The sequence below is a fragment of the Peromyscus californicus genome, unplaced genomic scaffold (assembly GCF_007827085.1).
Source record: "Peromyscus californicus insignis strain IS unplaced genomic scaffold, ASM782708v3 Scaffold_12__1_contigs__length_115047231, whole genome shotgun sequence".
Classification (NCBI taxonomy): Eukaryota; Metazoa; Chordata; class Mammalia; order Rodentia; family Cricetidae; genus Peromyscus; species Peromyscus californicus.
Genome location: NW_026294413.1, coordinates 53,657,555 through 53,799,537, shown reverse-complemented (window position 1 = coordinate 53,799,537; position 141,983 = coordinate 53,657,555). Strand labels below are relative to the sequence as shown.

Genomic DNA, 141,983 nt, shown 5'->3' with positions numbered 1-141,983 from the left:
TCTACTTCCTCTGTGGGGGTGGCTACATACCGCTGGGTTCAGGGTGAAGCAAGAAGCAGTGACCCAACCATCAATTAGGGGCAAAGAACGCCCCACCCCGAGAGAGCTCCAGGGGAAATGGGGGAGGGTCCCCACAAGCCCCACGGCAGAGCTTTCTCCGCCTCAGTCTTCAGCCAAGATGACTACTCACCACCTTTGCTTCTTCCAGACCAGCCTCTAGCTCAGTGTCTGCCTCGGTGGACTCCAGTTCCCCCGCAAAGATGGGCACTCCACCTACAGGCTTGCTCAGCAGCTGCAGGGAGCTGCGCCGCCGCCGTCCAGACAAGCTGGGGAACTCTCGAGACCTCTCCAGCACCTGTTCCAGCTTCTGTCGGGCCAGCAGCCGGTCTAGCTGGGCAGAAGGCAGCTCAGGGCTCCCCAGGGGCTCGAGGTTCAAAGAATCTTGAGAAAGTCCTGATAAGGTAGCCAAAGGGCTGTCCCCAACCACCATCTCCATGCCTGAGTCCTGGGAAGCCAATTTCAGAAGTGGCATCTGTCCCTCCCTAAAGTCCAATGAACATCCATGAGTTTTATCTGGTATCCGTCTGTAGGTGCAGGTGACTCCTGGCACCACACAACCTTGTGCCAGGTCCTCGAAGGCCCCATCTGTAAGGAGAGTCAGTATCAAGCTGGGCAGGCTGCCCTCAACGCCCCGCCCCCAGCATCCCTAGCAGTTGGCAGCATTCCCTTGAGGAGATGTGTCCTGTACCAGTGGTGAGAAAGAACACAGACCATCCACAGCCCCACAGAGATAAGGTTCTACCCCTGCTTGGAAGATGTCTAGATGGGGTTCTCCTTATAACAATTGTTGACAACGGGCAGGAACCTACACTTTGGGCATGTGGTAGGTAAAGCCCTTGTGAGTCATGACAATCAGCAATGCAGATGACTTAAGAGATCCTTGACTAGGATCTACCTGAAATCTTCAAGACTAAGTGGAGACTAAGCCTTGGACTCCTTGGATATGGGAGGAAGAAAGAGCAAGTTGAAAACTGGGGTCAAACAGTGCTATCTGGAGCCCCTCACACATCAGGAAGCAGGATGAGGTATCTCCTGGAGTTTGGGGACCGTGATAAAAAGGACAGCAGCTAGGGCTGGGGCGTGACACACTGAGAGCTTTCAAAGCATGCACAAGGCACTGGTCCCATCCCCACACTGCGACACAGAAACAACAACAAACTGGCAGCAACTATAATCATTTGGGGCTTTGGGCTTTTGAAGCAAGAACGATCACGTGACAAAAGGGGGGAAATGGAGTTGAATCAATGGTTCAGCATTTTAAAAGCACTGTTTTTTTTTTTTTTTCAGAAGATGGGTGCTGGATTCCCAGCACCGACATGGACCATCACAACTCCAGTTCCAAGGGATTGGGCTCCCTCCTCTGACCTCCCTGGCCAGTCCACGCAGGTAAAACACACAAAATAGAAGTTCAAATTCTTTAAGAAAAAAAAACTTTTAAAATATAAATTAAGTAAAACAAGGAAGCTGACTTTTGTTTTTGAAACAGTATTTTACTCTGTAGCCCAAGCTGCCCTGAAACTCCCAATATCCCTCCTGCCTCAGTCTCCCAAGTGCTAGGATTATAGGCATGAACATCCACACTCCTCTGACTAGCATCCATTTATCTGCATCTCTATGCCAGGCTTTATTGTGCTCTGGGTGGTCTACTGGAATCGGGCAGAAGCTAGGGCTGCTTTGGCGGGAAGAGGATGCCAGCCTGTCCCCTCTAGCTCAGGAAGTGGACAAGGAAGTCTATGCCCTGCAACCTTCCCCGGGAAATGGGTTTCTGGCCGCCGAGGGCTTCCAGGACTGCTGGCTGGGGCCAGGGTATCACAGTAACCCAACCCGGGTAGAGGAGGTCTCCACACTGGGAATTAAGGGGAAAGGAGCCCACGGACCATTAGGATTCAGGCAGTGGGTGATTAACCTGCAAACCCCGGAGGATCTGCACTGTGCAAGGCGTCCTCAGCCTATTCACTGGCTGGACTCCTTCAAAGCAAGGAAGCGAGGGGGCGCGGCTGGTGGGCACCGCCCGCGCGGGGCAGGAGAACAGGAGGCGACCCCAAGGTGGGAGGCAACGCGACTCACCCCGGCTACCAAGTCGCTCCACCGCAAAGACGCGGCGCCGGCTCAGCATGGCGCGTTCCCGACTAGATGTGGCAACCGCTGCAGCACCTAAGCGATCCGGGGCGTCCCCAAGTCCCCAGTTGCGCCTGAGCGTCTCAGCCCGCCGTTCCCCGCCCAGTTGGGCGAGGCCCCGGGACACTCCCCTCGCGGGGGCGGGCCAGGGCGGAGCGCGGCACGCAGGTGGAGGGCGCTGACCCGGGCAGCTTCAGTCCGGGGACTCCCTTCCCCGGCCATCGTGTCCCCCAGTCCTGGCTGCAGAAGGACCCCAATCCAGTACCCTTAGAGGAGCCCGTCCCCACTCGAGGACGCTCGAGGGCTGGCTGCGCGGGGTCACCACCACCCCACCCCACCCCACCCCCGCTGCTCATGCCGGCTGCGTTCCTGCTGCAGCTTGAAACCTGCTAGTGCGGGAGCTGCACTGCACAACAGCCCGGAAGGAAACGGAACCCCACAGTGCTGGCGGAGGGAAGAAGGCAGACTAGGACTGCATCCGGCCTCCCAGCTGTGTGACTTGAGGGCAGGTCCCTCAGCCTGTCCGAAAGGGGGGAAGGGTTCTGCGCCCTGGGAAAATCTACACAGAGCACTCACTGCAAAGCGCTCAGCGCCCAGAGCTACTTATGAGCCCGCCTACTTAGCCCAAGCTTCTGTCTTATCCGGGTGCTGCTGCAAAGTTGCAGGGGTGTGATGGTTGGGTCTGCAGGGTGTGGGCAAGAGGTGAGCCAGCAGCCCGGAGCTGCCTGGAGGCTGAGCAGGAGTTTAAATATTTCCCTGACCCTAGCAGCCATCACCCTTGGCCCCGTCCCATTCCACCGAAACCCCATTTTAAAAGGAGCCCAGGCATCAGCTGATGGTCAACAACTACCAGGTGACCAGCTGGTGCTGGGGGCTTCTAGGGAAACACTGCCTTTTTCAGAAGCCAAAAAGGGCTGGAAAATCTCAGCTGGCTTCAAATCCCCTAGAGGCAGACAAGGGTGCTCTCAGAGGAGAGGCTGCTAGAGCCAGAGCCAAGGGAAGTCCGCGCGCGACCCCTCTCCAAGCATCTTCCTAGACCCCATCCTCTAACGCTCTCCACTGGTTCCTTCATCAGAGAGCCACGAACAATCGAAGTTCGGTACTATAAAGTCGGGAAACTGAGGCTCCCAGCGTGCAAGATGAGAGCCCGAACTGCACTTCTCTGCCATCTTCAGACCTTGATGTTTAGGCCAAGCCCTTTTCCTGCAGCATGAGATCCCAGAGCTGCTCGCTGCCCCCCCCCCACCCCCCCCACCCCTGTCCTTCAAACATAATGAGAGAAACAGGATGCTGAGCCAGGCAGTCCTACTTCCTCCAAGTCCAAGAAGAGCTTGCCAAGGCAGGTGACTTCCTCCTCCAAGGTGAAAACTGGGGGGAAGTAAAGAGGGAGCCCCTTTGCCTGATCTCGCCCTGAATTTGGAAAATGTGAGGCCCAGATTCCAAGCAGTCTCCGTGGTGACTAGGACAGGAATGCATCTAGAAACAGGAAGCCAAGCCAGCAGGAATGCAGTGTCTCAGCACAAAGAGCCCACACACACCCCACTAAGTACACTCCCCAACAAATACTCCCCTCCCAAACAGGGCCCCACCCCCTTGTGCAAGGCTGGGCCAGGTCTGAGCAGTCACAGCCTTGGTGGGAACTGGGCCTGATGTGGTGGGCTAGACTCCCTTCTGCACCTAATGTCCTGGCTGTAGCTCCTCAAACTCAGAACCCTGCCAGTCCCTTCGTTACCCAAAGGGTTGTGCCTCCCTGCATGACCTGCCACTGTGTGCGTCTCTTTTCTCTGCCACCTCCACCTGGAAAATCATGTCCCTTAGAGTGAATCGCAAGAAGCATCAGAGCTCAACTGTCTGTGGCAGCATGAGGCAGGCCATCAATGGCCTTGGTCCTTCTGCCTCCAGTGGGGAAGCCCCGATTTCAGGAAGCAGACTTCCTGAAAACTCAGCACTAAGCTCGACACAGGGGACAAGTGAAGCCAAGGACCCCAAGGACAAGCTCTGGTTTGGGTCCTTTCCTGACCCTCCCTTCCCACATTCAAGCAACAGGTGACAGTGATACTTGTCTCTGAGCTGTGAGAATGCAGTTCACACGCTTGGAATAGCCTTAGTACATCCAGAATGCTCTAGAGTAGTGGTTCTCAACCTTTGGGGTCACAATCTCTCTCTCTGTGGTTCAAATGATCTTCTTATAGGGGTTGCATTCCAGATATCCTGCATATCAGGTATTTTCATTACGATTCATAAAAGTAGCAAGATTACAGTTATGAAGTAATTGTATGGTTGGGGGTCACCACAGCATGAGGAACTGTATTAAAGGGTCGCAGGGTCAGGAAGGTTGAGAACCACTGTCTAGAGTCTTAGCCATTGTTATCCAACTGTGTGACTTTGGACTTCGATTGCTCTCCCAGCTCTGTTTGAAGAGAGGCACATTAGATGCTTGGGCCACGTCTAACAAATCTGTCATTTTTGAACTTATTCTCCAAAATGCAGAAAGAAATATGGAGTATAGTTGTGCCAAAGGGGTGTGTGGATTGGAGAGAATGAGAACTCGCCACTAGCTGGCTTAGGGTGAGGATGAGAGAAGAGGTAAACACCAGAGCCTGCCCCCGGTCCTCCTTCACTCCTTGTGGCACATTTTGGCCCACACTGGTTTGTTGCAGGTGCAGATATAACCAAATCAGTAATCCAACCCACCCTTCCTAACCTGTCACTTACTCGTTTTAACATTTTCCATTTAACATTTAACAAGTGTCCCCAGAGCCTCAAGGTGAAGCTCCTATCACATCTGGTATTCAGACTCTCTGGATCTTACTGCAGGTTACCCAGCAGCCACTGCTCGAAGCTGAGCATTCTGCTGGCAGTCACCCATCTCTCAACACATGTGTCAGTCCTTTTTCAGATGGCGATAGCTTTGAATATACAGCAGCCCCTTGTGTGTTCCAAGACATCCTTAGCAGCTACTGTACTTCATGATGCCAGCCCCATAGCTGCTGCTTCAACATTATCTCCAGGAAAGTGAAAAAAGTGTTTAATCTTCTGCCTGCCCACTGTGCCAAAGCCCAAATTCTGAGGAATTCCTCTTCTGTGAGGACTTTCTTGCTGTGGGATCATTGAACACTAGATGGCGCCAAAGAGACTACCACCCTTTCTAACCAGTGGCTGAGTTTGAGGGACTCTGCCAGCCAGCCTGCCTTGATCTTTTCCATAAAAATACAGGCTCGTCTTCAGGCAGCCATCCAGGCAAAAGGTGAGATGATTATATCAAGGTATAAATTATATCCACAGGTGTTTAAGAAGGCAACACAGTCTCTGCCAAGATTCCTTTTCCAAAGAGCCAGATAGCAAGGACCGCCATCAAGACCCCACCCTCCACAGCCAGTTTTGATCCCCTTTGAAAAAGATTTAGATGCCTCCCCTCCCCAGGCTGACAGCGGGCATGGCTGGGACACACAACAACACCTGAAGATGTTCTGAAATGTCCTCTGGGATTAAAACTAAGAGTGGCTGATAGATCAGACCACAAATTAAGGGTTTGCAGAGGACCACTGCCCCCTACCCTCCTCTCTGCTCAAATGCACCCCACACAGGGCAGGATGTTGTGCTCCAGCCACACCTGTTGTATTTTCTTCATCAGTGAAGCCAGCAGAAGGGGTACAAGCTCTTGGTGGTTGATGGGTAGTACCTTGGGCTGAGTACTCTGTTGGATTGATTGTCTCAGGCCACAGCCCTTCCTGAGCAAGGCCACCCTGAGGCCCTGGTCTGAGGATATCCTTGGCTGATGGATCACTGTTCCAAATGGAGCATGCAGCCTAAAGGATCAAGCCCCTCTACCCACCCACACACCGTCACCAGGTTCCGGGTCCTGCTTGTCCTGCTCATCGGTGTACACTGGTAGTCAGTGAGGCTGGTAGTAGCTACACTAAGTGAAGATCCCAGTCCAGCTCCGCCCACAGCTGAGTTTGTGGAGTGTTTGACTGTCTCGCCAAGGAGCCCTTCCCTGGCTCTCTGGCTCTCTGCTGTTGTGTCTCTCCTAGCTTCAGAGAAGAAGCCCCTTCCCTCCAAGCATGAGCAACCATCTTAAAAAAAAAAAAAAGAGTTAAGGCGGTGTACACCCCCAATTTCAAGGAGCAAACCACTGACTGTGGTGGAGGACATACTGTAGTCCCAGTCCAGTCCTGCTGGGAGGGATGTAAGTCTGAGGTGCCTGCGATACTGTCTCAAAGGTACAAAAAAGAAAAAAAAAAGAAGCAGGCCTCTGCAATGGGGTGCATAGCGGGGGGGGGGGGACTTAAGGAGAGGAAATAAGAGGGTACCCATAAATAAAGACTTTCTTCCCAGGAACAGGGAAAGAAGGAGAAAAGGACACTACTTGGTTTTATCCACATGTATATAGAGTTCATACGTCAAAAACTTTACACCGTAAATATCATTAACCTCAGGCCCACCTCGCCCTTCTAGATACTTCCATATGTGCCCAACCCTATACACAAACCTGTCAAATGGAGTGGCCATTTCAGACTGCAGTGCAACACCTGGCCTGCAGGAGAAAGGCCAGAGAGAGTGGAAACTGTCCTCAGCACTGGCAGCCTGAGACTAGTCCCAAGCCTTGGCTTCACCCAGCAAAGACAAAGGGGTCTCCCCAGCCTTAGTTCACGGAAGAGCCATCACCTGCCATCACCCCCTCCCTGCTTGCTCTCGGTATGGTCCTGTGTCTGCAGAGCCTGAGAGCACAGACAGGCTGAGCACCTTGAGGCTCAGGCCCGAGAGCCGAGCGCGCCAGGCATTGAGTAGCGCTGGCGGGCATGCTTCTCACAGTACAGCTCATCGCCCACCCAGAAGTGACCGCGCATCTTCAGGTTCAGCCCACAGTCTGCACAGGTGTAGCAGCCAGGGTGTCGGTACCTCCCCTCCTGGATGCGGACAGCCTGGTTCCTGCAGAAAGGGAGAACCATTAGATTCAGGACAGAGGCAGGATAGTTAGGAGGACTTGGCATGAGGCCGCCATTCCCAGGAAACCTGTTCCCCAGCCAGTGAGAACCTCAGACACAAATACCTCGGGCACTTGACTCCCAAGCCTCTCTCAGGAATTTCACTTTACCAACCCCCATCAGAAGCACAAACACACACATGCACAAACACCCTCCTAGGATCTCCTTATCAAGAACAACAAAAAAGGGCCAGACTTATGGCTCATCGGGTGAAAACACTCGCCACAGAAGCCTGGCAACCTGGATATAGTGTTATCCCCATAACCCATGGTGGGATGAGAGAGCCAGCTCCCAAAGCTGTCTTCTGCCCTTGACATGAACGCCATGGTTACTTCCAGACTCACACAGACATTAATAAATAAATTTTAATTAAAAAGAACACGAGCTAGGCCTGCTAGCGCATGCCTATGATCACAGTATTAAGTAGGCAAGAGTGTATAGTTTGAGGCAGACCCTGTCTCACAGACTGACAAATTCCCACACGTCCCCTGGGCGGTGGCTCTCGGAGAGTGACCCTGAATCCAGAACTCATGGCGTCGGCGTCCGCGTTACAAGGCAGTGAAGTCAGAACTGATACCCTGGGGCTGGCTGTGTGCTCTGTGCTTCACAAGCCCTCCAGAGACAGGGATGCAGGCTCCTGGGGGAGCCACTACTGCACACCAGCTTCCCACCTACTTTCCTCAGAATACAGGACACTACCCTGTCCTGCAAATGAGAAAGCTGCTGCCAGGAAAGGTCAAGGAATTGCCCAAAGTCAGCCACCTGACTCAGTGTTGGCATTTATTATAGGGGGAGGGGTACCAGCATTTTTTTTTTTTTTTTAAGCAGAGAGAAGGGCTACATTATAATGCCACCCACTGAGAAATGAACCCAGGGGCAGAAAAGGGAGAGCATTTCCAAGAGGAGATGTGTCTCATCCGGGGGCAGATCTCTAGAGGTTTGGAGAATATGTAGGAAAAGCCAAAAGTGGAAACATTTTTCATTCCTTTGGGGAGAGAGGAGAAAGTGAGGGTGGGCAGGAAACAGCCAAGCATTCACTCTGAACACGAAGCCACTCGGCCATGCTTCCCTCTATGGTCCCTGACTGACGGCCCAGCTTTGTCTGAAAGCCCCATGCTCCCCAAGGCATGCTCATCACCCAGCCCTCCAGCACTCACGAGATGTTGACACTGCACTTCTCACAGGTGTGGAGCTTGGGTGGGGTGGCCGAGGCCTTGGAGGTGGGCAAGGCGGCCTGGGGACTCAGCGAGCTGGGCACAAAGGCAGGTGTGCCACCTGGGAGGGGCAGGAGACAGAGAGACGCATGAGAGCTGCTTGTCCAGCCGCAGAGGTACCCAGCTGTACTTAATGGCATTTATGACACTCTTCAGATCCTCCCCAGGACACTCCCACACTCGTTGCAAAAGGCACACTTTCCCATGGACCTCTAAAGTACCAGTGGGAACACAAACAGGTAAAGAAGGAAGGTGACTGGGGCAGACCCTTGGCAAAGGCTGCTGGGGGGTATGAAGCCTGTCCTTCTAAAGCAACCTGGGGGACATCCGTGCCTAGTGTTTGATGTAGGCAAGTAGGTGCTCTCTTCTGTGAGCCCGTCATGATGATTAAACAGTCCTAGGTCGTAACAACACCACAGTGTCTTTGTACAGCCCTTTCAAAGGCCTTTCTAGGCATCATTGTATCTGAGCCAGCCCAAACACCAATGAAACACAGAGGCACTGGGCAGCTGTTGTCCAAGCTGAGAGTCCGAGGCACCCATGAAGTGACCTTCTGTTTGTACTCTCCCCCCACCCACCCACCCACCACGACTACCAATCTCCCTGTGGCCCCTCCCTTAGTCTGTAGTGACCTCGGAGTCAGGATGGGTGGGATCTGTTCCAAAACCTTCTCACTTAGCCCCCTATGTTCCAGCATACAGCCGTGTGAGTACTACACCCTGGAGTTGGAACCAGCAACCAGGAACTGGCCATTCTGTAGCTCTAAGCTCTGTTCTGCCAGACTCATGGTCCCCATCCTTCCTGTGGACAAGGCAGTGCTCCTGTCTGCTGCTACAAAGTGCATCGTTCCTGATTTCCTGGAGCACAGCACGCATCCCACTTCTGTATCCACTCCCGTGGGAACTTCCCAGGACCATACCCCCAATAATTGGGACTCCTCAGGGGTTGAAGTCAGGTTATGCCTCAGCACATCTGCTCGGCTGGATAAACACATCAGTGTATTGCCAGTGAGTAAATGGGCAGCTGGCGGGAGCCTGCATTGTGTTGCTCACAATGCTATCTTGCCTGGCATGATAGCTTGTGGCAGAGCGTTCTTTGTTCTGGCTCCCAAGGCCCTTGCCTCAGCAACTTGCTCTCCTTGACACCCTCCCATGCTGCCAGGCCAAGCCACTTTCTCTTAAACCAAAGCTCTCTGGTTGCTGGCCTCCACATTCCATAGCGCTCCCAGCCAGGCCACTGTCTTAAGGTTGCTGGAGTCTTGGATCTTGTTTCAAGGCCAAATCAAATCCCTCTTCTTCCAAGAAGCCGGCCCTGGAGTCCCTGTCTTTATCACTTTCTTGTTGTCCTGGTTCTGGCTGGTCCCACATAACCATCTTCTAGGGGTATCTTGTACACCCCAACCAGAAAATAAACTTCTTTAAAGCAACTGGGGCCTGACATCTGCTCCCTTAATCCCTAGTTTTGCTATGGGACCTTAAACTACTTCCTTAGTCTGTTTGGGCCTTACTTCATCCCAGAGCCTCGAGGCCTCACCTCTCTCCTCAGCCTCCAGGGCTTCCTGCAAGAGCCGAAAGGAGCTGGACTGTCTCGGGGCGGCTCGTCCCTGGCGGTTCTCCTGCAGCATCTTGAATACCTCTGAGTCTTCTTCCAGGTCCAAGTTGCTGTAGAAGAGACAGCTAGGAATGAAGACCCTGTGCCAGAGTGCTGGGACACACCCCAGTGCTGAAGAGTATGGAAGGGTTAAGGGGCGGAGACTCCCATCCCTCTCAAGGAAACAAGTCCCCTCCAGACCCTCCAGGAGCTCACCCAACTCTGAAAGACCTGCTGGTACCTGAACCTGGGGCTGGAGGACCGAGGTCCTGGGGAATGTAGCAGCACCCTCACTGCGGAGTCGCTTGGGCTACTGTGTCCGGCCTGTGGGTGGAGAGCAGAGGGGAGGAGTCAGGCCCAACCCCAGTGGCCGGCACGTTCCCTGTGCGTTACCAGATGCTGCTCCCAAAATCAACGCGAGGGGGCGCCTGGCCTCCAATGACCTACTGGTGGAAGATAACCCTGTCCCTTGCCCTCAGAGCCAAGACATCAGGGAGGATGGGATCCTATTAGGGGAGAGAGGCCAGCGCCAGGATGCAGAGATGCTTCAGTTATACCTGGAGATCCCACAAGGACAGAACGAGGACATCAGGTGGGGGACTCCACACAGACACCCTTTAGATACGTTCCTCACACTTAGATCACACTACCTGTCCGCAGAGATGTGGCCAGCCTCCTATTCCACAGAAGAAACAGAAAAGAAGCAAGCAAGCCTGGAAGCCAATCCTTTTGCCAAAAGGCCATGGAGACGTAAATGTGGAAAGGGTTAAGGCCTCCTGGAGGCAGGATGAGGCTGGGCAGACTCTCAGTGCCCTTCACACAGCTCTCCTAACAGGGTCAGGCTCTGAGCTACCTGCAGCCTCTTCTTCCTACCGTTTGAGGTCGGACCTGCCCTGGCCCTACCACCACCTCCCAAGCATTATGAGCAGCTACACTCTGCAAATAATCTCATTTTGCACGTTTGCTCAGGGACACTGAAACTCAAGCTTCTACTGCACTGTCGATTCTGGAAGCCTGTTTCCAGCCTGCACCTGCAATGGGATCTGGAGGAGTCAGAGAGGGGACCATTAGCAGCCAGTGAGGCTGAGAAACCTGGGGTGGGACACAGATCCTGAAGTGTTCTTCCAACTGAAAGATATCCCCAGCCTTTTGGGGTTCCTTTGCTACCATGCTCTAGGGTACAGTGGCTGGCCCAAGCTTCCTGTGGGTCTGAGGCAGGATTCCATACCAGGCTCCTAGATGGTTTTTCAGGGTTAAACAAGGTCTGTGATAACTTTCTCATGGCCTCAAGAGCAAGGCCATGTCTCCAAGCAGGCCAGCATATGCCCTGTATTAGACACCAGTCTAGGGGGAAAGGGGAGGACTGGATCCTTCCTGCCTAGGCTCCTTCTGGGGCCGAGTTCTCATTCCCAGCAAGAGAAGAGGTGTGGTTTTCACTTGACACACCTGCAGCTTCCAGAATGACACCCGAGAGACTAGGGTATCCTACATCACAGCTCTCTAGACTCAGTCAGCCAAGAGCCCATGACAAAGTCGGAGCATCTCTGCTCCCTCTGGCCCACAGATCTTTCTGGGCAGCCAATGCCATCACCTGAAGGGGCCTGCCTTTGCCTCCCATCTCTCCCAGACAAACAAGGACCCTACTTTCACAGAAGGAATGTTTCCTTTCCAAATCCAACAAACTACTTCCTCACCACTTAACCTTCATAGGCATGCTGGTAGTAAACTCCTCCAAAATGTGCTATCAGGCAGACAGAGATGTTCATGGTGAGTACCAGAGGTGGGCCAGAGAACTGGGAGAAATTCTGTAGGGACCTAATCAGACCAAATGTGCTTCTTCCCTGTGGAGCCTCTAAGAAACTAAACTCAGTGTGACTCAAGAAGGAAGTGTGAACCCCATGACTCCTGCACCTATCAGCACAACCTGAGGGCTTAGGAGGTCTGGCTTTTTTCCATGAAAGCATCCCTAAGGGCCCAGAGGGTGCTTCACAAGAAGCAGCTGGCTGAGAAAGTTCCTTAGGGTCAATCTTGCCTGACTCCGAGGACCAGAGAGGAGGAGGGTCTTGCTCTGAGTAACACAGCAGCAATGGGACCAGCCAGGGCCTGCCTACCACCTGACCCCAACTCCTTGTTTTAGCATATAAGCTTGTCAAAACACAAGTTCCTGTTCTGAACCCTCATTCCCATTTTGCAGCAGGTCCAGGCTGGGGATCTGCCTTTTCCCATAGAAATCCTCAGGGGCTGCTGCTGGCTTGAAACTTACCTCCTAGACCACCAACCTACATCCCCGTTTTTTTGCCTAGGTGGGACACTCCAGGAAGATCTGCCCTGGGGCGCCAACAGGCTGCTGAGCCAACAGCCCCTAGGAAATTCTGTGGCCAGAAAGGATGCCTCCACTAGCTCCAGCCCAAGCTTCTTTCCAGCTTGACTCAAAACCTGCCAGGTCTTGCTGGGACCCGTCTCCCCTTCTCCTAGGGTTTCAGGTCACTCTCTAGCACCCTCTAATCGAAACCCTACCCCCAACCTCCCTCCACTGTCCAGCGAAATTCCTAGCGGAGCCTTCCCAGGCCACCCAACCTACTTCTCTCTCTCCCCTTCCAGCATGCCTCCTGCTTTTGTAATTAATCCCACACTGTTTCATACTTAATTGTTTCAAAATTGTTTGGTATGTTTGTCTTATCTCAACAGCCACATCTTAAATTCTTTAAAGATGGATCTGTGGCCGCCACAGCACCCACCCAGCTGGCCCTGGCTGGGGTAGGCACATGGTCCTATCACCACAAATCCTGCCCCTTTCTTCTCCAGACACCCCCCTCCCCCCCCCCCACACACACACATACACACACACTTCCTTGTCCTCTCCCCCTAAAACCCCCAAAGGACCCTGCTCTTCGGAATGCAGAACCAACCCAGAAGTAAGATTCCAGCAGCTGGGTCTCGTTCCCTTCACCCAAAAGGCCAGACATGCCCCCAGCCACTCTGCCCCCAGCAGCTGAGGGCCAGGACTGTTGTCCTTCTCGATATTTCATCGCCCCGCCCCTGCCCCTGGGGAGGAGAAATACCACCTGGGGCTTAAGCTGTCAGCAGTGGTCACAGGGATGCTGGGGACGCGGTGGGGGAGGGGTCCTGCAGAGGAAGGAACAGACAGAAAACTGGCCAAGGGCAGCATGAGACAGAACCACAGTCCCTCAGAGGCTCTCTGGGCTGAGTAGAAGGAGATCAAGAGCTGGGGGTGGGGGGGTGGGAGTTGGGGGCTTGTGACGGGGAGGAATGTCTTTTGGAGATGCAGCCAGCACAGAGAGGGACTCATCCCAACAACAGCAGCAAAACTATTTCAGCCACAGCCCAAAAGAAACACACCGAGAAGGGAGACCGCCAGCTGGGATGGAGGGGGGCAGAGCGGCAGGAGCCTAAGATGCACAGTGGTCCCAGTGCTAGCTAGCCTCTCGGGCTCAGGGGTGTCATGTACCTGTCACAGGGGAATGGTCCCACCGGCTGTTCAGGTATGGCCAGCCGCTGTTAGTGTCAGAGGCACCAGTGGCAGCCAGGAGCATGGGAGACATCTTCCCTCAAGAAGCCTCACCTGTTGGCTGGTGGGGTGGCCCGGGTGGGACAAGCGGTGTGTAGCAGCAAGGCCTGGAGAGTGTGTCAGACTCTGGAAACTGAAATTGGAGGGGGGCGGGGTGTGGGTGCAGAACCCACACAGCCTGCCCCAGGGAGGAAGGGGGCGGGGAGGTGTCCAGGGTTCCCTACACATAACAACTGAGACGCTGAGGGGCCAGGCCTGGACTTGGTGGCCCCCTTGGCCATGGCACCCAGTCACTGAGCTCACCTACAGCCAATGGCATCCTCTCCAGAAACAGCAAGTGGGCTGGTTGGGGGTGGAGTGGAGAAAGGGCTGCCTGGCCTCGGACTGAGGGAAGCTGGGCTGAAATAGGCAGGTCTCCAGGAGGACTGGCTGTCATGGCGTGTCCTCAGGGAGCCCTGTGGAAAAGGGCCAGGAGAAAATTGGCATGACCCTGCTGGCTGCACCCCTCAGGGTACTTGGGGGTGCTGTAGCTCATGGCTGGAAGGGCCAGCTTACCTGGAATCTAGCTGCCAGCACTTCCAAGGAGCCCTCCCCATTGGTCTGCCCAGGAAAGGCAGGTTGGGACCTGAGGGACAAGAGCGAGAGAGACGTCTGTCACAAGGTCCTAGACATCCCCATCCTGAACACTGTTCCCAGGCTTGGCTCTCCAGACCAGCCAAATAGCCAAGACACTTGGACACTGGATGCTTAATTGGATGCTTTGTTGAGTTCGAAAACAAGTGACTCCCATCAGCCACCACCGTCATCCCTCTCAGGTTCAGCACCATGACAGGAAGGACAGTTTCAGCGGAATGCTTAATCAATTCAACTTATCAGAAGTTCCTCCCATGACCCACATCCCTATTTTCTTCCATTCCATCCAATCACCAGACAGTGTCCGCTTGAGATCAATTTTGAGGAAGATGGCTAATTCTATATAAATAACCCTTTGTCTTTTAAACTGCGGAGAAACGAAAGCCATAGAAGGGAAATGAGTCGTCCCCCAGTCCTAAAGCCCATTGTTGGCCGAACCAGACATCTACTTTTCCCCATTGATAGGCTTGTCTCTAGTAATGGCCAGAATGTCTCTGGGAAGGTCACTTGGAATCCCTGCCTCAGACTCCTCCCCAGCAAAACAAGGGGCAGGGCAGGCTCCCCTTCCCTTCCAGACAGGCATCTGGAGACTTGGAGACTGTAGCTACAAGAAAGCTCAGCATCCAACCTACAACCAACAGCAGCTAGCCAGAGAGGCTCCTCTGACCCAAGTGGAACTGGCAGGAGCCTGAAGATCATTGGGAGATCATTGGAGATCAGAGGTCAAGGTGAGGAGAGGAACCATTCATCATTACTACATTCCTGGGCCTCTGGCCACTTCTAGCAAGGTTGGCTAGCAGGAGCCTTTGTCTCCCAGGGTCAGGGGTACTGGTACAAGGTCAGGTTGAGGGGAAGTGCCTGCCTCAGAACTTCTGATTGCCTCCTGGAGAAGTGGGAGGAGGCTTGAGGAGGGGTCTTGGCCAAAGAATGAAGACACTCCAGCCTTGGCTTGCCTGGGGTTGAGCTGGCCAGGCCCACATCCCCAGTGGCCAGGTTCCTCCGAGAAGGACCTAACAGCAAGCAGTGGTGTCAGCAGATCTTCTCCTGATTGCAGCCTCCTGTGGATTTTGGTCCCATTCCCAGATGCCATGAGGCCCCCTCCTCCCTCCTCCTCTAGGTCTCTCTCCTGCAAACACTCAGGGACAGAATGGCATGAAGAAGGCCAATACCACAGGAGCCTGCCTCTTCGATATTACCTACCAGCGGGGCCCATGGGTGAGGAAGAGTGCAGAGGCCCAAAGAAAGCTAGGTAGTGGGACAGAGAAAGCGAGAGAAGCAGAAGACATCCATCTCCTTTCCAGGCCTGCCCAGAGAGCCTTTGGACCAAGGAATCTCCCAGCATTCCTGAACTATGACTCACTGTGATGTTCCACCCTGAGTGGCCACCTGTTCCCACCACCACCACCACCCCACACACACACAACACTCCTCATGAGTGCAAGGACCCATGTTCAATGGCAAAGCCCAAAACAGTGATGGGAAGGGACAATAAGCTCTGTGAGTTATGAGTCCCCAATTCCCATCTCCACTTGGATCTACAAAGACAGCCATCTCTCAGAGACAAGGGCACTCAGCCCAGGGTACACCTTGCCCCTGAAGTTTCCTCTCTTCAACCACTTCATGCCCACACCCTGTACCATTCACACTCCTGGGAACCAGTCAAACCCGGGCTTCAGGTAGCTGGTGCCAGCTTGCCCCACCTCGCCTGTGGCTGCACGCCCAGCCTGGCGCCCACCTTTACCCAGATAGTCACCGGGACACCTTCCTTTCCACTACCCCAGGCCCAGAGCTGAGGACTTCCCACATCCCAAAGAGCCTGGGAAGATTGGGATGGGGCTGCACCGGGGCCCTAGGCAGGGCTGAGGGCGGCTGCCTGGCTGGCAATGGAGAGGTGGAGGAGGGGGAAGGTGGCAGGACCAGCCAGTGGAGACAGAAGGCCTACCGGTCCAGCCGCAGTCGTAGGGGTGAGGCGCTCTGTCGGATCTTGCTCTGAGCTTCAGCATGTAGCATGCTCTCTGCATTCTCTCCATTGATGGCCACAATGATGTCGCCAGGCCGGAGATCTGCTGCCTCAGCCTTGCCCCGCTCTGTCACCTATAGGGATGAGGAGCCAGACGCTAGCTGGCTGGTGAGTCTTTGGTACCTGGAACCCACCCTGGATAGGGGCACACTTGAGAAGGCTTGGAGCAGAAGGGACTTCCTTCTGCTGCCCAAGAAATGCAGAAGCAGGGTTGGACTTCTACCACCTCTTTCTCTGCCTTTCTCTGTCTGCCAGCTTGCCAGTTAATCCCTCACAGGCTTGAGTGGCACCCCTACTCCCCCCAACAACAACAACAACACACACACACACACACACACACACACACACACACACACTGGCATTCAAACACGAGCCTCTCAAGGAATGTGATGGCAGAATGTGAGGAACTGAACTTGGGAGTTTTCTGGACAGAGAACCCTGCCCGTGCAAATCACACCTTGCAGGTGGCTGACTAAATACAGCCGTGTTTATGAATGCACTCCAGCCAGGACCCGGGCCTGAGTGGAAAAGAAACTACCAACCTACCAAGAACTTGCAGAAGCATTTGTCCTATGGAACCACCCCCAATGGCCACCAACAGGTGTGACTTTCAAGACTGTCCTCGGCCTTCTTCCTTCACCTCCTAATGGCCTTCCTGAAGGAGACCTCACATACCCGTGGCAACAGAGTACAGCTGTCCCCCTGGCCAACACTGCCTAGAGCAAGCCTCAGGTGCCAGAACAAATTGGGGGAAGTACCTATGGGGAACAAGACACCCCCTCATCTTCAGGGGCTAGCTAGCTCCTTATCTCCTAAAAAAACAGTCCTTACCTTGGTCACGATGATGGGAGTGTGGAAATCTCTGCCTCCGCTAATGCGGAAGCCCCAAGGGGCTGGCCCCACCACATCCACAGTCAGCGCCATGCCTGAGGAAGAGACGAACGGGAGGTGGGACCCACTCCCACAACACACCCCAAAGAAAAGGGAGAAGATGGGTGACAGGTCTCAGAGCTGCCCAGCAGGGCCTGGGCCTGGGTGGTGGTGGCAGAGGAAGTGACTAAGTCCCTCCCTCTCCGGAGAGTTTCACTTCCCCCCACCCTGGGAGGCCTTGACTCCGAGTTCCCCCTTCTAGGGTCTTGGGCCTAGAGATCCCCTAAGAGAAGCAGTAGTCCCACTGGCAAGCTGCCAGACTTTCCTACAAGTGTGTGGTGGAAAACGGTGAGAAGGAATTAGCAGGTGGTAGGAGTTATCTGCACCCCACCCCCGCTTCAGTACCTCAAGGGCTTGCTTGTTTCCTGTCCCCCAAACTAAGAGCACAAGATACTTCCTGCACGCTCTGTGTAGAGCGGAGCTTTCCACACAGGAGGACGGCCAGCCTTGGGGTGGCCCCCCACCAGACAGCAAGAAGTTAGCCAGGCCTGGGACTGGCAGGTATCAGACCAAGGACTTTCAGAGGGGCAACTTGGCTACCTGCCCAGCCCTGACAAGTGGGTTCAGATGAGCAAGAGGAAGCTTTACTACCTTCTCTAGGGGCCTGCTGCCCTCTGAACAGCTTGAGCAAGGAGGCCAAAGCTCATCCGCCAAGGGAGGCACACCCACCCTGGTGCTGGCCAGCAGGGCGAGTTCATGGTGCTGCTAGTTTGGCCACAAGCTTCCCATCCGCAGCCCCCTCTGCCCCACAAGGGAGTGTCTTTGTGGACCAGGCCCTCCTAGGATTTCCTGAGCTTCTAGGTCTGGAGCCAGGAGTCAACCCAGTCAGGAAGCTGCAATGCCAGGCTGAGCACCACCCAGCCCAGCACCCATCCTGAGACTGTCCCCGGGGAGGTACGGAGTCAGCAAGTACTGTCCGGTATCTCAAGAACATCAAGGCCTAGGGGAGGGGGTTGGTCAGACCAGCAGTTCCACTGTCTTGTCCCCAGGCAGCTAGCTGGCTTTCCTTTTCACCTAGGCCCAGCCAGCGTGCCTCGGGCTGATCGCTGAAAGGTCTGCAAACGCCCTGAGATTCTCAGACCTTTGAGCCGGCCAGTGGACCCAGTGCTGCCAGTAGTTCGGGAATTGCCCAGTGCGTCAGCCTGGCTGTCCCCAGCACCAGTTCTCAAGCCACCTTCCCACCAAGGCCAAAGTACCCCGGAGGCCCCAGACTATAGAGGACGAGCGCCCGGGTCAAAGGCCAAGCCAAACCACCCGGTACCCAGGCCGAAGAGAGGCTTCAGGGAAGAGGGGCCTTGGGCCAAGGGGAGGAGGCTCCGGCGAGGTGGAGATCGCCGAGGGCGGTGGCCCGCGGAGGGTGCAGGTGGGCGCGCGCTCACCTGGCAGCCGCCCGCCTGTCCCGCTGGGCGGCCAGGCCCGCGGGGAAAGGGAAGGAGGGAGGGAAGGACCGAGGGAGTGAGGACGAGGAGCCGCCGCCGCCGCCGCCGTTCCACCGCAGCCGTCTGTCCGACTCTAGGGAGAGCTCGCCCGGGGCTCCGGGACCTGCCTCCGCCCATGTGATCCCGGGGCCGCCCCTGCCGCCGCCCCTGGCCCGGGAAGCCGCCTCCTCTGCGCTGCGAGCCGAGCCGGGGCGCCGCCACCTGGCCCGCGCCTTGCGGGGGAGCTGGGAGTGGGCGTGGGGGCGGGGGAAGCAGGCTCTCCCTGAGCCGCCTCTAGGCTGAGACCCTTCCGAGGGGCCCGCATCCTCCGGACTGTCCCTGAGTACAGGGGAGCGGTTCAAATGACAGACCCTCCCCACCATGCGCAGACGACGGGGAGACTTCGTACCACCCCACAGTAGGAAAAGGGACCGCGACATCGAGGGCTCTCTAAGGCAACCGCTGGCTCAGTGGACTTGTCCGTGGTCCGTGGTCCTCTGCCCACTCCTGGCTCCGATGTTGGTGCAGCTGCGGTCTCGATACCCTCAAACCCCAAACCTGAGTCATCCCTCCATCCTCCTATCTGTTCCCGGGCAGACGCCCCACTGATGGCTCTGTGCTGCCAGCGCAGTGACTTAGCCGCAGATACCCGCAAGCCAAGCCTACCCTGAGCAGGAAGGCATGCCCAGACCCAGAGGAGACGGAGAGCGCTTGGCAGGGTCACCAGGCACCTCCTCTCCCAGCTAGCCTGCCTGGCATGGGCCAGCTCCAACCATCACCAAAGACCCCGAGTCTGCCCCATCCCTTTCCCAGGCTCCAGGACTCAGGCCAACGGGACAAAGGAGGGTGAGGTGGGCAGGTGCAGGCCCAGGAAGGAGAAGCCATCTGACCAGAGGGTCCCCCAAAGCTATACCTGGCAACCCTTGCCCTGGGGAGTTCAGGGCCCACGCAGCTGCCTTCTGCCTCTTCAGTTGCTCTTACAACTTGGCACACACCGAGGAGCACACCTGTGGATACAGCTGTAACCTGCCTGCCTCAGGTGTGAGTCATTCCCTCCGAGTTCCCCAAGAGGATTGCCCTCGCCACCCTCACCATCCTCACCTACAAAGAGCTGGTGTGGTTCCTAGTCCCTGGCACTTCCCATTCAGCCAGCCTGCTTCCAGTCACCTCCCTGGCCCCACCTCCCACAACCACCTCTTGGGCAGGTAAGTGGCCCTACCACTGACTAATCCAGGGGGCCATTCCTCTGCTGCACCTGCTCTCCCTGCCCGGCTAGACTGGAAGCCTTTAATGTTTGCCTTGGTGCTGGGGATTGAACCTGAGGCCCTAGACCTGGATGTACCTCTCTTTAAGCTCCACCCTCAGCCTCCTGGGAGCCTCTTGAGCAGGACCACAGAGAGGGCAAGCACTGCCTCGGGGTTATATACCTTACTTACCCTTAAGTGTCTCAGCTGCCTTTAACTGTGCGCTCTTGGGCAGTGTGCTGCTGAGTTTTTGTCAATTTGACTAAACTGGAGTTATCTGGGAAGAGGGAACCCCAGCTGAGGAACTGCTTCCCTCAGACTGTCCTGTGAGCATGTCTGTGGGGGCATTTTCTCGATTGATGCAGGAGGGCCCAGCCCAGTGTGGGCGGTTCCATACCTGAGCGGGTGGTCCCGGGTGGTATAAGTAAAGCAGGCTGTGCCAGCCGTAAAGAGCAAACTGTTAAGCAGTGTTCCTCCACGGCTTCAGTTCCCACCTTGTGTTCCTTTGGCGATGGACTGTGATGTGGAACTGTAAGCTGAAATAAACCCTTTTCTCCCCCAAGTTGCTTTTGGTCATGTTCTATCACAGCAATAGAAAGCCTGGTGATGGGCTGGAGAGATGGCTCAGCAGTTAAGAGCACTGCCTGCTCTGGCAGAGGACCCAGGTTCAATTCCCAGCACCCACATGGCAGTTCACGACTGTCTGTAACTCCAGGGTCCAACACCCTCACACAGATATACATGCAGGCAAAACACCGATGCACATAAAAATAAATTAAAAAAAAAGAAACCCCGGTGACAGTGTTTTATCACAGCAACAGAGAAAGAAAACCAGGACAGGCACTTTCCACAGCTCTCTGGAGCCCCAGTTTCTCCATGTGGTAATGTCCATTTTACCCTCCTGCTATGCAGATGATTTCCCACAGAAGTTCAAGGATTACAAAACATAAAAGTTAAGGGGTGTGGTAGGGAGAGAAGGCAACAGAAAAGAATTCATTTCACCCAATCAATGATTCAAACAATATTCATTAACAAGTCTTTATTGAACATCCACTGTCTGCCAGGAACCATGCAATGCTGTCCTCAGGGACCCTCAAGGGTCCCTCACACAGGCTCTGAAAACACCACAGGTTAGTCCACAGGTCTCCCTGCTCTGGGTGGAGTATTCACAAATCCCGCTACAGAGTCAACTGACCAAGGGCATGACTCTGACATGCAGAAAGGACCTGTCCTGCTCTGAATGATTCTGGGTACTGGGTGCAAGTCATATCCTTCACCTGTCTGAGGGGTGGGCCACCCCAGCAGCCTCGGACTCTCTTCACCAGGCCATGGTGTCAACATGGCCATCTCACAGGCCTGCCTGGTGGCTGTGGGAGAGGTTCCGGAGCCTCGTCAAAGAGGTTTGGTTTCTGCTCAGGGAAAAAGTTTCAACCCTGAGATGTTTCATGAGGGCACCAAGGGACATAAAACAAGCTAGGGTGAGGGATGAAAAGCAGGCCAGCAGGGCCCTCGCGACTCATCCTTTCTGGGCAATGGGAGGGACTGGCCAATCTAGAACCAGACCAAGATGAGCACTGAATGGAGGAGGGCATAAGGGCACACAGGTCTCGTTCTGCAAGCAGCTGTTTAACCACCCTGGCTGGGGTCCAAGCCACACCCAGGCTCAAGGAACCAGCCAGGGCCAGGTCACCGCTCTGCATGTCAGTCACCAACTCTACCCACTTGCCCCGGGTAAGGACACCTTAAGTGACAGACCCAGGAGACAGAAGTACCAGGAAGAACATAGAAGCAGCCCAACCCTAGGCCACCCCAAAGTCGTCCCTAAGTGATTGTCCTCCTCCAGGGGCCTCTGGACAGGGACTGTCAGGGCACTTGATAGATGGGATGGGATGAGGTCGAGCTGGCTGCAGCCTCCAATAAGGATGTGGCCTCTGAATTTCTGAGCTGCTCTCCCGTCAGGCAGGTGTACTGTTTAGGTTGGTGACACATAGGCACAGCCCCTTACTGCCTGCTCACCCGCCAGCAACAGCCCGAGTGCAGCTGCCGATCCGTGGGTGTGGCGGCTGTAGAGGAGGCCTAAACGGGAGATTTACCTCCAATTCCAGGCCAACCTGGGTCGTGGAGTCAGACTCTGACTCAGTAACAAAGGGAATTCCTTTTCTGGAGGAAAGGCCGGGCCCAGGATGTGCTAATGTCCCCAGAGGCCACCAAGCCCTTGGGTGAGAAGAGTTGCTTTGGCTACCTCTGCCCCACCCACTCCCAGCTTCTCCAAACTGAATGCTCAAAAAGACGTGAGCGGGAGGCAGAGCCAGGCGGATCTCTGTGAGTTCGAGGCCAGCCTGGTCTCCAAAGCGAGTTCCAGGAGAGGCGCAAAGCTACACAGAGAAACCCTGTCTCGAAAAACCAAAAAAAAAAAAAAAAAAAAAAAAAAAAAGACGTGAGCCCAGAGAAGAACAACACCAGAGTTTGGTGTGGAGATGGGGCATTCGTGGGGAGCGTTAAGTGGGGAACAGTTAGACATGTCATCAGGTTCAGCCACCGCCTGGTAACAGCTCCAGAATGAAGAACGCATATCCGTCCCCAGCTCTGGACTCTCCCTCCCACCAGCCCTGCCCTGTCTCCGCTGACACTTGTTCTCAGCACCTCTGATCTATCTGGTCCTTGGAGCTGGCCCATTCTGCCTGTCATTCCTGCTGAGACAGGAGACATGGGTGATTTACTCCCCTCCTGCATACAGTCGGCCCACCTACCTCAAGCCACTACCCATGACAGAAAAGAAATCCCACGCTCCTAAATGGGCAGAGTCCTCCTCACCCCGCTACACCCACCCAAAGGAAAATGATGCAGACGTGTTTATCCCTGGTATCCGTGTTTATTGTACATTCTCTTCCAGAGGGGACCTAGATACTGGGGAGACCTGGGGATTAGGGCAGCAAGCATGTCTCCCTGTAAATCTATCTTCTGAGAGATAGGTCAGGGCAACTGTGGGCCTTAGACGGAGGGCTCAGAGTACATGTGGAGGTCCTCAGGGGGTCAGTAGCCTCTGGGAAGAGGAAGCCTAGAGGCAAGGCCTCTCACTGGGCTTTGAAGGCTGACAAGGAGTTCCTCACCTTGCTTTGAGGCCCAGCTGGAGGCCAGAAGGTAAAACGGTAACAGGCCAGCTGGTGAGAAATGGGGAGCAGTCCTTTGGTCTCTACCAGGGCAGGAGGCTGGTCCTTATTAGAGGAACCCCATGGGGGTGAATGGGAGCCAGTCCCCATTAGGGGAAACGTTGGGGGGGGGGCCTGGGGGGGGCCTGGTCTCAATAAGGCCTGGAGACAGTCTCCACATCAGAGCAGACGTCTGTATTTTGAGGGGTGGTGAGGGGGAGCTGTCAAAGGAATGCCTGTGACTCACGGGTGGGAATCAGTCCAGGGGACTTCCAGGGGGCTTGGAGGGAAGGTTGCCGGGGTCTCTGCAGATGCTGGGAGCACAGGTCCTGGGAGAAGGAGGATGTGGGGGGCCTCTCTCCCTCCCATAGTGCTACTGCTCCCCACCCCATCCTCGTTGGCTCCAAACTGCCATGGAGACCACTCACACCGGGGCTACATAATTTCCAGGGAATGTCCCAAATTTCTGAGTTCTCCGGGAGACACCTGAAAAAAAAGGAAAGGCAGGTGACCGCGGGTTAGGGCGCGCCCTCCGCTGACAGAACCTGGAACTGCAAGTGGAATCAGGGTCTGGGGGAAAGGACTTGCTTTTCCTCTGCTCATTCCTGCCCCCTGGCGGCGCAAGCTTAGATATGCAAAGTAGCGACTGCGAACCAACCACGGAAGACAACTTTGCACACAGCACCAACTCCACCACGCTGCTTTGAGAAAACCCCGAACTGAGAAGACGAACCACAGACCGTCTACGGGGCGGAACCACTGATCTAGTAGAACACCTTCATTTCAGAGATGGGCACTGGGCTGCCTAGGGGTAGAAGCTGGGATGGTAAGCCAGGCTTCTTGGCTCACTAAGACCACTGGAGACACACGGGTCCTGGGGCGAGGGACGGAATGTACTTGAAATGTGCTAGGACGACCACGACGAAGGGTCTTTCATTTCCTTTCTTTTTAACCAATCTATACGTAAGTGGCCACACGTGGCTATTGAATACTCTTATGCCAGACAGCACAGGTCCAAGTCACTCCCAGTAGCTTTATGGCTTCATTCGTGGTATAACAGAAATTCAAAAGCAAACATGTACGGGTGAAAGGAGAGGCAAGGACCGCTAACCTCTGTGGTATGACAAGCCACCCAGAATCATATCAGAAAGAGGAGACTGTACTATCAAGGATCTGCTCCTACGACGCCTCTGCCCAGGCCGTGCTTCAATCCTGTGGGCCTCAAAGTCTGCTTGGCAGGAGGCGAGGCTTCTAGCCATTCACTTCTCTCCCTGGCCTCTCCTCTGAAGCCAAGGGTATACAAGGCTTGCCCACTTTGGGGAGTCTGGTGGGCAGGTCACCTGGCACCAGACAAGAGCAACACGAGGCTTTGGGTCTTAGGCCTTAAAGCGCAATGCCTTGGGCCAGTAGTCAAGGGCTGAGATACTATATCGTTTCCCAGGTTGTGGGAGCAGGCGGGGGCAGGGCAGAAGACCCCGGATGCGAGACCTGCTTGCCGAAGCCGTGGTATGCGGCGAGAAGGAGCAGGGGTCTGGAAGTCAGGAAGCCTGTCCCAAATGTGACTATCACTGAGCACATGCTGAGACAGTTTTCCCCGGGCCTTGCCTCTCTTTGAGACAGAGGGTAGGTTGGCTATGAGTCTTAACTGATTCAGCACCGCCACTCAAGTCTCCAGGGAGACCCTGAGATTCCTCTTTCTGGCCTGTCCTCCCCTCCACAGGCCACATACCCACAAACCAGCCATCATCACATTGCTGCATGACATCCACGCGGTCCCCCTCACGAAGTTCCAGCTCATCCTCATTCTGGGGCCTGTACTGGTACATAGCTCGGTACCTGTGGGAAATGGCGGCATGGCAGACAGAGAGGCCTTGGGCTCCTTCCCAGACCTGCTGACAGTTCTACCAAGAGCTGTCACTCCGGGCCCCCTCTCCCCATCACCTAAGCACCAAAAGACGAGCTTTACTTAGGAGTTTCCCCAACCTATAGGGGAAGGAGGGTAGGACCTGGGATTAGTACTGTCTGCCGGCAACGCCCACCCAGAGCAAGCATCCTCAGCTGGTACTCACGGAGTCCAGTGTATCGCTGTGGTGCTTGGGGAGGAAGTCCCCAGATCTACGGGGCTCCTGGTGCCTCGTGGATGGGACAGGGCTGGTCCAGGAGTGCTGAGACTCTGGGGGTTCATGGGAAGAAAGGAGGGTCACAAAGAGGAGGTGTGAGGGAAAAGTAGGAGCAGTGTTCATGCTGTTTCATTAAACTCTCGGGCCCAGGAGGGTAGGCTTTGACTAGCTCAGTTCAGAGGGACTTGGCTGTGGGCCCAGGCCCCAGGCAGGGTGAGTGGCTGGACTTCTGAGCACCAGCAAGGACAAAACAGGTCCAAGGAGGAGCCAGGAGCAGCTGTGCCTGCTCAGAGAGGCGTGCTGTGAACATGGGAACCCAGGGCCAAGGGCCCGATGAAGGGCTGCCAAACACCTTTGCTCAGACCTACCCATCCATCTCCTCCAGTGGGAACTGTTAGCTTTTCTACACAGGGTGACTCAGACCCAGAGAGTATAAACCACTTGCTCGTGGGCCACACAGCAAGCACCAGAGCCCTGATACCTAGTACTACTCAGCAAAGACATGCACTGAAAAGCCGCATCTTGGCGGCTCAGGAGGTCTAGCCCGTCACCCCAGTTGGTCCACATAGAGCTAGGTCCTGCCCATGCCTCTCTGAGCTGGAGGACCAGAAATCAGGAATCACCTCAAGAGGATTAGGGCCAAATCAAGATGGGGCCACGCTAGGTACTGCCCAGCCCCTCGCTTCTTCGTCCGGAGGCTGTCCGGGAAGGATTACCAGTGTGGACCAGTGAGAGGCTAGGAAGGCAGGGTGAGAAGCAGGCCACCTCACCTGGGTTTGGGGTCTGGACTCCTGGAGGGTGATGGGGAAGGGGAAGCCAGAGCGGCGAGGGGAGGTCCGACCTCCCCAGTCAGTGGGGTCCACTTGTACTGAGGGGGAGCCGGGGTGACAGGCGACACGGGCAGTGGCTGTCAGGTGAGGTGATGCAGGGAGCTGGGGGCTATCATCGCAGATCCGGACCCGGGGCTCCCGGTTTATCTGCACGTAGCTGGCCGGGAAGATGCCTTGGCGTCCTGTGCCGGTGATACGTCCCTCGTACCAATGTTCATTCACCTTGCGGATCAGGCAGATGCGTTCCCCCTGAGGGGTTAGGGAGGGGTTTGTGTCAGCAGGGGTTTCTTGGGCATCACACACCTGAGGGCGGCTTACCTGGGTCATCTCATTCGGGCCTAACACGTTACATGCTTGAGGGAATCAGTCCCAGAAAGGGTCAGCAGGTTACCCAAGGTCACACAGCTAAAAATGGAGGAGGAGTCAGGACCAAATGGAAGAGTAAACTCTTCCCATAGCAGCAGGGCTGGGTTTTGATCAGGTCGTACCCCTGGCAGGCTCAATCCCTACCCCCAGTCACAGTGGGACTGTGGCTAATTACTCAGGTGCAAACCCCAAAGCCAAGTCCCAGCCATGTGGCCTTGGGCAAGCTGCTCTGTATTAAGTGGGATAACCTACCATTGCTGTTGCTATGAGACACAAAATCCAGGGTGGCCTTAGAAGCGGCGCTGGACAGATCTTAACATGTCACCACAACTCAGTTGTGCCCCTGACTCACATGTCGTGTGACCCCCTCCCAGGGCAGAAGGCATTCTCAGGACCACATGGTTTTAGAGGTTGGAGTAAAACTGCCACCATCTCAGCAGGCTACTCTCAGGAGGATGTTGCCACCCCTCACTGCCCAGTCCTCTCCTGCCCAGCCACCCCGCCCACCTTCATCCCTGTCTGCCTCTGGGGCCAGCTTTTCTTGGAGGAACTCACTAGGGGCATCTGTAGGCTTTGCCCCCAAATTCAACCAAAGGAAGGTCAGTTCCTCATCTCATAGAAACCTCACTTTCTTCACCATAACCTAGCACAAAACATACATGTCAGTGACATCCCAGGAGCCACAAACACAAATGTACGTGCACACATAAGGGCCTGGTGTTTGACACAGTATCCTTTACACAAAATTTCTTTCTATTGCTTTAAAAATGTAGATTACGATCCTTATGGCCAGCCAACCCGCAGTTAATAAAAACACATGATGGTTCATACCTATAATCCTAGTATTTGGGCAGCTGAGGCAGGAGGACTACAGTGAGTTCCATGCTATCTTGGTAGGCCAGCCTGGATAACAGAGGGAGACACTGTCCATAACATTTTTTCAAAAATGGAATAAGCCAGGCGAGAGTGGTGCTCGCCTTTAATCCCAGCACTCAGGAGGCAGAGGCAGGTGGATCTCTGTAAGTTCAAGGCCGGCCTGGTCTACAGAGTGAGCTCCAGGACAGGCACCAAAACTACACAGAGAAATCCTGTCTCAAAAAAACAAAAAACAAAACAAAAAATGGAATAAATTGGCTAAGCCATGGCGCAGGCCTACAATCCCAGCTACCGGAAAGGCAAGAATATCAAAAGCTCAAGGCCTTGCGACTGGAGACATGCTCAGTGGTTAAGAGTGTCTGATGTTCTTGCAGAGGACTGGAAGTCCATTCCCAGCACCCACATAGTGGCTCACAGCCATCTGTTCCTCTGGTTTCAGGGGACTTGGTGCTTGCTTCTAGCCTGCATGGGCATTGCACACAAGATACACACGCACACACAGGCAAACCATTCATACAGAGAGTTCAAGGCCTGTCTAGGCTAAAGAGTGAGTTCAAGACTAGCCTGGGCTATAGAGTGAGTTCAAGACTAGCCTGGGCTATAGAGTGAGTTCAAGGCCAACCTGAGCTATAGAGTGAGTTCAAGACCAACCTGGTCTATAGAGTGAGTTCAAGGCCAGCCTGGGCAATTTACCAAGACCTGTCTCAAAATTAAAAGTAAAATGAAGGGCAGACAGTGGTGGTGCACACCTTTAATCCCAGCACTTGGGAGGCAGAGCCAGGTGGATCTATGTGAGTTCAAGGCCAGCCTGGTCTACAGAGCGAGTTCTAGGACAGGTACCAAAACTACAAAACTCTGTCTGGAAAAACCAAAACCAAACCAAACCAAACCAAAACAAAAACAAAAACAAAACAACAAAACAAAAACCCCCAAAAACAAAAGTAACCTATTCAAGAGATTGGAAAAACCAAAATTCTAGGTATAGTTGACATTTTAAAAAATGTTCGGTGGTGGTGCACACTTTTAATCTTAGCACTCGGGAGGCAGAGGCAGGCAGAGTTCTGTGAGTTTGAAGCCAGCCTGATCCGTGACAGCCAGGACTACACAGAGAAACCCTGTCTCGAAAAACCAAAAAGAAGAAAAAAAAAAAAGTGTATTTCTTTCCGCAGGGTCACCTTTGTTTTCCCGTGTGTCCGCTCTATCACGCCCTGCCTGCCCTCACCTTTCGGAAGGACAGCTCCACCTCCAGCTCCCCCTTGAAGGTGTACTGGGCCACAGCGTCTCCGTACTCCAGCACCTGGTATGTGGGCGGCTTGATGGGCTTGGGGATCTCATCGGCAGGCAGCACCTGCAGGGAGGTCATGGAAAGAGTTGAGACCAGATACTAACCGGATACACATGGCGGAGGCAAAGACAGAAGCCAGTCCAACGGCCGCCTAAGTGGGCCACAGAAGCATGTGGAGGTGATACAGGGTGGTGGCTTGAGTAAGAACGGCCCCCGGAGCTGCATAGAGTTGAATGACTCGTCACCAGGGAGTGGCACCATTTGAAAAGATTAGAAGGATTAGATGGTGTGGCCTTGTTGGAGGAGGAAGTGTGTTATTGGGGTTGAGGTTTCAAAAGCCCAAGCCAGGCCCAGTGACCCAGTGATTCTCTCCCTCCTCTCTGTCTCTGTCTCTCTGTTTCTCTCCCCCTCCTCTCTCTCTCTCCTCTCTCTCTCTCTCTCTCTCTCTCTCTCTCTCTCTCTCTCTCTCTCTCTCTCTCTCTCTGTCTGTCTCTCTCTCTGCCCGTGGTTCAGGATGTAGTTCTCACTACAGCTCCAGCACCTTATACGCCACCATGCTCCCTGCCATGACGATAGTGAACTAAGACTCTAAAATGGTAAGCAAGACCCCAGTGCTTTCTTTCATAAAAGTTGTCTTGGTTATGGTGTCTCTTCCCGACAATAGAACAGTGACTAAGACATACAGTCTAGGGGTCTCGGTCAGGTTCATTTTCTCTGCCAGTTAAAGAATTAAAAGGCAGGGAAGATCTTGAACGCAGCAGGCAGCGGCAGAGAAATCTCAAGCACACAGACAGAATCGGCAGTTGGAGAAAGGTGTTTATTGGGGATGAGGACACCCACACATGCAGCCGCACACAGAGCAAAAGACCCTCTGCAAAGCACAGGGGGGACTCAGGAAGCTGAAAAATTGAGTCTCTTCTGAGGGTTGGGGTTTTAAAGCCTCTGTAGGCTCCTCCTCCCCTGATTCAGGGTTGGTCTGTTAGAAGAAAGGGTGGTTGACTGGCCCACATTGTTACATAACACACTCCCTAACCAGGCTCAGACTTGTTGAGTCAGTCCATCAGCGGGGGGCCTGCTGGTGGGACACAAGAGCTTGTGAGGCCTTTGTTTGAAGCTGCCAGGCTTTTGTCTCAAGTCAGGAGGATGAGAAAGAAGCTGGCCATCTTGGAAATTTACCACAATTATTACCTAGTCATGGCCCTTCTCCCTGTCTGCCTGACCTACCAGGCAATCTGGGTAGACTCCTAGGATCTCAAAGGGTTCTGAGCTGCAGAGTAACTTGCTCTAAAACCGAAGCTTGCTTTCTTTCTTTCTTTCTTTCTTTCTTTCTTTCTTTCTTTCTTTCTTTCTTTCTTTCTTTCCAAGACAGGGTTTCTCTGTGTAGTTTTGGTGCCTGTCCTGGATCTCACTCTGTAGACCAGGCTGGCTTTGAACTCACAGAGATCCGCCTGGCTCTGCCTCCCGAGTGCTGGGATTAAAGGCGTGCGCCACCACCGCCTGGCATATTTATTTATTATTATTGTTATTTGTTTTTTCTCTAGACAGGGTCTCATTATATAGCTCTGGCTGTTCTTGAGCTAACTATATAGACCAGGATGGCCTCAAACTCACAGAGTTCCACCAGCTTCTGCCTCCCAAGTGCTAGGATTAAAGGGATGTGCTCAGTTTGTTCCATCTCTTACTACTGCTGAGTGCCAAGTGGTCCTTGGTTCAGGTGTCTTAGTCCCTCCTCCCCTTTGGACCCACCAGAGCTCTGAATCCTCATGTTTTCTTGGTTGACCTATTCATAAAATTCAAGAAGCTAGGCCCAGCAGTGGTGGCGCACGCCTTTAATCCCAGCACTCGGGAGGCAGAGCCAGGCGGATCTCTGTGAGTTCAAAGCCAGCCTGGTCTACAGAGTGAGATCCAGGACAGGCACCAAAACTACACAGGGAAACCCTGTCTTGAAAAACCAAAAAAAAAAGTCAATAAGCTAATCGACCATTTCACACTGAGCTGTAGATGACTGATGGACTAGATGTCTATATATACTAAGTAAAACTTCAGTGAAAACAGAGAGATTAATGTATGGGTGGGTAGAATCTGTAAAGCCTGTGAAAGTGACAGCCTGAATTACAAGTCTACCCAGGTATCAAAGGGAAATCAGAAAGGAAATGAATAAACAGTAAGTTAAACAACAATAACAAATAATAGTAATAATAATAACCACAATTTGGTCAGGCCTGGTGGCACACACCTTTGATCCCAAATACTTGAGAAGCAGAGGCAGGCAGATCTCTGTGAGTTCAAGACCAGCCTGGTCTACACAGTGAGTTCCACACCATAATAAGATCCTGGCTCAAAGGAAAACAAACCAAAAAAAAAAAAAAAAAAAAAAAATTACAGTTTGTGGAATGCAGCTGAAACAGTGTTTCGATGGAAATTTGTAGTATCAAATATAATATTATCAATCACTAGCATGAATCTGGAGGCTCCTCATGAATTGGAGACCAGCCTGGGCTACCTAGGGAGTTCCAGGCCAGCCTGGGCTGCTGTGCAACTCCCATCAAAGGAAAAGCGAAGAAAGAAGAAAAGAGAAGACAGGTGAGACTTTTCACTCTGACACACAGAACAAGAAAAGTAAAACATGAAAGGATAAAGATGACATTGAAAACAAAAATGGTAGGGAAAAACTGATCAAATCAAAAGTAAGCTATTGAAGAGACGGAGGAAATTATCTGTAGCCAGAATGAAAGACGCCGCAATCCCAGGGATGAGAGGACAATCATTACGGACATTAGTAACGTCAAAGGGAGAATGGGGCCAGGGAGACGGCTCAGTGAGCGAGAGCAGAAGCCTGGCCACCTGAGTGCGGATTCCCCAGAACCCATGTAAAAGACACACTGGACGATGAAAACAGGAGATCCAGCTTCAAGGTGGAAGGTGAGAACTGACACCCCAGGGTTGACCTCCGACCTCCAGATGTGCGCCACGGCATGTTTGTGCTTTCACATACAAGCACATTCACACGCACACAAGAACCATTTCTTTTGTTTCTTTGCTCTTGTTTTGCTTTTCGAGACAGGGTTTCTCTGTGTAGCCCTAACTGGAACTCACTCTATAGACCAGGCTGGCCTCAGACTCAGAGATCCACCTGCCTCTGCCTCCTGAGCGCAAGAATAAATATTTTTAAAATATAAGGGGATATTATGGACAACTTTATGCCAGAGGCTTAGTTTGATACAACTTCAGACACAGATACTAAATAGAAATAACCTATAGGTCTTGGCCTGCATTTAGAATATGATTCTCTACGTAACAGAATCTCCGTCTATAAAGTGAGATAATTATCACTCCCCGGGCAGCAACAAACAGGTGACACACCCGAAAGAAGTGACATATTTACAGGGGAACTGTCACACACTCTGGTTAGTTGAGATCAGGATAGAAAGATGGTCTCTGATAGTTAAAATCTGGGGCACTAATAGGATGGCGGCTTCTGGGCAAGGGACTCTTCATCTTCCCCAGAGCTGGGAGACAGACTGAGTCCTGGACCAGGTGATGTGCAGGCCAAAGGCATTCCAGAGAGACAGCCCGGACTCCTCCGTTGTCTAAGTCTCTCCCAAGCCATGGAGCCTCCCAGCCTGCCTGCTCCATCTCTCCCACTTACCTCCACATAATTAGCTGGAAAGATGCCCAGGCGGCCATGATGCTCTCCCTCCAGCCAGTTCTTGTCCACTTCTTTGTGGATGTAGACAATGTCACCCTTCTGCAGAGTCAGCTCCCTGCAGGTGAGAGCGGTGTACTGCTTCCTGAGCCTTTCTTCTTCAGACCCTGCCCTGCACACCACCGCCCCCTCCAGCCTTCTGCCCACGAAAGCCCTACCCTTCCCTACCCTCACAGTGCAGACTGTCCAGGCTGGGAGGGGAAGGGCGGAGAAGGCCACTTACTTGGGGGACTGGGCCTGGAAGTCAAACTTGAGCCGGGCAGCCTTCCTCTGGGAAAGGGGAGAGGTCAGGGCAGAGGGGGCTGCCTCAGCCAGACAGGGTCCTGCCCAGACACCCCCTGACCCCTGAACCCTGGGGACTCTCTTACCTTCTTCTCCTCCTTCCTGGCAGGGCTGCTACCCCTTTCAGAGGCACTCGGCTCTGTGGAGAAGCACCACCTCAGCTTGAGGAGGTCACGTCTAGGGGGATGGGGTTGGGATGGGTTATGCTCCCCCCTCCCCCCACCCAGGTCAGGCCCAGGGAAGCAAGGGCTCTGTGACCTTCCTGGCCCCCACCCTCCCTTTCCCGGGGCACCACATAGCTGTGAGAGAACTTCCGCAGCAGGTAGATGGCCATTCAGTGCCAATAAAAACAGGATTTGTCTTACCTCGGGCTGAGGAAGGGTAGACAAAATCTCTGCGTCCCAGGAAGGGGCTTCCTCCTCCATCTGCCATTCTGTGGGGGCTCAGGGGTCGGGAAGAACCGAAGTAAGGTGCATGCGGGGAGCTGGGCCTCCAGGCTGAGGCCGGGCTGCAGGGACAGAAGCAGTGAGTCACCTGCCTGGAACTTCACATCCCTCAGGGCTAGTCCTCATACCTTACTGACCTCCCAGGACCTCCCTCTCCCCCCAGTCCTGTCCCCTGCCTCCTAAGGCGTCTTCCCAGGTCCGGGACTCTCAACAGGATGCCCTACTTCCCGTGCAGCAGAGGGCCGGGAAGGGTGAGGCCTTGGGTTAGGAGAGGAGAAGGCCGCCCGAGGGAACGCGGGAAGTGTCGGGGCTCAGGTCCCACTCCCCGCCGGCCGCCACTGCCGCCACCGCCGCCACCTCCGCCACCACCACCGGTGTCCTCGGCTTGGGGCAGGTGGCCCTCAAGGAGTGGACAAGCCCCTCCAGAGCTGCGGTTGGGACGCCCCTAGGCCACTTTTCCGATCTTCAGGCCCCTCCTCTGAGGCTCGCCCGTCCCCCATCGTGGGCAGGGCCATCGCCCCCTCGCCGGCCCGCGCCACGTCCCCTCCGCTGGGAACAGACCCTCTGCTCCCGCCGGCGGCGTCTCTGCCACTCACCGGGCCGAGGGCCGCTGCTCTGGGGCGGGCTGCTCAGGGGACCGTCGTGGCGCCTGCGAGTTCTGCGCGGGGGGACACCGGACGTGATCAGAGCTTGGGACCCCGGGGCCAGGGCAGCTGAGGCCAGCGCCGCCACCTCCTCCGGAAAAGTTCGCGGCTCGGGAGGGAAGGAGGCCGGGGAGGGGCGGGACGCGGGGTCCTAGAGGCGGCCGCGAGCCTTCGTGCAGGGAGGAGGCACGGAGGAAGGAGGCTGGCCCGGGAAGCCAGGGCCGGGTCGGGTCTGGGGGTCCCTGGGGCTGCAGCTAGGGGTGGGACCAGGCGGGGTGGGGTATGGACTGAATCGGAGTTGGCCGGGAAGGGTTCTTAGGGGTCCCTTAGAAAGTCGACGCCCAGGGTTTTGACGATCGGACAAGGCTGAAGTCCGCCCAAGGCCGCCAGTTTCTAGGTCTGCCTGCTCCCTCAGTCCCCTGCTGCTATGGCTAAAGCCTTTCCTCTTGAAGCCCTCCGGAGGCTGGTACCTTAGGGGACGGCAGGCGGGTCTCAATGGCCCGCAGGTCCTTGTCCAGCTCTGCGCTCAGCTTGGCCAGTTCTCTCTCTAGCAGGACCTGGGGGATAAGATTCTTTTGGGAAGGGCACTGTGTCGGAGGCTGGTCAGAGGTCAGAAGTGAGAGGATGGTCTGGGCAGGCCTGGAGGGAGGGGACCAAGAGAGGTTTCCATGCCTACAGGCATGCTTCAAGGGTAGTGGGAAAGTGTCACGTCCTCTCTGTCACCAGTCCCCAACTCAGGACTCCAGGGTGTCAAGAGTGCCTTAGTCTTTCCTGGCCTTTTTAATTTTGAGGGAATGGGGTGGTGGTGGTGGTCGTCGTGGTGGTGGTGGTGGTGGTGGTGGTGGTCGTAGTGTGTGTGGAGGGGGGTGGTTATGTTTTGTTTTGGAACCCGAGGACTTGCCAAATTCCTTTCTATTGGCCTGCATGGCCTTCCATGGCCTGGCTTCACTGTACCCACCCATCATCACACTGCTCATTACACACACACACACACACACACACACACACACACACACACACACACAGGTATATACTCAGGGACACATTCCCCCTACCCTAATCTCTTCTTACACTTTTTCCTAGAGGGGCTGTCTCTCTGCCTGGCCAAACTCGGTTCCATTTCACGAGTACCTTTGGTAACTCCAGTTCACACTGACTAGTCTTTTCCTGCTCTGAGATATATATATATATAATTCTATGTGTGTTTACTAATCATCTACTGCATACAGGCACTGTCCTTGGTGCTAGGGATAGAGATGAAAATTGAAAATGTACGGGACCGGGCCGAGTTAAAAGTCTTGGGTCCATGGCCTGGGTCCATGGCTAAGACCACACACAATACCAAGAGTCATCCTTGTTTACTGCTGACCCTGGTGTCTTTCCATCATCCCATCCAGCAGCGCTCACCTCAATGGGCTGTGCAGGTTTCTCAACAGGGTCATCCACCAGTGGTTTCTTGGGCTGCAGGGTGCAAAGGGTACATCAAAGAGGATGAACTCAGTTGGGACAGGATCCCGCTGAGGGGTGTGTCCAGCCCTAGAGGATCTTGTTAATACTCTCACCTTATGCCCAGTTTCTATTTCTTGCAGAAACTGGTTCCAAGAGTCTTCTGTCCAGACATTCTCTACTTTCTCTCGACGTCTGGGCACCTGCATGGATGGGAGTGGTCATCGGCTTGAGTGAAGGGACATTAACTAGGGTTGGGTCTACAGTCTAAAGGCAGGCCTTGTCTTCCCTGACATGCCCACGAGTCCCTTCCTGAGTATGCAAGCCCAAATCAGGGAATTATCTGCTCGGTGTCAGCAGATGGGTATGGCTGGAGAGCATGCAGCTGGGAACGGTGCTTGTGAGCAAGGTGGTCTACCTGATTTGGGGGTTGGAGCCCCGAAGAGGATGGTCTGAAATTATAGTTAAAGGTGTTTCTAGATGTCTCTTCAGAGTGGTTCCAGTGTCTTCTGAAGAAAGAGAAAATACCACTTCAGCTTCCTTTTAGAAAACGGAGGCATGGGTGAAGAATGTAACCAGAGGAGAAGGGGCTGTACCCCACTCCTCCACCACTGTCTCCATTCCCACAGAAGGAGTCTACCTGTCCCCCTTACTGTGGAATTAGTGTCATAGAGTGGGCAGTGTGTGAATTTCAGGTTTACATCCAGCCCCATCACCTAGTATCTATGTAACCTAGGAGCTATGACAAGCTGTATGGAGCCTTGGGCTCAACACCAGTCAAATGCAGGAGTGGGTGCAAGGTGCCCAGCAGAAGGCCTATACACACATTGCTCCGTGGGTGGCCAGGATCTCTCTTGTAGCCTTGGCAAAAGTATCTGGTATTTGTGTTTGGTGTGTTGTGTACCAGTACAGCTGGCTTTCCATAGCCAAGTGGTATTATAAATCATTGCTGTGGAATAATACACTGTGAAGATGTGTTGCTCTCATTGTTGATAAAAAGCTGATTGGCCAATGGCTAGGCAGGATTTTTGGGGCTGAGAGAACACTGGGAAGAAGTGAGGAATCTCAGTAGTGGAGAGGAAACATGGAGAGAAACAAAATGAACTTGCTGTGTTGAAAAAAGGTACCACCACATGGCAGAGCGTAGATAAGAAATATGGGCTAATTTAAAAAGTAAGAGCTAGTTAGTAACAAGCCTGAGATATTGGCCAAGCATTTGTAATTAATAAGTCTCTGTGTGGTTATTTGGGAATTGACTGGCAGACCAGAAAAGTCCACCTACAAACCATAGCCCAGGATGTAAGACTATACACAAAACCTGTGGGCATCTCTGGGCAATTGTTTTGGGTCTCTGGGACTCAAGTTACGGAGCCTAGATTCAGCAACAAAACCTATGTGGCCACCTCAGTCCTGAAATGTCCTGCTGCCTCTGCTCTCCTCTAGGGTTCCTTTCCTGGCTGGCTTTCATGTCCCAGCCTCTAGTTTTAGTCTGAAAGTTACCCATGGAACAAGTGAGTAGAGCTTATCAAATGATGGCATGTCTGACCACAGGGTGAAGATTCATTGCCTATAATTATGACTCTGTTCTCATTTTGATAATAAAAAGGTGATCATGAGAATGGAATGTGCTGTTGGCAGTAGGAGGAAGCTCTCATCCTATGGAAACCTGTGTGTTAGAATGTTTGCAGACTTGCTCTATTTCAACCACAATGCAAGGGGCATACACTGGCTTACTCGGTCCTCACAATCTCCCCCACCATCCGCACTTACAAGATGTAGACATGAGGCTCGAGGTCGAATGGCCAGTGGCAGTTGGCTGACTTGGACCTCAACTCTGGGTCCAGTCTGGACCTCCTCTCACTACCTCACTGATGACAAAGACCACAGATGAGTGATGGCTATGCTAGTGAACTGAATTCTACCGCGTAAAGGCACAACGCCTATGTACTTAACCAGAGAGCAGAGTTCCTGCAGCACCTGAGCACGCAGTCCAGGGGAAGGAATTTCTTCCCTTCCCTCTCTGGAGGGCACCTCTCAGCCACAATCTGGTGGAAACCTGGGTCCACTTATGGTATTGGATTTTCTTTCATGTTTTAAAGTGGAAGGCCACATGACCAAGCTGCTCTTAACAGCTTCCATCCCCAGTGTCCTGGACACACACACACACACACAACACTCATGGTCTCTGGTTCTATGAGGGTCTGATTCCTGATGCACAATAGGAGCGGAAACCCTCTGAGCCCCTGGAGAACCAGTGGAGAAATAGACCTTTCCTTGTCGGTTCCACATTGTGCCAGCTTCGGCCACAAGGGGACACTAGTCCCTGCCCTGCTTGCCCACAGCTCACCCGTTGGAAGTCACTGCTGTGCCAGGCCTGGAGGCAGGTCTTTGCTGGGGCTCTAGATGCCTTGGGTCTGCAGAAGAGGCACGTGAGGACACCCCTGGAGGTGAAAGAAGACAGACAAGGACTAGGGTTGGGCGACTATTTAAGGCTGTGGTACCCACCTCCATCCTAACACCTAGGTTACTCCTCACAGGGACAGATGGGCTCCTGGCTAGTACATGGGCTTTGTACAAAGAGCTTTATGATACAAACTCTTCAGAACAGTTTGGGGCAGGTAGTATACCCATTCCACAGATACAAAAAGAGAGGCCCAGGGAAGTCTGGCCAGCAGATGGCAAAAACAAGGGCTTTCTGGGCAGTGAAGGAAGTCTTAGTCACCTCCTACCAGGGGATTTAGTGTTCCCGGAAGTGGCCTTTAAAATCTTCTTGTGTGGAACCACACCACCTGGGAAGCCCTCAAGCCCAGGCCACAAGTCACCAGACCCAGACCCAGACCAGTGAACCCATATCTCTCACCTTTGGGTAGGTCTTCCAAGGTCCAGTCCAGCTGCAGGTCTGGAGAATGGAAAGGACTGGGTCACCAATGGGACACAGAGTGAGGACAGGGTGCTCCAGGAGCCTGCCTAGCTGCTCCCAGCCTCCCTTCTGCCTGGAGCAGAGGGTGAGGGCTGAGTCAGGGCCTGAAGAATGTCCCGAGGGAGGGAAGGAATTAGGAGGGCAGCCTTTGGGAGGGCTTGAAATGCCTGCTTCTGGCAGACTTTGGGCCTGGGAGAGCCAAATGGGCGGTACCCACCCCCTCCTGATTTATTCCCACACACACCCTCTCCTGACCTCTGGAGGCTCGTCCTGGCCATGCCAGCTTGTGGAAGCTGTGCTTCCTCCCAATTTCCCTTCCCCACCTGCTCCTCCTTCTTACTTACTTCTCCGCCCAGAACCACACCTCCCAGTGTTCAGGACTTTCAGGGGGTTGGGGTGAGGAAGGTTTCTGGTAAGCAGTTCTAAAACCCAAATACCTTTCTCAGGAGCCTGCCTTCACCTCCCTCTGCTGCTGGGGTGTCTGAGTTTCCTCACAGCGACCATCACCACATCTCCAGTCCTTACTCCTCCTTCCCAGCAGGCATGCTGCTACCACTGCGACCTCAACCACTCTGACCAAGGGCTCAGGACCTCCATGGCACCCAGTCTTATGGTCCGCTCCAAAGTCATCTAACATGTATTGTATCACAGCTCTTCCTTCTGAAACGCCTTTCCTCATGTGACTGCAGGGAGACTGTTGGTCTCTCCTCCTCCGTCTCTGGAAGCACCTCCAGGCCCTAGGCTGCTTTCCTCTCATCTCTGAGGCCTTGCAGAACCCACGCCTGGGGAGCTCAGTCCTAAGGCTGTTTCTCCATCTCCCTCTGTGATCTGGGCTAGTCTTAAGGCTTTTCAAACACAGTCAGCCTTGTTTCCACAGCGTCTACACCCATGGATTCAATCAAGCCCACTTTGAAAGTATAACCACATCTGTGCTGCACATGCACATGGATTTATTTCTTGTCATTGTCCCCTAAACAACGCAGTATAGTGTATGTATAGCCACTGATGCAGCATTTACTTTGTATCACATATAAGTAATCTGGAAGTATTGTAAGGTCAATGAGAGGATATATGCAGATGGATGCAAATATGAATACTTATACCTACATTTTATTGTTTTTTATTTACTTTATATTATATTTGTATGTGTGTTTGTGAACCACCTGTGTGTCTGGTTCCCCATGGGGACCAAAAGAGGGTACCAGATCCCCCTGAAGTGGAGTTACAGAGTTGTGAGCTGCCATGTAAGTTCTAGGAATTGAACCTGGATCTTTTAGGAGACCAGCCACTTAACCGATGAACTACCTCTCCAGCCCCTTCAGAGTTTTTTGTTTATTCTTCTTAGAAACATTTGCGTGTGTATATGTAGACACATGCATGCCACAGCATGTATGTGAGGGTCAGAGTCGGTTCTCTCCTTCCGCTTTGTGGGTCTCGAGGACTGTCAGGCGTGGATGCCTTTACCCACTGCGTCATCTTGTCAGCCCATTTTCAGTTTTTCTTTGAGATAGGACCTCATAGCATAGCCTAGGTTGGCCAAGACCTCATGACAGTCTTTCTGCCTCAGCTTCCTGAGTGAGCCACCACAGAGTCCTATAGCCATCGCTTTGGATATGGCACTTTATACCAAGGGCTCGTTCTTGCAGGGTTCTCAACATCTGGAGGGGGTCGGGAACCAATTGCCTTTGGATACTAAAGAATAAGGATGGTGCGGTCTAGTCCCACAATTCTACCTTATAGCTAAGCCAAGACTGTAAATTAAAATGGCCTCGAGAACTGGAACTCACCATCTCTTTCGAGAGTCCCGGGTATTTCCATGTGCAGCTCAGACCTTGCCCTTGAACTAGCCTTGGACATTCCTCTGCCTACTCCACTTAGGTGTGACATGCCTCGGAAACAAAAAGCCTCTATTTTTTGTTTCCTGAGACAAGGACTCATTGTGTAGTTCTGGCTGTCCTGGAACTCCCTGTATAGACCAGGCTGTCTTCGAACTCACAGAGATCCTCCTGCCTCTGTCTCCTGAGTGCTGGGACTAAAGCCATGTGCCGCCACACCAAGCTTCAGATGCCTCTTAAATCTGCTCCCTCTGCAGTCTTTCCTTTTTCTTCTCACACACACACACACACACACACACACACACACACACACACACACGCGCACACGCGCACACGCGCACACGCGCACACGCGCACACGCGCACACGCGCACACACGGCAGCACCAAAGACAGGCACACTCCTGTGACTCCTGAAGCAGGAAGACTGAGAGCTTTAGGCAAGCCTCAGCTACATGGCGAGCCCAAGGCCAGCCCTGGAATACGCAAGACCCTGTCTGAAAAATAAAAAGGAAGCCAAACAGCAGCTTCATCCTGCAATGTGCTCAGGTTTACATTCACTCCTGAGGCTGTCCTTTCAAGTCCTGTCCAATCATCCGCAAATTCCAAGACTCCGCCTGGAATTCCCTGGATTCCCCACCCCCTCCTGCTGCCCACTGCCCTGGTCTGGGTCCCTGGTCTGGGTGTAGACTGGACCACAGCGGTTTCCATGATGGCCTTTTCCCTCCCAGTCTTGCCCGTCTCGGGAGCTGGTCCCCTGGTTCCCACCCTCTCTTCTGTGTCCGGCAGTGGGCACTGGAATGGAGATCCTTCCAGCCCCCATTGTCAGAACAGTCACTCTGCTGCTCAGAACTGCCCAGGGGTTCCAGGTTTCTTGTCTGGTAAAAGCCAAAGTCCTCCTAGGGATACTCCAAGCCTCACAAGACCTGATCCTGTCACCTCTAATGGTGTCTCCTACATGAGTTCCCTCTCCAGTCCAGGAATGGGCCAGATGTGCCTTTCCCTCTGGGTCTTTGGAGCATCCTCTGTTGCCACATTCCTCTCTACCCTTTCTGGGCTTAGCTCAAGGGCCTCTTCCCTGACTGTTCTGGGTGAGGTCTCAGTCTAGCTGCACTGGCTGCTCCCCAGCCTTCTTTCTTTTTATTCTAGCCCTTTCCACTGTCTGCTTATTGTGCATCTTCCTAGAACAGTGTTCAGTAAGTCCTGAGGAACAGGCAAGGATTGATCCAGTGCACAGAGAGCCTGTGGTGAGCTCATATGCAGGGCTGGCTGCATTCAGGCTTTCAGAAGACACCAGTGTTTCACGTGGAGGAAGGACCACCGTGAGTGGCACTGCAGCCTAACCAGACACTCTCAGAGGGATCTCAGGAAGCCCCCAGAGGACATCAGGAAATTTTAGCTAGTCACTGTCCACCCAAGGATGCTCTGGAGGCCACTGTTGGCCTCAGGCATTGGTGAAACAGAAACTCCCTCCCTCTCCCTCTTCTCCCCTGCCCCCATTTCTTATTTAGATTTTTGAGACAGAGTCTCACTTTGTAGCCTAAGCTGGCCTCAAATCTGTGATCCTCTGCCTTTGCCTCCTTGAGTACTGGGGTTATAGGCAGCAACTTATTTAGGGGGTATATGTGTGGATATTTTCAGGACTACTCACCTTAGAGCTTGGAGAGAGAAGCATCTCATAATTCAGAAGAATCTCATAAGCAAAGAAACCCTCCTTTCTATTCCTCCCACAAATTCCATATCGTTGGAAGTCCATTGGGTTCTGGGAGGGTGTCTAACCTGGCATTTTCCGGTGAATTTGCTGGAACATTCTCCGATACCAGTCTCTGGGGCTGTCAACACTCTGAGATCAGAAAATCAAAATCAGGCCTCCCTGCTCACCCACCGTTCTCAGGCCTCCCTGGTCACCCATCCTTCCCAAGGACAAGCCATGAGAATTTTCCTAATGAAGCCTTTCTCTGGGCACCTCGAAATCCATATAGATGGCTGGGGTCTGGGGAATGTCTCTGGTGGTGGTGGTGTGCGTGTGCCTCTGTGTGTGTGTGTGTGTGTGTGTGTGTGTGTGTGTGTATGTGTGTGTGTGTGTGCATGTGGATGTGGAAAAGGCTGAGGTCTATTGCTCTCCACCATATTTTTTTATATTTCTTTCATTTATTACTGGGGGTGGGATCTGCACAGGCCACACCCACATGTGGAGACCAGAGGACAATTTATAGGAATAGATTCTCTCCTGCTATAATCCGGGTCGAGGAATCAAATGTAGATTGTCAGGAATGATGACAAGTGCCTTTATCCACTTTTTCCATTTCACCAGCTCTCTACCTAATTTATTTTTAATAAACTTTTTTTTTTTTTTCCTGGAGCTGAGGACTGAACCCGGAGCCCTAGCGCTCTACCACTGAGCTAAATGCCCAACCCCCTAATTTATTTTTTCATTTATTTTTTTAAAGTTTTTTTTTTTAAATGTGTGAGTGTTTTATTTGCCTCCTCAGAGGACAGAAGAGAGTGTTGGATTCCCTGTGACATACCATCTGACAAACACCACCCAGAGATCAGCTTTGGACTATGAACTGCTCAGGACAATTTTGAGATGGCTAGCTGAGATGATCCAGCCTCACAGACTACTCTAGTGAGGACTTGAGATAAGCCCTACACTTTTGCATATGCAGAGACTGGGCATAAAAAAGGCCATCATGGAAACCGCTATGGAGTTATGAACATAGTCAGTCGTGAACTATACCGTGTGGGTGCTGGGAATCAAACCCTGGTCCTCTGCAAGAACAAGTGTTCTTAACCCCTGAGCCATCTCTTCAGCCCTTTATTTTTATTTTATTTTATTTTTGAGACAATGCTTCACTCGGTAGCCTTTGGCTGGCCTAGAACTCACTGTAGACCGGGCTGGCCTTGAGCTCACAGAGATCCTCCTGCCTCTGCCTCCTGAGGGCTGGGATTAAAGGCGGCGGCACCACTCCTTACATTTTGAGGCAGGGTCTCTCACTGAACTTGGAGTTCATTGTCTCTGCTAGCCTGGCTAGCCAGGAGGCCACTGGGCTCTGCTGGTCGCCCCCACCCCCAGCTTTGGGACCGTAGACACATATCGCAGTACCTAGTTTTAACAGAGTTGTGTGGTAAGCGTTGTACCCACAGAGCTTTCTCTCCAGCTCCTCCTGTGGCAACTTCATGTGGCATGTGGTATATGGAAGAATTCTCTTCAGTGTATAGGATGATGACCCTCCATTGTGAGAGGCAGAATGATTTACATTTTTATTCTTTGTGCTTTTCCATAATCTGTGTGCACGTGCACAGTGCACACCCATGTGTACATGTTTGTGTGGGTGTAGGTGTGGTTGTATGTGTGTGAATTCACATGCATGTGGAGGTCAGAGGTCAACCTCGGGTATTATTCCTCAGGCACTGAGACAAGGTTTCTGTGCAGCCCTGGCTGGAACTCACTCTGTAGACCAGGCTGGCCTTGAACTCAGAGATTTGCCCGCCTCTGCCTCTCTTGTGCTGGGATTAAAGATGTGCACCACGATGACCAGCTTGTCCACTTGGATTTTTGCGACAGTCTCCCTCAATGGCCTGGAACTCACCAAGTATGATAAAGTGGCTGGCCAGTGAGCCCCAGACATCCTCCTGTCTCCCCTTCCCAGTGCTGGGATTATAAGCATGTATTACCATGCCCACCTTTAAAAAAACTTTTTGTGCCGGGCGGTGGTGGCGCACGCCTTTAATCCCAGCACTCGGGAGGCAGAGCCAGGCGGATCTCTGTGAGTTCGAGGCCAGCCTGGGCTACCAAGTGAGTCCCAGGAGAGGCGCAAAGCTACACAGAGAAACCCTGTCTCGAAAAACCAAAAAAAAAAAAAAAAATTTGTAATTTACTTTAATTTAAAATTTTTAAATTTTAATTAAAAATTTTAATTTAAAACACATATTATTATAAGTAATAAAATATTTAAATTTTAAATAATTTAATTTAAATGTTGTGGTTGTTGTTCCAGGGACTAGCGTTCAGGTCCTCATGCCTGTGTGACAAGCACTGTCCTGGCTGAGCTATCTCCTCAGCCTTGTTTCTACATTCCCGACGCTTCTCCAATGATCCTTTCTACGTGAGGAAACAAAAGTAACACTGGAGGGAGAGAGGGTATTTCCCCTAACCCACCACATCTGGACCTTACAAAGCATTCCTGAGTATGTGACTGAGGAAATATGGCTGGCCCCAAGATACCAAGGTAATGGAAGGTCAGGCCCCCAGGAGTCCTGGTGGAATACAGGATCCTTCCCTGCCTGCCACGGCATGGGGGGCAATCGCTCAGGACTCACTCACTCAGCCAGTCAGTAGGCAGCTGTTCTGTGGGTGCTACGCCAGGCCACTGAGATGCAAAACTAAGAGGCATCCCTGCTAGGTTCCGCCCTTACAGTGGGAGCTTTCCAATGCTGAGATCTGTACCATGTAACACCTGACTCAGACACACCAGGTGTGGGTATCGCCTTCATGCTCACCCCTATTACAGTCATAGACAGAGAACTTAGGAGGGTCTCCGGGCCCCCTCTCTCTGTGACCCCCAGCCCTGGACTCACAGATCGGGGGGCAATGGGCATGCCGCTCTCATCCACGGGCCCGATTCCCTCGTACTTCACCCAGCGCTTGTCCCGTCTCTTGTCCTTGCTCCATGTGGCTGACCAGTTCTGGGCATGCTGGGAGGCAGGTTGCTTCGGGCTCGCAGAGGGCCGGCTCCCAGGGCCTGGCCAGGTCTGATACCATGCTGGGTCTGTGAGAGGTGTGTAGGGACATTAGCTGAAAGGCAGGGGTCCCCACCTGACCTTGGCTGTCTCCTCAGGACATCGATCCCCGTGAGTTCAGTTTCGACCCCTCCTAAAGCTCCCCATCCCCAGCAGCGCCCCAGGCTTCCACTTGTTTGGTTCTTAAAAATGAATTTTAAAAGGATTTTGTTTGGAGCAATCTGTATCTATCTCCACCCAATTCTGTTTTCCTAGGACTGTCCTAAGAGTTTGCAGAAGGAGGGCTGGGAATCATCACTTGCAATAAATGCTGGGGACATCCCACCTAGGGTGTGGCAAGACAATGATTCTGGGCTACAGGCGGGTTGGTGGGGGAATGGGATTGGACTAACTCAGACTTGAATTCTGACGCCAGCTGTGCCAGCTGCTGGCTGCTTAAGTTTAGGCCCATCAGTCGCCCTCCTGGTGCCTCAGTTTCTACTTGTGTAAAAGGAGAGAGTGACTTCAGTAAAGATGGGGTGACTTCTAGTCCGTGTCACTGTACCCAGCACATACGGACAATGACCCTCAGAGAGTCAGAAACTCATTCCCCAGGCATGTATTCTGTGTCCCCAACTCCCCCACCGCCTCCTCCCCAGAACATTTCATTTCTAAGTACTTTCGTCTAATGGCATAAATGCTTCAAGGCCAGGATGGTCAAGGGTGTGGATCTCAATGCAACCTCATCTACTCCGAGCATCTCTGAGACTGAATCCCCACTGGGAAGATGCCCATAATCGACTGGGACCTTGCTTGGATGTGGATGGATTAGATGAGGTGAGGCCTGTGGAATGTCTGTACAGTGTTGCCCTGCTGTAAGTGTCCAATAATCACTTGTTAAATGACCGAGGTCCTTTGCGCAGTGTCCGGCTCAGGGGCACAAATGCTCAATAAAGGATGCCCTCTCTCTCAGGCCTGGATTGTACTGAGGAGTCCCCAGGAGCTCAGAGACCTTAGGGCCCAGATGGCAGGCTCAAAAGCTGCATCCCCCATCCCCATGGCCTTTCCGGTTGCATGAGAGTCCTGAGTGTCTGGGAGGAGGGGGTGGGCAGTCCCTGTTCGTTCTTAAGCTAGCACATCTCACCCTCCCATTTGAATCACTGGCCCTGTTACAGTTCCCTTGACCCCTAAGGCCATGGCTCCCTGTACATGTCCTTCCCTTGTCAAGAGGGAGGGAAGGGCTGTGTCAGCCTGTTCTCTCTTCAAGGTTCCTTTCTCAGGATAAGCATGATCACCCAGAGCACCCTAAGCTGAATTCACAGTTCCCTGGGGGAGCTTCTCATGGCCTTGAAAGATCTATTCCTTTCCATCAGGCAGAGGGTATTTTCCCATCCCCTGCACAGTGTTCCTAGAGCAGATCTTCCCACGCAGACCCACCTGGATGCTGGGAACCATCTCTCCTGGGTGGAGCATAGCCATTGCACACAGTCCTGGGTGCAGGGTCATGGAACTGGAAATTAAGGGTGTTGGAGCCACCATTCCGGATCACGGGCACCTGTGGAGAGGGGCCAGGAGCGGCAAGCTTAGGGCCCAGAGGTTCCACTGGAGTGGGAAGGGATGGCAGCCGGGGCATAGCCACAGTCTGGCCTCCTGGGGAAGCCCTGGAGGCTCTCTGGATCTTTCTTCAGGCTATCTTCCTTCCTTCCCTTCTCTGTCCCCTGCTCCCTCATCTGGCCTGCTAGTGTCCCTATCAACTGCTGGCCCACCAGGGTACCCTTTTCCTTGCTGTTCACTCACCCTGGTCCCCCGGGAGGACGGGCCTATATGGGCTCGGAGGTGGCCAGGAATGAAATCGTCCAGGCTGGGCCCAGCAGGGAGGCCTTGCATGCTTGGGTCAAGTTTGGAGGACGCAGGATGTGCCAGCTGCTCCTTCGTGTGGACTCTGCAGGGAAGGAGGAAGGAAGAGAAAGCCTTGCTGAGCTGGACTGCCTGGGCCCTCCTGACTCAACCCACGGGTTGGGGAGGAAGGTAGGTTGTGGGAGGGGATTATGGCCAGCTGGGTGGGAGCTCAAGGGCCCAGGAAACAGGCGGCTTTGGGCACCCGCCTGCAGGCTGCCAGTGCGGACTCCCAGAGGCACAATGGACTGCTTGTTAGGCCTGGGGCAGGAGCGCTGGGTGGGAATGGGGGAGGGGAAGCCAGGCAAGGAGGAGGATAGGGAGGCTGGCCAGGGGCAGGCCTGCAGCCTGCTGGCCACCCCTCTGGGGCTCTCTGTGCCAGCATAGCCAGCTCCCCTAGAGGGGAGGCACCAGGGAACTAGGGCAGGTGGCAGAGAGGACCCAGGCACACAGGACTTCGTTTCCATTCTTCGGCCACCCTCATGCCCTGGGTAGCATCTGCTTGCCCACAGGCACAAGGGCAGCCAATATCAAGGCCACCTATCTGCTGACCACAGGAAGCAGCCAGCAACGCCCGCATCCCTAGCAGGGCCAAGGAGAGCCTGGGGAGCATGGCCAGGCAGGGCAGTCACTCCTGCTGGAATCAAGGGAATGCGGGCTACCTGCTGGGCCTCCTTCCTGTGCAGCTCCAGAACTCTCAGGGCCAGTGGCAGGTGGATAGAAAGCCAAGCCACAGACGACGACAACACAGGAGGGTCTGCTGCTGGCCTGGGAGTGGTGCTGAGATCCGGAAGCTGCCCTCTTGCACACATGCACACATGGACAAACCCTCCCGTACCCACCCTCCCTGACAATCAGTAGGTTGCTCAGCAAAAGGGAGCGCAGAGCACCTGGGAGATGGAGGCGAGCAAAGGGGGAACCCAGGGATGGGTACAAGAGGACAAAGAGGTCATGGTTCAAGGGCACACGAGAGCTTGGGTGCCCAGAGAGCTGTGGTACAGAATCTGGGCCTCTTCATCTTCATGGCTGGACGGGGCCCCAGTGGAATAAACTTACACCACCTTTTGGACTAGGCCAAATCAGGCTTGTATGTGCCTGTGGAGTTTGTGGTGGTTCCAAGCAAGGACACCAGATCCCTGGGAGGTGTCCTGTGCGGGGCAGAATATATTCATCGCTATGAATATGACTTGTGGGGGGGGTGGGGAACAGGGTGGATCATGTGAGCAGCATGGGAGCTAAGATGAAAAGAAGGTCAGCAGGAATGTGTGCAGCAAGCCGTCATGTGAACAGCACAAGAGTTGTGGGGGGCCGAGGGGATGAAGCCGCACAAGAGAGGCCTGTGGTTCCTTGTCGTCCACACTCAGTTCCTGCTCAGGCATTGGCGAGGGTACAAAGGAGGCTAGGGGTAGCACCCTCTCCGGTCTGCATTTGTGGGGGTTCCTTCTGACATCTGAGCAGCCTACTGGGGACCCAGCCAAGCCCTGAGTGTGTAGGGAGGGGAGGTTGAGTCTGGAGGAGGTGCAGCCCACCCACCAGCTGGATCCAATTAGAGCTCTTACCAAAAGCCAAACGTGCACACACACACCCCAGTTTTGGCTGCTTGGCCTTCCTCCAAGGGAAAGTGAGGCAAGGTGGGGTTGAAGACCAAGGAGGCCTGGGCAGACTAGCGGTGGAGCTATCTACCCCTCCCTGCTTGGCGGATTGGCTGGAGGCCAAGATGCCCTGAACATCAGCAGTTGCACCCATCAGCTGACGGGCCTTCTTCCTTCCCTAATGTTAGCGTCCCACCCAGTGTCCTCTTCAGGGAAGAGGGTTCAAACCCCCATCACCACCTGTTTTCAGGCTTTGTAGACCCTGGGACACCTCAATCTGCTCCTCTCCCTCTCAGCTCCATGTAAAGGCACTCCTGAGAACACACAGGGGTAGGATGGGGCCGGAAGATGGTCCTGGTTTTTCTCCCAGTGGGCCTGCCTGGAGACATTAGGCAGAACCTAAGGAAGACAGAGGCCTCCTGGAGAACTGGTATCTATCGAGCAGAGAACAGGTGTGCGGACACCTCTGGCGAGTTCCCAGAATTCAGGCAGCCCCTGCACCCAAGCAGCCCTCTCCAAAGGGCTGGAAGAATGAAGCACTTCTAGGTTTAGTAGACTCCTTCCCACCTCAGAGTGAGGCCCTGATGGTGGGGACTTTGTCCTCTGCTTTTCCAGGTCTTTCCAAACTACAGCTCCCCACAGACAAGGTCAGGGTTTCCAAGTTCACCTTTTTCTGGATTGCGGGTAGTGGAACTTCATACAACCTCAGAGATTGGGACCCCGGGGGCGGGGCCCTATGCCTTCGCTCCTGTCCATCCCAAGCTGTGCCTTGCCTCCTTCCTGCCCCTTGGCGTTCCCGCACCTACCTTCCCCCGGCGAGCAGGTCGGGGGTGCTTGGGGCCGCCCAGGAGGGCAGGAGCATCCCAGCCGGCTCCTGCCTGGCGCAGCCGCGGAGAGCCCTCGGGGCAAGGGGGCAGGGAGAAGTGCAGGCGGTCGCGGCCCTCGTGACCCGTCAGGACGCCGGGCCAGGCTGGGCGCCCAACGAGGAAGAGGGAGGCCGAGGGGGAGCGCCGGGAGGCAGGACCCTGAGAGTGGTGAGGCGGGAGGAGTTTTGGGGCTCGGATCTGGACTGTGAGCCGGGACTGTGCTGCGGTGGAGTGGTGGGGCCGGCTACTCCCTCCCTCCCTCCCGCGAGTGCCCTCTGTCCGGCAGGCGCGCCACGGGGACGCTGTGGCCCCTTGCCCAAGGGGCCGGGCCGGCCAGGAGGCGGCGCCGGGAGGGGCCACCGAGGGTCCCACGGGAGCCTGCTGGGTTTCCCAGATGCCTTCCCGAGCCCCCACCGCAAAGCTGGCGTCGGAAGGGGGCGGGCGGGCTGGTGGGGGCCACTCAGAGTTTCCAGCGACATTTCCAGGGTGTGGGAATCGAGCTGTTCTGCAGAGCCAGGACAGAGGGCAGGAGTGATAGTGCCAGAGGCCGGGTGGAGCCAGCATTAGATACGCAGCCCTCGGCCTGGGAGAGGCAGGAGACAGGCCCGGAGGCAGACAGGCTGGGACCGAGATAAGGGAGCCCCACAGGCAGGGTGGCCTCGGAGCGAAGGCAGTGCCCACTTGGAGAGAGTTTGTGCCCGTCTAAGCGCGCGGCCAGACGTTTTCGAACAGCCGCGCGTGTACTGGCAAACGTGAGGATGCTCACACACGTGCAAAGTTTAGGGAAGGAACTTGTCTTAAGAGAGCCAGCGGCACCCTGGACGTGCCGCAGGACTGGAGGATAAGGGTGGGGTCCCTTGGGCGGGGATGAGGTTAAGAGGGTCTTGGTGTTCCCATTCACCGAATTTGTTTTGATCCTGCTTTTCCGCTGTTCCTGCTGTGCTGACGCGAATCCCAAGGACACCGCCCATTGGCTGCCCATTCTCTCTGGCCCTCCCTCCTCCCCTCCTCCAGTCTCTTGGCTGGCAAGTGCCGCGGTAAATGTTTACTGACAATGGAAACCCTGGAGTACTTCTAGCCCGTGACTCACTCCTGGGATACCCAAGTCCCCAACAAACCAACCAGTAAAAATGGTTTCTGATCCACTTCAGCTAGGTGTTGGGTATGGTCGGTGATTCCAGTGCAGTTTGGTTGGTGCCTGAGCCACCCTGAGTTTTAGTGGTTTTCAAGCACATCACAGCCCCTAGCACCCTCGCCTCTTATTACCTTCACATTTCCCCAGTGTCGGGGAAAGAGCTGTTCGTGCTGCCCTCAAAAAAGATTCCCTGGAAAACTTAGGCCAAGGAACAGCTTAAGAGATGAACGTGCCAGGGCTCCCATGGGTGCGAGTCTTAAGGAAGAAGCTTGGCAGGCTTCCACAGATGTAAACCTACTAACGGGCTCCAGTTCCCAGTGGTGAGGTATTTTAACAAGGGCAGGTATCGCCCAGTTCAGGAGGGCTAAATGAGATGTCCTATGAGGTCTCCTTAGAGACTATCCACCTGCCTTTTTAAGAAAGCTGAAGGCAGAGGGGTCGGGTGGGTTACAAGGCCCACGGAAGGAGTGGAGGAGCTCTGAAACCCTCTCTGAGGTCAGACGCAGTGTGCTGCCCCTCTGAAGCTGGAATTGTCCATCCATCCCAGGGAAGCAGCCTCTTCCCTCCCCGAGGAAGGAAAAGAACTACCCATTTTCCTCTTTCAAGTTCTCCCACCTGTCAGGGTCCTTGGGACTAAGAAGGGCCACGTCACTTTCATTGTCTTCCTTGTTCTCCAGAGATGACGAAGCTGAAGATCTTCCAACTCCAGGAATCCTGGCCATCCCCTTCACCAGCAGGGAACTTCTTAGGCTCTAGGGCTCTGACCTGGGCTCCAAGATAAATATTTAATGTAGAGGGTGCCGCTGAGCTGCCAAAGGTCCCAGCTTCCTGTTTCTCACAAGAGAAGGTACAGCCATGGGCAAGGAGCTTGAGGACTGGCTACCAGTCCCATCTCTATGGGAATGAGGAGTCCAGTAAACGGGCTTAGAGGACGCAAGTGGGGAGGAAGGGGGTGTGCACTGGAGAGCTGAACGGTTTTTGCTTAGCTTTGCCTGGCTTTGCCTGGCTACTCGGGCCTGGGTTGGCTCAGCACCTCTCTGGCAGGAGCCCACTGTGTTCTCTGGTATCTGGATGGCCTCACAAAACACAGGACGCAAGATCGCTAGGACCACAGGTCAGAGAAAGTCAAGGAAACTTGAATAATTCCCCCCTTGTCTGTCCATATTTAGGAGAATTCCTCCTATTTTAAGAGGATTAAAGGGAGAACCGTAGCAAGGTTCCGAGATTGGACTAAGAGCCAGGTGTCTGGTTTCCTGACTCCTCCCCCTAGTTCCAGCTCCTCGCTGCCTGCCTGCCTGCCTCACAGCTGGGCAGCTTCCAGTGGCGTTCAAGAGCCAGGTAACAACAGATAGTGCAGCCCTGGTCAGTTCAGTATGTCATCCTCTGTCTCCTGCATGCCCTCCTGTCTAAGAGGGACCTCCTTCCCTATTAGTCAGCTGCCTGCACACCTCTGGCATAGCCTTGGGTCTCAGGGACTGCGGTGGCCTCCACAACCACCTGAGCTCATGTAAACACAGTTACGTAACTGCTCTGTTTTTCCTAGCTATCTGATTCCAGTCACCAGGAGCCCCACCCAGCTCCAGGCAGCCAATTCTGCCCAATGCACATTCTCCTCCCTTCTCCCCTCTTCCCCGCCTCCCCCCTCCCCCAGTACTCTGTCCTCTGCCACCAACTCAAAGCACCATCAGTCAAGTGACTACCAGTTAGTGCTGAGGAGAGTCTACCATTTGGATGAGTCACACGGACATCTCTGCTGCGGGCCTCTGTCCTCCACAGAAAGGCACCTGCTAGTTCCTTCCCTGGGACAACCTTCAGTCCATCCTTCAGGTAGACTTTCACATCCATTTTGATTTGTGCTCCTAGAAGAGTATTTTCTTTCTATGGACCAGATGGGAGTAGCCAAGGATATGCAGACTGCTCTAGAAAAGGACCACAAGTAACCCAACAGCGAGAACTGGAGCCAAGTCACCATGGATATACCAGCACAGACCTGGACTCTGTTTCATCCCTGGGGCCATCTCCTGACTCCAGCTCGTGCAGTGCTGCCAACTAAGCTCCATCAATGGCCCCACATATGCCAACCACTCATGGGAACAGGGGCAAACAAGGCAGGAAAGTGAAGTGACCCACTTTGGGGCTCCAAGGGCCCTCTTGCACACTGGCCTATCTATCTGGAAGTCCGGGTTTTTTGATTCAGTCACTGCAACGTGAAGGAATTCTGAGTGGAAAAAACAAAACAAAACATGAACAACAAAAAACACAGTGCAGGTCAAGGATGGTCAATGTCAGGCCTGGCAGCCAGGTCAGGTATGTTAAAAGCCAAGGGAATAAGAGGAGGCTGGGGATTTCAGGCCTGCCTTGCACAAATATTTTCATAGCACAAATATAATAGGGACCTCATGGCTCTCAACATCTAGACCCAAGGCTGTGGAAAGAATCAGTCCTTGCCCAGTTTATCCAGCCTGTCCTCTCGGAGGCCTGGACACAGACTGATATCATATCCACCATGTGCTCCTTTTTCATGGGTGAACAAACAGATGCCACAGGCAGACAGGATGCCTCTGAGAGGCAACTAGACAGACTTCCTTCGGTTCTTGCAAAGGATGAAAAGAACAAGTTGTCAGCTCTTGAGAAAGCAGACTTTACAGAGAAGGATAAATGAGCGATGACCTCAGAGGGGACACAAGCCAAGTCAGCTCGGCCACAGACGAGGGCACAGAACCAGGGGCTGGAAAATTAGGTCTGCCTCAGCCTTCCTTTCCAGCTCAGGTAAACTGAGATAAGGGAGACAGAGGGCTGATTGGCTGGCCAGAGGGTACCAGGAGGTAGAGCGCTGGTCTCCAAACAAAGGCTAACCTGTCTTTCTGCCTCCTAGAATTCTATGACGAACTGTCCCCACTGCATCAGCATTAAGACTTAATTCACCCCTAAGTGAGCAACCCACTGTTGAGTAAGCAGATTTTTAATAAAATCTTAAGAGTTGTGATCTTTGAAAAAGCAAAGGAAGAAGGAAGAAGGGAGGAGGAGGAAGAGGAGGAGGAGGAGGAAAGCAAAGCTATCTAACAACCCATAATAGACAACAAAGTAGGGATTAGATTCTGATCTAGCAGGGGTCACTGTGACTCAATGTCTCGTCCTTCTTTCCAAGGCTCTTAAGCAGCTTCCCACGACTCTGTAAATAAGGGCAAACATTACCTCATCTCACTGGAGCTTTAGCTAAGGGATAAGGCCACTGTTAGCTCAAGTTGTCACTGGGGTAACAGAACATAAAATGCTCACTTGGCTTTTGTGCAGTTAAAAACCTGGGCTCATTTTTCTGAAAATTGCACACTGTGGCTGTATTTGATGTCAACGTTGCAATCTGTGTCCGGCAGACCTAGATTTAGCCTTTCCATCTCTGTTGTCGTAATCTGTCCAAGTCCCTCTCCAGGGCCCCACCATTTCCCTATCTCCAGCCCCAAGCTGTACAGCGATGCTTATCTGCTCTTGTGCACTCACAGCCCCTTGGGATCTATCTGCTTTTCAGAGGACTCCAAAGCTGGTCTAGTCCTTCTAAGCTTGATAATATAACTCTTCAACTCCCTGTGGCTTCTGACTTTTCCCAGGATGGAATCCACCCATGTCTATGGTTAAGATCATATGTAAACTTATTAAATGACTATTGCAAAACATTTTTTTGTGCTTTGTAAGACTATGTTTTCTGGGTTATCATTTTTCTTTTTAAACCTTCCAAGGAGGAATCTCTGCTGGAGAGGCCACAGAAGGATTAGGGACTAGAGCAGGAGTTAGTGGTGGGCATAATTCCAGGAGGGGACAAGAGGCAAAGACAGGGGGTTTATGTGGAGTAAAGCAGAAGCTCAGAAGAGGCCATCAGAGCGTTAACTATGGCTGGGGGTGGGGTATTCTGGGGGGGGGGGTGTCCTCTCTTGAGAAGGGACTTCATTGGCATTGTTAGAAATCAGACCAGACATCAGAAAGCAGGCTTTCCCTCGCCTCTGGAATTATTACCTGGGTCAGAGCCAAGTGATAATTCCCTCTACTAAGAAATCAAGGAAATAAAGACACAGGGAGCCAATGAAGTTATCCTTCAATTTTAAGGGCATTTTCTTCTTTTAATCTTAAAGATGACTTCCATTGTACAGTAAGAAAGTTCTTAACAAAACTTTTATTATTCACAAAGACTTATTAATGTCTCCTGTTGATAAGTAACATTTTCACCACTGTCTTTAACGTAAGGGAAAGCAAGAGAATGCAGGTAAACCTCTAAGCACAAGCAAACAGTCCATCATTCAAGAGGGCCACCAGCTAGATCGACATGTGTGACTGCCTTATCACCTAGGCAACAAGACCAGGAACCGACCCTGGAGAAGGTCAGGTGATATTATCGGGAAGAAGAGCTACAGGTTCAAATTCTGTGAGGAAGGAACACGAGGAGCTCCCGAAGGCATCTTTACAAAAGTTCCAGGACAGATGAAAAATACGTTTTCTTTTTCTCTTGTTTTAAATGATGCAGCCCTGGCTACCCTAGAATTCATTGTGAGACCAGGCTGGCCTCAAATTTGCAGTGATCCTCTTGCTTCATCATGTGCTCAGCCCAAATCACATCTTATCACTATAAATCATAATCTCTGGTTGCCTGCTTCTGATCATGTGCACTTCACTTTGATATGCCCCCCAAAACCAAAAGGACATGGGGGCAGGGGGTGGGGGGATAGTACTTAGAAAACTGTGAAAGGGGAGTGAAGGGAATGTGGGCAGGGACTTACAGGCAGGCAGAGTGCTTGGCTCTACTTCAGAGCTGCACAGAGGGATGGTCCATGTCCACGTCCTCGCTGCTTGATCTGAAACCACCTAGACTTGGCATAAAAGTGTTGACGATGCATAACCCTGGCTCAAACAAAGGTGTTATTTAGCACGTCTTGCCACAGTTGCTGAGGCGTGAGGCCAAGGCCTCCCAGGAGGGAATATGCTCCTAGTATCATCTTTACCTTTGTGACTGCATAGATGAAGGCAGCTAACGCTGACCCCATTCACTTTGGCTGGCTAGATAGAGGCAGGACAGCTCCCAAGTCCCAGTGTCATGTAGTTCCCCTCTCTCAGACTCAATGGCACAGAGCCCTACTGTTAACACAGCTCACTGCTGGCATCCAAGATGAGAGAGAGCATTGCCCCGTCCTTTGGCTGACCAGCTTCCTTCTCTACACACGTCTGTTCTTTCTTACGGCTTTCCTATGAGCTTCTGGCCACGGCAAGAACCGAAAGGGATTCCTCCGTGTGACCCAAACCCTCCCCTTCAGTCTCACTGGCCCATCCTGGCTGTCCTTTACACCAGTCTGACAGACTACAGGGAAGATGGGATGGCTGTCAGATGAGGTCAAACCCCATGGTTAAACCACAAACAATCTAGCAAACTAGAGCCTCATACCCAACACTGAGCTCTACATCCACTCTTCCTCTGGAATTTCTTTCTGTCTGGGTAGGGAAAACTGAAAGCAAGAAAGCTGGGTTCCACCGTTACCACAGCAGCCAGTTTAAATACTGGGGTTCTAGAATGCTACCTCAAGTCTTTACTGGTCAGGAAGTTATCTTCAATACAAACATTGGGCAGAAAAACTCGATGATCACTAATATGAGGGAAACTATGAATCGTCAAGGTGGGGCAGGATTTTCCTAAACTAGTATAACTGAGTAGTCATTCAGATTGGCCAGCAGAGACTTACTCCTCTAGAGTGTGAACTTTACAGCTTTTTATAGATATGATACAGGCAACTCTTGGGAGATCAGCTAGAAGATTTACATGGGGCAGAGGGAAGGGATCTGGGCTTCCTCATTTGAAGACTGGAGAACTCTTGCTCAAAAACTGTGAGCAGGAAGTCCAGCTGCATCTCACATGACTTGGGATATTTTTCTTATATACACCAGCTGCCTCAGACATTGTGCATGAAAGCCACATGGAGAAAAGTAACTAAGGGATAATGCCAAGGCTGAAAAGACCTCAAAGCTACTCCACTCCCAGAAATCCTCCCCTCGCTCCTTGCTGTCATCAAATGATTTTCTACTGACCAGGAAATCGTCAGGTGTCAGGAAATCGTTCCCAAGTTATCAGGGTAAGGAAAGAAGTGTTCACTAGTGAGAGAAACTTGCTTCATCAAATAGCAAGCTACTCTGGAAGATGAGAAAAGGCAATGGAAAAGGAAAGTGGTACGTGGGAACAAGGCTCACACTCCCCAACAGTCTGACGCCTCTGTTCCTAGGCAAGGAGCCACATCAAGCCCCTCCATGGTCGTGTGCTAAGCCATGTATAATTTGATGGTTAATATCTAGTGATAACAGGTATCTGTCACCTTGAGATTGCAAAGAAAACTGTAGCTGTTTCCACTGTAGCACACTACTGAGCAACCCCCAGCACACACACGCACATACCATGTATGCACACACATGTGTTCTGATTTTAATCAGAACACAGAGATTAAAAGGGGATGTTCCCTGTGTATCAGATGAATTGGCCTTTGGTAAGTGTAAAGTTCCATACGTATATATTTAACCATGGCTGGGAAGCCCTGTCTCTGTGGAGTGTCCTTTTTAAGTGTCCTTTTGCAAAGGAGTGCTCTGCCATTCCTAGGAAATTGCTTGAAGAAGTGGGTTACGTTAATTTTTCCAAATAGAAGTTTCTGAAAGAGAAGGTCCCTGTGGCCTACTGTGAAAATCGAACAAGAGGGAAGTGCTTTTGGCATCTTTAGGATATAAGAGAAAGATGGAATGAAACAGAAAGGCTTTGAAAATCCCAACACTGGAGAACTTGGCCAGCACCTAAAATGGAGTGGTGGCCCTAAGCAAAAATAGCTGTCCAGGGGCAAAGCCAAGGTAGGCATCCAGGAGGAAAACCTGTTCAGATTAAATGTGAAAAGAACTCCGAATGAAGTTTAAAGTGAAGAAACAGTAACTATTACAACAGACTCCGAAGGCCATCCAAATGGGCCTTTGAACTGTTTTTTGGTTCCGAGGGATTTGCAGAACCTCGACCTCTGCCTGCTTACGGGGTCCTTAGGAGTGAGGGACACCACGGGTGGACTGTGTCACAACATCATCTACTGTAGGACTGACTTTTGTAGGTGGCTTTCCAAAGAAAGGATCTTTTTTACCACTGGGATCTGGGGAGAGAAACGCAGAAGATACAGAGAAGACAGCTACTCAGGCCTGGCCTTCCCTCTTTCAGGCTTTTCTCAGGATAGTTAAGATCCTCTGTCTTCCTCCACAATGCCCTCTCCCTGCCTCCCATCAAGACAGGGGCTCATCTAGCCCAGGTTGGCCTCAAACTCATTCTTTTGTTTGCTTTTCAAGACAGGGTTTCCCTGTGTAGCCCTGGCTGTTCTGGAACTTGCTCTGTACGCCAGGTTGGCCTCGAACTCACAGAGATCCACCTGCCTCTGCCTCCCAAGTGCTGGGATTAAAAGCGTGTGCCACCATGAGTGGCTGAGATAAACATGTTTAATAATTTTATTCTTTTAAATTTAAAGAATATATGCATATGTGTGAGCTTGTACATGTGTGTACAGTGCCCAGAGAGGCCAGATGAGTGTATCAGATCCCCTGGAGCTGGAGTTACAGGCAATTTTGACCCAAATGGCAAGTGTGCTGGGAACTAAACCCGGGTCCTATGGAAGAGCAGCTAATGCTCTTAACTACTGAGACATTTCTCTAGTCACCCCCCCACCCCACCCCCACCCCCCGAGATAGGGTTTCTCTGTGTAGCCCTGGCTGTCTTACAGCTCACTCTGTACACCAGGCTGACCTGGAACTCAGAGATCTTCCTACCTCTGCCTCCTGAGTGCTGGAATTAAACGAATGTGCCACCACCACCTGGTGTCCAGCCAACATTTTGAAAAACTATTTTATTAAAAATTTTTTATATTTACACATTTTGTGTATGTACAAAGTGTGCCTATGGCGACCAGAGGACTAGTCTAGTAGAAGTTGGTCGTCTCTTTTCACTAGTGTGTTCCAGTTATTGGAATCAGATCACCGGCTTGAAGATAAGTGTCTTTCCCTGCTGAGCCATCTTACTAGCCCTTCATTATTATTATTGTTGTTGTTGTTGTTGTTCATGAGTGCAAGCATGCTCATGCCATGGCTCATGAAACCAGAGGACAACTTTCATGAGTCAGTTCTCTTCTCCCACCATGGATTCCAGGGTCAAATTCAGGTCATCAGGTGCTTATGTGGCAGGTGCTTTTCCCTGCTGAGCCATCCCACTGGCCCTTGGCCTTGGAACACATTAGGCAGCTAAGGATAACGCTGAACTTATTGATCTTTCTGCCTCCACATCCCCAGTGCTGGGAATGTGGGACTATGTCATCTCACTTGGCTCTCTTTTATGAACAAAGCAATCCACCCAGGAAGACTACAATTACCAAAAATGCTTTGATCTCTGTCATGAACAAACTGCAAAATGTTAGCAAAGGTATTAAAAAACAAAACAACAACAACAACAAAACCAGATGGGGGCTGGAGAGATGGCTCAGTGGTTTAGAGCACTTATTCCTCTTGCAGAGTATTGGGTTCAATCCCAGCACCCATAAGGTGACTCACAACCATCTGTAACTCTAGTTTCTAGGCTTCAGATACCTTAGACACCCTCTTCTGACCTATTTGTGCACCAGGCACACACATGGCACACACGCATATACTCAGGCAAAACATTCAGACACATAAAATAAAATAAATCCAACCCCCCCCACAGATAAACAAGCTAACCTTTCATTTTCCTCATGAAAATCATAAATTCTTTTTTTTCTTTTTAAAGATTTATTTATTTATTATGTATACAGTGTTCTGTCTGCATGTGTGCCTGCAGGCCAGAAAAGGGCACCAGACCTCATTATAGATGGTTGTGAGCCACCATGTGGTTGCTGGGAATTGAACTCAGGACCTTTTTGGAAGAGCAGCCAGTGCTCTTAACCGCTGAGCCATCTCTCCAGCCCATAAATTCTTAAAAAGTAAAAATTGGCCGGGCGGTGGTGGCGCACGCCTTTAATCCCAGCACTCGGGAGGCAGAGCCAGGCGGATCTCTGTGAGTTCGAGGCCAGCCTGGACTACCAAGTGAGTTCCAGGAAAGGCGCAAAGCTACATAGAGAAACCCTGTCTCGAAAAACCAAAAAAAAAAAAAAAAAAAAAAAAAAAAAAAAAAAAAGTAAAAATTACTGTTGTTTTCATGCTTTCCTCAAACGTCCCAATATGCTGCATTATTGTTTGAGGTACCCGCTTTAATGCTAGACTCCCACATCCCACATGACATCAAAGAGTTCTACAGATTCTACACTTTCCAAGCTTTGATCAAGGGTGCCCAGAATCCAACAGTCATTATAAAATTCATCAGTGAGTGCTGTGATATGGCACCTATGATCAGATTGAGCCAGAAGTGAAGCCGAAGCAGCCCCAAGTCTTCTATTAGTTAGGACATTTTTTAAGAAGTTAAAAAAGCCCAACAAGCTAGTCAGGAGTGGCGGTGCACACATAATACCTGTACTTGGGAGGTAGAGGCAGGAGGATCAGGAGGTCAAGGATAGCCTCAGTTACATAATAAGTCTGGGGCTGGCCTGGGCTACATAAGACCTGTCTCAGAAATTAAACCAAAGCCAGGTGGAGTGTAGCATTCCTTTAATCCTAGTACTCACAAGGCAGAGGCAAGTGGAGTTCTGTGAGTTCCAGGCCAGCCAGGCCTACATAGTGAGACTCTGTGTCAGAAAAATAAAAATCTAAGGGGCAATTATATCTGAATCCCTAATTTTGGGTTCCAAATTATGCTAATCAAGGTTCCACAGAGTTCAGCCTAATGGCCACTGAGAGATGAAACCCCAGTTACTTAGAAGTTAGTTTTCTAATTCCTTCTAGGAGACCAGAAGCCTTCACTCATCTGATCCCTTTAAGAAGGTTCAATTTACAAGGACCCCATCCCCCTATCTAATACGTTTTCCTTTTAAACATATTGACAGTGGCAAACAGAAGCATGCTGGGAAAAACAGATGCAATGCCTGACGTGATGACACAGAAGGGCAAGAACAGGTCTCAAGACTGCATGTCCTGAGGGCCTTCAGAAAATACTCCAGTGTAACTTCCTTTGCAGATGGGTTCATCTGGGTTTAAAAAACGAAAACAAAAGAATCCGGCAACATTGAAACTTTGAAAATCTCCCTTAAACTTCTGAGAGGACTTCAAGCAATTCTAAGAAAACCTCTCAGTATTATTATTTCACTTTTTCTACTCTCCAAGCTTATTTATGTGTGTCCCACAGTGCTGTTGTGATGGTCAGAGGACAACATCTGTGAGTTGGGTCTCTCCTTCCACCGTGTGGATCCTGGGGATCCAACTCAAGTCATCAGGCTTGGCCATCTCACTAGCCCACCCTCATTATTACTTTTTAGGAGGAACTTTACTAGAACTCATTAAAATAAATTGATGAGTGGAGGGATAGCTGAGTGGCAGATACTCTCACAGCATGTGTGAGGCATGGATTCAATCTCATGTATCACAAACCAACAAACAAAACCCCACAATCATGGAACTAAAGAGTCTCAAAGGAAATTATTATGGAAGCCAGTTCCACCTAGATCTTAAAGTTACTAGGTTTAAGTTGTTCTCTTGAAAGTCAAGTTTCCCTCAGAACAGAAGCAGTTTTAGCCACTGACACCTGAGGTTTTCTTCAATTGTACCAAGCAGAAAGGGGGGGGGGGATGAAAAGACACGTTGAAGTTAGCAAAGTTACAAGTCTTTTTTTTTTTTTTTTTTTTTGGTTTTTCGAGACAGGGTTTCTCTGTGTAGCTTTGGTGCCTTTCCTGGAACTCACTCTGTAGCCCAGGCTGGCCTCGAACTCACAGAGATCCACCTGCCTCTGCCTCCCGAGTGCTGGGATTAAAGGCATGTGCTACCACTGCCCAGCTCAAGTTATAAGTCTTAAATGAAAGAAATCACCTCCTCAAGAGAAGGGCTACCTAGCAGCCTGAGTCAGAAACCCAGGGTTGAGGTTTCCAAGTCCCTTTTTTATTAGGGTAAAGTCTCCTTTATAGCATAAGACTTTAACACATGCACACACACACACACATACACACACACACACACACACACACACACACACACACACACACACACACACAGACAACAATTAGATCCATTCCTGAAATTGGGACGGGGGATGGGCTGGGAACAAAACAGAAGTACTTTATATATATATTGAACATAAATTAAAAGAATTTATAAAATGGTCGCCTTTCTTACAGAATAAATCCGACTGAATTACAAATGCACCTCCACGTTTAAGTTGTGTAAGTTGTTTCTGTTTCATTTCCAATAATAAATAAATGCGATTTGATCGCAGGGTTGGGACTTCTCTGAGCTGCTCGGGCTCTGAGTCATTTCAGGGCTTTCTTTCCGTGCTCGCTCCTTCGTGCAGCGTGTGAGTGTACCATCTTCACTGGCCCATCAGGATGCCCACCCTCTCTTCGGGGTGGCATTCGCTCATTAATTCGGTCTAGACCCCGGGCTTCTTCAAAACTTCGGATCTTGGCTGGATACCCTCTGATGGCTGCAGAAAAACAAGAGGTGAGGTGCTCAGGGAGGTGGCAAAGTTGACAGCTTAGCCGAGTTTCCAAGCACACAGCAATCTTCTAAGAACACACAGGAAGGTGGCCCAGAGCACACATCTGATGACAGGCAACGTGGTTAATCAGCCTTGTCCACACCCACTGCTTCCACACAGCTCAAAGTGTGGCAGAAACTGTCCTAAGAGTAAAAACTCTGGCAGAGATAAACCTGACGAAAACAGATTAGTTCTTAATTAGCTTCCACACATTTGAAATCTGCTCAGTTCTAGGAAAGCGACACCAGGAAAGCACAGCACACAGGTCGCGGCTTTAAGCACCAGCATCCCCCTGACCATACACAAGTGACAGGAGCGCAATCTGCTCAAGACAGCTTTTTATCTTCACAGCCAGGAGCCGAACATCAGATAAAAACCAACAGCACAGCTTCTAGATACTGCCTATCTGATCCAACTGTGAAATTTCTTTCTTGTGGTATTGGGGATTGAACCCTGGGCCTCACACACTCTAGGCAAACATTCTACCACTGAGCTATAATTCCAAACCTGATTCAATTTTGTATCATCAAAGAATGAATTCCCCTTTGAATCATCTTATCTAATAAAATCACTAAATCTACAATACTGGTTTATCAATTCCAATGATATTATTTAAAATATGTCTCCATAGAAACAAAGTCACCTTAGTTTGAATGTCTTAGGGCAACTTCAGAAATGGAGCATCTAAATTCTAGTCCGCTTTCGCCTCCACACCTGCTACCCTTTTGAGTCATTAGGTAACAAAGCATGCCTATCTGACTCTCTTAATAAAGAACGAACTACTTAAATCATGTGACTTCTGTCATCATTACCAGCTGCACAAGTTTCAGTCATTACAAAAAGAGAGACTTAGGACATAAACTGTGTGAAGGTCATCTGAGAAACAGGGTGACATGTGGCTACACTGAGGGCCATCTTCTCCTTTTCCGTCACAGTTCTGCAGATGTAAGTGAGTTTAGAAATGCCGATGAAGCGTTGAGACGGGTGCACAGACACAGGGGCATTCCAACAGAGTGATATGGCCATACCTTCCCGCGCCTCTACCGCTTGTACTGTGGCTGCAAGAAGGCAGGAGCAGTGGCATGCAAAAATGAAGACAGAGAGAGGAGTGAGCCAACAGCAATGCTGCCAGTACAGACCCCCGAACCCCCGCCAGCATACCCACCCATAACCAAAGGCATTTCTGAGTTCAAAGAAATGAGGGGATTACTGCAAAGCACCGGAGGAGGGTGTGCATATATGAGGTGGGGCAGAGCTAACGTTTCTAACATTTCTGCTGGCATGGGAATGCTGCTCTCTTCATTTGAAATAGCCAGCTGCTAGTTTATGTCTTGTGATCACACATCAAAATGACTTGTCAAATCAGATAACATCACAACTGTGCTTGAGTTTATAACTGCTCAGATCGTATCAGGCGAGCTGTTGCTGGGTCCTATTTAAAAATCTTGCTTCTTACTGTTCTCAAATGACTGATGTATAATCCAACTGTCCTTAACCATTTGATAAACAACAGCAACAGGGCAGTCCCTTGAATAGCTCCGGCATTTGGAAAGGGAGAAAAATAGGTTATAAGTGAGGTGTTACTTGTGGTCTAGGGGTAAATGCCAGGCACTGATTTGAACTGAGATGGGAGGTATGCAGAAGCTCACACTGATACTCCATATGGCTTCTGTTCCTTGTGCAGGAGAGCAGTCAATTACTAAGAAAGCCATCTTCCCCCTCTCAGTGACAACAATGAAAGCATTTTAAAAATGAGCACCAATAGGGAAACTTCCTCCTGCCATTCTCTATCAACTGTAAAACTGCAATACACAAAAAGGTTCTAGGATACAGCAAGAAAGAGTCCGCTAGAATCCTGCCAACTCCTCCAATGGCAATTTTCCTATGGAAGGGAGGAAGGCCACTCAGCAGCAAGACCAGTGTGAGGCTTTCCCCATCACTACGAGAAGGGGAGAGCTATAAAGCTACCTACCCTCCTACAGCAATGTGAGAGCCTACATCTGCCGGCAACCCAAGTGCTTGTGTTTGCCCCTAGGAAGGCTCCTGTTAAAAGCGCTGCCACATTCTCCCTAACCTCAGATGGGCCTGATAAGCCACACAAGGCAGTGACAACATCTTCTCACAGAGCAGGGCACTACTCATGCAGCTGTGAGGAAGTGGGAGTCAAAACTTTGTCTAAAATTCTATGGACAGTTGCTGGTCTACTTAGAGTTTGAATTTGTGTGATAATGTATGTACCAGCACTACATTTCAAAGACAAGTATTTTAGACTTATTTATTTCATGTGCATGAACGTGTGACCTGCATATTTGGAGGTCAGAAGAGGGTGTCATATGCCCTGGAACTGGAGTTAAGGATGACTGTGAGCCATCATGTGGGTGCTGGGAACTGAATCTAGGGCCCCTGCAAGGACAAGTGCTCCTAACTGTTGAGCCATCTCTACAGTCCTCCAGTATCACGTTTTTGGGGTTTTCATAGAACTGTTCTTTGTATTGGTTATTAGCATAGCAGTCTGAACAAGGGACATGGTAAGAAAAAAAGTCATGAAACTGTTTACTGACATATAATTCCTATACCATAAAATTCAATTGTTTACAGTATGTAAGTCAATATTTTAATTTTTTTTTCTTTTGGTTTTTGAGACAGGGTTTATCTGTCTAGCCCTGGCTGTCCTGAAACTAGCTCTGTAGACCAGATCACAGAGATCCACCTGCCTCTGTATCCCAAGTGCTGGTATTAAAGGCATGCACCACCACCTCCCTGCTTTAGATTTATTTTTATTTTATAGGTATGATTGTTTTTCCTGCTTGTACATATGTGTACTATTTGCATGGTTGGTGCCTGTGGAGAGCAGGAAAAGGTGTCAGATTCCCTGTAACTGGAGTACGGATAGTTGGAAGCCACCATGTGGGTGCTGGGAATCAAACCTGGGTCCTCTGCAAGAACAGCAAGTGCTCTAAACTGCTGAGCCATCTCTCCAGCCCCTTAAATGTTCCAGTACATTGTGTGTGTGTGTGTGTAAGTGTGAAAGTGTGCACTCATGAGCATGCCACAGCACTCATGTGGAGGGCGGTCAAAGAGTCCTTTCACCATGTGGGGTTGAACTCAGGTCATCAAGTTTGGCAGTAGATATCTTTTATCACCCACGGAGTCATCCTGCGGGTCATAAACTATTTCTAGTGCACTCTCAACCAATGGCTGCAGGATTTTTATTTTCACATACACGATGTATATATTCACCTCCTCTCACCTTCAAGACCGCTCCTTTTTTTGTTTAATAACTCACTGAATCTATTTAGTGCTGCCCCTCATAAACATGGCTGTGAAGCCATCCACTGAAGGAAACCTGGTGAACCCACCAAAGGCCAGACCCCTAAAGAAATGTGCAGGTTTTTGTTTGTTTTTTTAAAAAAAAGATACGTATCCACTTTTATTATTTGTTAATTAGTCTTGGGAAATTTTCTGTGAACAGTTCTGATGAGGGTGTTTTGGGGTAAGAGGAAGTAACTTGGGTGAAAAAAGAGAGAAATGTCTATATAGCTTCCTTGAAAACTTGAAAATTTACTAATCCACAAAGTTGCTTTAATCTAAATTTTTTGAGGTTTTTTGCTAGATCTTGAAAGAACAAATCTTTCAAGGGCAGCAGGAGAACTGTATAGATGTGTTAACTTGGGATACACATGTTTCTTCACACCTTTTTGGACCTGGTCCCAATATATTTTATGCCTCTTCATTCCTGGTTTGAATCGGTGTTTTAATCAATTTAGGATTACTTATATGTTATTTCTTCAGGAATGTCACCGACTTTCGGAGCTCATTACTCGCTTACTGATAGACAGGAGCTTGTGCTCTGACGTCAATGCAACAGCCCACCGTATCAATATAGTACAACTTATTCACTTCTAACAGGTGGGGGAGCTGCTTCTGATTTGGGCTTGCCATGATAAAACCACAGTAAACATCTTTATGCATACCCTCTGATAGACATGCGTGTTAATTCCTCTTGGATAGTCTTGGTGTGGAGTTGCAGGGTGGGGGGGTACAAATGTGTTTAGTTTTACTGGCCATCAGTTGGTCAAAGCGGTGGAGTCTATTTATTAGCCCACTAGCCTATATCTAGTCCAGGCCTCCACAGACACGCCAATACTTGATTTTGTCAGATTTTTTCATTTCAGCCATTCTTATGGGTATGCAGTAGTATTTCACTATACTTTAATATTCATCTTCCAGATGAGTAACTATGTTAGGCATCTTTGTAGATGTTTGCTGGACATCTTAAAATCCTCTTTGGTGAAATAAGCTGAAAAAATCATTGAGCTATATTTTAAACTTCCTTTTTATTATTATTTGTTGTCTATCCTGAAACAAGGCCTTTGTCAGACATAGATAGTGTAGAAATCTTCTCTGTGGCTTGCTTTTTCCTTCTCTTAATTATGCATTTTCATAAGGGTAATTTAATTTTAATAAACGCTATTTTCTTTGAAGGTCAGTACTTTCTATCTTATTTAAGACCCTGCCCTACTCCAATGCCTATTCGCCACACTTTTTTTCCTGAGTTTGTTTTAACTTTCACATTTAAATTACAATCTACTTTGAATTATTAGTTTTTTGAATACAGAAAGAATAAGGGTCATGATTCATCTTTCCTTAGGTAAATCTCACTGCTCTAGTACAGGTTCTAAACAAAGTCACTGAGGGCTGGTGACGGGGCACACGTTCTGGAAGGGGCATCTACATACTCACCAGTCTCAATGGTCTGCTTTCCTCCAGAGAGGACCCCCAAGGGGAGTGTACCTGTGGGAGTGAGGCCCTTGAGGGTCAGCACACTCTCACTCTCCTCCCTGCAAAGGAACACGGAAGCCCTGGTTAATGCCAGGGCGCCTCAGCACACCAAGCAGTGACATCTGAAGGAGAGTAACAGAAAGGCAGCGACAGATGAAGACAGGTCCCCTACCTGCATCTGACCCAGGTGTTCTGCAAACACTTCAGACAGAGACAGTTAGCCAGTCCTTCTTTTTCAACCAGAGGCACTGGCAGCCAGGCACTGTTCCCCACACTTCATCCCCTTTGACTCAGCTAACAACATGTGAGCTAGGCCCTAGTAGAATCTGTTTATAGACAAGGAAACTGAAGACCCAGAGATTAAACCCAAGACAACACAGCTAAGGACAGCCAGAATTTGAACATGGGGAATCTGGCTCTAAAATCCACACTAAACATCTATGCCAGTACCAAATGAATGTTTTCCAAACACTGTTACTTTGCCATGGAAGTCTGGTTCAACCTGTACTCAACCAGAAGACTTGCAGTTCTATCTCCAGATTGCAACCTTAAAAACACTACTCTCCGCTAACTTCTAACCTACTTTGCAAATGCCTTCATCCCACAATGTAATGACAGAACCTTACCGAAGAACCGAAAAGACCCGTGCCATTTTCCCAATGGCTCTGATTTTATTCTTGATGATCTCTTTTCGAACGGAAGTGCCTCCTTAGAAAATACAAAGAACAAACGAGTTAAAGGGATGTGGTTAACAGGACAGCTTTTTCAAATGCAGGATGGAGTGTCTTTTGTATTTAAATTAAAGAGAAACTTAAAAAAAAGAATCAAAGCCTAATTTTTAAAAAACAACCATCTGGCGGTGGTGGTGCACGCCTTTAATCCCAGCACTCGGGAGGCAGAGGCAGGCGGATCTCTGTGAGTTCGAGGCCAGCCTGGGCTACAGAGCGAGTTCCAGGACACCTAGGCCTACACAGAGAAACCCTGTCTTGAAAAACCAAAATAAATTAAAAAAAAAAAATCCAAGGAAGTTGCAAGGAACAAGAGGAAAACACCCGAAGAGAAGAAATGAAGTAAAGAATGAATGAAGGGGCCCCCAAAAGACATGGAGAGTCATCTATGGGGAGTGGGAAGTGTTTTAGGTCTGAATGCTGTCCACAGTGAAGGAGGAAACACAAAGACACAAACAAAGCTCACAATGACAAGCTGCTACAAGCTAAGATCTCTCTCTTCTGAGAATGCTAGGTGCCACCTTTGGATGCAGGGTCTGGTCTGCCGAAGGGAGCAGCTATCCTGAACTCAGGAAGGCCGCTTTCCTTCTCTAATCTCCATACTCAAACCAGTTCTTTGTTTCTTCGGAATACTGCCACACAGATTACAAGGATGGGTACGGAATTGCAAAAGCAACACTGAAAAGTTCATGTAAGACTTTATGGCCTCTTCTTACTCAAGATTTAGGAAATAGCCCAAACGTGAAAGGTAAGCTCCAGGCGTACACCAGGAGATGGCATCCAAAAGTCAGACAAAGATACATAGGCTTCCCTTCCTCTCTCCCCCTCTCAGGGCTGCTGATCAAACTACAAGCCCCCAGAAAACAGCCATTCCCACCGAGAGAGAGGGAGGAAAGTCATGAGGAACTGCTCCACTACCAATTCCAAACGACTAGCCAATCAACGGCAGCAGAGCAGACAGGAAGAACTCAGCTCACAGCACAGTTCAGTTGGATACCTTTCGGACAGCTTGAAATGTAGTGATCTTCAGGAGAGAGACACCAAGAAAGAAGGAGATGAAGACAGACACATGGGAGGAGGGTGCGAGTTTCCATGGAAGAGAAAAAAAAATCTGAGTGAAGTGCCTGGAGAGGAGCAGGCTGTTAGCTGAGCAGCTCAGAGACTGCCTGCTCCACGAGAGCTAAATACAGACTCCTTTTTTGTCCTTTCTTCCATTTCTTAGCAATTCAACCTTTCATATCAATTCCCATCTACTATTATCTACCCCCCATCATGAAAATAACACAAAGATACTGTTTCTGAGACAACACAAAGAACAAACCAATGGACAAGAACAGTTTGCAGATCTCTCAACAGAACACTGGACTGCTGTTTGACTTGCTAGCACATCTCACTTTTCAGGAGACATTTTCCTTTTCATAGGTTTAAGCCTTCAGGACTTTCTGTGGCTTCTATCCTGTAAAGGCTTTGCTTTGGGACCCGATGCCCTTTGGTGTTCACTCATGGTTAAGACAGAGAGGGAATCAGAAGCTTCCAGAGCTGGGAGAAAGCAACTGATGCTCTGAACACAGCATGCTGGACTTCTACTGGGGAACTGAGTGCTTGGTTTGGTCATTTACACCCCAGAACTCATTTGGTTTTAGAGATCAGCCTCCAGACTTAGAGAAGAGACAGTTATTCCATGGCAAATAGGGTTCTAACAGCCTTTTCAAAGGTTCTCACCTATTTTTTTTTCTTTTCAAAGTTTTTTTTTCCTTTTTTTCTACAGTTGTATTAGTTTTTTTTTTTTTTATTTTGCAATACAATTCAGTTCTACATATCAGCCACGGATTCCTTTGTTCTCCCCCCTCCCGTCCCCCTCACCTTCCCCCCAGGTCTCCCCCCATTCCCATCTCCTCCAGGGCAAAGCCTTCCCCACAGACTGAGATCAACCTGGTAGACTCAGTCCAGGTGGGGCCTATGTAGGATTGCTTGGCTCGGCCTGCGAGGAGGGTTCTCACCTATTTTACTTGGGTGAGCTCAGTGTCCCTGCCTGCTCCTCCATTCTCAATTCTAGCAACTGGTACTGACTGACGTTCAGCACCCCCTAATTACTAAACAGGGCTTTAGTGTTCTCAAATAAACTAAGTGAATATTACTACTGCATTCTAAAAAGAATCTGTTACCTTGTTCCATCCCTAGCCTTAACATTTGATGGACCTTTCTTACAGCAGGAAAGACCTTTGGTTTGGTTTTTTCTTTTAATTAATTTTTAAAGTTACCATACAAAGTAGCAGGTCTCACCCTGGCATTTCTATGCATGGGTTGTTATGTGTCTTCTAACTTGCCTCCCTCCCCACTGTCCTCCTCCAATGAATTTGTTTTTTTGACTCCCAAAAGTTCTATCTCCCCCTTTATTTTTGTTTTGTTTTGTTTTGTTTTTTCAAGACAGGGTTTCTCTGTGTAGCTTTGCGCCTCTCCTGGAACTCACTTGGTAGCCCAGGCTGGCCTCGAACTCACAGAGATCCGCCTGGCTCTGCCTCCCGAGTGCTGGGATTAAAGGCGTGCGACACCACCGTCCGGCTCCCCCTTTTTGTAGACATGTAGTTTTTATCTTTTTACTAAGCATAATGAGTTTTCTGTATTTATGCAAAGCAAACTAGTCCCTATGTGATTTGTTAAGAAGCACATGCCTATAAAACTAGTCACCCAGGGCAGTCACCCATGTTGCCCACAACCCACAGTACCTCCGACACCTGCAGCCTCTCCTGTCTAAAGGATACCACTCTTTTGCTTTTCACTGGGATTTTTTTCTTCCTGTTATTTGAAAGTTTTACTATGTATGGATACATCTATATGCATGATAGTTTTTAAAAGTTATATTTATTTATTTTCTCTTTGTGTGCACACTCAGCAAGAGGAGGTCAGAAGACAAACTGCAGGAGTTGTTTCTTTTCTTCCATTATGTGGGTCCTCAGGCCCGGCAGCAGGCATCTTAACGCACTGAGCCATCTCACCGGCCCAGTTTTCAGGTTTGGGATTTCATATAATTGGATAATTAAACATTGGCGGGGGGGGGGGGGGGGGTCTGGATTATTTTATTCAACATTATGTTTTAAGACTCATTCACATTTTCACTGTGGCCTATTTTTATGGTCACACATGTTTCCCTGCAGCACTATGCCACAATTTTGTTGTTTCGTTTTGTTTTTTTAAGACAGTTTCTTTACATAGCCCTAACTGTCCCAGAACTAAGTAGATCAGGCTGACCTCCAATTCAAAGAGATCTGCTTGCCTCTGCCTCTCAAGTGTTGGGACTAAAAGTGTGTGGAACCATGCCCGTCCACTTTGCCACAATTTATCACCTGTACTGCAGCAATCATTGGGTTGCTTCTAACTTCTGGGAACTGCATGTGAAGCCCTTGAATGTATTTCAATACATCTGTCTTTGCTGAATATATGCACATGTTTCTGGTATGTTCCCAGATATTAGAATGCTCAGCTCTACAGCATGTGTATGTTAAACTTGGATAACAGTTTAGCACTGTCTATTAAAGTGGGATCTACCAAATTATAGTTGTGTGTGTGAACATTCTCATTACTACACATGCTAGCTAACACTGGACATGGCTCATCTTTAATTCTGGCCAATCTGGTAAGTATAAAATACTATTTGAGGTGGTTTGGAAGAAAATGGCCCCCAAAAGGAGTGGCACTATTGGGAGGTGTGGCTTTGTTGGAGTAGGTATGGCCTTGCTGGAGGAAGTGTGTCACTGTGGAGGCAGGCTTTGAGGTCTCATATATGCTCAAACTATGCCCAGTATCTTAGACTACTTCCTGTTGCCTGCAGAATGAACTCTCAGCTCCTTCTCTAGCACCATGCCCTCCTGCACACCACTGTGTCCCACCATGATGATAATGGACTGAACTTCTGAAACTATAAGCCAACTCATTAAATGTTTTCCTTTATAAGAGTTGCTGTGGTCATGGTCTCTTCGCAGCAATAGAAACCCTAACTAAGACATATCCCATTATGATTTTAATTTGCATTTTCATGATTACTAATGTGGCTGAATATCTTTTCATATTTTTTGTTAATCATTTGGGAATTCTCTTTGTGATGTGCCTATTCATACCCCATCATCTTAATTGGTAGTAATTCAGTCTTTTGTCAGTGGGCCATTTGTTGGTTTACTGCAAATACTCTGTCCTTCTGGGCAGCTTGCCTTTTCACATGCTGAACAGAGGCTTTGAATAAACAAAAGCTCTTATCTTTATTTCTTCAATTTATTTATTTATTTATTTATTTATTTATTTATTTATTTATTTAGGTTTTTTTGAGACAGGGTTTCTCTGTGTAGTTTTGGAGTCTGTCCTGGAACTCAATCTGTAGACCAGGCTGGCCTTGAACTCAAGTGCTGGGATTAAAGGCATGCAACACCACTGCCCAGCTATTTTATTTTTAAAAGATAGTTTTGTTTTAAGTGTATGAGTGTTACCTGCATGTATGTAAGATAACCACATGCATGTAGTGCCCTCAGAGGCTGGAGAGAGCTTCAGATAAGATCCCCTGGAATCAGAGTTGGATCCCGTGGTGGCAGCAACCACGTGGGTGCAAGAGCTGCAAATGTTCTTATCACTGGGCCATCTATCCAGATCTAGCTCTCATTTTAATTTATCTAATTTATTAATAGTTTTCTGAATGGCTAGTGTTTTTTGAAACCTGTATAAAGATTTTTTTCCATTTTAAGGTTATCAAGTTAATTCTATATTATAAATACTACAAATTTCAATACCACAATTTCATTGCTTTGCATTTCACGTTTTAAAACTTTTGCTGTTTGTTAAGACAGGGGCTTTCTGTGAAGTTCAAGTTAACCTTGAATTCACAACATAACCCAGGCTGGCTTCAACCTATGCTTCTCTTGCCACAGTCCTGAGTGCTGAGATGACACATGTTCATCACCACCTTGTTCTCATTTGTCTGTTTGTTGCTGTGATGGTAGCAAAGGTAGAGATGCAGCCCAGGAACTCACAGATGCTAGGAAAGTACTCCACTACAGAGCCACCTCCTCAGCCCCCTTTAGCTTTCATATCTGAATGAAATATAAAGCCACAAAAGTAAGCATTTTGGACCTATAAAATAAATTCCACGTAAGATTTTTTTTTCAAAAGGGGGTGTTGGGGTGTTCACTAAGTATTTATTTTAAATGCCATTATTAGCTAGGTGTGGTGGCACACACCTTTAATCCCAAAGCTGGTGGATGTCTGACTTTAAGGCCAGCTTGGTCTACATAGCAAGTTCCAGGACAGCCAGAGCTATACAGTGAGACCAAGTCTTAAAAAAAAAAAAAAAAAAAAAAAAGCCATTCTACAATACCACCTCTGATAAACATCAAGTGTACATGTGGTTTAATTCTGGATTCTCTATTCTGTTTCAATGCTTATCTACCCTTGAATTAATTGTTCTAATTACTGTAGCTTTACAGTAAATCTTGACATCTATAGAGCAAGTCCTGCTATGGTATTCTTTAAGCCTTTAGCCATTTCCCTATGACGTTTAGAATCAATCAAGGCTAGGTGGTTGTGCTGGCTAGTTTATGTCAACTTGACACAAGCTAGCATCATCAGAGAGGAGGGAGCCTCAATTAAGAAAAGGCCTCCATAAGATCAGGCTGTGGGAATCCTCTTAATTACTGATTGATGGGGCAGAGCCCAACCCATTGTGGGTGGTGCCATCCCTGGGCTGGTGGTCCTGGGTTGTATAAGAAAGCAGGCTGAGCAAGTCATAAAGAGCAAAACAGTAAGCAGCACCCCTCCGTGGCCTCTGCAGGTAGGTCCCTGTCCTGCTTGAGATCCTGTCCTCACTTCCTTTGATGGAGAACACTGGGATGTGGAAGCATATGCTGAGTAACCCTTTCCTCCCCAAGTTTCTTTGGTCCTGGTGTTTCCTTACAGGAATAGTAACCCTAACTAAGACAATTTGGTACCAGAACAGTGAGGTATTGCTGTGACAGACCTGATAATGTTTTGGGGAGGACTATGGAAGGACTTTGGACTGTTGGGCCAGAAGAGTCATTGAGCGTTAAGAGCTCAGTGAGTTGTTCCATGGGAGCTTGGAAGGTAAGAACATTGAGAGCAGTACAGAAGATGGAGGCCTGGCTTGTGACATTGCAGAGGTAACCAAAGACTCTACCAAGACTTTGTGTAACGAATCTATGACATCTGGTCAGCTGGAACTGAAGAATCAGCTATGATTATGAAAAGACCAGAACCACTAAAGTAAAACCTTTGTGTTACTAGGACAATTGATGCTGGTCAGCTGGGGTAGAATGCATCTGTAAGAATCAGCTGTGATTAAGAAGAGACCAGCATTGTGGAGGTGAAATCTTTTGGAAAGTGTTCCCTGAGAGTCAGCACACAGGAACTGTGTTCCAGACATGGACAAGATTGTACCTTGCACTGGCAGTCGAACTTGGTAGTTTAAGAGTCAACCAGGTGGTACTGGTTTTGAAGGCATGAAGGAGTCATGGAGAGCAGCTGAGGCTTGGTACTGTGAAAGGCCAGGAGAGGCCATTGCTGAAGGTGCAGCCTCAGTAGCAGGTGAAGACCCAGGACTGAAGGGCTCATGCAGAGAAGTTGAGAGCCTATGAGAGGCTATTGGTGAAAGTGCAGCCGAGTTGCAGCAGAAGACCCCAGCCTTTTGGAGATGCCAGTGCCATGGGAAGACCACCAGGAAGAGCAGCAGCAGTGGAGTGCAGCCTGCCCGAACTTAGAAGACGAACTGCGTGTGCTGCAGAAGGCAGAGCTGGAGAGGTGACCCAAGTCCATGGAGGAACCCAGAAGATCATGCGCAAATTCCAGACACTGGATATTGAGTTATATTGTTGGATTTTGGTCTTGCTTGGTTCAGATTGTGACTGTACCCTGGTTCTTCCCTCTTGAGAAGGTATTTAATTTAATTTTGATTTTTACAGGAGCCCACAGCTGAAAGACTTTGAACTTTTAAAAGGTATTTTGGATCTTTAGAGATTGGATATTTTAAAGAGACTTTAGTTTTACTGTATTTGAATTTGTAAATACTGTGAAACTTTTAAAGTTAGTTTTATATTGTGATATTAATATTAATGTGCCATCTTGGGGATGAGAAAGAAAAGGTTCTAATTGAAAAGTGATGTTTGTGTGTCAAGTTGACATGGGTCAATACTGGCTAGTTTTATGTCAACTTGACACAAGCCAGAGTCCTCAGAGAGGGGAGAGACTAGATTGGGAATGCATCTGTAAGGCTGGGCTGTAGGCAAGCCTGTAGTGCATTTTCTTAGTGATTGATGGGGGAGGGCCCAGCCTATTGTGGGTAGAGCCACCCTGGGCTGGTGGTCCTGGGTTCTACAGGAGAGCAGGCTGAGCAAACCATGAGGAGCAAGCCAGTAAACAGCACTCCTCCATGGCCTCTGCATCAGCTCCTGCCTCCAGCTGTGATGTGGAAGCATAAGCTAAATAAACCCTTTTCTCCCCTGTTGTAGAGTATTATTTGAAGGTGTGTTACTTTTGTTTATGTTGCATTTGTTTAACTCTGTGAAGCTGTGCTACTGTGCCTGTCTAAAACACCTGATGGTCTAATAAAGATCTGAATGGCCAATAGCAAGGCAGGAGAAAGGATAGGCGGGGCTGGCAGGCAGCGAGAATATATAAAAGGAGAAATCTGGGAGGAGGGAGGAAAAAAGAGATGGAGGTGTGAATGGAGAAGCAGCCAGGGAAGGAGGAGAACTCCAGGGCCCAGCCACCCAGCTACACATCCAAGCCACGAACGGAGTAAGAATAAGATTTACAGAAGTAAGAGAATGGGAAAAGCCCAGAGACAAAAGTTAGTCAGGATAATTTAAAGATAAGAAAATCTGGCAAGGAACAAGCCAAGCTAAGGCCAGGCATTCATAAGTAAGAATAAGCCTCTGTGTGTGATTTATTTGGGAGCTGGTTGGCAAGGTAGCCCCTCAAAAGAAGCAACACCACCAGCACCACTCCCCAGGTTTCTTTGGTCATGTGTTTCATCATAGCAGTAGCAACCCTAAGACAGTAGTGCTTCTGTTACTCTCCAGCCCTTTGCCTCTTGCACTTTATCAATGAACCTGTTTTCTTAAAATAGGATTAGATGTACATTCTCCTTCTGCTATTTTTCTTCATTTCATTTTCCCTGTAATTTAAATGTTATATAACAAATTATTTTTTTCTGTTTTTTGAGACATGGTTTCTCTGTGTAACACTGGCTGTCATGGAACTCACTCTGTAGATCAGGCTGGCCTCGAACCCAGAGATCCACCTGCCTCTGCCTCCCAAGTGCTGAGATTAAAGGTATGTGTCACCACTGCTCAGCTAATAAACTATTTTCTTACAGCTGAACCTAGAGATTCATAATAATAATAATAATTGCACTATGAATTATTAAGTATAATGCTAAAGGCTGGGGATATAGCTTAGAAAAGCACTGGTTTATCATGCATGAAGCACTGGATTTGATCAGAATTTATAGTTCCCCATACATTTAAAATTCATTACAGTATTTTTTATAATCCACTCTTATTAGTATATGTTTTATTTATTCAAGTCCGACAAGAATCTATGTTCACATGGTTTCTGCACATGCTCTCTACTACTATTACTCTTCATTCCTTCCTAGGTTTATAAACTTCTTTCCAGTACTTTCCTTCTGCTTAAATGCCATCCTTTAGAATTTTTCAGTATACATCTTCTGCCAATTCTATTAGTAAAAAACTTTAAGGGATAATGTGGTATCTACAAATACTTATTTCACCTTTACTGTTAAAAGTATTTTTTGCTGAATGTAAGATTCTAAATTACTGGGCATGGACTTTCACCAGCTTGAGTGTGTTACTCCATTCCCCCTTTGCTGCTTCCATGAAGAACCTGCCTGTGCAGCTTCTCTCTAGGGGCAATCTGCATGTGGGCAGCTGCTCTCAGATCCATCTTCCATCCTGAGGACCTCCACAAGCGGCTAGGAGTTGTTCTTACTGTCACTTCTGCTTTGTTAAGGGCTTCTTTAGTTCAAATTCAGTGTCATCTTGGTTCTTGGAAGTTTTTCTCTCTGGACCTTTTCAAAGACTGCATCGTTCCCATTTTCTCTGGTCTTCCAGGCATACGTCTGCTAGGGCCTGCCATCAAATGTCTAAGTCTCTTAGCTGTTTCTACACTCCCCTTCTCATCATGCTTTTGTTACTTTTATTCTGACCAACCTTCCAGGTCCCTTAGTCTGTGTTTTGCATTATCAAATTTGCTAATTTGTTATCTTATTTTTCAGTCTTATAATTTCATATTTGATACTTTTTCAAATCTGCTACACTCCTCTTATAATTCAGTTATTTTCCAACATTTTCAATCTGGTCTTTTTTAAATACATTTTTATTATTTTTAATCTATGTATACGTGTGTAAGTGTGTACAGGTGCTTGTGTAGGTCAACAGTGTCAGATCCCCTTGGAGCTGAGTTACAGGCAGTAGTGAGCTGCCTGATGTGGGTGCTGAGAATTGAACTCAGAGCCTCTGGAAGAGTAGTACATGCTCTTAACTACTGAGCCCTCAACATGGTCTTTTAAGTACTTGAACAAATTAAGCCAAGGATGGTAGTGTACACCTTAATCCCAGGGCTCAGGAGGCTAAGGAAGGTGGATCTTAAGTTTGTTTGTAGGTTTTTAAGTTTCACCTGACGAAGCCAATGTCTGTAGAATCTGAAAGGCCTATTTTTTCATTTCTGCTGCTCCTGAAAATGCTTTTGTTGTTGTTTGAGACAGGATCTCATTATGTATCCCTGGCTGGCCTGAAACTTTTAAATAGACCAAGTTGGCCTGGAACTCTCACACACACTTGCTTCTGCCCCCTAAGTAGTAGAATTAAAGGCATATATGCCTTTAATTCCATGCTTGGTTGGAATTATTTTTAACATTTTATATGTATGGGTAGTTTGCCTTCATGTATGTCTGTGTACCACTTGTAGGCCTTGTACCCATGGATGCTGGAAGAGGAGTAACAGAAAGTTGTGAGTTACCGTATGGGTGCTGGGAATCGAACCTGGGTCCTATGGAAGAACAGCCAGTGGGCCTAACTGCTGAGCCATCTCCAGCCCCTGGAAATTCGTTTTTAAAAAATCCGATTTCTGCCGGGCGGTGGTGGCGCACGCCTTTAATCCCAGCACTCGGGAGGCAGAGGCAGGCGGATCTCTGTGAGTTCGAGGCCAGCCTGGTCTACAAAGTGAGTTCCAGGAAAGGCGCAAAATTACACAGAGAAACCCTGTCTTTGAAAACCAAAAAAAAAAAAAAAAAAAAAAAAAAAAAAAAAAAAAAAAAATCCGATTTCTGTTGTTGTTATTGCACATGTGTGTGTACTGGGGAGGTTTGTGTCATAGTGTAAACGTATAGGGCAGAGAACAACTCTGTGGAGTTGGTTCTCTCCTGCCTTGATGTGGCTTCTGGGGATCAGATCTGGGATGACAGGCTTATGCAGCAAGCCCCTTGACCCACTGAGCCATCTTGCCAGCCCTGTTTCTGGGAACCCTTCCTCTTCCTCATCCTGTTGTATCTCCTCATCTGCCTGGTGGTTTTGGCTGTCGGCCATATACTGTATTGACAGACTGCTCCTTAAGATCTTACACGCTGTTATTTTACAGGGATACAGTCAAGTGTCAAAGGCTAAAATGATGAAAAGATAGTATATTTCCTTCTAGTTTATCCTTGCTCTTGCAGATTCGCCCTTCAAGGTCCCAAATTAATGAGTAGAAACTTATGATCATGTACATCCTCCTTGGGAAGTCCTAAAACCCATTTATTTATGTTTTTAGCTTAGCTACACAAGGCTATAAAAATTGCTCTTAAACTTTTTACCCCCTCCTTTGAAATTTATGAGTGTTCTAAAGAAAGAAATAGTCTCAAACACTGGTTCAACTGTGTTTCTGTATTTTTCTGTTCTCATCTTGTAATTCTTTTCTATCTTGTCTGCTTTCATATGGATTTAAAATTATTCAAGCCAGGTGGTGGTGGCGGCGGCGAACGCCTTTAATCCTAGCGCTTGGGAGGCAGAGGCAGATAGATCTCTGAATTTGAGGCCAGCCTGGTCTACAGAGTTCCAGAATGGCCAGGGCTACACAGAAAAACTGTTTTAAAAAAACAAAAACAATTAGCTTTTCTAGCTGTCTTAACAGGAGGGCTGAAGTAGAAATCCTTAGGTTATATGACTTATTTAAAACCCAAGTTTTGAGACAGTGAGATGGGCTCAGTGGGTAAGGGTTCTTGCCACAAAGCTGGACTGAGTCAGAGCCCCAGAAACCACCTGGTGAGAAGAGGGCGCCAACTGCACACTGTGCAGTCTGGGTGTAGAAGTCAGAGAGCAACTTGTGGGAACTACTTCTTGTCTGCCATGTGGGTCCTGGGGATGGCACTCAGGTCATCAGGCCTTTACCAGCAAGCCACCTCACCAGCCCAAGAAATTTTTCTTAACACATAGCTTTGGTGATATTTTGCTTGTGATCTAACAAATAAAGCTTGCCTGAAGCTCAGAGTGTGGAGCTAAGCCACTAGTTAGCCACACAAAGGCCAGGCAGTGGTGGCACATACCTTTGATCTCAGCACTTGGGATCTCACGCCTTTAATCCAAGCACTAGAGAAGTGGAGACAGGAAATGATATGGCTGGGCAGAGAGAGGAATATAGGGTGGTGGTGGTGGGGAACAGGAGCTCAGTCTTTTGGGCTGAGGAGTTGGTGAGATAAGAGGTGGCTGTGGCTTGTTCCTTTGTCTCTCTGATCTTTCAGGATTTACCCCATATCTGGCTCCGGGTTTTTAAGACCAATTAGGATTCGTGCTACATATATCATAGAACTTATAATCATTTCCATTTCTATTTAGATTTGCATATAAACTTAATTAGATTTTTTTATTTTTTACATATTTCACCTTCCCTAACTTAAGTTCTTTTTAAATCTTCTAAACTTCCTCAAAAGATCTGGCTCCACTCAACAATCTCTGATCCAAAAAAGAAACTCACACAAGCTGTACTCCATCTGCTCACAACCTTCCATGTAGAATCTAATAAAAATATGTTTGGGAATCTCCTCTAGATTTCCAATGGGAGCTATGCATTCTATACCATCCTATATTTTATATGTAATAGTTAAGTGAACTGTCTTGGCACAGGTCTGCAAAGAATGTGAACTGGAGGTTTGTGATCATGTGACACTGTATTTCCAGAATCTTCCATATCCTCAGAAAAGTTAGAGCCTGCCTTTCAGATCAAACCACTGAAAACATACTAGACGTACCTGGCTACAAATTAATTTAAACAATATATCTAAAGGCAACAAACTAATCCACAGTGTCAGAACTCAGGGAAAAAAAAAGCAAGGAGTTACACATATAACCAATGTTACTATACAAAGACACAATACAAAGATCTCTTACACACCAATATGAGAAGAAGCAAAACATGAATATATTCCACTAGAACTAGTAATATATAAACTGATATTCACAAAACAGAGTAAATATGGTCAATAAACACAAGCAATGTGTTTGTTAGTTATCATAAAGTATAAATTTTAATAAAATGTTATGTTGGGGCCAAAAAAGAACAAATTAAAAATTAGGGCTGGGGATATGGATCAGTGGTAAATGCTGGCCAAGTTTGCACAATGTCTGGATTCTAGCCTTGGCACTTCGAGTGTGCATGCGAGTGAGCGTGCATATGTGTGTGTGTGTGTGTGTGTGTGAAAACTGTTACAGAAAAATAGTACTAGAAAAGGCATGTGAACTGTATCACACACAGAGATACAAATTGTCTTTTAAAAGGCTATCTGAGCCGGGCGGTGGTGGCGCACGCCTTTAATCCCAGCACTCGGGAGGCAGAGCCAGGCGGATCTCTGTGAGTTCGAGGCCAGCCTGGGCTACCAAGTGAGTACCAGGAAAGGCGCAAAGCTACACAGAGAAACCCTGTCTCGAAAAACCAAAAAAAAAAAAAAAAAAAAAAAAAGGCTATCTGTATCACATTAAGCTTTAAGTACTAACTGATATATATATATGCAATTTCTAGACATTTAACCTATAAAGAAGAAAATGTTACTCTCAGGTTTTCTTTTTTTTTTTTTTTTTTGGTTTTTCGAGACAGGGTTTCTCTGTGTAGCTTTGCGCCTTTTCCTGGAACTCACTTGGTAGCCCAGGCTGGCCTCGAACTCACAGAGATCCGCCTGGCTCTGCCTCCCGAGTGCTGAGATTAAAGGCGTGCGCCACCACCGCCCGGCAGTCTCAGGTTTTCTAATATTGCATTACTTCCTCCACAGCATATATCAGTATTTGCATTATGTTTATTCCTTGTTTGTCTTCCTTATATTACAATACGTTTATTGAGAACAAAGGCATAAACAGTATTTGACACACATCAAGCATATAACAAAGACTGATTGTTGATAGAATGCATGATGATTTATCTGTAAGAATTTGAATTTTTTTTCCTGTGACAAGGTTTGTCTCTGTGGCCCTGGCTGTCATTCAACTTGCTCTGAAGACCAGGCTACTACCTCCCGATTGCTGAGATTAAAGGCGTGCACCACCACCGCCTGGCAAAAAATTGTAGCAGTTTTAAAAGCTCAAGTTGAGGAGGAAAAAAATCTAATATCCAGCAGCATGTGTTCGGCTAGCACAATGAATGATGAACATGGACAACTATGTAACCATGAGAAACTAGACTACAAAGGAAAATGAGAAATAGATATGAAGATATGATACCATCATGTCACCTCATTTTTATAAGTAACAAAAATGAAAAAAGAAAAAAATCTATGCAAAGACAAAGTTTGCACAGAGATACTAGCAGATATCTGAGGTGGCAGAATAATAGTGACTATTTTCTTCCTATTTATGGTTTCCTACAGTTATCAAACTTTTTCTACAATGAACATAATTCTTTTCCAGTAAGACCAAAAAAATTTCAAAATAAATGAAATCGCAATCAGAGCTCATTAGTTTCTAGTTTGAATAAGAAGTTTACCTTCTGCTTCATCATCTGAAACCAGTTCATCATCAGAGCATATGTTGAGAATATTGACCAGCATCTCTGTGACTGTATGACAAAGTAATGCAGAATGGACACAGTCAATCGGGCACTTTCAAAGGTGCATAAATAAAAATACATTCAGGAAACACTGACAGAAATGACGTATCATATTATAATAGCTACAAAAGTAGCATTAAAAGTAGACCATCAGGTTCAGAAGAACTTATGTCCACACTTGTCCTGGTTAGATGAGAACTGAGAATTCTATCACAGAATTACTTGATTTTATTAGATGGCTGTTCAGTACCTTTGGCTCAAGTATGCACAGAAAAATTTCTTCCCATTTTACAAAGAAGTTACAACAGGCCTACATCCAACAGAGTTGTTTTAGGTTTGCACTGCTCACTTGGGTCACTGTTTCATGCTGGTACTGTGCACTTGTGCGGCAGTGTTTTATGTCTGCTGTGCACTTGTGTAGTGCACATAAAACTAAGACAACAAATCCTGTCTAAATTTCTTTAGCACTGACGATTCATAAAGAAATAGGATAGTGGCCATATTAATATCTTGATCACAGAGGACAGTTGCTTTAAATTGATATTTCAGATAAGAAAAGCATAATAGATTACTATTTCAGAACAGTTTAATGTCATTTAAAAATCTCTGTGGAGGGCTCAGTGGATCAAAGTGTTCCTGTGTAAATCTGGTGACCCGAGTTCAATCTTTGAGATGCGTGTGAAGGTGGAAGGAGAGAGTCAACTCCACGAGTTGTCCTCTGCCCTCTACACAAAATCTTTGTAGAGAACAAACAAAATTAGCACACACTTCTGATAAACTTTGGGAATGTAAAGGTGTCTCATGGCTGGTCAGGAAAGAGCTGGTGGTGTTCAGTTGCACACTGGGATTCTCTTACCTTTTTCTCCAACGAAAGGCAAAGACCATGTGAAAACATCCATGAAATTTGGGAGCCAGTAGGGGTGTGGAGAACAGTTAAATTGCCTGATGTTCATGACATTGTTTTCATATTTCAACACTGCAGCTAAAAAATAAAAAGTAAGCCGTGAGCACAGAAAACCACGGCATAGCAGCGTGTGCTCTGTCCAGCTGTGAACTGCTCACAGGTTTTTCAATAACTTATTTTCCATTTGTAAATTCAGGACAGGTCAGGACAGCTTGACAAGTTTAAAGAATTTTGCAGGGGTCATTCTCTTAGGGATTATCACAAGGGACAAAGTTACCTGAGGAGTTCACATGATTAAAGCATGGAAGACAATCTGCTCTGAAACACCAAAGGTTTTCTGTACATGAGCTATTAAATAAACTTCCCATAATTTCCATTTACTGGCCAAACAGCTGTAATCACAGCTTCCCTCTAAGTGCAAATATCACCCATTGCATGGACATAGACTATTTAGCTAGTCATGAGCCACAGCCAAAGTTTCTCATTAACTCTCCAGAATTAATTGGTCAATTCACAGTGGGGAGCTATAAAATGGGAAACCTGGAGCAATTTATAATCAATGTTTAAGGGTAGAGTATATAATCTCTCTTCACAGTGGATTTAAAAAATACCAGTTTCTGCTGGGTAGTGGCAGTGCACACATTTGATCCTAGTACTTAGGAGGCAGAGGCAGGCAGATTTCTGTGAATTGGAGGCCAGCCTGGTCCACAAAGTGAGTTCTAGGACAGCCTGGAACTGTCACACACAGAAACCCTGTCTTGAAAAACCCAAAACATAAAACAAACAACAAAAAACCCCAACAAAACAAAACAACCAGTTTCTTCAATTCTCAGTATTCTGAGATGCCTATAAACCGTTAACAGCAATCATGTCATATAGGCGAATGCCTACTTGTGCCAATCTGACTTTCTGTATATTTTTTGTTTTGTTTTTAATGAACTCTGGCAGAATTTTATTAGAGAAAGACTTTCCTGGTTTACTTTTCACCAATCTGTTCTGGCATACTTCTAATAACATCAGAATCATCTGAGTCAATGATAGCCAGTGTGCATACTCTGTAGTATTTCCTGCACCCTGTGACCAATTCAATAGCCTTGCCACTTTAGTCATGGATACCAATTTTGGCTAACATGGCATAGTATTCTATTTCAGGTTTTCTTGGGCTGGGCAGCTGTTGGTGAGGATAACCAATTTCACTTTGCCCTGTCTGATCATCTTCAGAGTCTGTCTGTCCCAGCACATACTTTCTACTTTTCATAACAAGTTGAAGCCTAGAGGCCATCAACTCCAGACACTTTTTTTTTATATATGGTTTTTCAAGACAGGATTTCTCTGTATAGCCTTGGCTGTTCTGGAATTTACTCTGTAGACTAGGTGGGCCGCAAACTCACAGAGATCTGCCTGCCTCTGCCTCTGGAGTGCTGGGATTAAAGGTGTGCAGCACCACCACTTGGCTAGAGACTTTTTTGTCTTTGCAGCCACCATCTTCCTGCCTCAGGTGAGGGACAACCCCCAACCAAGAGCAACTGCCAAGACAGCTGGGGAAAGCTGAGAAAGGCTTCTTTATAGTTTTAAGAGTTGTTTATTCTGCATCACCTGTGCTGTAGTTTATACTATTCTTTCAATTATTCTTTTTTGTTTGGTTGCTTTTTTGGGTGGTGTTTTTTAGATGTGAGCTCTCTCCCTCTTTCTCTCTCCTTCTCTCTCCCTATAGCTCTGGCTGTCTGGAGCTCACTATGTAGACCAGGCTGGCCCAAACTCAGAGATCTACCTGCCTCCTGCCTCCTCCACACAGGAGCCCACGCAAATGAACGAACACACACACACACACACACACACACACACACACACACACACGAAAATTAATAAATAAATGTAAGACATATTTTTAAAGAGTGTCAAACTCACTTCTAATTAGAAATGCAAATCAAAACAGTATTTTTCATCAGTGAAATTATAAGGAAAAGGTATATGAAGGCCAGGCTAGGGTGGCCCACACCCTTAATCCCAGCACTTGGGAGGCAGAGGCAAGCAGATCTCTGAGTTCGAGGCCAGCATGGTCTACAGAGTGAGTTCCAGGACAACCAGGGATACTCAGAGAAATCCTGTCAAGAAGAAAAAACAAAAACAAAAAACACCAAATGGGGAGCCAGGTATAATGGTAGATGTCTAAATCCCAGCACGGAGGAGGCCAAACCAGGATGGTGAGTTTGAGGCTGGCCTGGGCTGTACAGTGAGACCCCATTTTAAAATACCAAACAAACAAACAAAGTATCGCCAAATGGTGACTTTTTTTTTTAGGTAATATTAGCTTATGCTAACTGTTCTAACATAACTCTGAAGTTATTTATTAGTTTTACATTTTGACTCAGTCATTATCATCTACTTTGATCACTATATGCTAAAGATCCAATCTCTTAGGAGATGAAGGCCAGGCAGCAGCTTATACTCTAAATTTATGGACTTTTGTTCCAATAAGATCTCTTCATCTAGATATGGTAGTGCATGCCTATAACCCTATCACTTGGGAGACTGAAGCATGAAGACCCCAAGTTCAAAGCCAACCTGGCTTACATAGCAAAACCCTGTCTTAAAACAAAACAAGAAGGGGGGTGGGAGGGGGGATGAGAGAGGGAGAAGTGTCAAGATCTGGAGAGGCAGAGCAGAGTCAGAAAAGGAGACTGAAGCGAAGGTCTTTCCCAAGCTACACACATGCTTTACCAGAGCCACATCCCTTACCCCAGACCTTTTTATCTGACTGAAATTTTGTATTTAAAAATAGGTGTTCAGAGCCGGGCCGGTGGTGGCACACGCCTTTAATCCCAGCACTCGGGAGGCCAGCCTGGTCTACAGTGCGAGATCCAGAAAAGGCACAAAGCTACACAGAGAAACCCTGTCTCGGAAAAAAAAAAAAAAAAATAGGTGTTCAGGATATAGCCCAGTGGTAGGGTGAGTGCTTCCCAAACACAAGGTCTTGGGTTGTGGTGATATATTGTGTACCCTAATAAAATTTGCCTGAAGATCAGAGAACAGAACAAGCCACTGGATTAAACAGAGGTCAGGCAGTGGTGGCACATGCCTTTAATCCTAGCACTCGGGAGACAGAGGCAGAGATCCATCTGGATCTCTGTAAGTTCAAAACCACCCTGGACTACATGAGATTGACTCAGTCTAGGAGAGAAACAGAGCCAGGCAGTGGTGGCACACGCCTTTAATCCCAGCACTCGGGAGGCCAGCCTGGTCTACAGTGCGAGATCCAGAAAAGGCACAAAGCTACACAGAGAAACCCTGTCTCGGAAAAAAAAAAAATAGGTGTTCAGGATATAGCCCAGTGGTAGGGTGAGTGCTTCCCAAACACAAGGTCTTGGGTTGTGGTGATATATTGTGTACCCTAATAAAATTTGCCTGAAGATCAGAGAACAGAACAAGCCACTGGATTAAACAGAGGTCAGGCAGTGGTGGCACATGCCTTTAATCCTAGCACTCGGGAGACAGAGGCAGAGATCCATCTGGATCTCTGTAAGTTCAAAACCACCCTGGACTACATGAGATTGACTCAGTCTAGGAGAGAAACAGAGCCAGGCAGTGGTGGCACACGCCTTTAATCCCAGTACTTGGGAAGCACACACACCTTTAATCCCAGCATTAGGAAAGAAGTGAGATGGCTGGGCAGAGAAAGGTATATGAGGCGTGAGGAGACAGGAACAAAAGGCTTTTCAGCTGGAGAGGCATTCAGTCAGAGGATTCGTGGAGTTGGTGAGGTGAGACGTGGCAGTGGCTTGTTCCTTTGTCCCTCTGATCTTTCAGCATTTACCCCAATATCTGGCTCCAGGATTTTTATTAAAAGACCATTTAGCAATTCGTGTTACATTGGGCTCAATCCACAGAATCAAAAAATAAAAATAAGTAAATGAACACACTAATAAAAATAAAATGCAAAATTAAACTAGAGCTCACAGTTACTAACAAATTCACATTCAAATATTGTTGAGTTTCGTTACCTTTATTGTTATAAACATCGAGGTAATTAGGAGCAGAGAAAATCGTAATGAGTGATGGAAAGCCCGTTGATTGGCTCTTCCTGTACATTCGGTACCTGGAAAAGAGATGAGAGCTCATGCATCTTTACACTCTTCAGGGGTATGTCAAAGTTTTAATGCAGCTTACCCAGCATCCTGGGCTTCATGGGCTCTGATTATTGATAATAAACTGTTGTTCTGTAAAAATTCACAAACTGCAGGGTAACTGAAAAAGAAAATGAGAACACATAAGTCCAGAATTACAGCAGTTATGTTTTAATAGGAATAAAGGAAAAACTCAACCACAGAGTCTTAAGATTATAGATACTACAGACTATTGAATTTTTTAAGATTTATTTTATGTGTATGAGAGTTTTGCCTGCTTGTATGTATGTAAGCCACATGAGAGCCCAGTGCCTGCAAAGGCCAAAGGAAGGTGGTAGATCCCCTGGAGCTGGAGTTACAATTATGACCCCCAAGTGGGTGCTGGGAACTGAACCCAGGTCTCTGGAAGAACAGTTAGTGCCTTTAACCACAGAGCCATGTCTCTAACACCACCACTGAACTTTTATTAAGAGCTCAGAAACCAGTGATTTCTATTTCAATAATAAATATTACTATTAAACCTGAAGATGATGCCATAGAATCAGTTTCTCCATCTTTTCATTTATTTTATCTTAACACTAATGATACAACTTTAATACTAATGATACAATCAAAACTTTTCTTGGTATTTTGATATGAAAACATACAACAGCATGGTGCATGTATGTGTATACAGTAAGTGCTACCAAATGAGTGCATGACTTTCTTCCATCATCAAAGCTTTAGAAAAGTGAAAGAATCTACTTATAGCTTTATATGTAATAGCAATGCCAAGATAATACTATGCATGGCTATTTGAGGAGTAGATATAAATATTATAGACCACCATGTTATGTATATGAATGCTCTACTTGCATGTATGCCTGCATGACAGAAGAGGGCATGGGATCCCACTACAGATAGTTGTGAGCCTCCATGAGGTTGCTGGGAATTGAACTCAGGACCTCTGGAAGAGCAGCCAGCTCTCTTAACCACTGAGCCATCTCTTCAGCCCTAGACCACCATATTCTAATGATATCTGCATATACTCCCAAAACAGTCTTAATATTTTTACTTTTCTGGATAACAAATAGGAAGAACTAGAGAATATAAAATTATTTTGAGATTGTGTAAATGTTAATTACTTACCTTTTTTTTAAAAATGTTTGTTTCTTGAATTGGGACAGTGCTTGCCTAGCATGCACAAAGTCCTGGGTTCAACCCCCTGGACCATATACTAGGGATGCTACACACACTTGTGATCCTAGTACTTGGAGGGGGAAAGAGAAGAATCATAAGTTCAGGTCATCTTTTCCTGCATAGCAAGTTTGAGACCAGTTTGGGATACACGGGATTCTGTCTAAAAAAGAAGGGGGGGCAACTTTGCTTTTCACTATGCTCAATGGAAATGTCTAATTTTCAGATCAAATTTGTCACCATCACAGAACAAGAAGTCCCTGCTCTTGACTGGGACAATGAACATAATCATTCACAGACTATGGAGTGGGTTTATGGAGGCCCTAGGGATGAGGTAGGAGGTTGTAAAATCTTGGTGAAGCCTAAGACCAAGGAGTCATGCCATGAGTTCCTAAGGGCTATATGGACTCTAAGATTCCTAGGAGCCTTTAGCCACAGTATTTTCATGAATCACTTACGTGTTTCAGATGTTCCTCCTGCATAAGGACCGTTTATGGAAATACACTATAGAATCATTAACACTGAACTCATGGTCAGTAATACAACTCACACCTAACAACTCTAGCACAGACCCATTTTCTCTGTAAGTTACCTCACAGCCCGAGTGTGCTCACAAACACTGGACAGCACTTTGGCACTGTGTTTGAGTACCACTGTCAACACTAAAATAAATGGCTGATAGTGCAAAAACAGTGATAGAATGCAAGAGAGTTCAGTGATTCAGGCTGGAGAGAGTTCAGTGATTAAGAGCACCTCCTGCACTTGCAGAAAACCTGGATTTGGTCCTCAGTACCCACATCCATAATTCCAGTTCCAGTGATCTGATACCCTCTTCTGGCCTCCATGGACACCAGACAGACATGGTGCACAAACATATATGTGAGCAAAACACTCATACACATAAAACAAAAGAAAGGAAGATTTGGAAAAAAAAAGTCAGAGCATGACTTCTAACTTCATCTGCACACCTGTCCATGGGGTGACTCAGACATTGTCTGTTGTTCTGCATAGTGTATGTCCATGAATGCTTGTAAGAGCTCTGTGGGGACGGACTGGGTAACCCCAGTGAGTGTGGGGATTCACTGCAATCCCCATCCCCAAGCTAAGTTTTAGAAGGAGGATTTCTGAGTGGAAGGCCTATGTATTGTAAGAGGTGCTGGGAAGTAACCACAGGAACTGTACCAAATGACATTCTGCCAACAATGCTAAGTTCTTAAGCAATGTCAAAAGAAGGAAAAGTTAAATCGTTTCACTAAGTAAGTCACTAGAAAGGCTAGCAGAGAAGAATACAAAAAGATTATTTTAAAAACGTTTAAAGGCAAATAAATTAAAGTTTCTTTTGTATATGTTTACTTCATTTAGTTATTGTATTATCTTAGCCAATCAGCAAGTGTTTTAGTGAACAAAATAAATGCATTATTTGTCATAATAAAACACTGGAATTAAAAATAATTTACATTTCAAACTTCCCTATTTTCTTTTCTTTCTTTCTTTTTTTTTTTTTTTTCTGCTTGGCAAACCACACCAAAATGTCACATGTGAGCTTTAGGACAACAGCCAACTTCCAGGAAATGTCCTAGGCTTAGATCACAGTGTCCTGTTCATTTTTTATTTTTGTCTATACCAGAAATTCCAAAAGCCGGAGAGCTTTTCAATATATAATATGATCCCCTGACCCCTCCCCCCCCCTCTCTTTTGAGATAGGATTTCTCTATGTAACTCTTGGCTGGCATGGCACTCACTATGTAGATCAGGCTGGCCTCTAAATCACAGAGATCTGCATGTCTCTGTCTCTCAAGCACTGGGATTAAAGGTGTATACTATCATGCCTGCTCACTGTCTACAGATGCTCAGTGGTAAAGAGCACTTTTCCTCTTATAGAGAACCCAGGTTCAGTTTGCAGTCCCCACAGGTGGCTCATAATCATCTGTAACTCCAGCTCCAGGGGATCCAATGCCTTCTTGTCTCCGCAGGAACCAGGCACACATGTGGTTCACACACACAGACACAGACACAGACACAGACACAGACACACACACACACACACACACACACACACACAGAGGAAAAACACCCGCATACATAAAAAGAAATAAAACCTTTAGGTAGTGTCTAGATGATAATTAGGAACAAATAATAGATCATTTACAGATGATAACATCAAGACACTGGAAGGCAGCTGTGTTCACTATACTACACTTAGAAATACTATACTACTAAGAAAACATTAAGTTTTCTGCTTTTAAGGAATTGAACAAGTGCTTGCCCAGCATGTGTGAGGTCCTAGGTTTGATCTCCAGCACCAAAAGGGAAGAAAAGAAGGAAAGAAGGGGGGTATAGAAAAAAAGAGAGAGAGAGAGAAATAAGAGCAGAGTGATTGAGATTAAACAGAAATCTCTATACTTCATGTTTAAGATCTGAACCACTTAAGAATAATTTCATAAAACTGGGTGTGGTAGCACACGCCTTTAATCCCAGTACTCAAGAAGCAGAGGCAGGTGGATCTCTGAGTTCAAAGCCAGCCTGGTCTACAGAGCAAGTTCCAGGATAGCCAAGGCTATACAGAGAAATCCTGCCTCCAAAAACAAAACAAAACAAAACAAAAAACAAAAAAACAAAAACAAAACAAAACAAAAAACAAAAAACAAAAACCAGGGTTGAAGAGATGATTCCGTGGTTGAGAACACTTGCTGCTCTTTCAGAGGACCTGGGTTCAATTCTTAGTACTCACCTGGCTGGCAGCTCCACAACTCCAGTTCTAGGGATCTAATTCCCTCTTCTGACCTGTAGGGTACCAGGCACACAGGAAGTACACAGACAGACATGCAGGCTCAGCACTTATACACAAAAAATAATCATTTCCTAAGACAGATCACAGGGGGCTGGAAAAGGGCTCAGGGGTTAAGAGTGTATCCTCCTCTTGGAGAAGACCCAAGTTTAGTTCCCAGCACCCACAATTGGTGGTTACGTCTCTAGCCTCCCTCTATGGCATCTGCACTCATGTACATATACCCACAGACATACACACACACATAATTAAACATAGTAAAAATAAGGCTTAAACCTAACACCCCAGTTTGTTCCACGGCTTCTCCTCTGAGGACCAGCTTACCTGAAGAAGTAGGAGCAGCCTCGGACAGTGTTGTGGGTATAGTGCTCCAGGGTCTTCTCACTGCCATACTCCTCTGAGGGATCAGACCAAAGCAGGTCACACACTGGTCCAAAAGCAGGAGGTTCAGTAAACCTATCTAACTAGAAGACACACAAGAGCCAAAGGGGGAAACAAATCAGGAAAGCAAAAGGGTTCTTGGAAGCAGGCACGTCAAAGTCCCCTTCCACTACAGAAATGTGTGAAAGATGAGGCAGTGGGCCGGAAGGATGGGCCTGGGAGCCAACGGTGTTCTGTAGTAGAGGTTTGTCAGGTTCCTATCCTGTCACTGAGAACCCTGCAGAAAGGGCCTTTCCTTCTGTGCTACTCTGGTCAGCATTCTTCCAACTCAACTGTGGAATCAGCCACCACAGACTCTAAGAGACTGATCGGAAGTTAATCTCAGTTGTCTATGGGAAACAGCGTTACAGGAAAGCTTGGCAGTCAGTCTTCCACTGCTTACTTTATTCCAATGGAGATGTTTTCTTTACTAAAGGCTTTTCATTCTTTCAATTCGATGCAGTGGCAACACTTTAATATTTATTATTAACTTACATTTTTAGTCACAGCTGCTTTAACTAAAAATAAAAAAAAACAATCAAAGAATATAACTACTTAGGTTTTGAACAGACTGGAATATCTGAGAGTCAAGAAGAGGGCTTCTGCTGCGTGAGAGGGGAGCTTTTTTTTATCACAATTGACTCATAAATGTTCAACACAAATCTACGAACGGAGAAAGGCTAGATGCTTAAAAGCCAGCAGAAAAGCCAGCACACAGTGGACCTCTTCCTGGGGAGACTGCTGTGGGCTCAGGGCCATCTTGGTTTGTATCTCTCCGTGGGAACCGAGAGAATGAGAGAGTCGGGAGGCACCATGAGCAGCAGCGCAAGTGGACATGGCTGCTCCTCTTTCCTCAACCAGGAGACACAGAATCCTGGAAATAATCACGGTGTAAGGAAAATGGAGCAATCAACCCCTACCATTTAGGATGTTCAAGTCAATGCATTCAGAGCTGGCAGGGCTCGGAGGACTTCTTCACATTTCCTCATTTTACAAAGACAATGTACTCAAAGGTTAAGGGACCTGGCGAAGGACGCTTTCACGCTTCTTGCACACTGGAACGTAATTTAAAGTTTTCAAGCTGGGCATGGTGGCGTATGTTGAATAATTCTGGCATTTTAGTGGATGAAGCAGGAGAATTGTTTAAGACTACCCTGGGCTTTACAGAGAGACCCTGGTTAAAATACATAAATTTCATATGCATTTAAAATACATGAGTTTCAAAGTTATAGATTAAGAATAGTATACTTTTAGTCATTAAGATTTAATTTCGCCGGGCGGTGGTGGCGCACACCTTTAATCCCAGCACTCGGGAGGCAGAGCCAGGCGGATCTCTGTGAGTTCGAGGCCAGCCTGGGCTACCAAGTGAGTTCCAGGAGAGGCACAAAGCTACACAGAGAAACCCTGTCTCGAAAAACCAAAAAAAAAAAAAAAAAAAAGTTTAATTTCAAGGCCAGGTGGTGGTGGTGGCAGCGCATGCCCTTAATCTCAGCACAGAGACAGAGGCTGGTGGATTTCTGAGTTAAAGGCCAGCCTGGTCTACAAAGTGAGTTCCAGGACAGGCAGGGCTACACAGAGAAACCTTGTCTCAAAAAACAAGACAAAAGTTTTAATTTTAAAAAGAGAAAGAAGTGAGAAATATATGTATCTCAAGTGTTACTAACAGCTATCCAACAATGACAAGATCGTGAGTAAGTTCGGTTTTTCTACTTCTCATTGTCTTTTCTTTTAATTTTAGCTATTATTATATGTTATATATAATATATAATTGGCTGGGATAAAGAACAAAAATTTAACAGCAGACTCTGTGAAAACAACAAAAGGTTACTTACTTTCCTTATGTCATCTAAAGAAGTAATTTCAGGTGACATTCCTCCGTGTACACAGAGAAACTGCTGGTTTAAGAGAGCAGCGAGAGGAAGACAGTCGAATGTATTCATACACGCTTCGTACACCTGCTCTGAATACTTAATCCGACCTACCAAAAGAGGACAAAGTCAAAGAACGAACAGTGTCATGCCTAGAAGACCTGTGTCGGAAGGTGAAGCCAGCTTAGAAGCCACTGGTTTCAGGCAAGTCTAAAGGTCCCATTCACGAGAAGATGTCTTTCAAGAGTTGCAGACAAGGCTAACAGAACTTCCTTCCCTTTCTAAAGACAAGTATTTCCTTAGATTAACTTTCTAGCTCTGTTGCCCTGGAAACCTGAAAACACAGCTGGCAATTATTAGGCAGCATCATATTACCTGGAGGGAAGCTATGGCTTTGGGCTTCTCTGAGGGTCCTTCCAGGATCCTCAAATTCTGCCAGCAAAGCTTTTACAGAGGAAGCCTGGTAGTTGTGATCCATGGGACTTCTAAGATAGAGTGGGTCCCTGCCCCACCTCATGTGGAACTGTCCCCACAGTACTGAAAACTATTTCTGTATCAAAAACCTTTCTGTTCATTTTGTTCTATTCTTTTTAAAAGATTTATTACTTTTATGTGTATGAATGTTTTGCCCATGTGTATGCACACGTATGTACACACAGGAGCATTGTGAGCTGCTATGTAGGTGCTGGGAACTGAACCTCGGCCCTCTACAAGAACAGCTTTAGCCACTGAGTCATTTCTCAAGTCCCTTCTTTTTTACTCGTTACTTTAAAGATGTGTAAGTAAATTATTATTATTATTATTATTATTATTATTATTATTATTATTATTATAGTTTATGTAAAAAAAAAATGTTTGGATTGCCGGGTGGCGGTGGCATACACCTTTAATCTCAGCGCTCAGGAGGCAGAGGCAGGTGGATCTCTGTGAGTTCAAGGCCAGCCTGGTCTACAGAGTGAGCTCCAGGACAGGCACCAAAGCTACACAGAGAAACCCTGTCTCAAAAAACAAAAACAACAACAAAAAAATGTTTGGATTATTGAACTGTTTTGTATTTTTTACTTCATTATTTTGTTGTTGTTGTTTTGAGACAGAATTTCTCTATAGTCTTGGCTATCCTGGAACTCTCTCTGTAAACCAGGCTGTCCTCTAACTCAGAGGTTCACCTGCCTCTGCCTCCTGAGTGCTGAGATTAAAGGTGAGTCTTAATCTGGGCCAGAGTCAGTGACTAGATAAGAGAAAGAGAAGAGATCCCTAAAGGAAAGTGTAAACCATGGACTACTTCAAGTGAGAAGGCCTTCCATTCATGAAAATCCGGGTTTTCTCTTTGTGGCAAATACTGTGTGATTAGGGTTTGGCCTTAAGGGAATCTGTGGGTTCTTTTCACACTTTATCACAATGGCAGATAAACCTTTTATTTTATAGCATACGCTACTTTAATATGAGCTTGGGGTTTGTAAGAACCATGTTTTGTACCTTTTTTTTTTTCCTTTTTAAAGACAGGGTTTCTCTGTGTAGCCCTGGCTGTCCTGGAACTCATTCTGTAGACCAGGCTGGCCTCAAACTCAGAGAGATCCTCCTGCTTCTGCCTCCTAAGTGCTGAGATTAAAGGAGTGTGCCACCACAGCCCAGCACTAATTTTATACATTCTTATAGTTACATCCTTATTTTGCTATTTCAAAAGTAGATCCAGATGTCTTACTTCGCTATTTCAAAAGTAGATCCAGATGTAAATATAACATCTGTTCAAAATAAAAGCAAACAAAAAAATCTTTAATATATGGTCAGTGTTGGACATTTTCTCCTGAAAATCCAAAGGCAGACTCCCTTTGTTACCAACATCAATAGAAATTCCTTTAAATAAAAGAGTCCTAACCCTGCCTATAGGTTAAGAGTTGAAGTGGAATAGTCCTCCATGCTCCACACCACCATCCAGTACCCAAACCTTGCCTTTCACAGTACTCCACGCTGCACACCACCATCCAGTACTGACACCTTGCCTTTCACAGTACTCCACGCTGCACACCACCATCCAGTACCGACACCTTGCCTTTCACAGTACTCCACGCTGCACACCATCATCCAGTACCGACACCTTGCCTTTCACAGTACTCCATGCTGTACACCACCATCCAGTACCGACACCTTGCCTTTCATAGTACTCCACGCTGCACACCACCATCCAGTACCCACACCTTGCCTTTCACAGTACTCCACGCTCCACACCACCATTCAGGACCGACACCTTGCCTTTCACAGTACTCCACGCTGCACACCATCATCCAGTACCGACACCTTGCCTTTCACAGTACTCCATGCTGTACACCACCATCCAGTACCGACACCTTGCCTTTCATAGTACTCCACGCTGCACACCACCATCCAGTACCCACACCTTGCCTTTCACAGTACTCCACGCTCCACACCACCATTCAGGACCGACACCTTGCCTTTCACAGTACTCCACGCTCCACACCACCATCCAGTACTGACACCTTGCCTTTCACAGTACTCCACGCTCCACACCACCATCCAGTACCGACACCTTGCCTTTCACAGTGCTCCATGCTGCACACCACCATCCAGTACTGACACCTTGCTTTTCATCCTAACAATGACTTGGAAAAAGCCCTTAGCTTACTTCCAAACAGATGCCAGATCTGGGGAGAGCCATTCTGTAAATTAAAACAGGAGGTCAAAAGCCAAATTAGGGGAAAAGAAATTCATGGTGCATTAGTATGTGAGTAAAATAGGTGGTCATATGTTATCTTTTTCTCCCCCTAAGGGATTAGACAGGAGATAGTATCTATAATCCTATTTTGCCATATTTTCCTAATTTTCTCTAATGAATACATATCTATAGATGTATAGTGAGTATACATATGTATAGTGACCACAGTACCTATCAGTGAGCTAATCTCCTGATCCAGCACGGTGGTCAGATAAATGATCTGTAACCTAACTCTCTCAGTTTGGACCTCAGATCTGTTAGCTTTAAGCTTGGAACCTTGGGAGAATGTCTTTATTTTATGTGCTTTGGTTTTCCCAACTATATAATGGGAATGATAACCCCTACAAGGCATGATGCTGTGAGGATTAAAGTGCACTCAGATGTGTGTAAAGTGTAGTCACGCCTGGCACACAGTGGTTGTAACTGAGTGTTAACCGATCATCTTCACAGAATCCCTAGGAAGGAGATACCCTTTCTATGTTCACTTAAAAGCTGATGAAGGCAGCTGGAGGTGGTTCAGCTGTTAAGAGCACTAGATGACTTGCCAATAAACCAGGGTTCAGTCCTCACCATCCACATGCTAGTTCACAACTGTCTGTAACTCCAGGTTGATGAAATAGCTCTGGGGTCAGATGCCATTTCAAACAGTACAATTAGCTCTAACATCACACGGCACCCGACAAGTGACAAAGAACAGGTGATCTACGCACTGAAAAGAAGTTCTAGGAGGAGGCGTGGCTGTAGGAAAGAAATTGAATGTCGAGATTCACGGGCAAGAAGACACAAACATGTTTCACTGTGTGAAAAGGAAGGGACACTGGGGCTTGAGGACAGCTCAGCAGTAAAAGCACTCAGTGCTCTTCCAGAGGACCTGGGCTCAGTTCCCAGCACCCACATGCTGATTCACAACCATCTAGAACTCCAGTTTCAGGATATCGGATGCCCTCTTCTGGCCTCTGAGAGCACCGGGCATGTATGTGGTGCACAGACATACATACAAATACATGTATAAATACAAACACAATTAAATAAAAGGGAAGGGAACTGGGCTCAGTGGCCAGAACTGCAAGCTTATCAGTGGCATAACTCAAACATGTTCATGTTCTTAAGCATCCTCACAAACTCTTCCTAATCAGAGTATAGGAATTGGAACCCATGGCCTTAAAAATGCTAGGCAAGTGTCTACCAAATGGTTACCTCCCTATCCTGTGAATTTTCAACATGGGATCTTGCCATGAAGCTTAGGCTGGCCTAGAACCAGCAGCCTCCTGAGCTCTGGGATTACTGACATGTGCCACTGTGTACAACATTATTTTTCAGTTTAAATTAAACAGAATCTAAATACCCAAATTTATAATTCCTGAAAGTCAAATTAGCTGATTCAAGAATTTTATTTTCAGCCGGGCGGTGGTGGCACACGCCTTTAATCCCAGCACTCGGGAGGCAGAGCCAGGCAGATCTCTGTGAGTTCGAGGCCAGCCTGGGCTACCAAGTGAGTTCCAGGAGAGGCGCAAAGCTACACAGAGAAACCCTGTCTCGAAAAACCAAAAAAAAAAAAAAATAATAATTTTATTTTCATGAAAATTTAATGTCTATTGTAGGATAAGACTTCTCTAAAATAAAGGAGAACTAATCACAACCACAGGGTCACATTTATACAAGTTTTAACTATTGCCAATAATACAACAGGATGGAACAAACTTTTATATGTAATTAAAAGAAAAGAAGGTCTCATAGTCTAATCTGACCTTAATTCACCTCCTAAGTGCTGGGATTACAGGCATGCATCATCCATGGACAGCAATAAAACAAAATTTTAAAAGAATTCTAGGAAGAGTTTTGAGAGTCAGCATTATTTATAAGAAACCACAACCCGCCTAGCCACTGAGCATATATTTTCTTAATTTTTCTTTGCACTCACTAAAAACTCCCCTCCGTCTGTGTCTTTTCTCTCTCTGTCCCTCCCGTCCCCACAGAGATCCACTTGCCTCTGCCTCCTGTGGCAGGATTAAAGATGTGTGCAGTGCCGAGCCAACTGAATTTTCTAGCCTAGCTGAAGAATCCTGAGGGTAAGGTAAAATTCTGTCATCCTTCTAAGAGCAGCTTGATAATTAAAAAAAAGAAAAGAGGCCGGGCGGTGGTGGCGCACGCCTTTAATCCCAGCACTCGGGAGGCAGAGCCAGGCGGATCTCTGTGAGTTCGAGGCCAGTCTGGGCTACCAAGTGAGTTCCAGGAGAGGCGCAAAGCTACACAGAGAAACCCTGTCTCGAAAAACCAAAAAAAAAAAAAAAAGAAAAGAAACCAAACTACACCGCCCTTGACTTTATGGATACGCCACAGTCTAGCCAGGCCAATCTGCTACTCTAAATAATGCTGCAACCAACAGTATTTGTTCTTTAAAAATCTGTTGTAACGGTACTGTTCTCATTAAGGAATTACAGGAGTTTCGGGAACTTGTCAGTAAGCCATCAAAAAACAGTTCATGAAACAAGAGACTACTCTGCCTGAGAAATCTGGATCCAGAACTATGAGATGGGATCAATACATCCAGATTTCTTACTTTCTAAGTATATAACAGTAAAAAGATGGTATGTAAAAAATTATGTTAGCCAGGCATGGGAACACATGCCTAGAATCTCAGGAGGATGAGGCAGGAGGCTCACTGAGAGTTTGAAGCCAGCAGGGACTACGTAGCAAATTCAAGGCAAGCCTGGGCAGCCTAACAAGTTCTTGTCTTAAAAACACCTCTCCCAGCTGAGCAGTGGTGGCGCACGTCTTTAATTCCATTACTTGGGAGGCAGAGGCAGGCAGATCTCTGTTAGTTCGAGGCCAGCCTGGTCTACATAGCGAGTTCCAGGACAGCCAGGGCTACATAGAGAAACCCTGTCTCAAAAACAAAACAAAACAAATTTAAATCTCCCAGTATAAATAAGAATGAATGTGATGAAGGCCTGGTGACACAGGCCTGTAATCCCAGCTAGCTAGGAGATACAAGGCCAACCTGGGGAACTTAGACTCTATCTCAAAGTAAAAAGTAAAAATAAGACTGTTAACACATACACACACACACACACACACACACACAAATATTGATATGAGACAAGAAAAGCTTCTGCCCACACTCCTTAAAAACATTAACAAGCCTGCAGCTGCACACTCTGCAACTGATGCCACTTAGCATTAATTATATGGTTCTGATTCTAAAAGCCACAGTGGCCCATAGGCGAAATCAGCTTATCAGTGAGCACCCATGCAACACACTATGTTTTTCCTTATACAGGAATAACATCATATTTGTACTTTAATGTGTATGCTTGCTCCAAGACTTATCTGCATCTTGCATGCAGCATTAGAAATGAAGTGGGAGACACTCTACAGGAGACGAAGTGACTGGGCTGAAGTATAGCGAGAAGCACACTGAAAGCAAACAGAAACAGGAGGTAAGCAGCTCTGGGCAAAATAAGACGCTCAAAGCATTTCCTGAACCTATTGTTCTATCTTCTAAAAATAGTGGAACCAATTATGGAACCAATTATGCTGATCACAAAAGAAATCTACTTTACTCTCCAGCACCAAAACCCACAAAAGAACAAAGGAAAACTTTGCTTAAAGGGGGAGAATAGGTGGGAGGATTACAGTAAATGTTCCTTAAAAATCAAACCAAGCAAGAAGCCTGCGCCTAAGTCCAATGAACTGCTGTGCATAGCCTGGCAATGCAGAGGACCCGAGTCAAAACCAAAACCACCACACCCACTTCACTCAGAACAGGACATCCACAGGCAATTTTCTTGCCACTTACTCAATTCTAAGTACAAGTAGCTGACTTCCATCAAGCATATTCCAGGGCCTTTATCAGCTGTTTTATACGTATTATTTCATTTTCGAGGCAAAAACAGTGATGTTTTAGAGAAACTGAAAAGTACTTTCCAACCTTAAAAGTAGATGAAGGTGACAAAGAGTAGAAAGTTTTTTCAGACATTGGCACAGTCATTCTTTGATTTCTTTTACATCATGTGTGCACATGAACATACATACATAATGTCACAAATGTGGAGGTCAGAGGACAACTTTCAAGGAATCAATTCTCTGCTTCCTGGGGATTGAACTCAGCCCATTAGGCTCAGGAACAAGTGCTCAGCCATCTCACTGGCCCTGCAGTCATTCTTAATCAATTGCATACATCTGAGTTACTAGGAGTGCTTCAAAAACCTATTTGTGAGCCAGTGAAATGGCTCAGTGGGACACAGCACTTGTTGCTGAGCCCAAACCAGAATTCAATCCTCAGAACTCACATGGTAGAAGGAAGAGTCGACTCAAGGGCCTCCACATAAGCCAGGGCATGCTCATTCCCATGCACATACACAAAATAAAAAAACAAACGTTAAAAAAATATTTATCTATAGTGCTGAGGGTTGAACTCGGGGCCTTTCACATGCACTGAAGTATACCCGCAGCCTTCAAACACAAAAACAAAAAACAACAAAAGTCTGTTAAGAGCCAGGAGTGGTGGCATATATCTACTCAAGAGACTAAAGGACCTAGGAAAGTTTGAGGACAGCCTATATATAGTGAGTTTGAGGTCAGCAAGGCCTACATAGCAAGATCACATCTTTAAGAAAACAAAACAAATAAAAAGCCCTTCCAATACTTGGTCCCCAACTGAGTAGTTTTTAAATTAGCAGCTTGGAAAAAAATTACTAAGTAGTACATGATGGCAAAAAAAAAAAATAATAATTCAAATAGTACTAGAGAGGACATTAAAGTAAGCCCTTCTGACCCAGCACCCCAGAAGTACACACTGCCGCCGGTTCCCTCTGCACACAGCGGCCGTGGCCAGCAGACCATTTCTCTCGGCTAACAGCATATTTGAGCATCTCTCCAGACAGCACATGCAGATCCCTTAATATTTAAATAGCGGCCAAGCATCACTTTAAAAATACTTTGGGGGCCAGAAAGATGACTCAGCAGATAAAGTACTTGCTGTGTAAGCCTGAGGACCCGAGTTTAATCCTGGGAACCCACATAAAGGTAGAAGGAAAGACTGGATCCACAAAAATAATCTTCTAACAGCCACACCCACACCCCGTCTCCAATACTAACATATTGTATTTAATCGGCCCTTTATTGACAATTCTTTTCTGATTATAATTAACACTGACATGAACATCCTTAAGAAGCAAATATCTTACTGGTTTTCATCCATCAATCTGTGTTGGGCAAACTGCAACATGACTCACACTGGCTTCCACTTGGTATAATCATCCACTTTTTCTGAGTCCATGGAAACTCTGCCTATGATGAGCCTCTCCCTGTTACACAGCAAAGGGAAGATTCTCCCGGATGGACATGGCCCAAGCACATGAACGTTTAAAGAGCAGAGGCTTCCTCTAGCTAGCTGACTATAGAAGTCAGAGACTCATTCAAACTGGGCCAGAAGAAAACCAATGCCTACACTAGGAACTCCCTATGGGACCTGTATGTCAAAAACCTGAAAGTAGTCTTTAAAAACCAAGAGTGACCCCCAAGTTAGGAGCTAGCTGGAAAAGAAAAACTTAAACCCACAGTTTCAAGGACTCCAAACAACTACTGACCTCAGAGGAAGACTCTCACAGTCCTCACAATACCGTGATCTCAGCTGAGCAAAACTTACCAGGATCCAGACTTCTGACCCTGCTAAATGTGACATGATTCATATGTGAGCTCACTGAACTCCTGACAGTGCTTTAGCATCAGTATACAGTCTGCATGATAAATTCTGACAAGTCAAAATACTGAGCAAAGGGAATGCATACCTGCAATCTTCACAAATATTGCAAAATTGCTGTCTAAATACTTGACACCAATTCAAATACCTACCAAGAGTAAATCTAATTTGAAAACTTTCCTGGTCATTATGTGATGGTGTGTTTATTTCAGTAAGCTTCTGAGGCTGTTATGATCTGAAGATCCTTTATTTGCAACAGACTTTAGTGTCTAAGGAAATTTTTTTGTGTTCTTGTTTTTTGAGAGCGGGTCTCGTGTAGCCCAAACTGACCTTGAATTCACCATGTAGCCAAGGCTGGCCTTGAATTCCTAATCCTGTTTCCACCTCTCAAGTGCTGGGATTACAGGCATGACCACTAAATCTGGCTCACTATTTCTTTTCATAACTGGCCTGCCTCTCCTTGCAGGCTCTACTGGGAAGAAGGTTGCCATTAACCACCCCCATGTCCAACACAAGATGCTACTGGCAAGAAGACCCAATATGAACACATGGAGACCAATCTATCAATCAGTAAAGTGATGTGTGGGTACTGAATAAAGGAACTCATTCTCTGATAACAGTGTAGGGCTACCTAGTTTTTCTTCTCTGTTTCTTTTAAACAGGGTCTCACTCTATAGTCCGAGCTGGCTTCAAGCCTGTGGTGGTCCTTCTGCTTCAGCCTCCCAAGTACTGAGTTACGGGCGAGAGCCACCAAGCCTGGCTTCATCTTTTTATTTTGAAAGTATGATCTTAACTGAGCATGGCAGCACATGAGATACCTAAACATTCTCCAGAGATGTATACTTACATTCCTGTTTGAAGGTGAAGTACTCTGTAAGATGCCTGCATTCATGATTTCCTCGAAGCAGAAACAATGTTTTAGGATGGTTAATCTTTAAACTCCATAAATACAGCACACACTAGGAGACACAATTAAAGGATAAATGTTCTTCATGACCATGACAATACATAAAGACAATTTGACTACATCAAAATGATGTGCTATATGGTCTATCTCACTGTAAGCCCCCAGCTGAAAATGTACTCTTCTAGCTTTCACATGTTACCCTTAAATTTGGTAGAATAGCCTTCACGAAAATCTCTCCTAAGTATCTGAACACTGTGAACTCTGGGCAAAGTCACCGACATACATACTACAGTCCTAAAATCTGCATCACTGTTTTACGATGGAAAACACTAGGACCAAGAACAAGGCAAGATTCTTAACTGTCTGTCAGTGTTCAATGTTACAATAGAGGTGTTAGCCAATATAATTAGACAAATGAAATGAAGTAAAGGCTTCAGAATGGGTAAAGAGAAAATTTAAAGTATCATTATGTGTACATAATGTATACATAATGACATAATTGTATAACTGAAAAGAAAACAGAAAAATCAATACTAAAAGGAGCTTAAATAATAGAAGAATTTAGCAAAATAGGATATAAAATTGAATACATAAATGAACAAGCTTTTATATAAAAATTTGAAATAGGGTACCATGGTATAAAAATTTCATTTAAAGCCGGGCGGTGGTGGTGCATGCCTTGGCGCACACCTTTAATCCCAGCACTCAGGAGGCAGAGGCAGAGGGAGGCGGATCTCTGTGAGTTCAAGGTCAGCCTGGTCTACAGAGCAAGTTCTAGGATGGCCAGAGCCACACAGAGAAACCCTGTCTCGAAAAACTAAAAAAAAACTAAAAAAAAATTACATATAGAACAGCAACAAAAAGCTAGGGATATAGCTCAGTTGGTAGAGTGTCCACTTAGCATGCACAAGGTTCTGAGTTTGAATCCCAGCACCCATAAATAAAACATAATGTCCCAAACCCATAATACTAATACTTCAGAGGCTGAAGCAGAAAAATCTGTAAGGAACCAATAGTTCAAGGTCAACCTCGGCTACACAGTAAACAGAAGCAGCTTAGGCTATGTGACACACTGTCTCAAAACGACAACAACAAAAACCCCACAATGTCCTTAGTAGACACGGTAGCACAGGTCTGTCATCCCTGTACTCCAGCAAAGGATCATGAATTCAAGGCTAGGTTAGACTACATAAGGAGTTCTAGACCAGCCTGGTCACATAATAAAACTTAAGCTCATTAAAAATAATATAAAAAACTTGTGTGCCACAATATTTACCAGTATTTTATCACAGTCCAGAAACGGATCCACATTCACACGAATATCTGTATACAATAAAAGTGGCATCACAAATCACCAGGTGAAAGCTGTGTATGGTAGCTCATGCCTGGAGTCCCAGCACTGAGTGGGCTAAAGCAGGGGGACTGCCTTGAACTGGAGGCTAGCCAGTATATATAGCCAGTATATCAGCCAAGTATAAAATCTTGCCTCATAAAAACAAAAAATAAGACCATTGAAGTAATGATGAGCCTTTAAATAAACAGGTCTGGGGTCAGATGCCATTTCAAACAATGAAGTTAGCTCTAACGTCACATGGCACCCGACAGGTGACAAAGAACAGGTGATCTACGCACTGAAAAGAAGTCCTAGAAGGAGGCGTGGCTGTAGGAAAGAAATTGAATGACGAGATCCACAGGCAAGAAGACACAAACATGTTTCACTGTGTGAAAAGGAAGGGACACTGGGGCTTGAGGACGGCTCAGCAGTAAAAGCACTCAGTGCTCTTCCAGAGGACCTGGGCTCAGTTCCCAGCACCCACATGCTGATTCACAACCATCTAGAACTCCAGTTCCAGGGGATCTGGTGCCCTCTTCTGACTTCTAGGGTACCAGCCACATTCATGGTGCACACATATACATGCTGGTCAACACTAATATACATAAAATAAATAGATATAAAGAAAAGAAAAGAAATTGCATGGTAAAGACAATGCAGCAAAACCTGACAAAACTACATTATTTACTTAACTCTTGACCCATTTTTAAGTCACGCATTTCCACCAATATGAAAATATGTGAACATGCTACAACACTGTCACAGCAAAATATTGGCAATCACCTACATGAACATTTGTGCTCTCTCTCTCTCTCTCTCTCTCTCTCTCTCTCTCTCTCTCTCTCACACACACACACACACACACACACACACACACACACACACACACACACACACACACACACACACACATATACAGGCTAAGCAATACCATGACACTATAAAAAAGGAGAAGGACTGTTTTGTCTGTTACTGGTATCTCTTATCCATGTTACAGACTGATTATAAATTCCAAAATCTGAAACTTTGTGTCAACATGATACTCCAAAAGATTTGACTTTGGAGTATTTCAGATTTTACTTTTGGATGAGGGATGCTCCACTGGTGAAGTCTATGCAAATCAAATGCTTTAGTACCTGAAAACCTCTGCAAAAAGAAACAAGCATTTCAGACACAAGGACTCAAACTATACTATGATTCCTAACTGGGGTCTCTCTACCTGCCCTAGGCTCCAGCAGTCAGTTTACTATAAAACAGTCAGCGTAATTGTTCTGAGACACAAATATGTGCTACTCCTCTTAGAGTCCCCCAACCCATAAAAACACAATAGCAACTAAAATAATAACCCAGCAGCTTCATAACACATTTGGAATGAACGTTAACTCCCTGGCTAGGTTTGCAAGGTCTGCCGACACCTAACCTCTGTCTGTCCCTCTGCTACACCTCCTAATCCCCTTACTCATGGTTGTGCTCACTACCCTAGCCTTGTTACTACCTGGGCCGTTCCTGCCATTGAGCTTTCCCAGTGGCTATGCCCTCTGCGTAGACTGGACTCTCCACTTACCTGTGCTTGCTCTTGAAGGTCATTCCAGTTTCTAACCAAAGGTGCTGTCTCTGAAAGTCCTGCCCTGACTGATCCATCTACTAGTTCTTCCCATCTCCCTTTACCCTTTTACTCTGATTTCAGCTTCATGGATGGTAAACAAATAATATGCTCCTGCCCCTCAACAGAAAATCAAGAACTTTTAAGAATTTGATTTAAGGAAAAGTCAGACATGCTATTAGAGATATATCAAAGTGAGAGGACCGGTGGGTAAAAGAGCTTGCTGTGTAAGTCTGGTGACCTGAGTTCAATCCCAAGAACTTGCATGAAGGTAAAAGGACATAACCTCTACAAGATGGTCCTCTGTCCTCTACATGCACACTGTGGCATGCACACCCACCCACCTCACCCCCATACAGTAATAGTTTTTTTTTTTAATTAAAGGTATATTCACTAAGACACTAAGTTCAGCAATGTACAGAACCAAGTGGAAAATAAGCCTGTACCACTTTCAGTACAGTGATGCAAAATCCAATCAACTGGGCCTGAGAGAGAACTCAGTGGGTCAAGGAATCTGCTGCCTAACCCAACAACCTGAGCTCAATTCTTGGGACTCACGGAGTGGAGAGAACCGACTCCTACAAGTTGTCCTTTGACCTCTATAGGCATGCATGCAAGCACACACACACCAGGACATAGCTACAAAGCCATGTAGCATTCTCACAAAGGGTGTGGGGGGACAGATGTTTGGTGATGGTCTCAGCACTGTCACAGAGAAAGCAAGCCCCCTCCTGCTACTCATCATTCTGTCATTCACAAAAGATCTGCTTTTCACCCTTAGTCCCACTTCACAGTCCTCACAGTCATGAAATGGCTGCCTCAGGACACACGTCCACATTTGAAATGACAGGGTGGAATAGATGTCCAAAAGCTTTACCCTGCACCCACAGCACAGAGAAGGCAGACACAGAGGAAACAGGAGTTCACAAGCCACCTTGGCTTCACAGTGAATTCAAGGCCAGTCTGGGCTTTCAGAGATTCTGCAAACAAAGTTAAAGAAACCTCCAAGTTTTAACTTTTCTAGAGCCTTTTCATATAGAAAGGTGTCCGGAAGACAGACACGCAAACAGAAGCAAGAACGGTGCTAGAGAGCTGTCGACAGGAGAGTGAGCAGAAGGGGCCGATGCTTGTCCTTAGGCTGACCAAAGGGTCGGGAACTGGATCTGCCTTAATGATTCAGACCAATCAGAGTCGTCCCTGGCTTGGGATAAAAGCCTTCCTTCCTGAGTCTGAAATTCCCCTTGCAATCCTAGTCCTACTTTCTGGAACAAAACAGGGCTTTTGTTACTAAGGAAAGAGGAGGAAAAGGTGCTAAGCAACCGTCTATAAGCCTATTTACCCAACACTAAAGGAATGGTAAAAATAAATTATGGCATTTATGCCACTAATTATAAGCCTTTGTAGAAAAATTAGTGACAAAAATGCTTTTAATATGATGTTGAGTGGAAAAGATTACAAAAGGAATACCCGTGGTAGTCCTAATTTTCTTTTTAAAAATGCATACAAGGGGCTGGAAAGACGGCTCAGCAGTTAAGAGCACTTGCTTATCTGGCAGAGGACCCAGATTCAGTTCCAGCCTCCCCACAGTGGCTTAAAGCCACCTGTAACTCCAGTCCCTGGGGTCTGACTTCCTCTTCTGACTTCTGTGGGCATTTGCACACATATAATATACAGACATACATGCAGGTAAAACACTCATACTCATAAAATAAATAAATTAAATAAATAGGACTTAGAATATTAAAAAATACATATAAAAGATTGCAACAACCAACAAAAAGTTGAGGGCAAGGGAATAGCTCAGCAGTACAGTAGCTAAGTGTGGTGTGGGAGGGACTGGTTTCCTCTCCAGCTCCCGAAGAAAATGAGAAAGAAAATGACAACGGCTGGAGAGATGCTCAGCAGGTCAGAGTGCGAGCTGCTCTTCAGAGAACCTGAGTTCACTATCCAGCTCCCTCATCATGCAGCTCCACAGTGCCTGTAACTCTAGCTCCAAGGGAATCTGAAACCCTCTTCTGCCCCACAGGCACTTGTACACAAGTGGCATGTCTCCCCACCCCACCCCTCTCTCTCACACACAAATTAAAAATGTTTAAATAAAATTAAAAAATTAAAACATTTTAATTATGTGTACGTGCATCAGGGTATGGTATGTGCATGTAAGGTGTTGAAATTCTTGGAGTTGTTGTTACAGGCAGTTGAGGACCATCTGATACGGGTGCTCGGAACAGAACTCTGGTCCTCTGCAAGAACAGTACAAGCTCTTAACCACTAAGCCATTTTTTCAGCCCCCAAAGTAAAAATTTTAAAGATAATGTCCAAAAACTAAAAACCACATAGTGGTTTATGCTTATACTCCCTCTTAGCACTTGGGAGGTGGAGACAGGAACATCAGGAGTTCAAGGTTAGCCTTAGCTACATAACAAGTTTGGGGCTTTGGCTATATGAGATGCTATCTCAAAAAAACTGGGAGCGGGTGGTGGCTGGAGAGATGACTCAGCAGTTAAGAGCATTTATTGCTCTTGTAGAGGACCCGAGTGCAGTTTCCAGGACCCACATATGGAGGTTCACATTCTCCTACAACTCCAGTTCCAGGCATCTCATGCTGTCTTCTGACCTTCTTGGGCACCAGGCATGTACTTAAATACATTCAGGGAACATTTATACACATAAAATAAAAGTAAATAATATCTTAAAAAGAAAAAGAATTAAATCACCACTGTACCTAAAACTTTCAATTCATTTATGTTTTAAGTTATTAAAAAAAATTTCAGTTAAAAAAATCATCAAATATCAAAGTCAAATACAAACTACAATTTATTAATATTCATTCACTTAACAAACTGGGTGCCTATTATATATCAAGAGACTAGGCTAGCTCTTTAAGATTTATCTTTATTATTTTTAATTACGTGTGTATGTGCATGCCTTTGTGTAAGAATATGCACATGAGGGCAGGTGCCCAAAGAGGAGTTACTTGGATCCCTTGGAGCTGGAGTTACAGGCAGTTGTGAACTGCCTGATATGTGTGTTGAGAACCAAACTAGGGTCCTTGGCAAGAACAGTACATATGGGACTGGAGAGATGGCTCAGCGGTTAAGAGCACTGGCTGCTCTTCCAGAGGACCCAGGTTCAATTCCCAGCACCCACACTGCAGCTCACAAGTGTCTGTAACTTCAGTTCTGGGGATCTGACACCTTCACACCAATGCACATAAAATAAGTTAAATAAATATTAAAAAAAATAACAGTACATGCTTTAACCCACTAAACCATCTTACTAGCTTCCCAGGTAAGGTTTAAATATGAAAATTATTACTGCTAATTACAGGAACACTTCTATTATACAGAAAGATTTATTCAACAAGGAAACCTTTGGCAAACTCCTGCAGAGAATATGAATCTTATTCTTTCTGCGTGAAGATGGGGCTGTAACTCAGAAACTCATGTATGCTAGAAAAGTGTTCTACTGCTGAGTGACATCCTCCACCTGAAATTTAGTCTTATTTTATCTTTACAGCCTGTTAGAAAGTTGGTACTCAGGAAATTATTGATAAAGGAGGGGAAAAACATGTAACACAATTTCCTGAAAATGGTATATAGGTACAAAGCTCACTGTGGATTTTAAAATGTAATTGAGTAATTGTATCAATGAATTGAAACTATTTAAAAACCAGGAACTAGAGCCAGAGGAGAGCAATGTTCTAGCTATGGTGAGGCTGAAGCATAAATTCAAGACCAACCGAGCCTACACAGCAAGTTCCAGGACAGTCAAGGCTACAAAGAGAAACCATGTCTCTAAAGAAAGGAAGAAAAGAGCAGCTTAGGGAACATAAAGACACCTGCCTCCAAGATGAAACAAAGCCCAAGTGCTGAGTGGGAGAATTTAGGCTGGGTTTAATCCCCAGGACCAAAATATAAATAAAATTATAACTTTAAAAGTCTATTTTTAAATTATATAAGTGATAGTAATAAATAATTAAACGATATTTTGTCACACTTAAGATTTTATTTTTAATTATGCATCTATCTGTGTCTGTGTGCACATGAGATCAGGTGCCCATGGAGGCCAGAAATGTCTCATCTTTTCCAGAGCAAGAGTTAAAATGGTTGTGAGCCACAAGAAGATGTGGATACTGGGAACTGAACCCGGGTCCTTTGCAAAAGCAGTCTGTGTTCTTAACAGCTGAGCTATTTCTCCAGCCCCAATATTTATGTTTAATAAGCTGCTCCAGGGGATAGGGATGTAGCACAGTTGGTGGAGCATTTCCCTAGCATGCACAAAGTCCAGGGTTCCATCTTCAGCACTACATAAATATCAAGGAAGCATGACAAGGAGGATCAGAAGTTCAAAGTCATCCTCAGCTATATAGCAAGTTTGAGGCCAATCTAAGTCACATGCAACACTGCCTACATAAAAACAAAAACAGCAACAACAATACATTTCATTAAGTAAAACAATGATAAATTATTGAAAACATTCTGTATTCTTCTCTTCTGCCTCTTAAATCATCTCGTGCTAACAAACCCATAAAGAAATAAACCCAGTGTGCCTTTTAAACACCCACCCTTTTGGCCACTCCCTACTGAGATGATGTGCTGACCATGGGGAAAGCTTTCAATGACAAAGTCTAGAAGCATGACCTCCACTCACCCAGTACCTAGAGGACATCCATGAGTGCCACTGAGCAGCAGGACAAGGCACAGCAGTAAGGTGGACTTAGTGTCTAAATCTACAGCGTCAACCCTTGTCCTTCTCAATCTGACACTAAAGGAATTAGAGGCAGTAGCAGATAAAACTGAACTTTTCAGACTTAGAATGTCTACTCCCACCCTCTTTTGCAGACCTGAGAACTAAACTCAGGGCCTTGTGCATGCTAGGCAAGCACCATGTCACTAAATTGCATCCCTAGCTCCCTACACTGCCATTTAACTGAAGAGTAAAATAGAAATATTTTATTGTTCATTCTTCCTGGGACTTCAGAACTGACTCTTCTTTGAACACTGGGTAAGACAGATGAGTCACATTTAAGAAAAACCTTTCTCTACCAGGAGCAAACTAGTACAGTGAACTCTCGTGCTGTGAAGAGCACACAGCCTAAAGTCACTAGAACACTATAGAATTTGCCATCTCGTGGTTTTTCTGGGGCATATTACAAAATTGATGATGATGACTTCTTCAAAAAGGATCCCTTCCTTGTGGATGTAAACACAGGATACTAATGAAACATGAATGTGCTGTAACTGCATGGCACTTAAGCATGAATTAGGTCCCAAAGTAAGTTTATGCTTACACACAAAAGCATATATTTGTGTTTTTTTTTTTTTTTTTTTTTTTTTTTGGTTTTTCGAGACAGGGTTTCTCTGTGTAGCTTTGCGCCTCTCCTGGAACTCACTTGGTAGCCCAGGCTGGCCTCGAACTCACAGAGATCCGCCTGGCTCTGCCTCCCGAGTGCTGGGATTAAAGGCGTGCGCCACCACTGCCCGGCTTGTTTTTAATTCTACTCGTATTTCCATCATCTATTTCCTAAAATATATAAAGGAATTGTCAGTTTTTATTAGCTCCGCTTCATGTTTTGCCTTCTGGTGAATGTTACTGTCTGCCACGTGCAACAGGACCAGAATTCCCGCCTGTAATGAGCTCCCCGATGCCAAGTTCTCACAGGAAGTTCACCTAAGAGTTGGCTGCAGTCTTCTAGTTAAGATTAGCTAACCAGACACTGTTTAGAGTGAAAAGCTATGTCTGTCCCTTCTATATCGCCCAGACAGCATCTTCAACAAGGAAAACTTAGCAAATACTTATTTTCAAAACTAGCTTAATACAGCCTTCCATATGATAGGTTTTCTATAGGTTTAAAAAAAGATTGTTTTTAAAATAAAATAAGACATTTCTCTATTAGTAAAAGTCAAACGTAACAAGTGGACAAATTCTGCCAGTGTTCAGATCTTAATCTCATCTGTGAAGGAATGGAGAGCAGATCTTAGTAGAAGGTGACACGATAGGTCAGCAGAGCCAGGTTAATTTTACCTCTATACTGAAATAGCCTCTGTCCACATAGTCACCCAGAAAGAGGTAGCGAGTATTACTAGGTGATCCCCCAACTTCAAACAACTTCATCAGGTCAAAGAATTGTCCATGAATATCACCACACACTAGGGAAGAAAGACATGAGGTGAAAATTATGAATTAGAAGGAAAAGGACATTAGAGCAACAGGGTCCAAGTTTAACTTTTAATTCAATCACTTTGTCTTTTGATTGGACTTCTGTATAATTAGTCACTCAATCAGTACTAAATACCCAACCTAGAGATATTACAGTTAATAGTGTACTTAATTTTTAAGTGTGTGTGTGTGTATGTGTGTATCTGTCTGTCTGTGCATGGGTATGTATATGAGTGCAGGTGTCCACAAAAGCCAAAGGTGTGGGATTCTCCCTATAGCTGGAGTTACAATGGTTGTGAACCACACGCCAGACACTCAGAAGGAAAATCTGGTCCTCTGCAAGAGTAGTATGTGATCTTAACCACCAAGCTTGAGCCCCTTATGTTGTTTTTTAAGGAACAAAAGTCATTCTAGCCAACCTTGAGATTGCTTCAAAATTCCTAGAAATATTTATCACACTCATTTTTGTGGTCATTTCTCAAAATTAGTGCAAATCTAAGGGCCACCGTGCAAATGCATTTCATACCTGTGATTGGAGCATCCACTTCTATCATAGTCTTCTCTTGCCTCAGGATGGCAGCCCCATCATTGATTATCTTTAAGGCTACCTCCTCTTCCACCCGGCCTTCTTTTATCAAATGGTTTTTCAAAACATCTGATTTAGGTTTCCCATTCTCAAATACTTCCTTCAAAGTTAGCCGTTGGGTTGGAGGAAAGGGGACAGCTAAAAAGACAAAAAATAATGTAAAAATTTTAAAGGCACATATAACAATCACAAACATACTTTTAAAAATAAACTAGGCCAGGTGGCAGTGGTGCACGCCTTTAATCCCAGCACTCGGGAGGCAGAGCCAGGTGGATCTCTGTGAGTTCGAGGCCAGCCTGGTCTATAGAGCGAGATTCAGGACAGGCACCAAAACTACACAGAAAAACCCTGTCTTGAAAAACCAAGATAGATAGATAGATAGATAGATAGATAGATAGATAGATAGATAGATGAACCCAATAACTTCATAGTATTAAAATAATGTAAAAAACATTCTAAGACACTGTGTATCAGAATTGGTAATTCTAATTTTAAAACAGTCACAGTTCAAGTCATATCCCAAGTCTGTACATTTATGTCATACATGCATGCAATGCACACACGCACGCATGCATGCATAAAGAGAGAATATAAATGAATGGCTGCAACAAATATGTGTTTTAATAAAGTAGATGACTGAAGATGTAGCTGAGTTGGTGGAGTACTTCCCTTGAATGGACAAAGCCCTGGGTTCAATCCCCAGTATCACATAAAACAGGCCTGGTGGCTCCCATTTGCAATCCCATTACCTGGAATGTAGAGGCAATTGGAACAGAAGTTCGAGGTCATCCTCAGATATAAAGAGAGTTCAAAGCCAAACTAGGCAATATAGGACCTTATAGCCATTTAGTGCCCACTTTCAATGTTTGACCTAACATAACTTTGAACTATCAGGTAAAACCTTTGGGCTGCATTAATTTAGCAGGCTGCTAGCTTCCACCAACCCCAAAGCTAAGACTTTCATTCAGATAACATCTAAGACCTATAACTCTGTTGTAACCTGCTACCTTGATGCCTTGATTTTTGACTGTTTTCTTTTGCAACTATAAAAATCCACATAAGCTCTTCCACATGAAGACATTATTCAGAGTGTAAAGGTTAATCTTGTCAATTTGACGAGACTTAAAATCACAAAGAAGACAGACCTCGCATTGTATCTGTGAAGGTGCTTGTAGAGAAGGCAGTGGCACGCTCCAACAGGAAACCCAGGATAAAGTGGCCCAAGGGGCCGGGCGGTGGTGGCGCACGCCTTTAATCCCAGCACTCGGGAGGCAGAGCCAGGCGGATCTCTGTGAGTTCGAGGCCAGCCTGGGCTACCAAGTGAGTTCCAGGAAAGGCGCAAAGCTACACAGAGAAACCCTGTCTCGAAAAACCAAAAAAAAAAAAAAAAAGTGGCCCAAGGGAAAGGCAGTCTGCACCTGCCTTGCCCACCGTCATGTCTTCCTGAGCAGAGCATCTATTGCTACTGTGGCCACCAGAGTCTAGTGTCCTCAGCTTCCCAGCACTGTCTCTTCCATGGATACTGCTAAGGCATCTAGCTTCATGGACTGAGCAGCTACTGAGTTCCCAGATGACCACCACTGGCCCCTATTACATAAGTCAACCTAACAGATCTCCTTTTATAATATATATGCCTATTTTATTGGCTTTGTTCTTCTATAAAATCCTGACTATATGAAAATTGGTACTGAGAAGTGGGGCTATTACTATGACTACTTGGCCATGGGGTTCTTAGACCTCAGAAGTGGTTTGCAAGAGGAATTTAGAAGAGTTTGGAGCCATAAGCTACAGAGACCCTAGAGTGCTGTATGCTGAGCTTTAATATGGAACATGGAAAACCAGAATATTGATAAAAATGTAGCCAGTAATATCTCAACTCTTGAGTTCTCAAAGAGAAACAAGGACTTGACTAAGAACTGGCACAGGGCTAGAGGTCATTCACAATACATTCTGAAGGGGAAAAAAATCTGGGTGCTTTCATCCTGTGTCCTGAAAACTTTGAGTGAGGATGAATTAAAAGGTAATATACTGGGGCTAGATAGATGTCTCAGCAGTTAAGAACACCTGCTGCTTCTTGCAGAGGACCTGGGTTCAATTCCCAGCATCCACATGGTAGATTACAACCATCTATAACTCCAGGAAGGATCTGATGCCTTCATCTGACCACCAAGGGCACCAGGCATGCATGTGAACATATAAACATGAAGGTGAAATGCCTATACACACAAGATAATAGGAAATAAATAGATTTTTTTTAAAAGGCAATATACTAAGAATTTTCTAGTAGAGGATATTCCAAGACAGTTTAACATCTAGGCTATGGCATGGTTACTGCTTACTATTCTTAGATCTACAGTGAGAGCAGAAACATAAAAAAATGCACTGTCTGCTGAGGAAGGAGCATGGGCATGTTTAAAGTTGCAGACAAGGCAGTGCACACAATGCAGCTGTAATTACTGTAAGAGATTAGCATCACGAAAGAGGAACCTTATTTACAGTTTGCACTGGGACAACAGGAAAGATACTCAACAGCCCAGCTTATAAAAATAGAAAATCTTTTGAAAGAAGAGGCTGAACTAGGACAGCAGCTGAAGGGGTTCCCTGCTAAAAACAACCACCTAGAGAAGTGTTTCCCAGTTCAGCCACAAAGGGCACCGAGTCTTTGACAGCTGCAGCAGGAGGAGGAGGCCAAACCGAGGCCAGAGCCGCTGCAGAACACAGGAGCACTGTCCATCCACGGGGAGTGAGGAGATGGTGGAGGCTTACACCCAAGGTCAGAAAGCTCCCATCCCTGGCCTCTCTCTCTCTCTCTGCTCCCCGACTGGGCACGAGGGGACCAGCTGCCAGCACCTCTGCCACAGCTCCTGCTGCCACATCTTCCCTGCTGTGGCACACTACATCCTCCAACCGGGAGCCAAAATAAATCCTTCCTTCTCAATGAGAAAATAATACAGAAGCAATCTGGATCTTTATTCCTGGGCCATGATCACTCACTCATATTTGGCTCAGAATCAACTATCTCTTATTTCCTTTGAGGTGAGAAATGGGTTTTATATTAACAGTGGGCTAATGCAGAAAATAATAACAATAATAATAATAATGTAAAGGGGCTCTATTTAAATGAAAAATGAAATGCAAAATTTTTATAGGAGTTTAGGACAAAGGCCCTGACTTGAAGGTTTACAACAAAGTAGGTCTGGCCACCTGTCCAAAAATGTCAACTTGAGACAGATTAGCGGTGAAAGGCAGGAAAGAGCTCCATTCCGTGGGGCCACATTAGGAAGGGGCTTATAGAAATAAGGAGGGGGACCCAGTATAGCTGAGTCTTTGCACAGGCAATCTTGGTCAGGGTGGTCTGCTTGGTCATTATCTTGGTCTATCCTACAAGGTTCCGCTGGCTACAAGGAGGTCTTTACTGCTTGAGGAGGGCAATAGAGTTCTCACTGAGAGATCATTCTTACATAAGAGAGCAGCCTCAGTTCCCTTCATGGGGTAACTGCTCCCACTTAGTGGGGTAATGTCATAACAGGTGATCTGCCTATAAAATTCTGGAATTTAAAAAAAAAAGTATCTTGAACGCTTGTGTCTTCAGTCTTGTATTTTATAGAGAGGTTAGGTAAAATTAAGGCTAATGAATTTTATATTAGTAGCTTTTAGATATACACTCCTTAAGTAATTAGTATGTCTATGTGCAGAGCTGAGCAGGAATCTGACCTGAAGTTTAAGAAAACAAGAGACATACCAAATGAAGTCAGAGATGCCAACACTGTGTTCTGGCTTTAGTTACCAACTGTGCACCTACAAGTGAAGGGTTGGTGCTTTTTAGCAAAGCCATTCTTTTAAGTCCCTATATGATCATAAAAGCTGTTAAGAGTCAAGAAACTCAACACTGACCCAAAAGGCTTGGTGGAGCATGTGTGGGGCCCTGGGGTTTGAGTTTCAACATAAAGCTAAAAAGAGCCAGAGTTGGGCTGGAGAGTTGGCTTAGTGGTTAAGAGCACTGGTTGCTCTTCCAGAGGTCCTGAGTTCAATTCCCAGCTACCACATGGTGGCTCAGAACCGTCTATAATGAGATCTGGTGTACTCTTTGGGCATGCAGACATACATGGAGGCAGAACACTGTATACATAATAAATAAATCTTAAAAAAAAAAAAAAAAAGAACCAGAGTCAGGGTTGGAGAAAATAGGTTCAGGGAGTACTTAGATTGAATGCAGCAGAGAGGGGCTGGCATTTCTAACACTGTGTGCTCTGGACAACCTGCAGTTCTTTTAGTTGTTCAAAATCAAACTGGTCTAAAGAGGAAGGTCTTATGAAATCTGAAGCCATGATTTTCAAAGTTATATAATTAGGGCGATCTCCTGAAGAAGTTTCCACTAAGAACATACACACATTACATGCAGACAGCTCTGAGCTGAAGCACGGCTGTATGGATAAACTTGTTAGTTAAACGCATTCCAGCTATCATATATCAGGTCACCTTGCACCCTCCTCTTTTCACTTGTTTGTTGTGGATTTTGGCAGTGCTGGGGATCAATCTAAGGCCTTGCTCCTGCTAGCTACATTCCCCAGACCTACATTTGTTGTTGTTGTTGTTGTTCTTAATCATACCCGCCCCCCCCAGACAGGATTTCTCTGTGTTGTTTTGGTGCCTGTCCTGGATCTCGCCCTGTAGACCAGGCTGGCCTCGAATTCACAGAGATCCGCCTGGTTCTGCCTCCCGAGTGCTGGGATAAAAGGTGTTAAAGGCGTGCGCCACCACCGCCCGGCGTTCTTAATCATCTTTATTAACATGTATATACACTTTGAAATTGGTTTTAACAAAACTGACTACAAAGGAATTAAAGTTTCCTTCCTTTTGAAAATAGATATTTTTCTTTATGAAAAGTGTGTATCATAATTTATCTAAACATTTTCTTACCATTGGGTAGACTATTTAAATTTTTTTACTTATTGTTACAGATTTATATTGCTATGAACATCCTTGGTTTGTTGTTGCTTTTGAAACAGCACCTCTCTCTGTAGTCCAGACCAGCCTTGATGTCTAGACAATCCTGTCTGAGTGTCCCAAGAGCTTGAGATCTGAGCCTGGCCCACCACACCCTGCTAACTTCCTTGCATATTTCTTTCCCAAAATCTTTGTTACCCTTTGATGGATATCTAGAAGCCAAATATATCAATTATCTAACGCAACCTAATAAAATGTTCCCCAACACAGTGACTTAAAACAACAACCCCTTATTGTCTCTCGTAGACTATGGACTGTGAATTCAGGAAACAGCAGGACTGCCTGTCTCTCAGCAGGGCATTAGTTGGCCCAAGGCTAGAATCACCTGCATGCTGCTCGCTCACTCATCCACTATGCTTGTCAGCTGAAGCTCAGTTCAGGGTTTTGATGAGAATACCTGCATGTGGCCTTTCACCTGACTGAGTTCCAAGGACAAGCATCCAGAAAGAGCATGCCAGAAGGAAGCTGCGTCCGTCACACCATAGCCTCATATGCCACAACACATCATTCCCAACTCAGACTGTTCCAGCATTCTCAAACCCACCCAGGTTCAGGGGAAGAAAAGTAGATTCCACCTACAGATGGACAGTGGGACAATTCTATGAAAGCCTGAGGTCAGGGCCAGTGCTAAGACTGTTTCCTGGAAGTAAAAGGACTGGGGCTGTGGTTCAGTGGTAGATGAAGCCCTGGGTTCAATCCCCAGTACTGCCTACCCCTACTCCCAAAGGAGAAAAAACTACAGGCCCTTGGCTAATACAGGCCCTTGGCCAATCCTTGAAGTAAAAATTTTCTTTTCATAGCCTTTCAATAATTATGAATACTTACTTTTGGGTTTGGTTGTGTTTGTTTGTTTGGTATTTATTGTTTTTTTTTAAGTTGGGGGTGTGGTGGTATTGTGTTCCTCTAACAATTCTTGCTACAAGGGGGTCTCATGATATCATAGCCTTGGATAGCCTGAAACTCAATACACAGGCCAGGCTGGCTTCAACCCTGCTTTGATTCTCTTGTCTGCCTGCACAGTGCAGGGATTACCGGCATGCCCAGTTTACAGCTTACACCGTTCTGCTACAAGTGGTGGACCAGACTGATGCACAGTCCTGAAGCATGCTAAGTATGAAGTATGAGCTCTACCATGAGGTGCACCCCAACCCCACACATACACAAGAAACTAACACTGGCTGCCTTCTTTAAATTAAAACCACAACTTGTACTACATGATGACTCATAGAACAGATAAAGTAAGAACACCAAACCAAAATGTGCATCACAGATTATCAAGACCCAAGTAGAGCCTTCAGATCCATGTCCCAAGATAAGAAAGAATAAGTCAAAGGCAGCTGCAGCCACTAGACTCATCCTGACACTGGAGCTTTGCAACTTCCAGCAACTCTCTAGTTTACACTTTCACTAGTTCTTGCCCAGACTGCAAGCTTCGACCTAAAACCTGACAGTTGCTTCTACTGCAGCAGCAGTATGTGAGGAGTGCCTGTCCTGTCACCTGAGGAGTGCCTGCCCCCGACAGCCTCCCTTTCTCAGAGAATCAGTCTCCTCTGGATCTCTCTGTTTGTTGACATGTGAAATAAACCTAACCCCCCTCGCCTTTTCTAAGAGTTTGATAGAAAAACAACAGGGCAGTCGGACTGTCAACCTCTTGTCTAGTTTGCTCTCTTCCCTGTGGTTCACGAGTCTAGACTGTCGTAGGCCCCACAGCTTCCTTTATTGTTGGCACTGTCAAGACCTTTGGCCCTGCCCGTCACCAAATACAGAATAGTTATTCAGATACTTGTAAAGGTAACCGATGCAAATCAAATTTTCAAAGATTCCTGGTGATAGCTGGCTCAGCAGGTAAAGGTGCTTGATGGACAAGCCTGGTGAGCTGAGAGCTATCTCAGGAACACTCAAGCCTGGTGAGCTGAGAGCTATCTCAGGAACACTCAAGCCTGGTGAGCTGAGAGCTATCTCAGGAACACTCAAGCCTGGTGAGCTGAGAGCTATCTCAGGAACACTCAAGCCTGGTGAGCTGAGAGCTATCTCAGGAACACTCAAGCCTGGTGAGCTGAGAGCTATCTCAGGAACACTCAAGCCTGGTGAGCTGAGAGCTATCTCAGGAACACTCAAGCCTGGTGAGCTGAGAGCTATCTCAGGAACACACTTAACAGTGGAAGAAGAGCACTGCCTGCACAAAGTTTGGACCTCCACACACATCATGCACACACACATATAAATAATATTATTTTTTTTACTAGTTTTTTAATTGCTTGGCTATCAAAAGAAGCTGTCCCTAAACAAAACAAGCAGATGAATAAATGAAAAGGAAGCTCCAACTGATTATGGGGTATATGGAAGATTATTTCAAACTAAATACGAGTTCTTGTCTGAGTCTCTGTCTGGGACACCCCATGTGTCATCTCCAGAACCTTAAATGGTGCTGTGCTGTCTCTGTCACCCAGACAACAGAACGAGTCGTTATACAGGAAATGGGCCACCGCTTGAGGTCACAATCTAAATCATGAAAGGCTTGATCATTTACAACCTATCAAGAAAGGGTACAGCTCTCAATGGTAAATGCCTGGTTTGACTAAAGAATAATCAGAAGTAGAGACAGAGAAAGAAAATAGAAGCCACAGACGGCATGAAATGCTCAGGACAGAGAACCTGAACTAAAGTAAACCCCACTGTGTATCACAGGCCACCCGAGCTCAAGCCCTCCTCTGCAGCCTCAGACCCTTAGACCTCTCCACCTTCCTGACGCTGAGACTCTTTAATACGGTCCCTCATGTGTGGTGACCCCAATCATAAAATTATTTTTGTTGTTACTTCACAACTATAGTTTTGCTACTGTTATGAATCATAATGCAAATATCTGATATGCAGATATCTGCTATGTGACCCCTGTGAAAGGGCTGTGACCCACAGGTTGAAAACCACTGTCCTAGACACTCAAGACCCTACTCTACAAACTGATCTGCAACTTCGAGGGAGCTCATGCAGACTAAAGGCAAATCCACTCAAATTAGATTGTAATCACCCCCTGACCAGACTGCTAACTTTACTTCAACTCCTTTAAACCTTTTACAGACTTTCTGACTTCTCTTTTCAGGGGATGACATTACTTTCCACAATAAGCTAAATAAATAAAGGTGGTTTTTCACCCCTGGTGTTCTACAGTGGTGGGCTTTACACTTTAAGGAAGCCACTGATAAGACGGATAAGAAGAATTTTTACAAAATACCTTTTAAAATTATTTAACAATATAGTTATTAATAAATCAAAAATAAATGACTTTAGACTTGTATTTCATTCCATTATAAGTGAATCAATCAACAGCAATCCTAGTAATATTCAATCTAGTTGGAATTCACCTAATATTCAATCTAGTTGGAATCTGAGTATTGCTGGATGTCGGAAGATAAGAAATTCACTGTTTCTGTAAGACTAGAAAATTATCAAGTAGTTCGAGGTGGTAATGAGTTTGAGATTTTGAACTTATTGAAAGCAAACCACAGGTCTAGTGAGACAGTTCAGTACCTTCCAAGCACAAGGTCTCAAGCCCAGTACTTAGAACCCACACAGAAAAGGTTGGCACACATCATCCCAGTACAGGGGGGCAGTCAGGTGGACCCCTGGGGCATACTACCCAGCAGCACAGCCTGCTTGGTGAGCTCAAGGCCACTGAGGGAGTCTGTCTCAGGAAGGAAAACCAAGGCTTCGTGTGGCGGTGCCTTGATTTCAAGTGTTGGCATTAAAGCTGTGTGCCACTACTGTCCGGCTGTTTCTCTCCTAGACTGAGTCAATCTCATTCCAGGGCGGCTTGAAACTCACAGAGATCCAGACAGATCTCTGCCTTGCAAGTACTAGGGTTAAAGGTGTGTGCCACCACTGCCTGGCCTCTATGTTTAATCTAGTAGCTTGTTCTGTTCTCTGCTGTCAGGCAAATTTTATTAGGGTACACAATATATCACTGTGTGTGTGTGTGTGTGTGTGTGTGTGTGTGTGTGTGTGTGTGTGTTAACAGTCCTATTTTTACTTTTTACTTTGAGATAGAGTCTAAGTTCCCCAGGTTGTCCTTGTATCAGAGCATTATGCCATGGGCAGGAATGAAAAATAACCTGAGAGATCAGTCAGGTCTAAGTGTAAACAACAACTATATAGGCAGAAAAGGACAAATAGTTCAGATGCAAGATGTGAAGTAACAGGGAAGTGGTGGTATGTTATAAACCTGAGTCCAATCCAATTCTTACAGACACTAAAAATAAGTCCAGGACTTCAACTATTATTAAATTATTTTCAACATTACTTTGCACCTGAGTTACACTAAAAAACTGTAAGAAACTTGTAGCTCTAGTTTAAAAGAGAGCCAAGATAAAACTAATAAACCATTGCATTTACCTTTCTGGTGTCAATTTCAGTATGTGAAACAGGACATAAACTCACTGAACACTTCGCTGTAATAATGGGGCATTTTATTCTTCTGTCATTTACTTCCAGATGAAGATTGCTGACCTCCTTAATTTTATTTAACAGCAACAGACTTGATCAGGCATGGAAGCTCACCCTTGTAAGCCCAGCACTGGGGAGTGGGCGTGGTAAGGATCAGTTCAAGAGCCTCAGCTACTTAGCTACTTTCAGGCTGCCCTGAGTTACGTGAGACTCTTTCTCAAAACAAACTAGCAAAAACACAGCAAGCTTAGAGAAATAAACCCACTGGCCACGACTAACATCATCTTCCTTACTAATGAGAGCTAGGAAAGATGTGTGTGTGGGTCACACTCCATTTCTTTTTTTTTTTTTTTTTTTTTTTTTTTGGTTTTTCGAGACAGGGTTTCTCTGTGTAGCTTTGCGCCTCTCCTGGAACTCACTTGGTAGCCCAGGCTGGCCTCAAACTCACAGAGATCCGCCTGGCTCTGCCTCCCGAGTGCTGGGATTAAAGGCGTGCGCCACCACCGCCCGGCTTTCCATTTCTTTATGAAGCTTCGACATCACACTTTCATCTCCTACAATTCAAGTCCAGTCATCCAGTATCATCCTTTGAGTACACATTACTAACACAAACACTCAATACCTAATAAATCTATGTTTCTATTTCCAGCCTAGAATTCTGGGTAATAATGATATTTGTAAAAGTGAAGTTCTGGGGGCTGGAGAGATGGCTCAGAGGTTAAGAACACTGGCTGTTCTTCCAGAGGTCCTGAGTTCAATTCTCAGCACCCACATGGTGGCTCACAACCATCTATAATGAGATCTGGCTCCCTCTTCTGGCCTGCAGGGACACATGCAGGCAGAACACTGTATACATAATAAATAAATAAATCTTTTTTTAAAAAAAGTGAAGTTCTGGAATCTTTGGTAGACAATGAGCTAGAAGGATTTTCAAAGTAAAATCTAAAATGACAAGGGAAAAAAAACACTAGGGGAATATTACATTATTGTTAAATAATTACATATTTATCTACTACTATCTCACTGTGTGGTGGCATGTGGCATATGTAAGATTAACACAGGAGTCTCCCATGAAGAACCTTATATTCTAGTTAAGTAGGATAAAACAATTCACATAAAACAAGATAGAAAAGACCATATACGGCTGGGCAGTGGAGGCGCACGCCTTTAATCCTAGCACGTGGGAGGCAGAGGCAGGAGGATCTCTGTGGTCTCAGGTCAGCCTGGTCTACACAGCAAGTTCTAGGACAGCCAGTGCTACCCAAAGAAACCCTGTCTCGAAAAACCAAAAAAAAAAAAAAAAAGGAAAATACCATGTATGATAGCACATGCCTATAATCTTGGCACTTGGGAAGCAGAGGCAAGAGGCAGAGGCAGGAGGATCACCTCAAGTTTGAAGCCAACCTGGCCTATGTAGCAAGTTCAAAGCCAACTACCTACCGAAGAGTCTACCTGAAAACAAACAAAACAAAAGAAGATATAACCACAAACGTGACGTTCACAAGAGCAGAAGACCACACACTGGGCCTCTCAGCACAGTGGCTAATGCCACCGCTTGTCAGCCAGGACAGACTGTAAGCACGGGAAATTATATAGTAAGGAAAGAACTAATGATGGCGGCAGGAACTTGAGCTTTAGGGAGCACCAGATTCATTTATGATAGTAAGAGAAGATCTGTTTAGCTGTCCTTCAACTCTTACACAAAAATAAAAAATAAGATATACTAAAGGGGAGAAAAGAAAAAATTCCAGACACATATGTAATACATTGTATATATGGAGACTTTAAATTTTTTTAGATTTATATTATTTTTCATGTATGGTGAATGTTTTGCCTGCAGGTATGCATATGTACTATGGGTGTCCCTGGTGCCTACATAGGTCAGAAGAGGGAGTTGGATCCTCTGAAACTGAAATTATGAATGGCCATAAGTCACCATGTGGGTGCTGGGAATCAAACTTGGATCCTCTGTATAAAGTGGTACAGCAAATAATATAAATACCACATGCCAACTGTGGAAATATAAAATATTCAACTTTTCCATACCCATTTCAAAGTTTTAATTTAAATATTAATTTATTTATTTTTGATTTTTTTTTTACTTTTTTTTTTTTTTTTTTTTTTTTTTTTTTGGTTTTTCGAGACAGGGTTTCTCTGTGTAGCTTTGCGCCTTTCCTGGGACTCACTTGGTAGCCCAGGCTGGCCTCGAACTCACAGAGATCCGCCTGGCTCTGCCTCCCGAGTACTGGGATTAAAGGCGTGCGCCACCACCGCCCGGCTATTTTTGATTTTTTGAGACAGAGTTTCTCTATGTAGTCCTGGTTTAATTTCATTTTTAATTATGTATATGTGGGGGGTGTGTATGAGTGCACCAGACATCCTGGAAGTGGAGTTATAGGCGGTTGTAAACTGCCTAATATAAGTGCTGGGAATTGAGCTGGGTCCTCAGGAGGAGCAGCCAGTGCTTTTAACCACTGAGCCACCTCTCCAGTCCCCATTTCAATGAATTAAAAAGAAACAAACAAACAAACCAGAATGCATCTTTGACTACTCTTCCTTTGTCCCTACAGGTTAAATAGTACCTTAAAGTGGTATATTCTTCTCATGTGTATATAACTTTTCTAATGTGTATTTTAATTTTTTACACAAACATCTTTTTATCTAAATCGTACTATACTGTGCATCCTTTTGCAACTTACACTTTTAGACTAACCAGGGCTTTCAAGACTTCTCTGGAATGGGGCCAAGGCACCCTTGTTTCTCATCATGGCTTTTACTAACTCCACAGGAAACCTAGCTTTTAACCACCTGTCGGTTTCTGTTATATTACTTTACAGCACTTCCAATTCAGAAGCAAAATCTTAATCAAACCAGACTTACAAATGACTCAAACTATAAAACTGAATTTTTGGTGGGAAAAGTTACTGGTGTTGCTGTAAAGGAGAAATATTATAAGAAGTTTTATGTTGCTGGTACTGTTGAATAGCATTTTATTATTTTACATATGTAAATGCTAGGCAAATCGTCAGCCACTGAGCTAGGCTCCCAGCCCACTGATCCGAGTCTTGATTGTGGTGGTCTGTAGGCAAGATCACAGAAGTAAGCAAGGCATATAGTGCATAGACACACACATAAACACACACATATGCACACATGCACACACACACACACACACACACACACACACACACACACACAAATAGCAGGGAGTCATAAGAATAACTACCTCTGGATTTATGCAATGCCACTCTGTTGTTTAGGGTATAGGACTGTGGTGGTATGTAAAGTTGACACTATGGCAAAGGGGGACTTAGAAGAAGGGTCTGGGGGGGTACTTCTGTACATTTTCTTGTAACATTTGTGTATAATTATCAAAGTGAAAATTAAATTTAAAACTAAGTTTTTAAACTAAAGTACACGGGAAAAAATCTGCAACCTCCTTGTCATCAAATTCAAGCTGTGTTGCTATAATATATATCTAGCATCTAAACAGTGTAAGTAGTATAAGCAAATAAAAATAAAACCGAATGAGACCTGCATCAATGAGCAAAGGCCATACTGGAGATGACCACTTTAATCCTAAGGTACAAAGATAGATCTGAAAAGCTACGGGCCTATAGGTGGCTATTTTTAGATTACTGTATGTTCTTACCCTCGTGGGACAGGAGGATTTACCTAAATAGCTATCTCTGTTCACCACAAACAACTCTGCTTCATCTCTATTTTAAGCCAGCAAACCTGCCCTACATTTGCATGCTTGTTTCCTAATCTGCTCACCTGTCTTTCCAATCATGAACTATTCACTACTGAGGAGGTTGGATTAAATACTGAAAATCATATGTTCTTTTTAGATTCTTACATAACTTACTGGGACAAGAAATTTACTTCAGTGACCTGAGAGGAGCTCTTGGAGACCATTCCCTCTGTTCTGATGCTCACAGAATTCACTGTCAAAAAACAGCTAAGAAGTAGCCCTTCTATTGCTAATAATCAGTGACAGTCAACAGAAACAGTAACTTTTTTCTAGAAGGCATAGGAGAATTTTACGCACTTAGGCGGCTAAGACAGGAAGATAATACATTTGAGGCCAGCCTGGGTAACTTAATGAGATGCTATCTCAAAAAGAAATAAAAATCAAAGGAGGGACTAGAGAGATGGCTCAGGAGTTAAGAATGCATATCGCTCTTGCAGAGGACCCAAGTTCCAGTCCCAGCACCTACACTCTGAGTGGCTTACAACCATTAATAATTCCAGCTCCAGGGATCCATTACCCTCTCTGAACTTCACTGGCACACTCACTTACTCACCCACCCTCCCTCCCTCTCTCTCTCTCTCTCTCTCTCTCTCTCTCTCTCTCTCTCTCTCTCTCTCTCTCTCTCTCTCTCTCTCTCTCTCTCACACACACACACACACACACACACACACACACACACACTTAAAAATAAAACAAATCTTTAAAAAGGAAGGCTCCATTGATTGTTACAGAATAGTAAGTAGATGTAGTTATTTGGATAAGGTGTTTGATTTTCTAAGAACTGGGGTTGCTGGGAGTAATCTCCCATCTTTGTAACGCCTGTAGACACCTCTAGCACTTGAAAGGCAGAGGAGGCAGAAGGCAAGAGGATATCAAGTTCAAGGCCAGCCTGAGATGCATAGTAAGATCTTGTTTCAAAAAGCCAAAGACAGAAGTCGGCAAGATGGCTCAGCAGGTAAAGGCTCTAGCTGCCAAGCCTGACCACGTGAGGTCCACCCTAGTAATCCACACGGTAGGAGAGAACCAATTCCTGTAAGATGTCCTCTGACCTCCAAAAGCATGGCCCAGCCTTACTGTGTGCACCCCACCACCACCACTAGCAAATAAATACACAACTGTAACACTGTGAATTTATTTCAGTCACCCAGATATGCAACATCAAAAGATCCCTCCTTTCTGTCTCAAACTCTGCACCCTCTGGTCAACAGCTCTACAGTGATGCCATGTTTTCCATAACAGTGTAGGATAGTCAAAATAACCAACTAGGGGGTTGGGGACAGCTCAGTCAATAAAGTGCTTTGCTTTGAAAATCTCAATTTGATCCCCAGAATTCATGTAAAAAGTCTGTGTACAACTGGTAATCCCAGCACTAGGGAAGATCTCTAGAGCTTGCTGACCAAGCCAGTCTAGCTTAAGGAGAGACCTTGTCTCAAAGGTTGGTGAGACTTCTTTCTCAGGATACCTGAGATTTTTCTCTGGCCTCCACACACATGAACTTCCACATAAAACAACACAATAATAATAATAATAATAATAATAATAAAATATTAAAATAATTACTTTATGCCGATCAGTGGTGGCCTACACCTTAATGCCAGCGCTCAGGAGGCAGAGGCAGGCATGAGCTCCAGGCCAGCCTGGTCTACAAAGCGAGTTCCAGGACAGCCAGAGCAGTTACACAGAAAAAACCGTATTTCAAAAAACAAACAAACAAAATTAATAACAATAACAATTTTATAGTAGCCTAGAGTGGCCAAGTCCACCTTTATTATGCCAAACCACCTCACTTTACTTTTAAACTTTTAAACAAAGCCTAGCCATCCATAGAAAAATGCAAATTAAGTCTCATCTTTTTAGCCACCCATCATAACCAAAGTTTAAAAGATTATCAGTTTACAGAGTGTGGGAGCAAACCTTTCACACCAGATGTGGTCTAGTTTAGTCATCCACTTTTTCACAAGCATTAGTCACAGGCAGTTCCGTGGTCCTAATGTTCTGTTACATTTTGGGGAGGCTATTAAGTGCTATACTCTGTGAGTACATTCCAAGCAGTGTTTAAGCTTCTAAATATAACGAAAAATGTGTGCAACATAGTAAGAATTCATCAATACTTGTTTATGAATAGACAGATTTCCAAAATCCTACGTATACTACGAGAAAGACACTTTACCATTCTTCTCATTTTAAGTTTAAATCCTTGCGAAGTGAAGGAGAATAAGGCTGGAAAACACAACATATGACTCTCTTTATTTCATATGCCAGTTTACACAGAATGGGTTCCCTGTCAAATGTCATCAAGATTTACAGTTAACACCCACTTCTGTGTTGGGGCCTCAAACATGCTAAGCAAGCTCTATCAGTGAACTACACCCCCAGCCAAAGAGTAACTTAATGAGTAACTGCTAGCATTTATTTACTAAGTGCCTCCAATGGGAACTGTGCTAAGCACTTCACATACACTATTCTTTGAAGTCTGAGGTCAGTGCTGGCTCCTATTTTAAATCTACAGCAAGCAACAGTAAAGAAGAAAAGTCACACAGGCTGTAGTGAGCAGAGCATATTCTCTTTCCTATACTGTTATCCAAAACATCAGATTCTTATAGTTGCACTTAAACATTTCCTAGAGACCCAGCCATGAGCTAGACACTGTATTCCGCTGTAAGGAGTACAATTATTGCCCTGAAAAAAAGTTTACTGTGAAATATTTGGGAAGGGGGAGTGGTACTCAACAATGGACCCAGGGTTACATGCGTACTAGGCAAGTGCTCTACCACTGAACTACAGTGTCTACATCCAGCATGAAAACACTCCCAAATGTTTGTAAAACTGGAGCTGGAGAGAAGCCTGGTGGTTAAGAGCACTTGTTGCTATTGATGAGGACCTGGGTTCAGTTCCCAGCACCCACAAAGTGGCCCACAATGATCTATGACTCCAGTTCCAAGGGATCCAACACCCTCTTCTGGGCACACATGGTGCACATACATACATGTAGACAAATGCTCATACTCATAAAATACAAAGAAATAAATCTCTTTCAAGAGTTTGTGGAGCAGTAGAGTATTGGTGGGAGTTCATAGAAAATAATAGCTGGCAACAATGGCGGCGGCGGTGGTGGTGGCGGCGGTGGCGGCGGCGGCGATGGTGGTGGTAAAAGCAGCATCTGCTATGCACATAGAACTTATGTGTGCCTGCCACTGCACTTTGGAGAGTATTAATCTTTCCAATTACCTTGTAAGTTTTTCATTATCCCTCTTCTAGACAAGCAAACTGCCCAACTGGTTTGTTCGTGGCCATGCAGCCACCTACTAAAAGGAAGAATTTGAATCCAGGTAAATCTGACTTTGGAGCCATGATCTAAAGCCATTTTATTTATTTATTTATTCATTCATTCATTCATTCATTCATTCATTCATTTATTTATTTATTTGAGACAGGGTTTCCCTGTGTAGCCCTGACTGTCCTGGAACTAGTTCTGTACACCAGGCTGGCCTGGAACTCAGAGAGATCCTCCTGCCTCTGCCAGGCGAGTGTTGGGATTAAAGGCCTGCATCACCATCACTCAGCTAAAGCCATTATTCTTTACATACAGCCATCTAGTAGAGGAAAACTTTATGAGAAGTCCTCTCAGCTCAATCTTGGAAGATAAATGGATGAGGCAGGTTGTAGGACAGATTCTACATGGAAGTGATGCCCAGTCACAGATGCGAAGCACCCAGGGACCTACGAGCAGTGCTTACTAAGTTGGAGATGTGAGGTGTTGAAGAGGAAGTGGAGAGGGAGGTTAGAGCGGTTTAGCATGCAGGGCGGTACTGTTCACCAACTCAGAACCTATCCTTCAGGCAGGAAGAACTCATGAAAGAGTCCAAGCTTAAGAAGAGTTCTTGACATTAGTCACAGATCCTGGAGGAGCATGGGGAATAAACAGCTGGAGCAAAAGGCCCTCAATGGCCGAGGAAGCTGAGAGAGGGATGAAGCAGGCTACCCAGAAACCAGAAGTCCAGTTTCTCTCAGCTGGTGGGACCGGCTCTGCAGCGAAAAGGAGAAGAGCTGAAATGACTGTTAGCTTGTCACTTGAGCCAATTCCTAAACTGGTAAGTGGTGTGGTTAACAGAACAGGAAGTAAGCTTAGAACATCCTTTCTCCTCTACTCATGAACAGCTTTTTGTTTGTTTGTTGTTTTTTTTTTCTTTTTTTCTTCTTTTTTTCTCTGTGTAGTTTTGGTGCCTGTCCTGGATCTTGCTCTGTAGATCCGCCTGCCTCTGCCTCCCAAGTGCTGGGATTAAAGGTGTGCACCACTGCCACCCGGCTTCATGAAAAGTTTTAATATCTATCCCTCAACCTTTTTTTCCTTCACTCTAGTCTCTTAATAAAATAATAAATTACTACTGCACATCATTTATGTAATTTTTTTTTTCTTAGTTTTTCGAGACAGGGTTTCTCTGTGTAGCTTTGCGCCTTTTCCTGGAACTCACTTGGTAGCCCAGGCTGGCCTCGAACTCACAGAGATCCGCCTGGCTCTGCCTCCCGAGTGCTGGGATTAAAGGCGTGCACCACCACCGCCCGGCCATTTATGTAATTTTTAAAATTAGGCTGATAAGCCTATTTTTAAATATATCAAAATAACTTGCTACCCTCTTTTTTTAATTTTTTAATTTTATTTTATGTGTATGACTGTTTTGCCTGTGTGCATGTATGTGTACCATATGCATGGCTGATGCCCACAGAAATCAGAATCAGATGCCCTGAAACTGGAGTCACAGATGATTGTGAGCTACCATGTGGATGCTGGGAACCAAGCCTGGATCCTCGTAAGATCAACAAGTGCTCTCAACTGCTAAGCCACCTCTCCAGCTTCTTAATAGAATCAGTCAGTTGCCTCGAACCCTAATCTGCACTTCACCGCTATCTCTGGCACTTCTGAATTACCAGCTTCTCTTTCATCTTTGGTGAAGTACAGATGTTTCTCCATGCATTAAAACTTGAAAACTGTTACATTCTACAAATGGTTGTACCATGAGGGTAGTAATGAGACTGAGACATGCTTTCATTTCCACTAGTCATTTGGCAATTAAGTAGCTCCAAATAAGACCCTCCAAAATGACTACAAATGACACAATTAGCTGAATAATTCTCTTACATATGTAAATCTAAACATTACATTTTTTTCCAAAAATGTTAGCCTAATGGAAAAGTGTTCTATTCCTATTACCAAATATGGCCTAAGAAAGGGCTTTAATTACTTGTCTCTTTGAGTCCTTGTTATTTCCCTCTTAACTCATCTGCTAACTTAGAGACTTTATAGTAAAAGTGATTGTAAGTTATTAGACTGAGCACATAGCTCAGTGCCACAGTGCTTGCCCAGCATTCACACAACTCAAGGCTCTATCTCCAGAACTAAAACAAACAAGTGATAATGTTGCTTGTAGAAAGCTGTACCATCAAATGTCTAATATAAAGCTTTGATCACACCCAATAACACAGGCTAAAGAGAGCAGCTTATCCCCACTCAAAAAAAGAATTAGTTGTTTACAATGTCTGAGTTCTATTTGTATGCATGAATCTCAAGAGCAACAACTTCACGTGTCTTAAGGCTTGCCGTTATTGACTACAACTGCAAATCAAGCACAAACCGAACCCTGCTGGCAAGCACAAGCACACACCCTAAGTCTTACTCACATTGAAAATTCATATATGGAGATGTTTTTCAGGATTGGTATTGTGCTACCCCCACTGAAAACTTAAGGTGCCAATGGAGGAGCAAAAAGACTTTCAAACCATGCTCATGCCGTCTGCAAACTTCATGGGAGCATTTCTGTAAAACTACAATGTTTATGTTAAAATATGAAAGATTTGTCTAATGAAAGCTCTAGTGTGTGTGATCTGTTTTCTTTTTAATTCAAAATTCCCAGGAAATGGAAATGCAGGAGAGTATTAATAGCAGCTGTTTCGGGCATGAAGTTTTTGTTTTCTTCTCTTTCTGCCTTCCAAGTTTCATGATTAGCAGGGTTCAGAATACATACAAAAGAGAAAAGTACTTAAAAACCCCTGTGACATAAAAGAGGATGACACCAAGAAGAAAGAAAAAACCAAAAAGACCTCCAAACAAGAAAAGAAACTTGAAAATGGGGGAAGGGGGTTGTTAAATGGAAATATCTCATAACTCAGTTATTTGAGTTCCTAGTTCTCTGCCCCAGATGCTAGCAGCAAGACCCCAGTTCAGAGCCTCTGCCTTACAGGTTCATCGAATTGTGACTTTCAAAGCAGAGAAACAAACCAACAGTTAGGGGGCACTGTAGTCAGCATTTAATGAGTTAGATCCTAAGAGGTTTGAAACACAAAATAAGCTGCAGAAGAAATCAGCCCCCAGACAAATGCTGGACAGAAGTTTGCCTCTTCATCCACAGACAGGAGTCCACTCACATAACCTCTGCATTTTGAAACAGGTGTTTCTAGGCTAGGATGAGGCTGTTCCGGTTTGGGTTTCTCTGTGCAGCTTTTGGAGCGTATCCTGGAACTCGCTCTGTAGACCAGGCTGGTCTCGAACTCACAGAGATCTGCCTGCCTCTGCCTCCCAAGTGCTAGGATTAAAAGTGTGTGCCACCACCGCCCGGCTTGGTTTGTTTTGTTTTTTAATCCTGTTATAATTTCCTCTGCTTCCTAACTTTGGTGGTTTTCAACTGCTAATGAATTCTCTACTAACCACTTATGTAGCTAGAGATCTAGCAGGAAGTTAGGTACGATGGCACACACCTGTAATCACAGCACTTAGGAGGTTGAGACAGGAGGACTTCAACAACTTGAAGGCCAGCCAGGGCTACATAGCAAGATCATGGGGCAGGGGGATTGATTATGTAACTGCTTTCATGTTTCTTAATCATCTTTAAGTTTCCAAAATCATTTATATGATGCAGGCTAGACAAGAAAATTACTACAAATGAGATTATTAATCAGAAACAAGTGTTAATAAAAAGGCAAAGTTAAAAAAAAAAAAAAAAGCCAGGTGTGACATCATATGTCTTTGACTGAAGCCCTGGGAGGCAGAGGCCAGCCTTGTCCACATAGTGAGTTCCAGCCATGGCTAGCTGCACAGTGAGACCCTGTCTCAATAAATAGATAGATAAATGAATTTATGATGACAGACTGGGCTGGAGAAATGGCTCCTCTGTTACAGGCTAAGGCTCACAAGCAAAGGATAAAAATATTAAAATGAAACCCATTATTTCTGATACTAACCGAAAAACACTAGTACACACACACACACACACACACACACACGGCCCAGAAGCAAGAGTAAAGCAGGTTTTCTACCCACTTCAGTTTCAGAAAGCTGCATTCAAAGGACATTCAAAATACAATCACGCCCACCCACCCACTCTTCTTCAAGATTTGCTCTCACAAAACAATTAAGTAGACTTTAAAGTTAACAGGAAATAACACAACCAAAAATAACGGGTGTGGCATCACCTCTGATACAGCTTTGGAGCTGTGAATAAACGCAGACAACTGCCCAGGCAAAAGGGCATCAGATCAGGACCTGCAGGCCAATACAACAGGCCTTTCCTGCTCACAGTCATGCCTGGCTTGCTTTGCTTTCTTTCTTTCCTTCTTTCCTTCCTTCCTTCCTTCCTTCCTTTTCTTAAAAATGGGATCTCAAGCTGCCCAGACTAGCCTTGATCTCTGTAGCTGAGAAAGACCTTGAACTCCCGATCCTCTTCCCTCTGCCTCCCCAGTCCTGGGATGACTGGCATGTACCACCATGCTTGGCCTTGCACCCAATTTTGTTAAAAAGCAACTTCAACTATTTCAAACTCTAGAAAACCCAAGAAAGAAGTTACCCAGAATCCAACATTGCTGAGGTCAAGTGCTTACGCTAAAGTTGTTTATTTATTTATTTTTGGTTTTTTTCGAGACAGGGTTTCTCTGTGTAGCCCTGCCTGTTCTAGAATTCACTCTGTAGACCAGGCTAGCCTGAAATCACAAAGATCTGTCTGCCTCTCCCTCCTGAGGGCTGGGATTAAAGTTGTAGACCACCACAGATCCAGGACATCCAGGACTAAAAGAAAGATCCTGTCTCAAAAAAAAAAAAAAAAAAAAAAAAAAAAGACAGAAAGAAAGAAAGAAAGGAAAAGAAAAGAAAAAAAGGCTTAACCTAGGTGTGTAGTTTTTCACCTGTAATCCCTACACTTACGACTTCGATAGGAGGGTAACCTTGAGTTTGCCTGGCTGGACAACAGAATGAAACTCTGCTTAATCACTCACACAGAGAGACACAGGTCTCGAAAGTATACAGCATGTGGTAATTTGTAATTCTGCTAAAGAACAAGTTTGTATCATACATAAGAACACTTAGCTGCAAACATACCTAGCAATAAACAGCACCTACACTTTAACTGCCTTTCATTCCACTTCTGTTTAAGTGTAAGAAATGGTCATTTTAAAATGTCCTGTGTACATTATGGTGGAGATAACTGGTACAAAAAGAGATTAGACTGAAATTCTGGAAGGTCTGAGGGTGCCACTAAGCCTGGCTCAGACCTCATTTACCCTGACTTGACACGGGATTCAGGTTTAACTGGTTCCCTTGCCTACTTCAGCTGAGAAAGAGGCGTATTTTGACAGAGAAAAGTACTAGAAAGAAAAGGGCGGATGAAACACTACGGTGGTACAGTGAGAAGTCATTTTAATTAGGAGGAAACTACCAATACCCTTACACAATCGACTCTACTGGTCGTATTAACCGTACAGTTCAGAAATTAATGTACATAATGCTCCATCAGAAAAGGTTGTGTGAAGTGACTCGTGTATTAAAAGAGGCATATCTCCTCCTTACGGGTTAGATGTTATGAAGACTTACGCTAAAACGGTCAGGACACTTCAGCTGTTAAAAGACTAATCCATTACATGAGCAATTACTTAAATCCCTAACGATATCAAATTCTAAGGACATAAGTCTCAAAAACACCGTTATGTACTGTTCGGCAACATTTACGACATTAATACTGTCCTTCTCTCTGTCAGCACGCAATAGGCTCCCCCCTTAAAAAGATTATCGTTACTAATCTTAGTTTCCTTTCTTCTAATATCAAAATGAAATGGGGGAAGAAGGTATTTTAATAGTTTTCTCCCATTGTGATGAAAACCACCTCGCCCAAAAACAGCTGGTCTAACATATTACCTTCTTAGAAAACAGTGCTTTCAAACCAACTACGAATACGGAGAGAGAAGGAGGAGGTCTTACAGTCGGACAATAGAAGCACATGAATCAGTGGTTATGTTTGACAGGTCCTATTGGATAACGGGCAGAAACTACACCATAAAATCCTGCAAGATTGAGAAACAAACATTTTTATATTTTCTTCTTCTAATAACAATGAAAATAAGATCTAACGGTAAGACATCTCAATCGGAGGTTATTATTCACCAAGTTCCTAACAGCCAAAGCGAAAAACAGAAGTCCACATGTCAAGAAATCGGTAAGCCCCTTAAAAAGATTTGTGTTACTATCACTCGTTTCTTTTAGTAAAAGCAGTGACTTGTGATATCTAGAGAAAGTGGGCCAAACGTGCACAGTATACCCACCACACCCCTCAAGAAAAAAAAATTTTAAGGGTTAGGCAAGGGGCTGTCAAGAAAGAGCTGAGCCTAAGAAAAAAAGCAACGACTGGGGTGCGTCAAGTGAACTCTCTGCTCACACAACCCCAGACGGCGTCCCTAGATAGAAGTCGAGGAAAAAGGACCGAGGAGGGAGCGCCTGGATGCTGTGGGAGTGGATGGCGGGCGCGGTCGCTCTACCCACCTCCCGCTAGGTACCCGTCCAGCAGTCACCGCGGACGCCGGCGGCCGGCCGCCCGGTCCTCCCCGCGCCCTGCAGCGCCTCCCGCCGCTGCCTCCATCCCCGCTCCTCGAGTCCCCGAGCCGTCGCCCGGCGAGGGCCGTTCCCCGCGGCGCGCTCGGCACCTTTGATGACGCGCTCGGTCGTGGAGAGCGGAGGGTGCTTCCCGGACATGGTCTCCTCCCGGCTCCGGCGGCCCACAGGACGCGAGCCGCCGCCTTCCTCCCCAGCGGGCTGCGCTCGGCGAGCCGGCAGCCACCGTGCCGGGCCCCGGAATACGGGGCGTCCTCGGACGGCGGCGGCCGCAGCGCCGCTCCCTCCCTGCGGCGGCGGCGGCGGCGGCGGCGGCGGCGGCGGCGGCGGCGGCGGCGCCCGCGGCTCGGCGGGGACGACCGCGTCGAGAGCGACGGCGACCGCGGCTGAGGGGACACAACTAGGGAGACCGCGGCTGCGCGCGGCCAGGGGCCCCGCGTGCGCGCCTCCGCGCTCACAACTTCCCGGCGGCCCCGCGTGCCGCCGCCGCCACCGCCGCCGCCGCCGCCGCCGCCGCGCTCTGCGCACGCGCGCCTGCCGGCTTTCCGCTCTGGATCCTTGCTACCCGCCGTCAGGGTGGTGTGGGGCGGATGCTCTTTGGCTGGTGCCGGCCACCCTTACCCCCGACCTGGAGCGGCTCAAACCAGCTCCAGAGGCTCCAGAGGCAGCAACGATCTTGGGGCCAGGCCGGCGTCCTGACTCTCGGTGGTACCGAGTCTGTGCCCCCTCATCAGAGAGAGCTCCAGTCTTCTCCTTACCCCTGGGTCCCCCACCCACTTTGTCTCCAGAAAAATTATCCATTCTACCCCGCTCCTCGGATGACTCTCTCCCATTTTCCAACCCCCAAACCTTGAAACTCCCTAAGCCAACTTTGTGTTTGTTGCATGCAGCTTGTACTTGGTATCCTAAAGACCTTCGCGCCCATCCTAGTTACAGTCCGGCACTTGGGAGGGTGGGAGGGACTGTTTTTACTTCCAAGAGAAAGCAGCCACTGACTTCTAGGACGCTAGCCTAGACCTCCTTGATGAAGGGAATTGACTTCTAACCGATCTTTCTTTCTTTAATGGGTCACCAGCCTACTGGACACATTTATTCCACCGTGGTACAGTGACACCGCATCTCTTCCCCATCGTGTGTGTGTGTGTGTGTGTGTGTGTGTGTGTGTGTGTGTGTGTGTGTGTGTGTGTGCGCACGCGTATGTGTGTGCATGCATGTGGCTGCGTGAGGTGTTTACATTTGTGTGTGCTAGTGGGCTTGCCCATAACTAGCGCGAGTGGAGGCCAGAGGTCGAGGTTGGGTGGTCTACAGTGGACAATAAGTAATCACATGTGGCTATGTAAATTAAAATTTAAGTAGTTCAGTTTCTTCTGTGTACTGGCCACACTTCAAGCGCTGGCTACATTATTGGCTGTGATAGGACATTTCCATTATTGCAGAAAGTTGCTTTGTTTTGTTTTGGGGATTTTGTTTGTTTTGTTTTTTGAAACAGGTCTCGAGTCACTCAGGTTGGCCTAGAACGTGATATGTGGCCAAGAATGATCCTGAACTACTGATTCTCCTGCCTCCACCTCCCAAGTGCTGGGATTTTTGGTGTGTACCACCATGCCCAGCCATTTAAGAAAGTTTTATGGATAGCTTCTCGCTAAGCGATTGCAGGGTAAAGACTACGTCTTCCCTAGTATAGATTCATTTACGGAAAGAAGGTCTGGAGATATGGACTAGAATCAGACCCTGCATTGTCTCTTGAGGTTTTGACCTAAGATCTTTCACAGTAAGGCACACTTGAGGAAGGAGTACTTTGGGGGAATAAATAGAATATGGCTTTGTTTTCAAAGAGTCTGGCTTCAGGCTTCCACAGAGAGAACGGTTGAGATATTTTAAGAAAGTTCTCCATTAAAGAAGCAATCAGGGTGCCATACCTCTGTCAAGCAGGCTCTGAAGCATAGCAGTTGCTAACACTCACAGGATTGCTAAAAACAAAGTTTTGGGAATCTGCAAACCAATTTAAAATGATTTCATATGCTCTTGTACACAGAGGTTGAGTGAAGTGTAACTGGATAATTGGAATATTGTCTTAGGTAAGGTTTCTTTGCTGTATTAAAACACCATGATCAAAAGCAACTTGGGGAGGAAAGGGTTTATTTCAGCTTACGTGTCCTGGCCACAGTCCTTTTGAAGGAAAGTGAGATTCAGAAACTCACAGCAGGAACTGAAACAGAAGCCATGAAGGAGTGCTACTTACTGGCTTGCTCCTCACAGCTTGCTCAGCCTGCTTTTTTATACACCCAAGAACCACCTGCCCAGGGGTGGCACCACCCATGTCAATCACCAATTAAGAAAATGCACCACAGGTTGCCCTCTGGTCAATCTGGTGGGGACATTTACCCAATTAAGGTTCCCCCTTCCTAAATGACTATAACTTGTGTCAAGTGGACATAAAACTAACTAACACAAATATCTAAAAGGCTAAAGCCTAAGGATCCTCTTGGACCAACAATATTATATTACAGAGGAAGAAAATGAGCGCATAGATGTTGAATAAATACTGTCATGGAGAACTGCAACTTGAATCCAACTCTGCCCTTGTATTTTTGCTTAAAAAATTTAAAAAATATTATCTATCTATCTACCTATCTATCAGCATTTGTATACAGTGTTGATGATTGATAATATATTTTTATGATATATGGCCATGACTTTAAAAAATTAAGCTGGGCGGTTGTGGTGCACATCTTTAGTCCCAGCACTTGGGAGGCAGAGCCAGGTGGATCTCTGTGAGTTCAAGGCCAACCTGGTCTACAGAGTGAGATCCAGGACAGGCACCAAAACTACACAGAGAAACCCGTCTCAAAAAACCAAAAAAAAATTACAGGGCTGGTGATGTAGCTCAGTAGAACAGCACTTGTCTGGAATGTGCAAGACCCTGGGTTCTATTTCCAGCACCATGAAAAAAATAATAATAAATACTCCCAAAGAAAGTACAAGATAATTAAAGTATTTCTTCAATTTCTGGTGCTCAGTGCCCAGTTTCTTTCTATATAGTCTATTGTGATTGTTTGTATCCGTATTCATTTAACCAGGCATGGCGGCATACGCCTGTAATCCCAGCACTTGGCAGGTAGAAAGAAGCAGGGCGATCCAGAGTTCAAAGCCAACCTAGGTTACAGAGAGCCTAACTTAACAAAAAAAAAAAAAAAAAATAGGGCTGGCAAGATGGTTCAGAGAACTCGTAAGGAGTCTCTGCAACATGAGCCTGGGAACCTGAATTGGATCTCCAGAATCCATGAAAAAATATGAGGAGAGTAGCCAGGTGGTAGTGGCGCACACCTTTAATCCCAGCACTCGGGAGGCAGAGGCAGGCAAATCTCTGTGAGTTCGAGGCCAGCCTGGTCTACAGAGCGAGATCCAGGAAAAGCACAAAGCTACACAGAGAAACCCTGTCTCGAAAAACCAAATATATATATATATATATATATATATATATATATATATATATATATATGAACCAATCTCACAAAGTTGTCCTCTGACTTTCACATGCATGCTCAGACACACACCACACACTAATTAATAATAAATAAATAAAAATAGATAGATAGATAAATAAATAAAAGCTAGTGAGTAAGCTGGCCTCTGACCTTCACTTGCACTCAGTGTCACGTGCACCACCCACACATACACACCACGCACGTACTTAAAATAACAATAAATAAGGTATTTTTTTTAAAGAGGGAAAACATAATTAAAATATATGTATACAGCCGGGTAGCAGTGGCGCACATCTTTAATTCCAGCACTCGGGAGGCAGAGGTAGGCAGTTCTCTGTGAGTTTGAGGCCAGCCTGGTCTACATGGAGAAACTCTGTCTCACCCCCACCCCCAAAATAGATACATCTACATACATATGTAGGTATGTGTACAGAATTCTGTGGTATATTAATATGTATTTCTTATGGCTTGAATATGAACTGCCTCTGTAAGGCTCATGTGTTCAAAGCTTAGTTCCCAGACAGTGGCACTCTTTTGAAAGCGGGTGGAAACTTTAGGGGGTGCGCCTAGCTGGAGGAAGGAGGTCAACGGCAGACATCCTTTGCAGGGCATACTTGTAGTCCTCTGCCTCTGTTTCCTGGCTGTCATGTGGTCAGCAGCTCTCTCCACCCTGTGTTTTGCCTCACCGTGGTCTGGAAAGAACAGAGCCAGCCAACTGTGGGTTGAAACCTCTGAAACAGTGAGGCCAAGTCGACCTTCCCTCCTTTAAGTTGTTTTGCTCGGGAATTGACCACAGCAACAAAAATATTAGCACGTTATGTATACGAATATTCATGAATGTATATATTTACTTACCTGTTTTTACCCATATTAACAGTGACATACTGTACCATGATTGTGATGGCTATTCTTGATCGTCAACTTGACTACATCTGGAATTAACTAAAACCTAAAAACAGAGGGCACACCTGTGAAGGATTTCTGCTTAATTTGAAGTGGGAAGATCTACTTCTAATCAGGATCTTTGAGGTAGGAAGACTCACCTTTAATCCAGATCTAATCTGGGCCACACCTTCTGCCGGTAGCCTATTTAAGGACATGGAAGAAGGAAGCTTTTGCTCTTTCCTGCTTGCTCTCACTTTGGCTAGCAAGTCCATTCCTTCATTGGCTTTAGTGCCTACTTCTTTGGGCTTCCAGCATATACTGAAGACCAGCTACGACATCCAGCCTCATGAACTGAGCAACTACTGGACCTTCTGTTCACAGGCAGCCAGTGTTGGATTAGCTTGACCACAGCCTGTAAATCATTCTAATAAATCATATATATGTGTGTGTGTGTATGTAAATATACATACATCAAGAAATTCATTCTATAAGTTCTGTTATTCTACAAAAGCTTGACTAATGATGATGTATAGGTTGTAATCTATAAGTTAATAGTTTATCAAATCAGTCAACTACAAATGACAAAGAATAGACTGAATGTGGCAGCACAGTCTGTGGAGGTACATAACTATCATCTCAGCAGTTGGAAGACAAAGGCAGGAAGATCAAGAGTCCCAGGCCAGCCTGGACTACACAGACTCTCCCTGTCAAAAAAAATAAATAAATAAAATATTGATTAGCTAGCTAAATGGATGGATAGATAGATAGATAGATAGATAGATAGATAGATAGATAGATTGATTGATAGGAAAGATCGCTGTGGTGGTTTGAGTGAAAATGGCCCCCATAGGTTCATAAGGAGCGGCACTATTAGGAAGTATAGGCTTGTTGGAGTAAGTGTGACCTTATTGGAGGAAGTGTGTCACTGGGGTTGGCTTTGAGGCTTCAGATGCTCAAACAAGGCCCAATGGCTCTCTCTCTTCCTCCTGTCTGCCAATCCAGAGGTAGAACTCTCAGCTACCTATCCAGTACCACATCTGCCTGCATGCCATCATGCTGATAATGGACTAAACCTCTGAACTGTAAGCCAGTGCCAATTAAATGCTTTCTTTATAAGAATCGCTGTGGTCATGATGTCTCCTCAGAGCAATAAAACCTAATACAATCAGAGAGCTTGTCACACAGGAAGATCAAGTATTGTTTTAAGAAAACAATATTTTTCTATTTTCTATTTATTTCCCCCTCTTTTGTTATTGTTTTTTGTTTTGATGCAGGGTTTCATTTATCCCAGTGTGTCCTCAAACTCACGATGCAGCTGAGGATGACCTTGTAATTTTATTGGAAAAATTTATTTCATCATTATTATTATTATTTAATTATTTGTATGTTCCATTGCCTGCAGAGACCAGAGATGTTGGACTCTATACAGTGTTCTGTCTGCATGTATGTCTGCATGCCAGAAGAGGGCACCAGATCTCATTTCAGATGGTCGTGAGTCACCATGTGGTTGCTGGAAACTCTGGAAGAGCAGCCAGCGCTCCTAACCTCCAAGCCATCTCTCCAGCCTGCAATACACATTCATGACCTCTAGCCATCATCTCTCCAGTCCCAAGCCATCTCTTTAGACCCTGGACTTCTTTTAAAATCCATTTTATTAATATTTTGAATTGCATTTATTTATTGTGTGTATGTATTTGTCCATTCGAGCTTCACTGCACACAGATGGAAGTCAGAGGATAACTTGCAGGAGTTGAATCCCTCTTTCCTTAGTGTGGGTCCTGGGAGTTGAACTCAGGTCATCAGGCTTGTTAGCATGTGACTTATCCACTGAGCATCTCAAAGTCCTGACCTTAGCTTTCTGATCCTCCTCTCCTGTCCTGGGTGCTGGGTGCGTCATCCACCCAGTTTGCCACCACCAAGTTTCTGTGGCTACAGCTATGGTACATCTATGGATGGAACCCAGAGCGTTGTTCATGCTGACTAAGCACTCCACCAACTGAGTTATTTCCCCAGCCCTCAAGGAAAATTGTTTCAGTTTTAAATAATTGAGGTATAATTTGAACATAATATAAATTCACCCTTGTTTTAATAAGGGAGCATGCGATTACATAAAGCACATGAAAGAAAAAAAGAATCTATATAAAATTAAGAAATTATCCCACATGAAAAAATCTAGCCCTAATGAATGCCTGTAGATGCTGACACCTCTTCCTTCCGTGTGCACATTTATCAGCTCAAAATAAATTTAGCCAGGCAACGGCAGTGCACACCTTTAATCCCAGCACTCGGGAGGCAGAGGCAGGCAGACCTCTGTGAGTTCAAGGCCAGCCTGGTCTACGGAACAAGTTACAGGACTGCCAGAGCTACACAGAAAGCAAAAACAAACAAACAAACAAAAAGCCCTGTCTGGAAAAAACAGAAACAAAACAAACAAAATAAAGTCAATCCAGTCAGATGTGGTGGTGCACACTTATAGTCTTAGCACTTAGGCAGAGGGCCAGGAGTTCAAGGTCATCCTGACTACTTAGCAAGGTTGAAGGCAGCCTTGGCTATGTGAGCTCTAGTCTCAAATAGCAAAACAAAACAAGTCAGTAGTAGAGTATTTGACTGGTGTAACAAGCCCCAAGTTGGAGCTAGAGCACCCTGAAAACAAACAATGGAACTAAGGATGTGGTTCAGTGGTTGCCTACCCTGCAGGAGATCCTAGATTTGATTCTCAGACACTCAGACACACACACACACACACACACACACACACACACACACACACACACACACCCCACATGCTCACTCGCCTGGACAAAACCAACTCAGTGATTTCAGATAAGGCTTTCCTAAGCACAAAAGTAATTAAAGTAATAAAAGATTACTATGTTTGACTACTTGAAAAAGATAAACATAATTAAAAGGCATAAAACAAGAACGTATTTGCATCTCATCTGTGAGTGTAAAGAATTCCCTGTTTTAAGAAACAAAAACAAAAACAGCATCGCACTGCAATACAAGTGTAGAAAAAGGCCAAGGCCGAAAACTTCATAATATTTTTAGACACAGTGTCGTACAGCTGTAATCCCAGCACTTGAGAGGTGCAGAGAGAAGGATCACCATAAGTTTGAGGCTTATCAACACAGCAAGTTCTAGGCCAGCCACAGCTAC

General features: G+C 46.7%; 4 protein-coding genes across 11 annotated transcripts in view; all 4 read right to left on the bottom strand.

Moving 5' to 3' along the window:
• CUNH8orf58 (chromosome unknown C8orf58 homolog) overlaps nucleotides 1–3,373 on the bottom strand; it is a 6,041-nt gene extending 2,668 nt beyond the window's left edge. The window contains exons 1-2 of one of the 2 annotated variants that reach the window (XM_052732843.1): nucleotides 2,128–3,373; nucleotides 191–645 (exon numbers count right to left, since the gene is read on the bottom strand). In XM_052732843.1, the coding sequence (XP_052588803.1) occupies nucleotides 191–645; nucleotides 2,128–2,176 (504 nt within the window). In that variant the 5' untranslated portion in view covers nucleotides 2,177–3,373. The remainder of the gene's footprint in view (nucleotides 1–190; nucleotides 646–2,127) is intronic. The other variant, XM_052732844.1, reaches the window with a different exon arrangement.
• Nucleotides 3,374–6,547: 3,174 nt separating this feature from the next.
• Pdlim2 (PDZ and LIM domain 2) lies at nucleotides 6,548–18,574 on the bottom strand. Its single transcript, XM_052732836.1, has 10 exons — nucleotides 18,462–18,574; nucleotides 16,984–17,078; nucleotides 16,075–16,226; nucleotides 14,055–14,124; nucleotides 13,803–13,954; nucleotides 13,554–13,632; nucleotides 10,212–10,294; nucleotides 9,914–10,041; nucleotides 8,324–8,441; nucleotides 6,548–7,110 (listed from the first exon to the last, which is right to left on the bottom strand). The coding sequence occupies exons 2-10, from the start codon at nucleotides 17,074–17,076 to the stop codon at nucleotides 6,933–6,935; spliced, it is 1,053 nt and encodes a 350-aa protein (XP_052588796.1). The 5' UTR covers nucleotides 17,077–17,078; nucleotides 18,462–18,574; the 3' UTR covers nucleotides 6,548–6,932.
• Nucleotides 18,575–22,596: 4,022 nt separating this feature from the next.
• Nucleotides 22,597–50,733, bottom strand: Sorbs3 (sorbin and SH3 domain containing 3). 4 transcript variants are annotated; one of them, XM_052732832.1, is made up of 21 exons: nucleotides 50,474–50,733; nucleotides 46,167–46,311; nucleotides 45,807–45,924; nucleotides 44,229–44,419; nucleotides 41,427–41,490; nucleotides 37,755–37,793; nucleotides 37,242–37,335; nucleotides 35,313–35,403; nucleotides 35,011–35,097; nucleotides 34,856–34,909; nucleotides 33,919–34,005; nucleotides 33,401–33,462; nucleotides 32,724–32,866; nucleotides 32,445–32,497; nucleotides 32,300–32,346; nucleotides 32,020–32,134; nucleotides 28,308–28,433; nucleotides 25,784–26,092; nucleotides 24,963–25,066; nucleotides 24,623–24,729; nucleotides 22,597–23,379 (listed from the first exon to the last, which is right to left on the bottom strand). In XM_052732832.1, the coding sequence occupies exons 1-21, from the start codon at nucleotides 50,578–50,580 to the stop codon at nucleotides 23,318–23,320; spliced, it is 2,205 nt and encodes a 734-aa protein (XP_052588792.1). In that variant the 5' UTR covers nucleotides 50,581–50,733; the 3' UTR covers nucleotides 22,597–23,317. The 4 variants fall into 4 exon arrangements, with proteins under 4 accessions (XP_052588792.1, XP_052588793.1, XP_052588794.1 ...); XM_052732833.1 differs by lacking the exon at nucleotides 50,474–50,733 and adding an exon at nucleotides 48,664–48,973; XM_052732834.1 differs by lacking the exons at nucleotides 46,167–46,311; nucleotides 50,474–50,733 and having other exon boundaries at nucleotides 44,284–44,419; nucleotides 45,807–45,922.
• A 10,351-nt stretch (nucleotides 50,734–61,084) lies between these two features.
• On the bottom strand, nucleotides 61,085–134,942 carry Ppp3cc (protein phosphatase 3 catalytic subunit gamma). 4 transcript variants are annotated; one of them, XM_052732830.1, is made up of 16 exons: nucleotides 134,547–134,765; nucleotides 133,765–133,910; nucleotides 111,329–111,526; nucleotides 110,668–110,792; nucleotides 101,645–101,756; nucleotides 92,327–92,472; nucleotides 90,399–90,538; nucleotides 86,154–86,231; nucleotides 85,988–86,082; nucleotides 81,939–82,064; nucleotides 81,020–81,091; nucleotides 67,998–68,024; nucleotides 66,899–66,980; nucleotides 66,234–66,331; nucleotides 62,519–62,548; nucleotides 61,085–61,436 (listed from the first exon to the last, which is right to left on the bottom strand). In XM_052732830.1, exons 3-16 carry the CDS (start codon nucleotides 111,354–111,356, stop codon nucleotides 61,264–61,266), a joined length of 1,332 nt encoding a protein of 443 aa, XP_052588790.1. In that variant the 5' UTR covers nucleotides 111,357–111,526; nucleotides 133,765–133,910; nucleotides 134,547–134,765; the 3' UTR covers nucleotides 61,085–61,263. The 4 variants fall into 4 exon arrangements, with proteins under 4 accessions (XP_052588790.1, XP_052588788.1, XP_052588791.1 ...); XM_052732828.1 differs by lacking the exon at nucleotides 133,765–133,910 and having other exon boundaries at nucleotides 134,547–134,942; XM_052732831.1 differs by lacking the exons at nucleotides 133,765–133,910; nucleotides 134,547–134,765 and adding an exon at nucleotides 134,386–134,508.
• Between the last annotated feature and the right edge of the window lie 7,041 nt (nucleotides 134,943–141,983).

Excerpts from the sequence above, each read along its gene's own strand:
- Sorbs3 (XM_052732832.1), bottom strand. The coding sequence starts at position 50,580 with ATGGCCAGGATTCCTGGAGTTGGAAGATCTTCAGCTTCGTCATCTCTG. Across the intron at positions 46,312-50,473 it reads AGTCCCAAGGACCCTGACAG|AGTCCACACGAAGGAGCAGC; the intron begins GTGGGAGAACTT and ends CCTTCCCTGCAG. Across the intron at positions 25,067-25,783 it reads AGTCCAGACCCCAAACCCAG|AGTCTCAGCACTCCTGGACC; the intron begins GTGAGGTGGCCT and ends ATGAACCCCCAG.
- Ppp3cc (XM_052732828.1), bottom strand. The coding sequence starts at position 134,595 with ATGTCCGGGAAGCACCCTCCGCTCTCCACGACCGAGCGCGTCATCAAA. Across the intron at positions 86,083-86,153 it reads CATGAAGCCCAGGATGCTGG|GTACCGAATGTACAGGAAGA; the intron begins GTAAGCTGCATT and ends TCTCTTTTCCAG. Across the intron at positions 66,981-67,997 it reads CATTTCAAGCTGTCCGAAAG|GAGGCACTTCCGTTCGAAAA; the intron begins GTATCCAACTGA and ends GTATTTTCTAAG.
- Pdlim2 (XM_052732836.1), bottom strand. The coding sequence starts at position 17,076 with ATGGCGCTGACTGTGGATGTGGTGGGGCCAGCCCCTTGGGGCTTCCGC. Across the intron at positions 14,125-16,074 it reads CTACGACTGCGGCTGGACCG|GTCCCAACCTGCCTTTCCTG; the intron begins GTAGGCCTTCTG and ends CTTGTCCCTCAG. Across the intron at positions 8,442-9,913 it reads CCTGGAGGCTGAGGAGAGAG|GTGGCACACCTGCCTTTGTG; the intron begins GTGAGGCCTCGA and ends TGCCCCTCCCAG.